This window comes from Meleagris gallopavo, chromosome 4 (assembly GCF_905368555.1).
Source record: "Meleagris gallopavo chromosome 4, MGAL_WU_HG_1.1, whole genome shotgun sequence".
NCBI lineage: Eukaryota > Metazoa > Chordata > Aves > Galliformes > Phasianidae > Meleagris > Meleagris gallopavo.
In genome coordinates this window covers 10,415,252-10,559,430 of record NC_139407.1, presented here as the reverse complement: position 1 = coordinate 10,559,430, position 144,179 = coordinate 10,415,252, and the positions used below count along the sequence as shown (strand labels likewise).

At 40.5% G+C, this 144,179-nt stretch overlaps 2 protein-coding genes and 1 long non-coding RNA gene across 11 annotated transcripts in view; all 3 read right to left on the bottom strand.

The window, feature by feature from the left end:
- Positions 1-2,888, bottom strand: part of LOC104910535 (uncharacterized) — a 4,734-nt gene extending 1,846 nt beyond the window's left edge. The window contains exons 1-4 of the long non-coding RNA XR_014882772.1: positions 1,863-2,888; positions 1,087-1,494; positions 903-989; positions 344-757 (exon numbers count right to left, since the gene is read on the bottom strand). This is a non-coding gene — a long non-coding RNA (uncharacterized LOC104910535). The remainder of the gene's footprint in view (positions 1-343; positions 758-902; positions 990-1,086; positions 1,495-1,862) is intronic.
- A 7,249-nt stretch (positions 2,889-10,137) lies between these two features.
- SMARCA5 (SNF2 related chromatin remodeling ATPase 5) lies at positions 10,138-33,413 on the bottom strand. Of its 2 annotated transcripts, none has more exons than XM_085222122.1 (24): positions 32,999-33,413; positions 30,816-30,890; positions 27,877-28,043; positions 27,070-27,170; positions 25,818-25,918; positions 23,841-24,020; positions 22,634-22,789; positions 22,402-22,533; positions 21,693-21,761; positions 21,006-21,115; positions 20,505-20,731; positions 19,286-19,407; positions 19,029-19,181; positions 17,996-18,132; positions 17,167-17,311; positions 16,816-16,935; positions 16,462-16,572; positions 15,820-15,933; positions 15,519-15,641; positions 14,016-14,148; positions 12,783-12,901; positions 11,953-12,165; positions 11,381-11,491; positions 10,138-10,439 (listed from the first exon to the last, which is right to left on the bottom strand). In XM_085222122.1, exons 1-24 carry the CDS (start codon positions 33,119-33,121, stop codon positions 10,374-10,376), a joined length of 3,108 nt encoding a protein of 1,035 aa, XP_085078248.1. In that variant the 5' UTR covers positions 33,122-33,413; the 3' UTR covers positions 10,138-10,373. The 2 variants fall into 2 exon arrangements, with proteins under 2 accessions (XP_085078248.1, XP_085078249.1); XM_085222123.1 differs by lacking the exon at positions 32,999-33,413 and adding an exon at positions 30,977-32,181.
- Positions 33,414-41,371: 7,958 nt separating this feature from the next.
- Positions 41,372-137,899, bottom strand: GAB1 (GRB2 associated binding protein 1). 8 transcript variants are annotated; one of them, XM_085222125.1, is made up of 12 exons: positions 137,111-137,899; positions 82,089-82,383; positions 72,254-72,467; positions 69,526-69,606; positions 64,319-64,923; positions 62,433-62,518; positions 61,915-62,218; positions 49,099-49,188; positions 46,894-46,987; positions 44,264-44,339; positions 43,499-43,621; positions 41,372-43,248 (listed from the first exon to the last, which is right to left on the bottom strand). In XM_085222125.1, exons 1-12 carry the CDS (start codon positions 137,180-137,182, stop codon positions 43,090-43,092), a joined length of 2,199 nt encoding a protein of 732 aa, XP_085078251.1. In that variant the 5' UTR covers positions 137,183-137,899; the 3' UTR covers positions 41,372-43,089. The 8 variants fall into 8 exon arrangements, with proteins under 8 accessions (XP_085078251.1, XP_085078255.1, XP_085078250.1 ...); XM_085222129.1 differs by lacking the exon at positions 44,264-44,339 and adding an exon at positions 46,436-46,559 and having other exon boundaries at positions 61,915-62,125; positions 137,111-137,895; XM_085222124.1 differs by lacking the exon at positions 44,264-44,339 and adding an exon at positions 46,436-46,559 and having other exon boundaries at positions 137,111-137,892.
- Between the last annotated feature and the right edge of the window lie 6,280 nt (positions 137,900-144,179).

The window sequence follows — 144,179 nt, the reverse complement described above, 5'->3', positions numbered from 1 at the left end:
CACGAGCGCCCCCCCGCCCCCCCCTCTTGGGGAGGGCGAGGGCGCCCACGAGCGCCCCCCGCCCTCCCCTCTTGGGGAGGGCGAGGGCACCCACGAGCGCCCCCCCACCCCCCCCTCCTGGGGAGGGCGAGGGTGCCCACGAGCGCCCCCCCCTCTTGGGGAGGGCAAGGGCACCCACGAGCACCCACCCCCCCCCTCCTGGGGAGGGCAAGGGCACCCCAAGCATCACAAAAAATTCCGAGATTGACCATCCCACCTCCCACCCAAAAAAAAAATATAATCTCTTCGAGATAGTGCAAACCCCAGTCTCCAACACCCAAAAATGAACAAAAACCACACCTACCTGTTGACTGCCACTTCTACAAACTCCAGCAGCACAACCTTCCACTTGATGCACCACAACTAGAAGGAAGCAACTCAGGAACAATAGACCCCACCTGAAGAGACAGCAGACAAACCCTGTAACACAAACAGCACCAAGACACCAAACTCTGACAGAAAAGGACTGCCATAGCTCCACCACTGCACATGGCACATACACAACCTCACTCCCCCAGAAGACCCACCATACTTTCAGACCTGAAACAAAAGCCCTGTCCCAACCAAAGACTCCATCCCAGGGGCAGCACATACAAGGCAAGAGGACACAGCTCACCTCATTCCAGACCTGCAGGAAGACATCATAAACAGCCTCTGAGGGGCCAAAATAGGATGCTCCCCACACACACCACCATGGGCACCTTTTGCAGCCCTCACCCTGGGGAAAAAAAAAAAAAAAAAGATTTGCAGAGCCATAGGGATCAGAAAGGTCCCACTCCCTTGCTGAAACCACTGATCACCAGGAAAGCAACCCCACACATCCCCAGAGTAGAAGACTCAGCAGCCTATCCCATTACTCACACCATTAAATCATTCTTGCTTCTGGAGTTCAGGTCATGAACACTGCTCCCATTACTGTCCACATGAACCAGTCTCCATCAGCTGAACTCCTGCAATTCAGATATGTAATAACAGTAGCAATATTCCCCCTTGTATCATCTACCACCCTTCTCTCAGAAAGAAGACAGTAATAACACATAACACTACCTTGTTGGTCTGGCATTATATCCACTCCTAAGAGGTTTCTTATCTTCCTGTCACTTGATGATAATATCTCAAAGTTGTTCCATCATATTCTTGGGGATGGAGTCAAGCCCAACTGGCCTAACTTCACACAGGCCATCCTTCTCACCCCTTCTGAAAGCTGGGGTGACACCGGCTATCTTCCAGTCCTCAAGCATCTCTCCTACAAGAACAAACGTAAGCAATGCAATAGAAAGCATTTGGCAATCACTTCTGCTACAGTACTCACAGGCATATTCCATTAGGGCAGGGATCTGCAGCCATCAATTTTACTTAAGTGAACTTTGAGCAGCTCCTCTGCACTCAAGAGGTCACCCTTCTTCAAAGACTGTTTCCTCTGGTATTACCGACAAGCAATCTCAGCAGTGATCACTGAAAAAAAGAAAAAAATAAAAACACAACACCCATTTGTTACCTCCTCTTTCTCACATCCCCTATTACCAGGGCCCACACTTACTATAGCAGAGGCCCACTTGTTCCTTAGTCTCCTGTTTGCTACTGAGGAACACACAGATTTCTGCTAGCCCTGATCCCCCTCTCAAAGCTGATACTAAGTGAGCCGTATCCTTCCTCAACCCATCTTTACCTTCTCCCCTTTGACTTTATATGCAAGCTCCTCATTCACCCCCGCAGATCTCCTGCCTTTTCTGCTCAGCTTCTTACTCTTTGAAATGCAGAGGTAGTAACACTCCAGTGTCAACTGCTCACAAGACCCCTTCCGATGCTCTTGCAGGGCATACCTCCACACAGGTCCTCTAGGAGGAGTAAGTTGTCTTCCTTTAAGTCCTACTCCGCATCTTCCACACAAAATCCTGAATTCAGTCACACTCGAGGCCACCTTTCATCTTCACTTACTCAACAGGGAGAGCAAGCTCCGGAGGCACTCTGCTCCTCATCAGTTCCTCCATCACCCGTGTCAGAAATTTTACCTTCAACACATTGCAGGAGCCTCCTGGAATGAGAGGGCCTGGCAGCCTTGCTCTCCTAATAGCTGACACTGCAGCTTGAGCTTACCGTGAGAAAAAATGCCCACAGCTGTAAGGCTACTCTCAGCTGTATGCAGAAGGTCTCATCAACATCCTCACTCTGGCCTGTAACCAACACCCCCAGTGATCTAACCCACACTTACCTGCTGCTTCAGCTTCACACGCAACTGCTCCGCTGGCTCTTCGTTCCTCTGTAGGCAGGGCTCAATACATCCCGGTTCTCTCACTGGAAAAGCTGCTCCACCACCTCACTGGTCTCTTTCCTAAGAAGAACAGAGCCATCCGCAACAGTGTGCAGTCACTCAAGCTGCCCCTCTACATCCCCACGATGGGAACAAGTTGATGCTCCTGGAGTCACACATAAAGGGGGGGAGGAATCCACTGTCCATCCTGTTAGCAGCCACTACTGGAAGAGGGAGGGGCTGAAGCACCCACAAAACCCTATTTGGGTGTTGAGGCCACCCCTGGGCCGTGCTCGGTCTCAGGCAGTTGAGCGGCAGCCCCGTGCCGCTTCTACTGAGCAGCGTGAAAGCGGCTATACACAAACCCCCAAAAGAGAGTACTTACTTAGGGACTCCCAAACTCTCACCGGTTTGGACTGACGAGAGGCTCCGCCGCAGCCCTCGCTCGGCCTGCAATAAGAGGAAAAACTCGTGTTATTTCGGCAGCCCTTAGCGTTGCTTCTTACACCCGGCAGCACCGAGGCCGGAAGAACAGGGCTCCATCCCGCTCGCTCCCACCGATGACAGCAGGAAGAACTAAAGCACTCCCCCGAAGAACCTCGGGGGGGGCCGAGAGCACCCCGGGGCTGCGCTAGGATTCGGGAAACCGAGCGGCAGCCCGTTCAGAAAACGCGACGGGAGCCGGGCAGCGACGCTAGCTCCTACGCCGGCCCCAAGAAGAGCGGGGCGAGGACCCGGCAGAATCCTGCGGCAGACCGGGAACCCGTAACGACTCCCGAGCTCACCGCCTCCACTGTCCCATTACTATTAGAAGCGCTCACCGGTTCGGGCTGATCCTTACCGCGAGAGCGCTCACGGCAGCCTGAAAGAGGACAACAAACAGAGAACGTTAAAAAGAATCCCAGCGCCCCATTTACAAAGCAGATCCCCGCTTTTCAACCCCCGTAGCGCCAGGACTGGAAAAAGAAACGAGATCCACCCCCGCAGGCGAAGGATCCTCAGGAACCACCTCGATGCTCCCGGCAACCTCCGGCGGAGCTTAAAAGGCGTCGGGGCGGGCCGTGCCCCGGGCTCCCGACGAGCCGCAGCTGTGCCCGGGCGGCCGCGGCCCCGCGGCACCTGGGAGTCGTTGCCCCGTTGGCGCAGCCGGGCCTCGTTAGGGCCCTGACAGTTAGACACGTGGACTCCAGATCTGAATTAAGGGCTTAAATTACACTTTAAACTGAAGTTTGTAACGTGCTTCTCCTTCTCACCTCACTGTGGGATTCGTTAGTTAAGTTAAGCAATTGTGCCTAATTCAAAGGGGTCGTTTCGCGTCTGACACAAATGGAGCGATAGAGAATCACCCCTGCGAAAACGGCCCCGGCCTTAACGGTTTCCAGAGGCCCCCGCTGCGCTCCGCTTTCCCTCGCCCCTCAAACGTGAAAGGTGCTTTCCTTCACCCCTCGTCAAAGCCGTGAAGGGTACTTTAGTCCAGTGAGAAAAGAATAGAGAGATCAGAGAAGAGGCAAATGAAGTGTTGACAGAGATCATTTGGATCATTTGATTTTGAATAACAGCGTAAAGAAAAGTTCTCTTGACGTTAGTTCGAGTGCTTTCTAATCAAGATGCGTGCCTTCTTAGGCGGGTGTCGGTGAGGTTTCTTTAGCGATCGCTTCATTTTAACTCTTGTCATTAAATAATAGCTTTATTACCATCGTATATTCTCTGTCCTGACTGCTCTGGAAACAAATGAGGCCTCTTCTTGGGCTTTTTTTTCCTCTTCTCGTTTCATCCTTTCTGTCCAAATTCCTTGATTGTCGAATAATAGAATTTTGTGCTGTGTTACTTTGCCGTCGTCCCTTTGTGTTCTGCTTCCTTTCTCCAGTGCATAACGGAATGTCACCCGCACGAGGGACAAGGTTTTATTGAATTGTACGAGGTGTGCTTTACTTGACAGTCGCGTGTTCTGTATGGTTTTTCATTAAATCCATAGAACTCCCTCGTCTGGGGTGCATAACGGTTTTTCGAATTACACCCTTCTATTTTTGTCTGTTTTCCTCATCTTAACACTTGAAGCCATTGTCATTTGCGTGACGGCGAGTGTGTATTCGTTACTCAGCATGTAACGTCCTCTATTGTCTATAGATGTTTCAGATGTGCAAAATATAAATGGACCACGGAGGGGATAATACGGAGCGATAAACTATTTCAGAGAAATGTCCGAGTGAGCGATCTAAATACAGATGCCATTTTTCATCACGTTCTGCAATTCAGATAGACATTAACAACAGATCCCTGGCCTAGTTCATTCATAACTTCAAGGTAGGTTAACATCGGCAATGCGTAGAGGTTCCCTAAAAGTCCAGGAATAAATCCCGTGTGAGCCCTTTGAGCCCGATTCCTTGCTCTTTGAGGTCAACGGGATATTTTTCTTAGAGTTCAGCACGAAGGAGAGCAATTAATAATCTCACGCTAAGCGGCTCCTGAGTGAAACAAATAAAGAAATGTATTTTTAAAATTTCAGCTTGGAGTGATGAAATACGTCTGGCAAAGACCTGCGCTCAGTAATTTATGCTCTGCTGTGAGGGAAAACAATACAGGAGGTTCGGTGAAGTAATTTCAAGTAGCCTAAGGGCGTGATAGTGTGCGGAGAAACGACATCGCCGCCTCCTTAGCGTGGTTTTGGCTGGAAAATTAGAGCTGCCAGCTCTGATTTTGGCTGTTTGAAAGGCTTCCGTCGCCTGTAGAATTCTCGTGAGTCTCGAATGCCCGAGCAAACTTGTAAGCAACTTTTTTTTCCCCCCGCTGTTTCTAATCATTGCAGAAATTCTTTGTTAAAGTTAGACTAGCTACAGCATCACCGAGCACGATTCCTCTGAATCGGCCGTGTCGTCCTATAGCCAGTTAATGATAAATTTTTATAGTTCAGAAAGACAAAGGCAGTTTATAAGCAAGTGGGAATTCCTTCACAGGGTTGTGTGTGTGCTTGTAAGCTTTGTTTGCTTACACCTCTGTCTTTCTAAAAAAAATAAATTGCAAGTGTTTTCTCACGAAGAAACTGATGGAAAAATGAATTGCGGTGTATCAACCCAGTCTTGGTTTTAATTTCTATAAAAGACCAAAAGAAACTTTAGACGTCCTAACTGTCATAATTTAGACCCAATAGATCCTTTTTATGCGCATATGACAATTTATTAAGTTTACACTGATCTAGCAATTTTAACTTAAAACAAATTACAAATCATCCAGAGTTCTGCAATGGAACGAGTCGTGCATTTGAGATTTCTCACTTCAAGAGCAGTTCAATACAAGACACAATTTGGCGGAACACTGACAATCCATGGAACTGCAGCATTACCTTCTTCACTCCTGGTGCACTACGTGATGTTATGATGTGGGGTACCCATAACCAAAAATCATAAAACCGTGACAAATGATGACACATTTGGGTTCTGGTTATGGGCTCTGAGAGGAAAAGTGTTCCAAAGCGTAAGTGCAGACTTCAGGTGCGTGTATCTGAAACTGCAGCACTGAAAACTCGCTCAGCTACTGTGTAATCACACATTGCCTTCACTACGGTTGTTTTGCTTCAAAGCTGCCCACTCTAGAACCAGTTGCCCGGTTTTGAGAGGGCTGAGCACTGTTCGTGTTTCAGTCAGAAGGGGAGCAATTGAATCCTTGTACGCCTGAGACCCCTCGGGACTTGATTCTACAGCTGTTTCCAATGCAGCCTGGAACGCACAATGGCTGCATCTGGCTTCGGCCGAGCTGCTCACTCTGGAATGTTTTTATTGAGTTCGGACCTAGGGTAGGTGTTCTCACTCGCTGCCCAGAGCTGTTAGCAGGTTCTGGGGAAACTCCTGGTAAAAGTAGTCTTAGATCAGACGTGATTTTGTTTTCATTTGGTCCTTTATTTGAGCCGTTTGTCTGAAACCCGTTTGTTCTGCTACGAGCTTCGCTTTGCTTGCTAGAAGGCTATCGGAGCGGGCGGCTCCTTATACGCGAATGTGGGTTGCCCTCTAGTGACCGAAAAAGCTTACTTAGCGCTGCGCTGTAAGAACTGCATCGGTACGAATCGTAACTGATAAAAAATACCGAAGCACAGGACTTCAGTACGTGAAATTCTGGCCGGTTTGGAGGGAATACGTGAACGTTGTCCTGAGGAGAGCCACGAAGACGATCAGGAGGCTGGAGCACCTCGCCTACGAATACAGGCTGAGGGAGCTGGGCTTTTTCGACCTGGAGAAAAGAAGGCTGCGGGGTGACCTCGTTGCAGCCTTTCAGTACCTAAAGGGAGCCTACGAACAGGAGGGGAGTCAACTCTTCGAAAGGGTAGAAAACTGCAGGACAAGGGGAAATGGTTACAAGTTGAGAGAGGGAAGATTCAGGTCGGATGTCAGGGGGAAGCTCTTTGTTATGAGAGCGGTGAGGTGCTGGAACAGCTGCCCAGAGAGGCTGTGGATGCCCCGTCCCTCGAGGTGTTCGAGGCCAGGTTGGATGGGGCCCTGGGCAGCCTGGTCTGGTACTAAATGGGGAGGTCGGTGGCCCTGCGTGTGGCAGGAAGGGTTGGAGATTCATGATCCTTGAGATCCCTTCCAACTCTGGCCGTTCTGTGATTCTGTGCTTCTGTCATTCTGTGGGTTGCCACGTTACAAATTAGTTGTAACGGTCCTGAAGCATGGCCGTCTTCAAGTGCAAACAAAACGAACACACTTCAACTTAGGTAATGACTTGCTTTACTAATTTCAGATTGACTGAAAATATGTAAATTGTATCAACGTGGTTTGCTAGAATCTGAATTCTACGGCTGAGCGATGGTGGATCCAGTTCAGAACCTCTATGACTTCTTCAGCTGCAACACGCAGAAAGTGGTAGGTATGTGCCCGAGTACAGACCAGAGAGTGGGGGAGTGGTTGTCTGGCTGACTCCCCCTTTTTGTACAGATTCAAGGTCCCGGTACGTACGGACACATATTAAGACCAGAGCGTTCGGTAGCTGCAGTAACCTTTCTACATTACCGCTAGAAAGAAACAAGCTCTTTTAGAACACAGTTTACCTGACCTACTTCAGAAAGCTGCGTTAAAAATTAATCTTATCACCAAGGATGTATTTCTGCCATCAGTTTTAGTACACATATTTGGCAACACAGCATCTTCCAGTTTACAGTAAGTATGCATTACAGGTATCTGGGCTTTGTTTTCCTGAAAGCGATAGCAGCCCTAGAATGGTACATTCACACTATCTGCACCGTTTGAGCAAAGGAGAACACACACACGTACAATGGCAAAAGAAGTCTCAATTATCACCACGCGTTGTCCTCTACTAACGTTAGAATTAGCACCTTTAGACTTTAAACGCAGCAGCAGAGCCAACCCAGCCACCCCGGTCCTGACGCAGGACAACGGAGTGGACAAAAGAGGGGCGCAAACATTCAACGTGTTGCACTGGACCGTTCCGACAAAGCTGTCAACACTCGGAAAGACAAGCTCTCCTAACTGGCACACTAACAAGCCAGTTCAGGAAAGCACGAAGAGGAACTCTGTACACAGTTTTTTATTTACTATTGGGGGCTTGACAGGACTGCTGTTTCTCCTGTGCGCTGTAGTCAAAACGTTTCTTTTGCTGAAACACAGGAAACCTCCCACTGCTTCAGATTGCAAGGCACCCGTCAGCTACTGCTGCAGCACTGGAACTGTGACTGCACGATACAGCAGCACTGACAATACAGAATTCCAGCCAGTTTCTAGGCTGCTTGTCTTATAGGATGTGATTTCATCCGGAAGCGGGCTCTGAAATCTGGCTCTTGGCTCACTTTGTTATACAGATAATTGGCTGTGCTCCGGTTCAGGTGTTGGTTCACGTACTGCTTCAAATCAGCAGCTATTTCTGGTAAGATTGGTATATTGGGTTCATTTATTGGTGAGTGACTTACTTACAGAATTCAAATTACAATGTTTTGAACAGAAGAAGCTGTTTTTTCTTTAAAAAAAAAAAAAAAATCACACCCTACGACATTGTTGCTTTTTTAATGCTTTGAATATGCTGCTGTAAATGTGTCTTGTATCTGTCGCGGAAGCTTGGTGCTTGGAGAGATACTTCTTTTACTTACATATAGAATATTTAGGTTTCATATACCTATTGTGCTTTAAAAAAAAATAATAATTCTAGTGAGGAAGGTCATACAAGTGTTAGCATGGAAGCCGAGGGGTAAGTTTTCTTTTCAATGAATGATAGCAATGGGTTTGTCTCATTTCATCAAGAGCTTTGGGCCTACGGACAGCAGTGGGAGACTCGTACAGGAAAAGGCTGTACAATTGCACTTGTTGGAAGGAGAATGTTAAACAAGAATTAGAACTGTCTTGTTAATGCCGCACGAGAAAAATAATGTATTAGCTTTCAGATTTACTGGCAGTAAGAGTTTCCAAACACGTTTAAACAGATTTTCTTGTTTTAGAACAGTATTACCGCTTCCCTGTATTGTACAGTAATTGCTTGCCTCCCTTTGCAGGAATCCTCGTGTTTGGCCAGCTACCCAGCGCTTGGGGAACACACATCGACAGCAAATATTTTGCTTTGTTTAACTTCTACCTGAAAGAAAGCTGATGCTACGGAGCTCCAGTTTGGGAAAATAAGGTTTGGTTTGTTTCCTTTGCTGCAGCAGCACTCGGGATGTGCTGGCACAAAGCAATTGCTGCTGAGGCTATTTGATACATCTTTTCTCCCCACTTCCACTGAAAGTTTTTTATTTTGGCTACTTGTAAACAATTACGGTTACTTGGTTTGGAGTTGTAGCTTTTGGTGCTGGGCTGGCTTGTAAGCTTTTTTTTTTCTTTTTTTGCAAAGTAATGATTTTAAAGGAAGCCTAGAGCAATAAAGCTTTTTGCTTAAGGTTATTTTAAGTGTAAGTAATTGGTAGCTAGAAGAATATTTTCTAGGGCTGTCGTAACATTGTGGCTTTTACATTTTTTTTCCGGCGGGTCTGCTTAACTCTGCTGGTGACGTTTTGAAAAGCAGAAAATGGTAATTCGGCCTGCTCTCTGCTGCTGAATTCGAGTTCCCCCTCTTCTTACAGTGATGATGCCTTTTGATAACCTCTTGAAAGAGCTGAAACTGAGAAAAGGTTACTTAGTAGAAACTGACTGTTATCTTTTTTTCCCCCTCTAATGAATTCCAAAATTATGCTAAATTAGATGACGGCACCAGGAATCGAAAAATTTAAACTCAGCCGTAACGTGTCCGAGACGGCAAGGTAGCGTAGGAACCGCTCCCAAATGGAGCTCTTTTGTTCTGCTGGCTCAGCTGAACAGTGCACGTGGCGGTGTGATAACACCACAGAACCTGCCACGCCTCGAGTCACGTCAGTTCTTTTCACAGAAATCCAGACCACCTCTCCATCTACCACAGCTGTTTTAGAGACCCCAGTTGTTATGCTGTTTGCCATTAAAATAATGCAACCATGCTTGACCATTCTAAGGAAGAACGAGCTTCAGTGTCACTCACCTTTACGCCGTTATCGGTGGTAAGCAGAGAGTCGATGCGATTTTGTTCCTGTCTCACTATTCATTCATTCTCAAGCGAAACACCTGGCATTAGCTTTAATGTCAAAGTTCAAAGTATAATTGTACATGAAAATTACGTTCAGTAATGTTAAAGTCAAAGCCACAGAATTTCCAAAAAGGGGGGTCGGTTGGTGACGGCTTGCAGCAAAAACCAAACCGAACCAAAAAACCCACCTTACCTGTTCAGGGTTCGTAGCGCCGCTTGATTTGTTAAAAACAGATCACAAATCCTGCAACTCTGAGGTGATCGAATAAATAATAGGTACCGCGGTAGGAAGATGAATAAAATAAAAACTAAGTAAAGCATTATTAATAAATGAAGCCTATTTATTATTTCAAGTGTTAATGGTAAAAAAAAGTCAGCACAGCTGTTGCATTTAAAAAAGTGAAACTACATTAAGTACTATGTTTCTAGTTCAGTAAACAGATGAACCCGATGTCCTTTAATGACATAATAGTTGAGCATTATACAGTACATCTTATGAAGACCCGTAAATTAAAGAACTACTTTTTTAAATTTAGTGATTACAAAACTTCTGCATTCACAGCTTTAGCTTCTTTTTTCTTCCACGACCATCAGGAGTACCATCCATTTTGCGCTTCTGTGCCTGGAAGGTAAGTTTTTCGAGTAAGTTAACGTGACAGAAAAAGATCCATAAGCACTGCATTTTGAGCCCAAACAGATGGAGACGGTTTAACCCGGGCAGCTTTAAAAATGTGATAAATCACAAATGTAACGTGGCAGATATACACATCCCGCTCAGGATAGCGGCCGACTTACATTCTTACAACTCTGGACGGGCGTAATTCCACAGGAGAAAAAAATGTTTACGAACAAGCAAGGATGCCATAAAGCTTCCTTTCTTATAGAATAATACTTCTAGGCACCACTTCTGTGAACCATTTGAAGCGACAGTTTTAACAACAAAATCTAGCAAGAAAACAGGTGATTATTTCCTTTACAAAAAAAAAGCCCGTGTGTTTAGCTGTACTTCAGAGCGCTTACTATCAAGCATATGCGCTCGTTTTCCCAAATCTAGCTCTTGGAGCCCATTTCACAACAAACCCTCTACGCAAGGAGCGTGAAGGCAGGCTCCCATGTCTAACTTGTAAACACATCTGTAGCATTCTCAAAGCGAACTGAACGGTTTGCACTGCCTGCCTACATATCCTGCTGTGGTAAACATCCATTTCTTTACGGATAAAAATGAATGAAAAGGCTAAATCCACCTCAAGTGTATTTTATAAAGGTAAACTCGCAGCCTACCAACTCAGTGATCAAAAAACAAGGCAAGCGTATCTGTTCCAGGTACAGTTTAGAACCTGAACTTTATTTGCCATCCACAAGGGTAATAGCTGAGTAACTGTATAAACTTTAAGCAGCTCTGAGCACCGTCCTATAAGGCTTTCTGTTGGATGCTATTTTAAAATAATTTTAGATATCACATACAATTAGAAAAGCTCGATGTCTTCAAGTGCTTTTTTTTGGATAAAAACAGCGGAAAAAAAAGCACAACCAAAACCAAACCAGCGCCTTTTTAAATCTTACCGAAGATGGTTTTGGTCCGCGTTTCTTCTTTTCTGCCTTTTCCTTTTCTTCCAGTTCCATGTTCTCTCTTTCAATCAGGGTGATTAAAGTATTGCATCTCCTCTGCAGCTCCTAAATCACGCAACACAGTCACTCACTACTTTAGACAGCCACTCAGCGTAAATAGCATCGTGTCAGAATACTAGAAATACCTGTAAGTTGTATGTTTTTTCTATTTCATGCAAAACCTTGGAAGTAGAAAAAGGAAATAAACGCTTTATGATAGCCATTATCTGCCTTCACGGGAATGGGTCTGAACGCCGATGTTGGCTCTTAAAACAAATCTGCATTTCATTCCAATTCACGTTTATTGTGAAACACGGTAGAAACTTGAAATTTAAATTTCATTTCCCACGACAATTTTAGATTACTGCCTTTACCATCTTAAAATTGTTGGAAAGTCTATCAAAATTTAATATATTGTGCATAGGCACACACCTTACTCTTGCAGAAGCCATTTAGTAAGTCTGCTGTGTAACTGCAGTGTCGGTGCGGGTGTTCGCAGGGAAGGAGCACGTGAGATTAATACGTACCATTGCAGTTCTAGACTTGAGAAACCAGTCAAATCTGAACTGGGGGGAGTTTCGGATACACTGTCTTAATTCATCGTAGACATTTTCTTTATCAAATCCTAGCTTGTGAAGCATGCAGATTAAAAAGCGATCCTCCTCTTCAGTGTAATTCTTCCCTTTGTTAGTACCATATGATATTCTCAGCTGGTGGAAAGGGGCTTTGTATCTGCCAATCTAAACGAAACAAATAAGATTATACAAACTACAAAACCGCGTAGAATAAGCAAGGAATTGTTTTCTATAAATGCAAAATAATCGTGACAGGCAGATGAACAATACCAAGTCAGAAAACTAGATTTCTCACATCACCACGCTGTAGGAACTGTAGGTTTTCTAGACGTTGACTTTATTAATATCATCTAAATAAGCAGGTTTAGAAAAGTTTGTCGGCCATCTTGATCATCTGCACACTGCAGACCAGACACTACGTGTGAAAATTGTTGAAATCTGCCAGTCTGGCTGTGATTCTTTTTGATCGGGAACGGTCAAAATCACAGGAAAAGTAAAGTGTGTGCAGCTAAACCTAAAATGATCATCACAGCTATCAGCCAAAATAGGAATTTTTAACCTACCTAAAGCGTCTAAATTCAAAAGTAGAACCTGCAAAGGAATAGCGCTTCTACAGAAAAGGAAAAGGTAGCAACCGCTGAGGAACAGACAAAAGACAGCAATATCGTGCCCAACAGTGTCGTCTTATCGTACTAGTAACATAGGCTGGGCAGGTATACAGCACAGCATCTCGCCTCCTTGGCATGGGGAAGTAAGGGCAGCGAGAAACACAGCAAAGTTACCTTCGTATCAAGTGCTTTTTTTATGCTGATGCGTCTCTGAATTCTGGCTTCTCCTCTTTCTATCTGAGCCATGATCTTCTCTATGTCTTGGAGTTCGTTGCACCTTTCCCAGAACACAGCTGCGAGAAGAAAAACTGGTCAGATCCTTTTCTTGGAATTAGGTGTTAGCCTTACCAGGCAGTAGATGTCATTTCCTTTTACCAGAGCTTACTGCTGTATAAAAAAGGGTGCGCCTTTACCTGATAAGCTAATTTCAATGCCTGAAATTGCGTTGCAGTATTGCAAATACTATTTTGAAGATGGTAGATATCGGAGTCTTCATTTTAAAAGAGGCGTGACACAGGCCAGAAATCTAATCTTGTTAGCTACTCTTCTCAAAGCAAAAAAAAAAGTCTTAAGAGTCTTAAAATTGAAAGTGACAAAACAGCAATACGGCTTTACAGAAGGAAGGGGGTGAGACAGCGTAATTAAGTAGCCAAAGGCGGGAACGAGTGTCTAAAAGACAAGTAACTGTTTAAAAAAAACAATGTCACATCCATAAATCAGCAGCTGTGCACCACTATAAACGTAGTTGCTGAACACTTGTCATGGTTTCATGATTTTTCATTATCAGTATTCCACATCATAACATCATGTAATGCACTGGGGGTTTGACTGCTCAAGTTCCGGGTGCCTGTCCAGAAGAGAAGAAGAGCTACATTTCCCCAAGGGGCTTTGCGGTCAGCGAGGAGATATAACTCCCGGCAAGGTCACCTGATGCTCTCTTCTTTGCCTGCGCTTCTCTGCCTGCGCTTCTCTGCCTGCGCTTCTCTGCCTGCACTTCTCATCTCAGTGTTGTGGTAAGGCCGATCCACCATCAATTTCACACTCTCTCTCCTTATAAAATTCTGCTGATACCATATTTAGTAAATTACTCTGTTTTACCTCAGATTGTTGCCACTGTTTTCAATTATTTCGGGGTCCCCTATTTTCTTTTTCCAGGGGCGCGGATCCGCAGATCCCTCCGCCCTTCTAGTCACGGAACCGGGCCGAACCAGCCCGTAAACCGTTGACAACACTGCAGCCGTGCTCCACAATTTTTTCTCAGTGGAGCCCAACTCCATCAGTACAATCCAATGAGAGACTTAAAAGAGCCACACAGGAAACACAAAGAAGTAAGTCGGTCAGCACTTTCGCAGGCATTTCAAACTAGGAGAGCAGCATTAGATACAGTTGACTTGAAAAATAAGTTACCTGAATACTCAATGACTTCCTCCGGGGTTTTTCCTTCTACTTCTCTTGCTATATTTTCAATATCGTCACGGCCCCACTTCTCATTAGCTTTGATGAACTGGTTAAAATCTCTCTTGTTCCAGTTAGTAAATCCCTTTGCAGAAATTAAAAGCAAACATTGCAAGTTCAGGATTTGTCCATCTCTTAGACAGCCACTCAGCGTAAATAGCATCGTGTCAGAATACTAGAAATACCTGTAAGTTGTATGTTTTTGTATTTCATGCAAATCCTTGGAAGTAGAAAAAGGAATTGAACGCTTTATGATAGCCATTATCTGGCTTCACGGGAATGGGTTTGAACGCCGACGTTGGCTCTTAAAACAAATCTCCATGTTTGTTTTAACAGAATTTTTTAAAATGCCTGAGACTAACACTTGCATCATAGCAACAATGTAAACCTGTGCTTTTCCTGCTGTTTGACGTTAGCAGAAGAACGACATTGTAGAAACTGCCAAATGATTAGCACTGGTTCTCCTATTACTACTTTCAGAAAAAAATCATTCAGGTCCTAAGTTAACCCCTTTAAGACTGAAAATCCCTCGAGAGAAGCGAGTAGTCTCTATAATGGCACTGTTCAATCCAAAGACCACTCAAATGTCAGCAGCCTCCTCCGTCACCCCTGGTCCCTTGCCCTCAGGACGCCTGTTGTGTGACGCTACTCGGTAGGGACAGAAACAGCAGTGCTGAAGTTATCGACTGCCAAAATGGGCTAATTGCACATGGTATTAACCTTAAAAATTGGTACAAAGTCAGCCGCACGATGATTTACCCACAGCTTGTTTGATTGCGACGATTTTTAATAGCAACTCTTTCACTGCACTACTACTCAAACAACAGTTTGTCTTACCCACAGAAAATACAACGTGAAAATGTAATACGCAGACAAATAGGCATTAATCTACTTTGAATGACTTAAATGCACAAGCTAATAATCACGTAGCTGCCCAGCTTATATCTTCTTAAAGAACAAAACATTTACTTCTAGACATAGTTTAAGAAACGTGACCCTTTAACCCACAGCACATAGTTACATGCGAGAGTGGCGAGTAAAGAACATGCTTCACATTATGTGGAAAGGAGTACGTGCAGCTTTGCAGCTAGTTTGCATGGTTCCACAATTGAGAAAAGACGTCACAGGCTGCAGTCTGTGCAAACCTGCGAAGCCAGACTCGCACACCGGACGGGTCTTCATCATTAGGCTTAGAAGTACACAGAAGCTTGATCGTGTCTGATACTCTGAACGCGCTGACTCGGTAGGTAAGCATCCTTCAAAAAGCTATCTTGGCACATCACCACAAACTTCACGTTAAGCTTTTTTTTCGGTAGTACAAACCAAAATGTGCAGCCACTTCTATTACTTTAAATGCGGCATTTGTAAATCAACGACAAAGACACGTTGATATAAAGCGGTAAAACACAAATCAATCTTCAGATGACGTCGGTATCATTAAAGAACCAACCGTACCTGGGTTAGAAGCTTCTCTTTTTCTTCCAGTTCTTCGTCATTAAGAGGTTCGGCCTCATCAATCTTAAGCTGCTCTTCCTTTTGCGCTTGGGCTGCATTTGGAAGATCAGGATTACGAGGTACCTGAAAGGTTTTACATTTAGTAAAATCTGGTGACTTTTCACAGACGTAACTAGCTTCTCCGTTAATAGAACCTGATCGTTTGTTCAGCTCAACGTGATTTTCTTTGAGTTAATGTGAAAGGCAGGACAAGGACGTATATTCCTACTAGTGTACTGATGCAAGGAGTGAACGTTATTACCTTGTACCCGATCGTTTTCCTGTAGTAGAGAATCTCTTTTTCCAGTAGTTCAAAGAGTCGTGGAGGAAAGAACTGAAAGTCCTGTACATTTGGCTGTTTTGGAGGCCGTGGTGCCTGAAATATATAACGTGATTCTATTTGTCTCCTGTTCACAGCCAGAACATGAGCTTAGCAAAAAAAAAAACACCCTTTATTTCTACCAAAACATACTGTCTTTACTTAAAGGAAGGTCACGTTAAAACACCATGCAAGTGTCCGCTGCAACATGAGGACATCTACAAGTAAAAAGGTGAGCAAGAGCAGGCGGGGTCTTTGGGGAAGAGACTGGTGGAAAAAGACTCAGACGCGCGCCAAGTAAGCATACAGTGCACAGGTAAAGAAAAACGACCGCTGCTTACGAAGCAAAGTCAAGTCTTTACCCTCCCGAACTCTTACATTACAGGTTTCATCCCTCTCTTACTCTTTCCTTATGTAAGCTTGTCTCGAAACCTTCGGATTTTTCTAAAATCAAACCCTCCAAGTGCCTCCCCAGTTTTTGAAAGCAAACAGAGTGATATTAATAAATTAAGGCCAATTTCTTGCTTTCGGCTTTAACTTCTCACGTCTATCTGAACAATTTGTTTTTGATATAAGTCAACTCACCTTGGGTGCTTTTGGCTCACTGACACGAAGAGCCTCTCTAAAGTAAGCGTCCACAGCATAATTGGCTTTTCTTTCTCGTTTAGGTGGTTCAATCCACTCCGTAAATGCCATCTGTAAAATAATAATAAAAACAGTAATAGAATCCTACCACCTCCAAGAATTATTAAGGCTAAGTCCTGCATAATATTCAGACCAGCTATTAATTTTATACAAAATGAAGCGTAGATCTATTTCATTAAATAACTTACATGCTAAATTGTTTTTGTAATTCTATTGTATTTTAACCAACACGTTTTAAGGTATGGTACAATCTTACCGATCGCTACTTTCCTCCTAAAGAAACATAAAGGTTACCTTCTGTTTTTCTCTGTAGTCCTCCCCTTCAAAATTATATACGCTGGATTCTGTATCCATCGTGAAATTTCTGAGTGAGCTTTCACCCATCTTGGAAAGTTTTTCATTCATTTCTGCAGTCTGGGGGTGGGGGAGAGAGAAAAGAACGTTAGTAACTTTGAAAGGTACCTCACTACAAAGCTCAATTGCAACAGCAGGAAAAAGAAATGACCAGCACAAAACTTCTCACTAAGAACAACCGCATTTTCTCCAGCTTATAACAAAACCGTCATCCAGCAATATACCCCTAACATTTCACTTAAGTCTACAGGGAAGTGTCTTTCTTTCCTTTTCATACTTCGTTTATCTCACCTTTTTTGCACCTCTTTCCAAAATGTGATCTATATCTTCATCTGTAATCTCACTCTCCTTGGAGGCAAACACATGCGTCGCTCCATGTCGAATCATTTGCAGCATTTCATCCTTCCCAAGTTTATTCAAATTTTGATCCACCAGTCTTCCTAAGAGAAAAGCATTGGAAGGTAACAACATAAGGACGAACAGTGGAAGACTTCCCCTTCCTCTTAGCCTTAACTTGAAAATGCACCTCATGCAGGGAAATTCCACGCGGGAAAAATGAATAAATAAATAAAAAGCCAGCAAAATCTAGCCAGGAATGACATACATTTTGTTTTACAGTACACCGAACAGTTTTGGCTGTGAGACCTTCTATATAAGCTTTATGTTATCGTGCATGGTTTGTTTGTTTGTTTGTTTGTTTTAACAATTTCAAGACAAAACCTTGTTGAATAATCTTTCCACAGTAAAGTTACTGATTCCAAACAAACGAATCAAGAAGGCTAAACATCCTCATCACTTCTCCCTGCATATTAAATAAAACCAAGGCAGTGCTTTTTCCATTTCAAGACTAATTTTTAAAAACCGAATAATTAAAAAAATGACATTAGTTTATAACCACTTTATTTCTGGGCAAGTAATCAAAAAGTTAATGAGGAGAAGCCTACCCCTGTTGTAAGTTTTCAAATGGATCAGGTCTTTGCACTCCATCTTCAGAGTACAGCTGAGGCAAAAGCAACATTCCCATTAACATTCACTTGATCTCACTATTTTAAACGTTGAAAACAAAATAAAGTAAAATAACTCATCCTGTGTACAAACTTAATTAATTGCCTCCATATACTTGCCTTGCTGAATGACTATGGAATCAAGGCGGAGTTTCATTTCTGCACGCTCCACTATCCTTTCTTCCACTGTATTGTCCGTGATAAATCTGAACACTCTTACAGTCTTTGTTTGACCAATTCTGTGAGCTCGATCCTAGGCAAAACGACATCACAAAAATACGATGCTTGCTTCTTAACTCAAATATACAATCGTCATCCACTTTCATTAGTTACAAATATACTAATTGGTAACACAGAATAGTGAAGGTGAGCTGCATCTTTACAGAAAACCCAGGAGCGTGAGAACCCAAGATAGCACGTTCTTTGCATTTCAAGTTGGTGCTGGGTTTTTTTGTTTCTTTTTTAAAGTAATATCAACAATAAGTATGTCTGTAAATACAATTCCTCAAAATAGCCCGGGGTTCTTTTGGTTAAATAACAAAGGGGCAGACTGGATGTTTCCGATAGTACATAACCTTCTGTAAAACCAAAGTACTTTGGCAATTGTCTCTGTACTGACCAAGAGCTGCCTTTCTGAAAATCATTAGATCATGCTATGAATATTTCAATTACAAAAATACAATGCAACCTCACCTGACTGGCAAATCATTAACCGCTACAAGAATTAGTATTCCGAACACATACCTTTAGTGGAAGTTTGAACTACATCACTTTGGCCTCCAGGCACTGTTTTCATCATTCTTTTAAGCTATTTTTGCTAGAACGCTCGAGAACGTACAACTTAACTGAAATAATTAAGAAAAGTGCAAACTTTGTCACTGAAAGACCTCGTTTGCCAGTTAACAGTAGTAGATTTTAAATACCATCTTTACTTTCTTATGTAATCGTTAGCAATTTTTTATTCGCCTCTTTTTCCAAGGTTTCAGTGGAGACAGTGAAAATACATTGAGTTTGACTCCCCAGAGAAGGAAGATTTATAGTCGTGGAATTAAGACATGCCGTTAGTTTAGTTTTTAATGAAAGCAGTTCCTTTTACTTTACTTTAAACACTACTAAGAGCACCGTGCCCTTTTCCGTCTGGGGTCTTACCATAGCCTGAAGATCTACTTGTGGATTCCAGTCTGAATCATACAGAATTACAACATCAGCAGTAGCCAAATTGATTCCGAGACCTCCTGCCCGTGTACTCAACATGAAGACAAATTTTGAGCTACCAGGTTCATTATATGCATTAATAGAAGCCTAAATAAAGAGAACATTATCATCAGTTGACCAGATTTTTTTTAAACACTATTTTTACGTAAGTGAAATATTTACACTTTTACGTAAGTTAAATACTTCTATACCTGTCTTTCGTCGTGAGGTGTTTGCCCGTCCAGTCTACAGTACTCATAATTTCGCCACATACAATAATCTTCCAAGATATCCAGGACTCTGGTCATCTGGCTGAAGATTAAGACTCGTGAACCTGGTTGGGGTAAAAAGCCTTTATGTTTTCTCCGAAACTTAAGCTTCATCGAACACCCCAAGTGGCCAAATCAGAAAGGGAAGGAGGGCAGTTGCGTGTATTACGAACAACCGAAGTTATCGATAAAAGACTGATTTAAAAAGTTTTCAGTACTACCTATACATAAAATAGTATATATTGAAAGTATGCTACTTTTATTGAGCAACTACTAGAATGTGAAAGAATTAGCAATCCGATGTGACTTCAAACCCTTCTGAGGGCAAAGCTGCAGAAGTTGCTATCAAGTACTGCAAAGAATTCCCAAAGCTTTAAACGCAATTCTGTATTCTTTAAATACAGTGTGCATTTACCGTTCAAATGATAGCTAACTGGGACGAGAGTGATACAGAAGACGCAGATCACCACAGGTATCTGAATATTCGTTGGATACCAAGTGCAAGTAACTGAGGTCTGAATTTTCTGTTTTTCTGCAGTGCCACCCAGTCGCAAGCTTTCCTGCACTTCTTTGGTGACTTAAGAGTAATACGCTCCATAGCTTTGTCCATAGTATCGAAACGATAAAATTAAAACAATAAAATAAAATAAAATAACTGACGTGTTTCCCCACGTTTGTCTTGAGGAATCCACTGAAAAAACTCACATGCTGTTCAGTCAGATCCTGAAAGAACATTTCACACGGGATACGACTCACCCACTGTGAAGATCTGGAATCTGAAATGGTACGTGATGACGAACCAAAGCGTTGGCCAAGATACCACGTCTTTAAGTTACACACAGCCAACGTTGCTGAGAAACCAAACCTAAAACCCAGACCGACTGATGCTTCTGCAGCCTCACCTTAGCTGGAAAACAAACTTTCGCACACCAAAAACCCCTTCAAAGTCACAAAAAGCAGTTAATGGACTACTGACTCAGTTCTTTATGAAGGCACCATCAACTACTTAAAATACAGTGCTCAAGAAGCTGGGATAATGCTTAGAAATCAACCATGATCCTTTATAACGCGTGCTGCTTTTTGAATGAAGACTCTAAGAAGTACTGATTTTCATTTTTATCCCTGAACTAAACAACACCTAAACAACAACAGAGATGCGTACCTTGCTCTTTCAGCTTCGGTAGTAGTTTGTCCAGTACTACCATCTTGCCACTGTTGGTGACCAAATGCATATCTGTTGTGTAAGGTGGACCAGGTTCTGCTCCATCGAAGAGATAGGGATGATTGCAACATTTTCGCAGTTGCATTAGGATATTCAACAGTCTCATTTTGTCCAACTTTCCAGCAGAATTCAAAATATCTATATCCTTCATTAAGATTCTCGTATACCTACACGAAAGAAAGAAAAAAACCCTTTTGTAACTATACAACAAAGTTGTCCTGCATTTAAATAACATGGAATAGTCGAAAGCTCATCCCCTCTAACTTCATTGGCTAACTCACTCTTATCTGCACATTTTTGTCTTCATAAAAGTGTCATAAGGAAAAAAACAGGAATCTAGTATAGCGGAAGGAATTAAATCGAGTTCCACGCAATAACCGAGTCACAAACAGCACGTTCCTTATAAGCCTTAACCACAGCACGCTCAAGTGTCTGAATTACCATTCTCGTTGCATTTTGCTGAGACCCACGTAAATTTTAACTTCCTTCTTTGGAGGTAAACTCTTCTCCACATCAGCCTTAATGCGACGTAAAAGGAACGGTCGTAAAACCTGAAAGAGAACGCATCATTAACTGTAGTTTGGAAACTAAACGTTGAACCGATCAGTAACAGCACCGCAGATATTCTCTCCTCCATGTACTCCAATGCCAGAGCTTCAACCTGATCATCTGAAAAAACAATCAATACTGTTGAATAATAGCCTGTTCAACAGGCAGGCTATTATATATGGGAACATACATCAGTCTCCTTTGGAAGACTAAGTCTTCTAGATCGTGACTTTCGGGACAAGACTTCTAAAAAATTTCCTACCTTTTAGTAGAAGACTCCTGACCATTTAGGTGATTTTTTTTTTAAAGCTTGCTTAACTGAAATCTTAGCAGTGCCCTGAAAGCTAACATTTTAAATGCAAGTATCTTCAGAAACTTGAGAGCCAGAAGAATATACTCTTCTCTCTCCTCCAGAAAAACAACTTTCTTTTCAATAAACTGACATCCTTTGAGTTTTTCTGAAAACCTGACACAGTTTCTGGAATAAGCTCTTAAGCCGAGTATTTCATCACAAGAAGTATTAGAAAAATTATAACCTAACTTAGGTAAATGTAACACACAAAAAGCACGGAGACTTACCATATGGAGACGTTCCACCAACTTTTGATCCCCTAGACAGTTGTTCGTATCAAACCACGAATCAAAGTCCTGCATCAACAAAATAACTGACATGTAAGAGCTGTTCTTCCAAGGTGAGTATCGTTATAATGGGAAATAAATACAATTCAAGCGATTCTGTTAAGCTGCAGATAAATAACCACAAAGCCCCTTTTGGTGTTTAAAAAAAAGATAGAAAAAAAAAAAAAAGTAGAATTGAAGTAAAATTCTAGTGTAACAAGTCACGAAGCTTCCACTTCTACAGCTGTCACAAAAATGTAATGAAGCAGTATTGTGATGCAGTTCTCTTGCTCGCCGTAGGTACTACTTAGCGAAGCCCACCGTGGACGACATAATATCTCCCAGTTCACGGGAAACAAACAATACGGCAACTTCCAGTTAAACGTAAGAAATAAGTTGCTTTACCAGTATTTAAGCCTACTGTGATATGCAGTAGAGATCATCTTCACAGTGTAATTTGAAACACCTCATATCTGCAGAGCTCACAGTAGCCCTTAGGAACAGCAAAGCTGTAAGAATAGTAGATAAACTAATTTTTCCAAGATAGAATAATGGAAGCGCTTACTGACTGTCGATCTGTCACTATAAATAACTGATAATCCAAACTACACACACGCATACGTTGAGGTTAATTTTCAAACTAATTTCACTAATGGCAATTAAGACTTACTTCGGACGAATTAAAGACATCTGGCAAAAGGAAGTTAAGAAGTGCCCAGAGTTCATGTAAGTTGTTCTGAAGTGGAGTTCCAGTTAGCAGCAGCCGATTTGTGGTCTTGAATTCTCTCACTATTTCTGATAACTGAAGGAGATTGGGACATCAGTGATTATAAGTAGATTACTAATACTGCTGTCACTTAGCGACACAGAAAAAAGCCTCTATCAGTAAAAGGATAAATTACCTTCGATTTTTCGTTTTTAATCCTGTGGGCTTCATCTATGACTAAGTATCTCCAGTTAAACTTCTTGAATACTGATTTTTCTTTGATAAGCATTTCATACGACGTTACACAGACATCCCATTCTCCTGGCAACAACACATCCCTGACAAAGGCAGCCTAGACAGCAAGGTGACAGTTCTTTAGTGAGCTTTGTCAAAACTAAAACAAAAAGAACAGTAACGCTGCTAAAATTAAAAACAGAACAAACAGACAAAACCATTGCTGCTAAATTTGGGAACATTACAGAATCAATTTAACACACAACCACTGTAAGGATACACAGTTGTTAAGAGGTTAAGTCACGCAAGGGAGAAATGCAGCGAAAATCAAACTTTGAGATTCTAAAAAGACACGCTGCAAAAATCAGAGTACCAGATCTGGATCGGTGACTTCCAAAGCTATTTCAAAGTTTCAGTATTTTTGTAATTTCCAACCCAACAAACAACAAAAGTAGACCTAAGTGCTCTTAGAATAATAATTTAAAAATTCTGCTGCCAAAAGTTTGAGTTTAATGCCACCAGCAATTACTCCCTCCATAAATAACTCCAGCTGACAAATCTATGACGTGCCATCACAGCCCATGCTTTTCAAAACACAAATTTACTTTGCTGAAAAACTAGCGAAGAACTGATGATATTGAAGTAATAAAAACCAAATGATTGAAACACTGAGGCCATAAGTAGCTGGACAGTATCTTCTCCTGACAAAATTCAAGCCAAATAGGGTTTGTTAGCAGTTTTTTTCCAGCATTAAACTGACTAACGTTTTCAGGAACCATTCCTTGATGAGAACCCACAATCCTCCTAAAAACCACTGTTACACTCAATATGATAAACTGTATGGAGAAAAAAACAAATGACTTCTATCCAGATGCATGTGAAACCACACAAATGAAAGCGTTTTACACGAATCGTTTCACTTTCTTATTTTACAATTGTTTCTGTTGTTCTACATGGAAAGAAGTGTAAGGTGACAAAGCCGCAGCTGCGAAACACACGTGTGAATTCTGAGCCAGTCATATTTTAAGTAGGAAGCACTTGTGAGTCTTAAACTACTCAACACCTAGAAATCCAATTTCCTCCCCTGTGAAGGAAAGGTAAGAGCAGCAGGACCACGCGCTGGATTTACTGTGTACGAATACAGGAACAGTAACAGCATCCAAACTTACTCGCTGGTCTTTGTCACCTATCAAACACACTGCTCGAAGCGTAGGTACCCATCTCTTGAATTCATTCATCCAGTTATGTAGGGTGGACTTGGGAACTAACACCATGTGAGGACCAGGAATATTTCTGTAGTGTTTCATATATCCAAGGAGAGAGATTGTCTGCAGTGTCTTCCCAAGACCCTTTAAAAGATATTAACATGTCAGGAATACAAAATCTCTTTGCAAACACCTTTAAAAAGCTCAGCAGGGTGCTCGGAGTACACCACACAGAACGCAGCAGCCTCAGCAAGTGAGTAAGATACACTAAAAGACATCAAAAGGCATCAACATTTCAGTTAGTGGAAGCTTATATATCTTCCCACAACTTTACAACAGAAAAAGTACTAGAGCAGCATTTTCAAATGTGGAATTTTGAAGTTAGAAGTTTGTCTTTTTCTCCACGTAACAGTCTTAATAGTTAAGAAAGCAATATTTGGAGCACTTTATTTTTGTAGATCAGGTGTACTCAGTTTATTTATTTAGAGGTCAGTGTTACAAACTGACCTAAGTATTCTCTTAAACTTGAAATTAAGTACATAAGCTAAGACCCTGGTGAGCCAAACATATCAAAAAAGAAAACAGACACTGAGCTGCTTCAGAATTATTTTCTTAAGCACCGCTGACTACTCAACAGAACTACCTTGCATCTTCACCACGTCGCTTTAATTAAAACAAAACTGAAAATGCTCAAAACCCAGATCGTCCACGTTATCTGAGTAATTCAAAAGATGGCAAGACAGATACACGGAATTTAAGAAACAACAAAACAAAACCAAACGTTAACGCAAGTTATTTTGCTTCCAAAATTCAAGTCTTTGCCTTCAAAATGACCACATTCCCCCTGCTGTGAGATATGCAGAAGTGTTTACGGGCAACGTGAAAGGTATTAATAAATTCAAAATAACTTATTACGAATAAATTAAAAATATCTAATAACAAACATTTGAACTCCTCAATCCAAAACGGATTTTGGAATAGCACAAATGCAAGGACTTACAAAGTTCTCCGCTCTCCTTTCTTAATGCAAACTCAGTCCACTCAGAACTACGCAAAGAAAATCCTCTGTTCAAAAGCAGGTATGCTGAACAAAACGCTTGCTCTATTTCAAAATTAAATGTCACGAAATAGTAACTCGAAGTTATTTGCCTCTAATTTACCTTGAAGAAATTTTATTACACAGAAGAGCAGCTATCAGTAAGTAATGAGGAATGCATTATACCAAAATATAATTCTGGCTTGTTTTTGTTGCTGTTTTCTCCATTATCAGCTCCTCATGAAAATCAGATACAATTAAAATCACTTCAAGGACAAAAGTTTGTCTGCCTCTCAAACCACTAGAATTTATTTTCCCTTTCTCTCTCATCCTTCAGAGAAAAAAAGAACAAAAGTGAGCACGGATCCTATGGCCAGCACCGACTGAGTTGTCCACGGCTATGGTGTAAAATACCATTTTATTCCGTGATTACATCTCTCCTGGAAAGTTTCCCACTGGGCACATCAATCCACAGAGGCCATGCGTATCGTGCTGTCCCTGCTTTGTATCCTAGGAACAAAAAGCGTGCCCGCATTTCTTGCTCTTCTCATACATGATGCTCTCTTTACAAGGGCAGCCTCATAATACCACAACAAAATTGTTGTGATGTAGAGAAAATAAAAAGAACGTATCACTCCATGGAATGCCTCACCCTAATTTCACTCTTCTGAAGTTTAACAGATTCCTTCTTTGTATGTCTGTTTCTAAAAGTGTCCGCATTTATCTGAATTACCATACCTGTGAAATTGTTTTAAGATTAGCAATCTAAAACAGAAAAACAAAATTGGGAAAAATAGATTCTATTTTAAAAGTAGAATTAAAAAAACGTCCATGGCTGTACTAAAATTCCATTGTATTACAGGTGTTAACAACCCCCCCGGTAGAAATACAGGTTCCATACATACCATTTCATCTGCGAGGATACCATTGATGCCATTTTCATATAAAGAAATGAGCCAGTTCAACCCTCGGACCTGATAATCACGCAGCTTTCCCCATTTAACATCTAAAAGACGTGAAAGAATAGACAAAGACTGAGGGTGGTGATGAAGAGGATGCCCAGAGAGGCTGTGAATGCCCCGTTCCCGGAGGTATTCAAGGCACGACTAGATGTGGCTCTGGGCAGCCTGATCTAGTGGTGGGCAACCCTGCCCACAGCAAGGAGGTTGAAACTAGATGATCTTAAAGGCCATTCTCAACCCAGGCCATTCTATGATTTGGGAAGACTTGTTCAAGAATTTCACCTTTCCTTGCATGCCAACTGACATTCATCTAAGCTACAGAACTAAATCAAGTAGTAAATATGCAGTAGATTCCAAGGACAAAGCAGACTGGAGACAGTGAAAGGTTAATTTTGTTTCTGATTTCTGAAACGACACAAATTATATAAATATTCTAATTTTATAATTCCCCCCAAAATCAGAACACTGTTGTAGTGGAAATGCTGTCATGGCTAGAAGCGGTGATGGAGCACCTGGTGGGAAGGGAGGGCCAACCCAAGGGTGCTCAGCTGCATGCAATGTACCCGAGTGTCTGGAAGGGGTGGAGTCAGGATCCATCCCTTCCCAAACCTCATTTAAGGGCTGGCAGTGGAGGTGAGGAAATCTCTCTGAAGATCCCCATGTGCTTAAGGCCTTCTGAAGGTAAGCAGTTTTTTTCCTTTATTTCTATGTCCATAGCTGTTGTGTTAGAGTAAATCCTCGTTTGCTGCAGCCTGGGAACTTGCCGTCCTGTCATTGCTGTGCTTTCCATCGCATTACAATAATATTACGTTAAAATAGCAGAAAATTAATTTCTCTGTCAAATAGATGGATGCTATTTTGTACTTCAAGCTGAATCACATGAGAGTTAGAACTGTGAAAATACTGAAAGCTAGCTCTTTCCTAGTAACTACGTCTAGCAAATGTCTTTCTAAAGGACAAGACTGACTGGAGCATCTTTCTAGCCTGAATACAAAAGCTCCCCTGCCGGCCTATTTTGTTCCATCAGAGTGGTGCTGTTTTTTTTTTTTTTCCCTGCATTTTCCTCATACCCAGTTGACTCTTTCTCTCACTGACTAGTATGAAAATCAATTCCTGTTTAAACCTGACTTTCAGGTTTGACTTCTGAAAGGGAAAACACTTTGTGGGGGGGGGGGAAATAGAAGAGGAAACGCACATGATGGAGATTCTTCAAACCGAGTGCAGACATTGGTTGTCTTGGAGCTTTCTGTTAACAGCTCCTCATCTTCTTCCTGTTCTGTTCTACGATGGCGATAGCTGAAAGTGCGAGAAAGAAGTAAGTTTTCTACTGAACTATTTCAAAATTTAATGGGGTTGCAGTGCACGTGAACACCTGAAGAAGCTTCTTGCAGGAGAACTCTAAAGCTAAGCTAATGAATTGAAATACTTGTAACTCTTCAGAACAGGAGCTTCTTCATGATAGGATGCCTGCTAGATTGTGACTCACGTTGTGAGCAAGGTCAAGTGTTAAGGCTAAGTGACTAGAAAGGGCTAAAATACCAAGTCACTGTGCACCAGTACTGGTCTTGAACTACAAGCTAGGAAATGACACCTGTGCTTCAAGGTTCTGCAACATCTGCCAGAAGCAGTGCAGACATTCAAGCTGCAATGAAGGCAATCCACTTTTGTAGATGCGATTTCGAAGGTGCCTCTAAGACACACTGTGTTACCCATGAACTCCTACAAGTTACAGACGTAACTGCTTTATTCTTCTGTCCCAGTTTTTTTTTTTCTAGGTACTGGAATATTTTCAACTGTGATAGTACTTTGCCACCTCCACCGATGTCTTGTAAATCCTAGAATTCTTAGACAATTTACAAGCAGATAATCGGGAAAAATAACCACAGTTGTATAGTGCAAAACATACCCAAATGAGACAAAAGGTGACAGGGTTAACTTATGCTTCTAAAGCTCAATAAAATCCTTAAATACAGAACAAGCTGGTCTACACGTCATCACTCACTCGCCAACTGACAGCAAGTTTTGCTTCTCATCCTTCTTTATTCGTGGACGTCCTGGTTTCATTTTCAAAGGTGAAGTTGGAGTTTTCTGAGCAGCAGGCTGAATGAAGTGAGCAAACAGCTCAGTCTGCTTCAACAGATACTCAAATCTGTTTGCTCTGTCTGTTTGCTGTTGACAAGGGAAATTAAGCAGAAGAAGTGTAAGACGTTACAATATGCATTCATTTAAAAGATAAGACAACAAATGCTTTTTGAACAATAACGATTCCCATATCTTAAAATACATACCTATAATAACAAAAAAGGGATGATTACCATCAGCAACGTAACTGTTGCTGACAGATTCTTTCACTAAGTCAAGTGTCAGGATCAAAGCTGTCAAACCTGCACTAAGACTGAAATCTGACTAAGAGCGTGCGAGTGTCACTAAACAAGGCAGCAGAGCCCCTTTAACAATCTCCTTCCGTTAAAAATTACTGTCCTATTCCCAGAGCTGTACTCCCACCCAACACGCACGGGATTCTTCACCGAACTCGTTCACCTCGCTACCCTGGCAGCAACCATTCCCTCTGCTATCACAATAGCACCCTGACTGCTTAGCGTGGTGTCAGCTAAATATGAGAGTTGGCACGAAAAGGGGCTGGGGCAGCAGAACAGCCCATCGCTGAAGCCAGTAAACCAATTTCAGCAGTAAAGAGCCATTACATATGCTCAGCCTAAGATGACGGAGTGCATCCCTTGATACGAGTCACCATTTTTGCTGCACAATAAAAGATTTTTTTTTTTTTTTAGGAGACAATACCTAGAAGGTTTAGGGCCTCTGAGACAGGTTCTGTTTGGAATCAACACATCTTCCAAGCATCCTGAGGTTACAGGATCTTGAGAATACGCAATCAGAACAGAAGACAGCTCCAATTTTAAAAGCAACCACTCAGACCTTCTGCCAGCTGCCACAACATAACCTGGTATTCAGTAACATGCACAGCTACAGGAAGCCACATTTCTTGGTAAAAAGGAACGTGTTCCAGACTTAAGCAAGAGCAATGCCTGCCCTCTGAGTACTTGCCTCTTGAAGCAGATCCTGTGCTACATGAAAGACAGAAAGATGGGATGAGAAGAGACAAGAATATCCTCTACGTAGTAGAGGAGTCAGAAACACTCTAGCCACAGTTACAGTTTGACTGACACAGCTGAAATCACAGCCAATAAACAGTTTCTTTTTGTTCCTCATAGGTTGTTTTTGTTCACTCTGTAACTGTTTCTGAAGTCTAAACTAGCTGAGATCTTACTGCTATCCAAATTGCCAACCCTTGTTTGTTCCACTGGGTGCACAAAAGATAAATACAAACTGCATTCTAGACGCTTCCTCTTTTTAACATATTAGTAAGGAAATGGCCATAATTTTTTGGCGGCCACAACCATTTTCAAGGTGCTTCAGGGTGTTCCCTTAAAAGGTGACAAATGTTGTCTGTATCTTTAAGGTGGGACACAGACAAAAATAGGCTGCACTACACAATCTTGAGCTATTCTTCTACCAAAGAGACAGAGAAACTTTTCCTGTTTTCTTTTGCAGTGCATCTTCTGACTGTTTTGACAGTAAAATACGATCTTCCTTGTCGTTGTGTCTATTTACAGCCTACAGGAGACAACTCCAAGTTTGCCTTTTTCTAGGAAGTAGCACAAAGAAATTAGCAGAAGACTGGGTTATTTTCAGTACTAAGAAGAAACACAGGAAGTAGCAGATTACAAGAATCAGTTTCGCTTTGCTATGAAGAAATTCCACACGTAGTCACAGGCACTGGGATTAGGAGCAGCAAAACAGGAAGGAACAGAGAAAGAAAACGTGAGACAACGTTAAGAAGTGGAAGGCTGTATCTCCTACATTTGGGATATCATGAAAGGAAATATAGGACGTTTTCTCCTACCTAATCCAAGACATGGAATTACCCATTTTCAAGTTTGAGGAATCTAAACCGGAGCTTCATAAAGAAGAAATTGGATTTCTGAAAAGCTAATAAAATCCCTTTCAGTCTAAACAACGTGAAAGGGCTGAAGAGCTGGAGAAGGCTTACAGTCAGCGCTCACACTAAACAGCAAACCTCTTCTCAGCCTCCTGCAAATTTTCAAAGCTAACTTCTATTTACTTTACTCATATACTGTACTGTTTGAAACTCCCTATTCTGAAGTGCCCTGCCAGAGCACATTTCAACTGAGAATGAACACAGTGACTACTCAAAGCCTTATGCTCTCCCCCCCCCCTTTTTTTTTTATACTGATTTTCCATTCCTCACATTAAAATTAATGTACTTTTCCTACAAAAGACTCCTACTCCTGCAGTTCAAAAACAAATTTGATTATTTTCCTGTGCTGAACAGTAATACGTAAAAGATCCTAGCCTTGAACTGATGCCATATACTGTAGAAACTGAAGTAGCAGCCATTTAAGAACCAACAGAGAATCCTTCTGACTGAGAAAGTGAATGATCAATTCTTTGTTATCCTCCTTGTCTACAACTGTATACCCAACATCAAAAGCAACGTAACCAATTCCTTTTACTTTTTAAATTTAAGACACTGGAATTCTTCTCATTACGTGATTCTGATGAGCCTAGGGCACTTCAAAGCTGCTCAGACAATGTTTCTAAGAAAGCAGAACGCGTTCACAGTTTTTCCCACAGACCGCCACAGGAAAACACAGAACAGAATGCTGAGAATAAAAATAAAAATGGGTTGTGGGTTTTTTTGTTGGTTTTCTTGGGGGGTCCGGGGAGGGTGGAGAGGAGGGGAAGGGCTTGTTTGTTTTAAATTACTCAGATATTTCTGAATGACCCAACAAAGTCTAACAAAGCCAGTTATGAGATTTCAAAAGAGCAGAACACTAAGTCTGTTCTAACAAGTGCCTAAGTACAGGACAGCTGTATGCATTTCCCAGCGATACGTACCATTTTCTCTTCGTATGTAGGATCTGCTTCCTGGATTTCTTTTGGTTTTCCTGGTGATGCATCATTGAAAGATTCCTAAGATGAAAAAGAATTAAAAAAAACTTATTTTCTGAATAAGAGAACGTACCGATGTCGAAGAGAATAAGCTCGCTGCAAATTACCATCTATCCACATCAGATGGCGCATCCACCTTTCGCTGTTCTGATACAGCTAGCTTCCTGTTACTGTAAAGTGATCTGGAGCTGGATCAGAGATCCCTGCCACAGGGTGTGGGACAGAGCTAGCTCTCCCTGACCCACTTCAGCTCTATGGTAACCGCATCCCACTCGGGTGGATGAGGGCCCAGCTGTGGTGCAGCAGCTCAGCAGGCCACCTCAGAGTGCTGAGCCAACGCCTCCTACGGCCGGCTCCTGGGAGTGCTGGGGAAAGAACTAGCTCTGGTCCTGAAGAAAGAGCGCTTCCCAGTTTTTCTTTTTTCCAGCATATCCCAATTTCTCATCATACTGTATCAAAGGAACAAATCTAAATAAGAACCTGGGCTGCAGCTCTGTCCTGAAAGCAGCACAGGAATTTAGAGAAACCGCACGTTTGCACTGTTTGGTTTGAAAAGTCAAACAACTGTCCGTGTCAAACAAAAGTCCTGGTAACCACAGACGCCACCGCTGCTAACAGGAGAACACGCTGGCAGGAGGGGCAGTCCTCCCGTCAGCCCATTCCTGCCAAATCCTTCACCTAGTCCTTCAACTGCTCCTTCCGACCAGTGCGTTTCTGTCCTTGTCTTGCCTGTTACCAGGTTAGTTCTTTCCCCATCATCTCCCACGTGTAATTATTTCACCTTCTGCTCTCAGACCCCAAACGACAGGGCAACCACTCTCCGCTAAACCGCACTAAAACAGCACGTTACACAGCAGTTCCTGAAAGGCTCAGAAACAGAAACAAGCACAGAGTGCCCTCAGAACCATCGTTAACCATCTGCTCGGCTGAGCCAAGCGAGAGCTGAACGCAGTCCTTCCCAGCGAGCGGAGAACAAAGGCAGAAGTACAAAACACCACTAAACAAAGGGAGACAAAACACGGGGTGTTTGTGGGCGGCTCCTCGAACAACTCGGCAGGTACTGCCCACGGAAATGGAACAACCCCAACGCAGGTTGGCCAACATACAGAGAAGGCAGAGTCACAGCTAAGGGTCTCCTAACCTTTTACCGAACCTTTCTATTCTCCTCCCGCTGCACTTAGCTGACAGCCGGCCACCACAGGGCTGTTGGAACTTCCGTGCCAAATTCCTTTTTCTGCAGATAAGCCCGCAGCAAGGAACACGGGGCACAGCAGCACGCCGCCAGACCTCCTCACGCAGCTACAAGCCTCAGCCGGAGAGCAGGAAGCCGGCATGCCTCCGAGGCGCGCGGGACTACCGAGAACCGCCCAAACAGAAGCTTCGCCAAACAGAAGGCTCTCCATTCCCCACGAAGGAGGAACCGATCAGCGGGCCCTGAACGAGCCCGCGCCTCGCAGCTCCCACGCGGCAGCCGCAGCCCGGAGGCGCCCCGTTCCCGCAGGTTGCGGCAGGACCCGCTTCCCACAGCGCCGCGGCTCCTCGCTCATCTGGAAAACACGGCGTTCACCGCGGCGTTGGGATGGCGGCGTGACTCACAGCTCCGCGCGGGGAGCAGGACCGACCGGTTTCCTCCTACCGCCACGGACACAGAGCCGCGATAAAACCCGCATCTCTAGGAGCCGCAAGAAGCACCTGCTGCCAAAACAGTAATAAAAAAGCGCCAAGAACCCTCCGCAACCCAACCCCCCCCCCAAAAAAAGTTAAAGACCGCTTCGCAGCGCCCAAGTTTCAGCGCCGCGAACTCGCTGCCGCCAGCGAGGCGCCCGGCGGGGAGCGTTACTCGGAAGCAGCGCGAGGCGAACCCACGCGGGAGCGGCCACGAACCGCGTCGGCGAAGGACCCCCCCGCCCCGCCTCAGCCCCAACCCCAGCCGGCTCCTCCGCGGCGGTGGATGGCGGCGCGCGGCTCGGCCGTCCCGGGTGCGGCGGGCCGCCCCCCCGCAGGCGCCGCGACGCACGGCTCGGCCCCGCGCCCGCCCCTCCATTGTCTCCCGGGCCGCCCCGCCGGCCCTCGTGGCGGGCACCTGCCGCCGGCGAGGTGCGCGGGTCCGCCGCCGGAACGTGCCTCACCTCCATCGCGGCGTCGGCTCCGGCGGGGCCGACGGGAGCCGTCCCCGCAGCCTCTCCGCCGCCGGCCCCCGGCGGCGCGGGCGGCTCGTCCGGTGGCGGCGGTCCCTGTTGCCCGGCGGACATGATCCCTCTCGGCAGACGGCGCTCGGCCGGGACACGGGCCGGGCCCGCGCCCGGCTGACTGCGCGCCCGCGGCGGGCGGCCCGGCGGCGGGGTCGGGCCGCTGCGATCGGAGCCCGGTGCGCGGCCGGCGGCGGAGGCCCGTCCCGCTGCCGCCCCGGCTTTCTCGGCGGGATCCCACCAACCAGGAACCGAGCCGGCAACCCGCTCTCGCGAGAGCCCGGCCTCAACGTGCGGCGAGGCGGGAGCGAGCGCGTCCGCGAGCCACCTCCTCTTCCTCCTGCTCGGGCCGCCGTTGGCGCCGCTCCTCTCGTGCCCGCCTTCGCGAGCGCGGCCACGCAACAGCCGGACGGGGGCGGGGCTGCCTCGCGCGCGCGGGCGGCTGTGCGGGCCGGTAACGGAGCGCCGCGTGCTGAGGGCCGCGCGGTGGGGGGGGGGGGGGGGGGGGGAGAGGAGGCAAAGGAGGCGGGATCAGAGCGGCGGCGTCACGGGCTCGCAGGCAAAGCCGGCTGGTAGCTTGGACGGGGCACACATGCGTGCTCGTCCGCGGCAGCTGCGCACGGAGGGAGAGCGCGCGCCCCAGCGCTCTACGCACACCGCGATTACACGTCGTTCCGCTGCGGTACGCCTGCCTTAACCTGCTGTTAATGGACGCACAGAGCTGCCTGTCCCGCGCCGAGACAGCGCTGCTGTGATTACAGCTCTGACTTGGAATTTCCAAGGCATGGAGGGAATCTGCTTTGACACAGCGATTGTGTCACTCAGTGTCTGAAAACAAGGATAACATGGCAGAAATGTTCAGCTGCCCAAGACTAGGATTTCTCAACTCATGCTTTCTACTGCTTTTTTCCCTCACCACAAAGGAAGCCCTGGCAGTGTAAGCAGTAGCCAGTTACGCCGATTTTATTTATTTAGCTACCTGTGCTCCTCTAACAGTACACTGATTGCAGTTTTTGACCTGCTCTCCTCCACTCCTTCCCCACAGTGCAGGCAGGATGGAAGGCTAGGAATCACCACACGGTGCCATTCTGGTTTCTCACTCTATCTCCCAGGAGAAGCACTCAAAGGCACAAGGTGGAAGATCCCTGGTGAGAAGTGTAACTATTAGGAAGGAATCAGGCACCCGGGAAGAGATTGGGGATGTTTCAGCATCACCATTTATCAGTTTAAAAATCATCAGGTCAGGTGGGAGATGATAATGGCTGGTGGGAGATGAGAAAAGTTTTAGAGAGGGGAGGAAAGTACCATCTCAATCCTAGCCTCACTGAACCTGGCCATCCAGCAAGGCAGCGTGCGGTGCTGAGATCCTTGTGGGCCTCAAAAGATGTTCATCTCTATGGCAAAATTATTTTCTCTTCCTGGATACTACCTGGATAGTTTATTTCTCATTTTTCCTCCTTTATGATAAATAGAGAAGAATTTTTGCTTCAAGGTTAATATGCAATAAAGTGTCAGCCTCAAATCTTTCATTCACATAAGGTAAAGCATTGTTAAAAAACATTCCAGCCAAAATCTCTCTATAGAGGCAGGAAACAAAATTGGTCTTGCATCTATACATAACTTGGAACATCATAGGAGCATTCTTTGATAACCCCAATAGGATACCTGTGAAAACACACGATAGACCCAAAGGCTTCTGAATACAATTTACTTCTCAACTTAACTTCTAACTTCATTATTCAGATTACTCTCCTGAAGTTGTCACAGACCCCGTATCACTGCAAGAGTACAATACCACTAGGAATCAACTCTTAGATGCAGTTTTTGGACAAACTATTTCCAAGTGAAGTGAATCGTACTGCGAAGCAAAAGGAAGTTCCGGTTATGGTTTAAGCCGGCAGGGAGATAAGCACAGTGCAGCCATTTATTCACCTCCTCCCCACTGCAAGACAGGGGATAGAACTGGAAAAAGTAAAAGCGCAAGAACTTGTGGGTTGAGATAGACACGGTTTAGTAAGCAAGAATCAAAGTGATGAACAACGCAACTGCTTACCAGTAGCTAACCAATGCCCAGCAATGGCAAGCCCCTTGACCAACCTCCCCCACGTTTTACTTTTAAGCATGGTACCACACGGTATGCGATATCCCTTTGCCATTTTGGGTTCTGTCTCCTCCCAGTTTCCAGTGCATGCCCAGCCTGCTCGTTGGCAGAGACAGAGGAAACACCTGTAATTAAAGATGAATTTTGGGGAGAAGTCTTGTCAGAAAGACAAGAAAAATCAAAGTAAAACCTCAAGGAACAAAGCACACAGGCAAAAATAACACCAAGTACTCAATTCATTACAAAGCAGGGAATAAGAAAAGAGCTAGCAAAAATGACAGTCTGACATAAATAGGTGACTAGAACTGATACAATTCTAGCCAATAATCAACCAAATGGGAGTAGGCTGGGCAAATTTATTTCAGCAGCTCCAAGCAGAAGGCCGCAGCCAGCAGAACTGATGCTATTTACAAGTGGTACTTTCTGAAGGAAACAGAAAAAGGTCCTACAACTGCAGCTAATCTGACACACGAAATGAAAACATACTGATGCTTTTTTTTTTTTTTTTTTTTTTTTTGAAGGTGCAAATGGCGCACTGGTGCTTGTGTTCCCCGGGTATTCCATCCCCCTCTTTTTTTTTTTTTTTTTTTGAAGAGGCGTTAATTCCATATACAGAACAGTCCTGTTTGCTTAGTTCAGTGTTTCCATCAAAGCACCTCCCTTTCAGGAGGCCTCAAAGCAGACCTTAGAAATATCAACTGGAAACTCATCCCTAGGCTTTTATGAAAGTACACTCTGCATTTATGCAAGTATACCCTGACCAAAAAAACCACCAAAACTAATCCTAATGGATCCACATGGCTAGTCACATTATTACAAAACTAGGTCTGTAACAAGCTTGCATAAAAATGTTTCAAGACTAGACCTGACCATCAATCAGCCTCCATTCTGTTTCTTGCCAAAGTCTTCTGAGGGGACCAAATCCCAGGTCAGTTTAGATGGCTGGCTAAAGAAAAGGTAGAAAGGAACATTTTCGGATCCTTAGACTCATAGTTTAAAGAAAAGATCACCCTCTTTCTAGCAGACCAAAATGTAAGAATACTCTACACAGATGCAAATCAACCACAGATAACAGCACAAAAACCTGTGGACGGACAATTTGATTCATTTTAAGATGCTGTGGATCCACTGTACTTGCATCCCAATGCTACATCTTTTTTCCTTTTCCAACAAGCGAAGCAGAACCACTACCCACCAAACATCTCCAAGACCTTCTATGCAGTTTTCAGCCTCCTTACTTCCAAAAATTGTCGGTGCCCCTCTGGCACCGGTCACAAAACTTCTCACTTCTAATCCAAGTACTGGAACTATGAGTAGCTGCTCTCTACAGCATACAAACAAAAAGAAGGTCACTGCAAGGTCAGACAGAGACTAAATCCCAATTTTGACCCATCCTTCTGCTTAATTATTATTATTATTTTTTTTTAGAAATTCTTTAAAAGTTAAGTCCTTCACATGAAACATTCAAGCAAGCAGAACTAACAGTAACAAAGAAGTGATGAATCCTGAATATATTATGCAGGAAAAAAATAGGAGTTAAAAAGTGCGTTTTAAGAATTTAATTCCTAAACTTATACTTACATACCTGGATCTAAGTATGGCTGTTTTCAGAAAGTGGTTGGAACTTGCACTTGCTTTACCGGTGAATGCTTCATTGCCTGACTGTGAAAGCCTGCTCCTCAAATGATCACAGAGTATCATTTGATTTATGTGCTTGGGAATTTGCAATCCTATTACACTCAATAACTTCTCAACACGTTGCGCCAGGCCTATCTAGAGATTATGGAGCACAACTGCACACCATTTGTTTGAATGTTCTGGCTTAACTGCAATATTTTTCCAAGCTAAGTATGACATTTATGTCTAAGTATTATTATTATAAATAATACATAGCTATATATATATATAATGTACATGTATTACTATGAAAACAACCTCAGCAAAGGGTTGAATCACCATTTGGGTGCAATTAGCTCCAGACACAAACTGAGGTACTCCAGCAGGCCAGTCTGAGGCATCTCCACAACTCCCCAGCCAGCATCTTTTACCACTCACAGGCAGGGGGAGAAAATACTAGGATCATTTCAATTAACTTGCATAGTTTGTGCAAATTCACTGTACAACTGTACAAAAACTAAACCAAGTAGAGATTACTTACTGTATATTTTCATGCTATCTTCAGGGACTGTATCTTATTTAAAATCTAGTAGAAATTGATGATAAATAAGGCACCAATTATACTTTTCCTCCTATTCTGGCCATCTGATTAAGAAAAAATAGTAAAGGCAACTTTCAGCTGCTCGGTTATATTTTTCCACATTCACTAACAATGACCCACGTAGCAACCTACTTTCTGTAAACTGGATTTTTAAGTAGAAATTGGTACTCTACCTGAAGCATTCTTAAAGCGTTATTCCTCATACACACGCTGGACTCTGCGCTGCTAGGTTATACAGCTACTCACTAGCTGGTTACAGCTAGTCCAGGAACAACTCAACTCTCCTACAATAAAAGGGCAACAGCTAAACCTGAATAAAATACTAAGTTGTCCTACTGTGAGCATTTTGGATTTTATCTCCCGAACCAAAAATGTTTTATTTCATACTCAAAAGTTCTCAGTCAATCCTAAGAGTGATGCTAAGAACGGTTCTGCTTCACACTGCACCTTTTAAATATTTCCACAAGACTGGATTTCCACACCACCTCCCAGCACACAACCAGGTCACCTGGGTACACCTGGGCAAGTCCCATCTACATATCAGTGCCCAGCAGCTGCAGCTGAAAAGAACCTCAAGCAGCATTTAATAAAATCTTATAATAACAGCAGCCAAATTCTTATGAGCTTTTCTAAAAACTGATGTGATACGCCTTTTCTTCTGGTTTCACTGCAGATCCAACTTACTGGGAAAAGGCTTAGCAACGAAGCCTGTAAGAATCTTCAAACATGTATCAAGATTATTTGTACAGACCTTTTTTTTTTTCTTTGAAATAACTGAAAAAAAGCTTTCAGTGTCTCCATTTTAATAATTTTGTATTCTAGGCTCTGAAACCATAGGATTTCTTGTATGCCATTTGGACACATCTGGCTAAAATATTTCTAAATTAGTATGTTTTTACAATATTTACTTCTTATTTTTGAAGTAGACATAAAGGCATAGGCCCATGACTTCTGGTTTAGTAATAGCAGAAAAATATTTCTCACCTCACTAAGTTTAGCATCATGGTGAGATACTTTCATAGTCCATTTCACCAAAATGTTTGGCGTCTCTGATGTTATGCACGGACATTGCGGGTTGCTCAACTATACACTTCAGGTAACTTGTGTCCTGCTTACCAAGAAGTGACATCGCTTCTGACAGGTTCTTGGCAATGCCAGCTTAAGTATTTGCAGGTAGGCCAGTAGTCATATACAGAAAGAAGGATGGAAATCACCCAACTGGTGAAGGGGCTCTCTGGCTATACAGTACTCCTTCTCAGGAAGCAGCCTAGGTCAGAACTATGCTTTCCCTTCAGTGGCTGGCCCATAGATGAGCAGAGTGGCTGCACCCTGAGTTTCCCTCTTTTGGACGCATGGGGAGCACAGGTGAAAACAATTTGCCTATACTCCTTGGACGAGCCACAGCCCTTCACCAGGTGCTCAATCATCAGTTCAAGCTGTGACCTAACAGTTCCCCTACAAATGGTTTCTTCTAAAGAAGTGAAAACAAGTATACAACCTTTTCAAATCCTCCAAAACAAAGGATTTCTTAACAAAGATGTGAAATGAGATCCACTGGCATCAGAACTTTCTAGCTGTTTAGTAATATGTCAGGCCTCTCACCTAGCCATGCATCAAGTACCTGCTCTTCTCCCACTTCTGTTACTAAACATTCACACCAAAGATGTCAAAACTTAAACATACACTGGGAAACTCTCAAGGGTAATGACACTGTTCACAAGCAACTGTTTTTTTGCCCACTCCGTACCTCATCAAACAAGAATACATCCAAATATATCTGGCCACTTGTTTAGTTAAAACAGGAGCTCAACAAAAACCTCACAACTTGGTCTGTGCTTCATCCACAGCCACTTGTCGTAATGCTTTTGAGGAAGGTTTGCTCACAACTAGTCATTACAAACAGTACTAAGCTTAAATTTGTTTGCAATGAAGATCTTGTTCGGGTCTCAGTACAATGGGAAAGCTATAGAGCTGCCCATCAGTCCCCATTCAGCTCTAAGTAGGAATGCATTTCAAATGATATTTAACACGGCAAGACTGTAATTGCCTGCAAAACCTGTGTGTGTCACTATATGACAACTGCCATACGTAAGTGAATTGTCTTCTTTTTAATACATAAATAAAAATCTCGAGTAAAAAAAGACTAATGGTCACATTTATATTTTTATCTTTTTCAACATCACTTTGCACATTTCTGGGAGAAAATGATAATGTATCTGCATCAGCACTTTAAGAGGTTATAGTGAGTAAGTCACACTGTGTAGAAGCGTAGCCAGTAGCGTTTATGAGAAAACAATGGTTGAGATGATAGAGTAAACCATCTTCAGGAGTCTATCTTACCGCACAAGTCTCTAACGTTTTCTTTTGAGATGAGCCAGATCCAGATGCATATTTGCAGTTTAAATTTGCTCATTTTAAATGGACGCACAGCAATGACAACTACACCCACAGATGATAACCCTGTTTTAGAGAAACAAGAAAGAACCTACCTGTTTGAAGAGGAACTCTTGACAACACTGACAAGGTGCTTCTTCACTGATTTCTACTGGAGTTTCAACAACCAGCATCCACTCATTAGCAGAGCGTCCTCACCAAAGTAACTGAAAGTTGCACGTGGCTAAGTCTAGCTCTCCTTTTACCACTTTCAATTTTAGAACTTGCATTTTCAATTCAATATTCATACCTTTTGAAAATCCTGGAGCTCCGTCAAACCCAGAGTCCCATTCTAGCTTTTTAAGGTGAAAACCTGACATGTCATAACGAGTTAGCATGTCTCTGTTTCTTTGGACAAAAATGTAAGTAAGACAGTTATTACTGTAAACAAGGGGAGAAAACGACTTAGAAATTTAATTAAACCCAAGATAGCTTTTAGTCCGTTACTTACATAGCATTACACTACATGTCAGAAACTATTATTTTCATTAAGAAAAAGAAGGAAAATGGTATAAAAATAGTTGACTATAATTTATAGTAATTGACTCTCTGAATGCTGTCAAATTTTAAACGACGGAAGAATAAGCAGAACCTGTAAAACAAGTACTGATATCATAAAACACAACAAAACTGCCTTGTATCAATTGTTCAGTAAAAGATGCCCGTCTAGGAAACTTTTTCTGAGGCATTTATGCTTCAGTATCAGAGACGCTCAAGACACGTGAAAAAATACTACTGATATCTAAATGTAAGTGTCAGTCAGTGTTCCATTGTAACAACCCAAAGAGTTATTAAATAATAAATAAATATACACACGCACAGAGCCAGTAGATGTCTCAAGGAAGGGTGGGTTATGAATAAGAAAAGAATTCGCACCCCTTCCAAAATTTCTTCCCCTAATTTAAGTGTCTATTGAGAGACTAAACAAACAAGGTTGAAATAGGATTCTAAGATCCTGTCAACTCCTTGGATGTACGTGCAAGTGCTGGACCACACAGTGTGACTCTTTCCCGTAACAGTAAACATCAAAACAACTATGGATGATAAACCAGAGCAGTGAATATCTCATCATTTCTGTTAACAATTAGAGGCAGCTCGGTGGAAGCGCTCTGCTATGACTGTACCAATAAAATGCTTCAAACCAGCATCCTAAACCAAAATTACCTTCACATTAAACGTTCCAAACATTTGACGTATCTGTGAACGTGACAGCCATTGCAGCAGTGAGGAACAGTTTATTACGTAGTAATAATAACTTCAAAGCAGAGTTGAGTTTTACCTCCAGAGTCCTTTAGGATTTGAAATGCTTCCAATTAAGCTTTCAAGGTCTCCTGGCTCACATCACTACTCCAGCTCCCAAGAGGTTGGGACTCAGATTAATTTAGTTGCTTGCAGCAGGGTTTTAAAACAGAGATTTGTTTTGAAAATTAATTTAACTTTTTTTGTTTGTTTCGACAGCTACGTAATGTACAATTTCAGAAAATAAGCGGTTGGAGTCTAGGCACTTTTACCAACACATTAATACCCACTTGCTGTTTAACAGGACAGAGCTTAGACATCGAAACCGAACAACTTGATTTATTTAAAATTCACCTCAAAATCCATTTTTTAGCTTTTTTTTAATGAACATTCAAAGCATCAAAATATTACTGATTTTAAAAGAACCTTCGTTAAAAATAACATAATTTACGTATGGTAGATTGTGGTTGTGAGAGGAGAGAACCAACCAATGGTAGATTAGGCACAGTACTAAGGCCAACGTGTCAGAAAATGAAACAGCTGCATACTCAAATTTTAAGTGACCTGGACAAAATAAAACAATGGGGTGGGAAAACAAAACCAATAGCTTACTCAAGGGCAGCTGTGGGGAAAAAAAAGGGTTAGTAAGTTTTCTATCTAAATCTATCCTGTTCGTGTATTTAAACAGCTCTATTTTCTTCCATATATCAAAAAAATTGTTTCTAAATCAAGGCAGATTATTATTTGGAACTGTCATAGTAAAATAAGGGATCACAGTACACAGAGCTTAAAATCCTGTACCAGGAAAGAGGAACGAGTGGTTTACAAGGGGATCGTTTAAGTACATTATCTAATTTTTAAAACAGAGATATAAAATATCAGTTGCATAGGGATTTAAATATAAGGCCAAGCAGGAGATTAAAGTAAAATAAAGATTGTAAGAAGGGCACTACGGTGTCAAAACATAGTATTTTCATTTGAATTAATGTCTAACTCAAAATCACAGTATTTTGCTAGTACTATAAACAGTGAATGTCAAACTGTCCCATTAATCTTGAACTGAAAACTGACATTAGAACTTCTAAACAGTACAAAACTAAAGCTCACTGTCTAAACCTGATCAGTGTATTAGCACAGTAGTGCTTGGTACGTACCTGATTTATATACTCTACCTTCTGTAAATAATATAAAGGTTATTTCTTGTTAATAAGTGTGAGATCACAATATTACTGCATGCCATCAGTGGTTTGCAGGCTTACTTGATATTTAATTACTCAGTCTTAAAAAGTGTGAGATCCCACCCTGCAGAATCTTCACCTATCAAACACAGAACACTGTCATTAATAAAATACAATAGAAGTTCCACCGCTAACAACTAACATATAAGCCAGTATTGTAGGTCTAAACCCAGTATAGTTCATTATTATTAAATCACAGCAATTTTTGTTAGGAAGGTAACCTGCAGACTTCCAAATAATCTTTCGCATGTATTAAATATAAACAAGTACGTAACGGTCACCTCTTGACACTTCAAGTAGATTATTCAATTGTGAAAGTATTCCTGCAAAAAATTGATTTTAAGTTGTTAAAATGAAGTTCAAATATTAATTTCCATATCTACATGTAGCTTAATTAACCTAGAATTGTAAGGGATAGTAGTGTAAGGAAAAAAATTCTGCAAATGAATTAGGCATTAAAGTACACTAACTGGGAATACCTGAACCAACATTGTAACTGAAAAAGTGCATAAACATGGTAATACTACAGATGTGTTAACTACAGAACGAAAGGTTTTCTGAAAGCAAAGTGGTACTATTTTACAAGTCATTTACAGGTTGCGAATTTTCCAGAGACCACGTAGCCAATTTATGATCTTAAACTCCTCTGATGCTTATCAAGTGTCCTTTGGCTTCCATCCTACTCGGTCAAAAACCTATTCACACACCAGTGAATACCGTACAGTCACGCAATAGGGCCATTATGGTTCTTGAAATCTTCAAAATTCATTCCTTTCTGTTCTTTGAAGAATAAGCAGTGTTTTCACTTCACACTTTTTGTGGGCGTTTCTGATTCCGTAGACTGTCGCCCATCAGTCCACGCCTCTCGTGTGCTCTTCAGTGCAAGTGTTTTCTGCTGGTCAACTACAACGTAATCAACTCTTTCATCTGCCACACTGCTGCCTGAACCACTGCTCTTCTTCTGGATAAAGGCAAGAGAGAATGAAAAAAGCAAGTTAAACTAATAATTTACTCATTAGAAAATTAAGTTCATATCCCAAACATATATAGAACAAGCAAACAGGTTTCTCTGCAGTGTGACAGAGCCCCTCTGATTGACCTTAGGACAAACTAAATGGGATGACATAGCTGGAGGCTCTTTCCCAGCAGCTACTTGTAAGGAAATCCCAAGCTGTTTGTGCCGATCATTCGAAAAATCAGGACTTGCTTACCTTACGAGGTGGGGTAGATTTTCCTGAATCTAGGTCCAGATCTAAATATTCTACTTGTTTATCTCCTTTAGGTTTTACCATGGGGCTGCTTCCTCCATCAAGACTGTTGCTACCGAACAAATTCTGAAATTGTAACATAAAGAACTTCAGCTGCAAACGTACACGTTAACAACCAAAATTATCAAATACGCTTATTATAAACTGTCAAAACATTGAAGGTTAAAGAACTGAGTTTTTACAATCAGTTAAGCCATGCAAGTTTTGTTGACGTTATGCAACAAGTAGATATAGTCAAATTAAACAGAAATGAAACAATGTTGAGCTTGGGACAAAATCAAAAGCCAAAGGGAGTGGACGGAAGGAAACCAAAAGCCGCTCCCCCAAAGTTCAGATTGTCATCAAATTGATCTGTACCTTCCACCTAATACCCCTTTCATACCATGAGGTAATAATGGAATTGCTTTGGTGTTTCACATTCCAAGTTTAAAATTTCTTAACTACAATTAAAAAAAAAAACAAACAAACAACTTCAGATTGCTATTAAGTACCTTAGAAGAATTTCAGCCTTTCAACAGTAGCAAAGCTTCAAACACAACTTTTAAATTTCACTGAAAGCTATCGTAATTAAGCTTAAAACCAAAAGGTACTATTCAAGTAAATAAAACTACAAGATTATCACTTTGGATAATTTGTGCAGGACTGCCTAAACTGAAGTTGTATTGCATATACCTACATTTCAATTAGCCCAGACTTTTACAACCTCACCTCCTCTGTCCTCTCCCAGCCTGATCCCTCCCTCTTAACAGGTGTTATAGGAACAGTACAATAGAAGGACTCTTCTCTAAAAGATAAAGAAAAAAAGGAAGACAGAGGGCAGCAGTCAGCAAAAAATGAAGAGGAAGGCAGAAGGAAAGACAGAAGGGTAAGGCTGACAGCAACTTGAAGGAGAGAGTTGAACATTGCTGATTTTATTAAATAAAACAGAAGTGCAACATGTCCAAATGATGATTCAATGCTGATGACAGAAAAGGATTTTAAAAGTATGGAGTTCTCACTAAGATATAGCTGAAGCAAAAAAAAGTATTTCTGAAAAGTCTATGCAATATTTTAAAACAAAGGCCTTGGGATACCTGGAAACATTCAGGTTCTCTAGGAAATAAAATATTTTATTGGTTAGAGCTTAACAGGCTGGGCTTTTAAAATTCATGCTGTTATACATTATGTCTGTATCATCCAACGTATTAAGTGGTAACAATGACAAACAAACAACAGGCGAAGTTTTTGTTGCCCAAATTCTCTAAATATACTTCTTCATATTTAACACAAAAAGCAGCATGTCTGTGTTAAGGTTTCCAGCACAAATTTATTAAAAAGAAAAAAAAGCTCTCAGTCATTAGACATCTTTTTATCTCAAGCAAACTAAACAGGTAGAACATAGGTATAAGAAATCAAACTTAAAATACACTTAAATGAAGATGAAAGAAAATCTGTAGAACAACCCTGGAAAATGAATGGTGCAAGCAAACAGAAGGATACTAATGATAGGCAATTCAGCTGCAATACTAAAAGCACTGTCTTAGCGCTCATGGTAAGAATCAGCAGAAATCCCCACTCTTAATTGCAATGCTGCAATTTTACTGGGGGTAGGAGACAATTCCAAACCTTTGCAAAACAGAACATTTCCCACATCTGCATAAGGGGATGTTACTGATTACTTACCAGTGCCTCTTGCACAGTACTCTACGAGGAGCTAAGTTTTTACATCACTGGCTCCCCATTGCTGAAATACGCTTCCCCTAGGAAGCGCACCTGTGCTGCTGACAAGTCAGAGAGACATTGAGCAAAGCACGAGCCAGGACTTTCTAGCTTGCAAGCTTGTACCAAGTCACAAGTGCCACAGAGAAAACAGCAGGAGGGGCTCACTCTGGGGGTCGTAAAAGGTGGTATCCATAGGCAGCTACAGAGCACGAAGGAAAGGAGACTGGAGGAGACCGGGGGGGGTATCTGGGACAGCAGGGAATAGGGTAGCAAGCAGCACTGTGAAGAGACAAGGGTTAAGTGAAATGGGATAGCACACGCCATATAAGGCAGCAGAGTAACGAAAAGAACAAAAACAGAGGTAAGCAGGTTCTGCCTCAAAGAATATTTGGAAACCACAGCTTGATACGGCTTTGAAGATGAAAAACAGATTCCCTAGTAAGAAATCCAAGCAGCAAAAACACAGTAATCACACTGAAACTACTCTGAACTAAAAACTGAGGTAAAAGTGCAGATTTTCCCCCAGTGTTTCAAGGGTACTATGGATTGTGTTTCATTTTAGGCCTAGGTTTACTGCTATCCTTTCACTTCAAAATTTTTCTATTTTCTTGTACTTGAACCTGAACTAAAACAAAAAACCACAGCATATCAGGAACTTCTCTTACCTAGCTCTTCAATGGATGCTAAATATTTGAGACATCACCATCCAGAAAAGTTCTCCCCAAAAAGGCAAAAATAAGCAACGTATCAAACTTCCCTCCCCCTACCCTGGACCCTCCGCATTTCAAATGTCCTTTTAATAAAGGTTCTAAGCCTGGCTTAGAGGACCTATGATAGCTCATTTTCCTTGATAAACTGATATTGAACTGCTGCATGGTCTAGAACTATCTACTGAAGACAAGACAGTTTCTACGGAAAAGAAAAATAAGTAATCTCCTGATCTATTTTGCAGAGTCTAAACATATGCTAACCACAGTCTCTACATATGATTATGCTCGTATCTTCCCTAGTGAAATCCTATCAAAATTACAATTGCAGTAGAGGGGTAATATTATTTTTTTCCAATTTTGATCAAGAAGTACAAATGAAGGTGATGCTGAGCGGAAGGATTTGTGTTTGCATGATTTAAAAGTAAGGACTGCACAGGAAGAGAGTAGTTAAGATGTAGATTTTACATACTGGGTCTTCAGTGGACTGATTTGGATTCATGGATACATAATTCTCTTCACTGTCGTGCGAGTCACTGCTGGAAGTTGTGCTATGAACTGAATCCGGTCTGGGAGACATGGGAAACCTGGAGGAGCTAATTACCAGGAATTATTTTACAAACAATACATCTTGAATATCTTAAACCTCCTGGTAAACAACAAAAATAAACACGTTAGAGCTGGAATCTTCATTCAGGATTACTAGAGTGTCTCACTATTTGGTTACACAGTCCTTTACATACATTATTACAAAATAAGAATTAATATTGACATACTTTTGTCTTAATGCATGCATATGCATACACATAGTTCCAAAGGAAACTTCAATCTGTATTACACAGGCTGAAAATACAACACAGATGTATACACATATTATTAATGCTATAGTCAACAAAAACAATCCAAATGAAGAAAAGCTAGGAAACTTACTCTCGTGCAAAGCTTCTGGTGATCGGAGATCTAACTGGGGCTTGTAATTCTTCCCATTCAGGCAGAGGTTTTATTTCTAGTGGAGCTGGTTTTGCTATGTAAGAACACAAGCACAGAACGTTCTTAAGCAAACTTAATTTAATAGCATTTAAAGTTTTTAATGCCAAAAAGAAATACTGTTTATTAAACAGGAAATACTAGTTAAGAAGAGACACTTCCATTCTCATAAAGCTGTGACATATTAACTTATGTTTTACACTTTCCAGTTACGGAATAGCAAGAGTTCTTTAAAAAAACACAATTTAAGAATTTTGCAACGTGGACAAGTACATAGTAATTCTATTTTGAAAAGAGACTGAAAATGGCATCAAGTTCCGTGGCACAACAACTTGCTCAACTGATAAGCACAGATAGGCCTCACTGACAGTTTCAGCCTTAAAATGCAAGCATAGCCAACTCTGTATGCTTTTATTGGCTTGTGGACTATTATTATTATGCAAACTCTGCCCTCACTGCACGTCTCCTTACGGATTAGGTTTCACAGCTCAAAGTATGAGCAGAATATTCAACTATGATTAAGTTTGCAAAATGGAGAGATGAGCCAATAGCTAGCTGCAATGCCAAAAGGTGCTTGGCTTGCTTCAGAGCTCATCAACTAGAGAGCAGAGCAGCAGCATACTGATTCCACCAGAGACAGCTAACGTGCCATTTTTAAGTTCCATTTTCAGAACAGAACTACAAGTTGAGTATTAGTGAGAAACATCATCCCTCCCTCCCTCCAATATCTATGATTCACCCCTTCCTAAACAATAATATATATATACACACACACATTTTAAAGGAAGATCATGAGACTACAGAGAAAAAAATTACACAACTATTGTCATAGTTGTAATCTGAACTTCAACCTTCTTCACAACTGTTTTAAGAAAATGAAATGCAATGTCATTTCAGTAACAACCAGCCTCCCCCCACCCCTCAAATCATCTGCTCGGGGCATGTTAACAAATTCACCAAGATCAAATGTCAGGCATGCAGAGTAAAAGCTCTCTTAAGAGACCACATGAGGAACTGACAGAAATCAGTTGCTTAATCAGTGTGGTCATCTTGCAAGGAACAAACAGAACTGCACTCATGACACTTTGGTTATGCTCTCTCTTCAGATAGAGTTCATCGCAGAGTCAGCTATCTTACATATCAAACATAAGGACGCATGATTCACATTTTCTGGTTAAGCATCAGTCTTTAGCATCCCTAACAGTTTTCCCCTTTAATTAGAAAATCATAATTACTCAAAGCACATCAAGCCTGATCCAGTAATTCTGCCACTTCAACTTGCTTTTCTAAGACCTGTCACCACAGCCTCTGAAGAGGACCAACAACACACCTATGTCAAGGTGCCAGGTATCACAGGAGACAGGGTGGCAGAGCTGAACTTTACATAGGTGAGATGATACCGAAGACTGAGCGACAATAATTATCAGTTTGGCCACAGCCTTCTGTGGAGGCCAGAAGCTAAATGGCAGGTATTTTCAGCGGCCAAGGTACCACTCCAGCAGAAAGAGTAAGGACCTTGTCCAAAGCCCTCTGAGAATATAAAGAACGTTTGATCAGTTGCAATGGGCTTTAATAACCGAAGGTACCGTTCAGCAAAACTTCTGTGAGATTTTTAACATAATCTACAATTTGTTCTACTACACGTGACCATACGAAGAGCCACGCCAACAGCCTAAATAACGCCCAGACTAATGGCGATATTCATATAGTTTCATACATAAATCTCTGCATCTTCCCGTCAGTCATGGGAAGAGTTTTTTTGCCTTATTTCAATCCTCATCCAACAGCAAGAGACCCAAGTAAACTGTGAATTCACAATCGTTTCCTAATGAAAGATATTTCAAGCAACTTACAGGTGAGTAATATATTTCTAAGGAAATAAAAAAGTAAATGCAGAATATGAATAATTGAAATTTTAGAGACTTAGTATCGATGTTAATGCCAAAATAATGCATTCATGCGCTCTTTAGAAGAGAAAGTTTTTACTTTCCTATACAGAACGTCTTTTGCTCAGTAAGGTATACACATCCATGATCTTAGATTATAATAGAAGTAAAAAGACTATAAGAGAGAGATAAAATAACAGTTCCTCTAGTTTTTGTTTTATTTTTATAAAGCTCCATAAACATACAGTGCTGAAGTACATACCCTTTCTTCTTGTAGTAAAGTCACCTATGGTTTGTGAATCAGTTCGCTCTAAACCATGTGGTTTAGGTCTTAAAATTTTAGGACTTTGACCTAATTGGCAAAAAGAAGACTCTCTTAATAAAATATTCTTTTTAAAATTGGAAAATGGAATTTTGTAAATAAACAGCACAATCCCCTGCAGAAAGGTTACCACCACAAGCATAAGCAAGCTGCTGAAGGAAGAGTTTTACAGTCCATAGCTAGGTTCCACGCTGAAGCCGTAAGCACCAAACTTGAAACAAATAAAATACTGCATGCAAGTAATTTGCTAGAGGCAAGCATAAAAGCTGTACAAAAAAGCCCAGAGGTGCATCAACAAATCTTGCAACTGATCATCAGTTGCTTTCAAGCTGTATTACATAAAAAACACCAGCAACATATTTAAGGAATTCTCCAGCACGACAGGAGAATATTTACCTTTCAGATGTGAGTTAAGTTACTTCCAAACAAATTAAATCCTTTTCAGTGAAATTATTGCAGTATTGGGAAGCATCCTATTCACCACACAGTCCCTTCACCTGAGAAGTCCTCAGAGTTCTGTATCAACCTGCACCAAAATCAGCCCCCTGACTGCAGAAACTGAGCGACCTTCTCTCCGAGCTCCCAGTCTGCACTCGAGAGCACACCAGAGCATACATGGCCTTCACCACAAATGGCCTTATCAGAAACTGAAGTCACTTAAATGTATATATTTTTAATTGTTGGTGGCCATCTGCAAGTGCAGTAGATGAACTAATCATTCTCTAATATGCTGTACTATCACAGAACGCCATATTTTAGACCAATCTAGTAACAAAACAGAGTGCAAAATAAGAAAACATTTTAGATTGAATAGCTTTCTCATGGGAAGAAAGATACTTTCCTTTCAGTAAGGAAGTTGTTTGCCAATTTAAAACCCTGCAAGCAGTTCCGGTCATGCTGTGTATTTTAAATATGATCAGTAATAGATGATAACTCCAATCTTTTCACTAAGTCTACAAGACAAAATGTTTAATACTAGGAAAGGCGAGCGTTTCCAGGTGGAACACTAAGAAGCCATATGAGAAAGGTAAATCTTTACAATAAATCAAGTAAGTTTAAGACTGTTTATTTTCAAAAGTTGCCCTACAGCAAAAAAATATGGGAAAGGACTGGCACAGAGTCAAACGCGGGCTTGCACTACCAGCAGCGAGCAAGAATGCTTTTTAAAGCAGTAAATTTGGCAAGAACACTGGGACTTTGCAAATCTCAACCTGAAGGGTTTTGCATGTGAAGAGCCCTATTACTGTTATCATTAAGCATTGGGAATAATCAAATAATAAGAAAAGTAAACAGAAAGGTTTTGTACTATATCTAAACATTTACACACTGCTTCTCAAAGACCATGCAGGTAAAACAATGGATTTATTTACTAATATTGTTGCATAGCAACTTTCTTAAAAATAAGAAAAGAAAAAGAACAGACTTTTCACACAATTATTTTCTCATTTCAAGAACAGATGCTGCTATAAGTGGCTAGAAGTGCTGACAAACAGACAGAGCACCCAGGCAAATGCTGACCAAAGACCTGGATTACACGTGCTACTCACAGTAACTCTGTCAGGTATGCTGTTGGCTAGAGCTAAGCATGACCCAGCATGCTGGCCAAGTTTATTCTGCGCTGATTCGATATTTTTTCAGTACCTGACCTACAACTATGATGAATGCTTGCCTATAGAAAAAGACCAAGGTCCCCAAATCAACTGAACAAAGTTAAAATTCCATTATCTTCTACTAACAACAATTTGATGCTGAGTATCATCACCTACTCATATCAATTCCCCATTCCAGTTTCATAATCTGATTTAGAAGAAATTCAGGCTGATACAACTCTATTTAAAGTGTCAATAATGTACTAACACATGAGCATAGATCAGGAGTACAGTGAAAAATCAAGCAGAGGTAGCAGGGTAATGGAGTAATTTCACTAGTGTGTACTTTATAACCTCTCTACTCTTGCAGCCAAATCACGTAGGCTGAAGTGACTGAAACCAATTGTATTGAGAGGTAAGCACAGCCTTAGGAATCTGGGTCTGCGAGTCATTTTTGTTTTTAGTAATGGTTCAATGTGGTCTTATGCATTCAACGTCCCTCAACTATATTATCACCCCCATTTTTATCTATTTTTTATCTATTTATTATCTAATTGTCTGCTTCATACTTAATTTTGCATTCAGAAACTGTTCTGAGACTTTCTGGAGTGCTATATAAGTAAGTACAGGTCCCTGTAATATTCCTCTTATGCAACAGACAAGAATATACAAGATGTTCCCGCATAAAATAGACGTACGGAGTTTTTACCTCTTCCTGCTGAAAAACTGTTCAGTCTAAAATAAATTTGGAAGCAAATCAGCTTGTTGTTACTGGGATAATGGAATGACCTTAGTTTGCCACAGGGAATTAAAATATTTGCGTATTTCCCCCCCTGCACACACACAAAACCAAAAAGCCTAATTCTCTTCTGAGTAGCTCATACTGCAACAGAAAGACCTGACACCAAGCAAAGGAAAAGGAACCGTGGAGAAACCACAATCATGAAACTGATGTTTTTTGTTTCAGTCTGTAACGCAGAATTCTTCCACCCTGTTTTTGTTCATGAAAAAAATAAAAAACAAAAAAAAAAAAAACAGAAATCCTTTGATAATACTCTTCACTCCATCAAAAAACACATCTTAAATAAATGTGTCAGAAGTTTTAAAAACTGTCATTCCTTGTCCAAAAATAGGCAGTTTCTCCACTATCTTAGTTGCATCTTTGAACAAAAACACAAGTTTTTAGAATTTAAAAAATTCGAGTCCCACAATGGAAGGTCGTGGTGCTGAGCCAGAGTAACCTCGCTGCTTTGCTCCTCAGAGTTTCTAGAAAAGCCCTCAGAGTAAAGAGCTGAATACAGTACACAGAAAATGCAGTGTACCTGTACAACAGACTGTTCTTCACCATTTATTCTCAGAAATAATCTCCTAACAAGTGTCACAGGGCCCCTCTTCTAGTCAGTTTTCAGCAGGAGAAAATACACGAGGTCTCTGTGGAGAGCACGTGGCTCCACTTGGCATTCCAGCTCCAGGGACACTTACAGAATGCGCTTCCAATGGTTTAGCCCACAGACCCAAGCTGACCCCAGCTAATATTCAGGCACTCAACATATGACAACATCTAATTTACAAAACTATTCTGGGAAAGGTAAGCCTGGGTCTACATACAGTTTGTTTATTTATTTATTTTTAAAACTAAAAAGGAAACGAGACAACTAAAAAGCCCACTGGGGAAAAAAAAAAGCGACAAAATAAATACGTTATGGCTAGTGAAACAATCAAACAAGAAGTGAAAATTAAGATGTTTCTGTTGTTCAGTGAAATCAGCACTTGTGAAACGCAAAATGCTACAGTTAGAAAAAACCTTCAGTTTCGATATGGTGATACGACTGTGCAAGGGCACTCTGAGATAAAACAGATCCAAAGAAGCCTAGTTCTCTGAGGAACGGCTGCTTGCAAAAACTGCCCAGTAGAACAGGCAATTATGAATCCAGCATTAGTAGTGCACTCAGACTGCATGAGTTCTGCTCCTGGCATTTCAGCATGTGTCAATGCTGCCTTTGTTTAAGAATTCATCAGGAGAAGAATCACTTGTTTGACTTTGTTTCCAATAACGGTTTAAGTTAAAAAAAAAAAAAATTCTTTATTAATTGGCTGATGCATTCTTTTCTTGTTTTCCATAAAACTCGTGACATACGATGCCGAGGACAGGCAGTGGGAAGGTGTACCACTACAGCCAAGTCCTGTATCAGAGTAGTTAGGCCCTAACATTTCTTGTTTTAAGGATACAAAAGGTAATCATTGAAGAGCTTCATGTTGCTTTCAGGCTATAACCTTGAAGCACTATTGCTAACAAGACTTCTGTTAAAAACACTTACTTTTTGACTAGTCGCTTGCTGGCAATGGATTTTACATCAGGAAATTGCAAATATCCTCGTAAAAGAGGCCAAAAGATTCCTTAAGCACCAGCTATTTAGGGCTTAAATTTTTAAAGTAAACTTACTAACGTGACATAAAATTTGAGAAATGTGTGATCTGTTAATGCTGTTTCCTGGCCAACAGGACTCTAATCCTCACAAGACAAGGAGATCAGATGTAGGAATGCTACAGCAGTGCTTTACTTGGACTAGAAGGGGGAGAGCAAGAGGGAAAAACAGCCATTTTAGTGTCCTGCATCAACAAAAGTCCTTTTAGAAAGGCATAACTAATAACAGTTTTCAGTTCCCATTAAAAAAATATGCATCTTTCTCTACGTATTCAGAAGAAGCTGAAATTTGAAGAGGTCCAAGAATACCAGCACTCTAAATCATTGCGGTTTTTTCCTTAAAAAGAAAAAAAAAAAAAAAGTCAAGACTGAAGCTCAGTCCCACAGGGCTTATTATTTGACTTTCAGTTCTGCAGAATAACCTCCCCCTTTCCTTCGCTTCCCCTTCCTCACCCGAGTGAACTCAGATTCCCAAGTACATGGGCTTCAACAAAGAGCTCTACAAATATCCTGAATTTGCTTTTCTTTTTTTATAAATTGTTTTTATAAAGACTGTTTCCTGCCAAGGTACTTTTAATTAGAAATATGTATTCAATTACATAATATTCATATCCATTCCCATACTAGCACCCAATAATAAATAGGAATAACAATATGGTACTCAGATCTGGTCAGTGGTAACACATGGATGATGACAATTAGTCTTCTCATAACAGTAAAAATAAAGTGAAATCAGCTCATGCTTTCAATATTATGAATTTCCAAGGCAGTCATCTAAAGAGATACTCTCCAGTTTTCTTAGACACCTCTGTTTTCTCCAAATAGTTCATCTCAGAGCACTGGTACTTTGAATACTCCCAAAATTAAGAAAGAATAATGAATGGTAAAAAAGAAAAAAAAAGAAAAAAAGGGGACTATAAAGTCAAGCTGCATCTGAACAGCCAAGGTTCACTGGTATTCATAAAATGTTTGGCAAAAGTCAGAAAAACTAATTTGAGAACACCAAAGCTATTAATCATCCAAATACTATTTGACTGCTCTAATTTGCAAGTAATTCTCCATGTTTATATTTAAAAAATCCCCTACTGCATGACCAACTCAAAGCCTTCATGTAGTGCTTTAAGACCAAAGTACAGTGTTCTGATGTTTTTATTGACTAGTAGCTTAAAGCAGCACTATCATTCATGAAGTCCAAGAGATACTACTTGAGATTGATTTCATTTTTTCTTTTTAACGAAAACTGAGAAACTGGAATAGCATGACAAGATGTACATACGTATGTATGTTTGTGTAGAGGAACATGGTTTAGTGATCACTATTGGTGATAGGTGGATGGTTGGACTGGATGATCCTGAAGGTCTTTTCCAACCTTGGGGATTTGGTGATGCTGTATGATATCAAATAAACTATGCTTGCATATACAGGCATTAAAACACAGGGAAAAAGACCAAAAAAATGTACAAAGGGAAGAAAAAAATAGGTTATCACCAATGTTCTCTTCCTGCTCTCCCCAGGGTCTCTGAAATTCTAACATCAGCATCTCTGCAACTAATATCAGAGTAATTTCTGTAGTTTGTCTTTAGAGAGCTACTGTTTAAATCTTTAAAACCATCGGATTTAGTAAATCAGCTTCATCTACAACTAAGAAATACTCATTTAACTTTTTTTTTACTTGGAATTATTTGTTGTTTCAAGGTTTTGCAAGACTGATCACAGTTTCGAGTTGAGGACTGGTGGATCATACCGAGGCACTACATAAATTTTATTTTAGGCTTGTAACTGATAGCTAGCCTTATAGAAGTAATTTAGTACTGGCACTGTAAAGGCATAAGATCTAGCTAACCTGAAGGCTTTGGAGCCTGAGGGTGGGGAAAAAAAAAGAAAAAAAAAATCAGTACACTGCTATTTATCCTGCTTTAGGAACTCTGCAGAAGCACCAAAACATCCTCAAAATTTTTGCCTTTTAAACTGTTAAATAAAATGAACGGCAAGTTCATTTCAAGAGAAATTGAACGCTTAGATTTCTTGAAATGAAGCATACTTCTGCTCTGAAAACCAATCATGAAAATTAGTTTCTTACCAGATGTTCAGTTCAGTTCTTGCCACTGATTAGAACTGTCATTCACAATTCTTCCATGACTATTTCCCCTTAAGTCTAAGTGAGTGGTCTTTTAAGACTATACAACAATCACGATAGCATAGGACACTGCAGCGTTGCCAAGTTCTGACTGTGTCTCCTTTTGCCCCTAATCTCTCCCTTAATTTTTAAATAAATCTTAGCCCGTTGTTGCAAATGCTGTAACTGTTTCTGTAATTTTATTTTGGGTTGTTGGTGTGGTGCTTCTGCTATACTAGGAAAAGCAATATGTTCACACTGTCCAATTCAGACACCCGTACACAAATATTTAACGAGGCAACTCTTCACTTGGCTATTTATAACTAAACTTCATGATTAATTGAAATCAATTTCCTTAAGAAGGATTTAGCTTAGGATTTTGAAAGAACTATACTGAACTACAACAATGGGTAATTACAGTTGTCATCCAGAAGCATCACAGCGGGTCTTATGGTGGCCACAACGTAGCAAACATAGCAGATGCTTCCTGACACACGTGGGAGTTCTGTGCACAATTCCATCTTCAAAGTGGACTTGCATTTGTAAACATAAGGGTTTTTTCTTTTTTTTTTTTTTTTTGTTTGTTTTATTCTGTTTTGGAAAAAATAATTTTTCTATGAGGTTAATCTGGTTGTGAGATGCTCAGAAGTAACCAAGGAAAAGATAGTCACGTCCTGATGAAAAACACATTTGTGTGATCTGACCATAAATTCCATCATGTAACATCATAAATGATAAAGGTTTGTATGAAAAATAACCAGAGAAATATCACAGAAGTGTAGGGATTGGACAGGACCTCTGAAGATCACCTAGTCCAACCCTCTGCTAAAGGAGATTCCCTACGAGTTGTTATAAAGGAAAGCATCCAGGCAGGTTTTGAGCATCTCCAGAGAAAGAGCCTCCACAATCACTATGGGCAGAAGCAACATTTTTAAAAGAATCGCAAGTACAAGGTGCAACCAGATACTTCAAGTGCACAAAGAGAAATGCATGCATCACTCAGTATCTCTACATCCTAGTTTACTGCTTTCTCAGCTTAAAATTACCAATACCAAGCAGCAGTTTCTTTTCAGGATAGTTGTATGGACTGAAGTTGCAGAAAGCATCTCTACACAAAATTCTGATGACCTATTTCTGCTAAGAAATAAACTTTTTTCTGGGGGGGGTAGGGGGAGGAAGGTGAAGAGTCACTATACTACCTATTTGTTTTTCTTGCCATCAGCAAAACACATTGTGAAATTCAACCCAAGACTCGGACTGAAAATCTTGTTAAAAATAATCTTGAAAGTAATTAAACTCCAGCAACATTGAGACAAGTATAACTGCCATCAAAAATCCAAGGAACCAGGAATTTTAAATTCTCAACTGTCTGTCAGCAATCTGCTTAGCGATGCTGAATACATTATTCCATCACAACTCCCTGTGACCCTGGAATGACATCTGCATTAATCTGAACTCTCCTGTAAAGTGTTTTTATAAGAAGGTTGGATCAACAGCATTACAAAAATAACAGCATCGCACTCAATTTAAATTGAAGTTAACTTCTGATTCTCATTCCTTACTGATCATAGCTTGTTAAATTCAGCCACATGCTCACAGTTAATATTTTCCTTTCTAGAACCTCAAAAAAAAAAAAAAATTCACTTTGGCACAAAGATGTGCTTTAGAAAATGGAAACTGCCAGCTTACAGTAAGTAAAGCACCAGATCAAGACTTGAAGGAACTACGTTCCACCACCATTAATTCCATCAACTTGTTTAATATAGGTACTGAAAAAATACATTTTGCCAGCCAAGACTGAAAACACACGCAGTCTTAACAACTCTGAACTTTATAGATGAAGTGATGCACCGCATATACTAGATACTATACATCCTGACGGATTCCTCCATAGCTTTATCAAAGAAATATTTTTCAAAACATAAAGATCCTAAAATTTTGCCTTAAGAGGACAAACGTGATCCTTTAGTCCTGAAAAAAAAAAAAATTGAGGCTGTGATTATCATGAACAGAGATCCATGGACACCCAATCTCTCTCACACGCTGCTCAGCCTTGTCCTGACCTATGAACTACTACTGAACCACCCTCTGCCCCTTTTATTTTCAAGCATGTGTTTTCCTTGATCTAGGACTTAACATCAGATTTGTATCAAAGATTAAGATTGTCTTAACTCTCAGATCTCTGTCAGACTTGAAAACTTTCTCACGGACTGCCAACACAGCCACTTGAGACCTGCTTGTTCAGTATCTTTCACTACATAGACTTGTTCCCTGTGGAGCAGCAATGGCAGGAGGCACTGCCTCATATCAGACATTTTGAAGAGCCCTATGAAAGTATGTGGTGGAACAGAAGGGAACCTGTCTGTTCTTTGCAGCCTTAGCTTTCTACAGAGACTTCACCTCACTGCATTTATGTACTTTTTATTCTACTGGCCCTTCTTTGATAAATGGCACTTTGAAGGAGGAGCAAGAATGCGTGACTGCCTCTAAAAAAAAAAAAAATTGCCACAGAACCACTCTGTCACAGAACCCGTCACAGACTTTTAACAATTCAGGGAAAGTGATGTAACTTCAGGGATGGCTGTAACATGTCTGGATAAAGCCTTTTGCTAGCAGCAGTGCTTTGAACTTAGCATCAGGATTGCATGCAACCACGGCAAGCCAAAGAGCCAAAAAGCAGAAATACAACGCAGACTTTACATGAAATAAATTATAATTTAAAAAAAAAACAGCACTCCAAGAAAACCCACTTTTTTTAAATATAATTTTTGTCATTCAGTTAAAGGTGACTGCAGAAAAAACATCTGGCCAAATACTCTCCATTTTGTCCCAAGTAATACATCACTTACCTTTTGGTGTATTTCTCTAAAGAAAGAGTAAAGTGTTTGATTCAAGCTACAGGGGCAGGAAGCCAACATAATGTTTTGAAATTACTTTTAAGACTTTCAAGCAGATAAGTACTGGAAACTCCCCCTACTTACATAAAGAACCAGTGGTAATCCAGAGAAGTGAAACTACATGAAAATGCAATCTCAAGTTCCTGTGTTTTGTTTTTGTTGTTGTAGTTTTTTACCCCATGCTCAAAAAAAAAAAAAGCTCTTCTAAAAACCAGATCAAAATTACATAGGGCATCTCAGACCTCATCATGGCTTCTTGCCCAGTCTACTCCTACTGAAGAACATCTGGCAAAGCAGAGGTGAGCAAGTGTCCATGCACAGAACAAGCACATAATTTAGTGACTTTTACACATACATATTAACCACATTTACTTATTGGTATTACTGATTTTCATAACTCACTCTTCAATCACAACTGAGACAGAGGAGAGTGTTAACAATTTGATGAGTTACCCAGAACTTCAAGTGCTTGCATCAGAGCAGTGAAGTCATGCACCTTACAGTCAGTGCTGCTGACACAATTATGTCATCTGCTGACAGATGGATAGGTCTTTGTTGCCCAGTTATGTTATTATCCAAAGACCACAGAACCTGAATTAATCAAGTATTTATTCTGTCTCAGGTTCACAAAACAGAAACACTGGAGGGGAACGCAGGCTCTGTATGACAGAACGGACTCGGACATTGTTGTATTCATTTGCTACTATTGCCAAACTCCACTGCCTGTAAAATTCCAAGGTCTTAAAATGAACAAAAAATATAGAAGATACATAAGCAAATACATCTGACAACTAAAAACAGTGCATTCCTTCTTCATGTGCTAATTTCTCTGTGCTATTTCTGTTCTACATTCAGAATCACAATTTCGAACCAAATTTGACAAACTTTCCTGATCCACACAGAAACATTACTGAGCCAATGTTTAAGATAAAGGTGATAATTGTAGTTCTCAAACAAACACATCTACAAAAACAACTGTTTGTTGGCAATACAAATAGTATTTTTGCAGCACTATCTGCAATTGTTAAAAAAATACAACTGATTCTTCTGACAGAACACAATATGCCCTCATATGCTCAGAAGCCTTAAAACCAAAACACCTGATCTCAGTAATGGCAATAATGCCATTTTTAGTGATGGTCTACAACAGAAAAAGTTGAATTAACCACAGAAAAATATTAAAAGGAACAGTATTCGGAACTCAACTATTTTAAATACCATTTGCCCATTTCTACGCCTACCTAGATATTATGGAACATACTGACCCACTTACTATCTTCTGTGTACTAATTTGTAGCAGAACACCACTGCAGAACATTTATATAATGCAGAAACAAACTGATAATAAAATTTGCTAAAAGAACTTGAAAGCTGAAAAAACAACACAATAGAATGTAAAGCACATACCTGCTTTGATTAATTAAGGGTCCACTAAATCAGAAGTTTTATTCTATTTTACTTTAAAAAGAACGGAAGTTTTATCTTCTCAAAAATATTTCAGGAAGTTATTCGTGTACTGAAATGGGAACAACATTACCACCCTGGGGCGTCATCATATCTGCTCTTCACAAGACTGGAAAACTTATAGTAATACAATTGAGAGAATTTGAGTATGCCTGCGTGTGCATTTTATTAAGACAAAATCCTCACTAATAAATCAGAATTATTACCATTCTTGGTAACTCAAGATCTTTCTATGGCATTTGTTTGTTCCCCCAGTCAGTACAGCCAGCCAGTAGGAGCTACACTGGGCACCTCTACACTCAATAGAAGTTGTGTTAGCCTCCTAATCTAAAAAACTGTTCCCTGTTGTTAGTTAGGTTTTCTCATCCGTAAAGCATTTGAGGGCAGGAGCGAAGCGTAATCCTCACACAGCACTTTCAGAAGGTGAACGCTCAGTTTCAAGAACAGAGTCTCAAAATTAGCAGTGCTGCCTCAGCAGAGATCTATGTGACTGCCTTGCATCACCAACAGCAAAACAAGAAGCTTTTCAACATTAAAACTTAATTGTCAAGCATTTCATGAGTAGAACACACAAACCTGCAAGTCAGAAAAAAAAATACTTCAAAACAGCTCAGTATTTATTTTGAGAATACTTTCCAGCATTGAGTTTCATTCTGTTACTGTCCAGTATTTCTTAAAAACTGAACAGAGCTACTCTCTGCTAACACAGTAACAGACACAAACAGAGAGCCATGGTTCTGAAAAAGGCCTTGTTTCACTTTCTGAACACAGTCAAAATGAGAAGAGGCACTTTGTTTTACACTGAGATCATCTGTATCATAATGATATTATCCCCTTTGCTTAATTATACATAAGGCTGTCTTCACTTGTAAGGAAAAAAACGGTAATTTAAAGTTTTAATTCGGTTAATATTTTGGATCATCTGATAAAAACATGGATTTTTTTCCTCCAAAATGAAGTCAGCCACTGTCCACTTAAACACTCTTCTCAAATGCGTAATTCCGAAAATAGGAGCTACAAAGTTCTGCAGACACTGACAATTTGTTTAGTTCCCAGTTCTTGAAGAAAGATATTTTTGATAACTTACTTCACATTGACTGGGAAGTCCAAGCTACTTATTAGTGATTCTCAGTAAGTACTCTCATATGGAGACATCACAATGATATCTATTCCTTAAGTCTATCACTTACGTCACCTAAATAATCATTTACTTTAAGGCCAAGTAAACATAGTGCACCAGATTTAAGAGGTGCACTCTTGTTTTTTTCAGAATACTTTTGGAGAAGCCCTCTAAAATTTGTGCACTCCTCCCTCAATTTTGTCGTCATTACTGCAGCTTCAAAACCCTTAAGTCTTCTCTCACACATTCAGTCATTTGAAATATTTCCACATAGAACCAGTTCTCATTTTGCTGCATGACTGTTCATCTACTGCAGCCTACTTACTGCAGCTTACACAAACAACATGGTACCCAGTGCGTGTGATAGAGCAAACATACCTTAAAAGCAGGTTTGAATTAACACTTTCCTCCTCACATTTGGATCTCAAGGAAAGAATATCTATGGTAACCTCATAGCCCACATCCAACATCTTTTCTGCCCCATACGGCTGCTACATCTTAAACATTGGCCAACCTCAACATCAAGTGATTTTCCTTGTTTTTACGGGTTGAAGTTAAGACAACATTATGTACTCATCAGCAAACATTTCCCTGAAGCTAATATTATTCTTACACAAACACATTTGTAAGAATTATTCTGTGACTACTGCATACCTTGAATAAAAAAAACCTGCATACTTAGAGTAAAAAGTAGTAAAATATACCACTCATTACTTATTACTAATTGCTAACAACGTTTAGATCAAAAGCAAATACATAAAATATCTAAGTTATCTACATCATACAATGGAGCCATTGACCCTGTACCAAGAGCTGCTACGTCTATAAATTCTATGTTGTTCCTCATGTGCTACCTCCATTATAAGTTAGCCAGCTGTCCTCTGTGTAAAGACTAGAACTCATACTTGAGTGTTAGCAATTCTACCTAATTTTTGAATTGAAATCTAAACCCAAGTTTGTATTTAGCAGTTACTGTGATGTATTATCATCATTAAGAAACATCCTAGAAATTTTATACATAAATTGGGCCAAAATTCCTTTGTTAAAATTTCTCAAAAAACATTATTTCCCACCAATCAGAAGTTTTAAGAGCTACAATATTTTATTAGATGATAAAATCAACTTCTATCGGATATTTTCCTCACCTTTTCTGTCTGGTTTGAGGTTCCGATCCACTGGCGGTGGTTCACATTTTTCAGTAGGCACTGACCGTCTGGGAGGGGTCTTTGGACTGGACCTGAAACCCATGTGAGAGGGAGGAGGGACTTGCTTTCCAAATAACGGAAAATCAAACGTGCCTGGTGTCATTGGAACATAATTTGTTTCCTGGATGGGTTCAGTGAAGCTGCTGGAATGCTGTCGTGGAGGAGAGTTGGGATTCATTGGGACATAATTTTCATCTAGTTCTTCACTTGAAACACTTCCCACTGTCAACATGCTTCTGTTTTTCTAGAATTAACATATATTTCCTTTAACAAAATAAGTTACGCAATCAGCTGTGAATCATATGAATCTTTTAACCTAAGCTACTCAGATTAGTAAGATTAATACATTACTTTGAAACTGAAAATCACAAACACCGTTCACCTTGCTTTTTTACACAGAAACAAAAAGCATTCAAGCTCTGTTACTGTTGTCTCTCATAAGATCACATCATACTTACAAAGTGGTTATGGAAGCCCTCCAATGAATTAGATCTGTCATTCGGAAACGTTCGTGGAATATCATAACAGTCTTGAGAACTAATTTCTAAAGAAATAAGAAGAGAAAGTGGCTATTCATCATTCCTGTTCCCCATTCCTTGGCACGAGTCATCCAGAGTTCGTTGTTATTTACTGTCTGCTTCTAAGACACCATGCAAACGCACCTCCTAAAGCTGCAGCCAATAGATTTTACCCATAGAACTTGAGATGATGAGATGACTCAGCACTTGCCAATCAACTTGAAAAATCTTATAGTGATGTTTTCCATATCAGAAAAAAGAAAAACCCAGTAATTTTTCCTTTTTAAGAACCAGCTAAATCTTCCTTTCAAATAGGCAGGCATAAAACCTTCCTGTAAGAGCCGTATATTTTGAGATAGAAGGCCCTCATGAGAAACCTACCATAAAATAAACAACAGGCGTAATTTAAGGTCTAGAGTGAGGTCTTCTGACTGAATACACTTGATTAGAAAGTGCTGATTCAACAGAAATTAATTCGCTGCAATAACAGGTAAATTCTTCTTACATCCCACCACTCTTCTCTCAACTCCCCTGTAGGTTTCCAGGGGTTTTCAGATTGACAGAACCAAAATATCTTGTGCTTCTCAGGGCCCTGGCTCTCAGCACTCCATATTAAGAAGGTCCTCACCTTCGTGAATGCCTCTCTGGAGCGCTAGCATGTTTGTGAAATACTTTGCCCCCAGGTCCTGGGTCCCACTCACTCGTTGCAGGCAACAGCTTGCACTACTTCTCAACAAGCCTGCTTCTACTGACATTAAGACAGAAACTCGGGGGGAAATTCTATTTCATTCTCCGCTTGTCCTAGAAAAAGAGCTCCAAAGGCTTCCCCCCCCACCACCATCATTTTCCTCATTTTTGCCTGCCATCCCACAGGCACTGTAACGTTGCCCACAAACATCAGCACCAGCTCCAACCAGTACAAAATTAGACTCTAGAAGTCACATCTTTATACCCACTGCCTCAGGAACCTAAAATAAATGAAACTCTTAGACCAGAAATTTTTAGTAAGACAACAACTGCTCTCTGTAACAGTAAATATCACTTTCCAAACTCAGCCTTTCACTGCATTTCTTTACTTTAAATCTGAGAGAATAAGAACAGGAACAAAACAAACAAGCAGAAAAACAAGAAACACTGAAGTCTTTCTAAAGTAAAAGTAGCTCCACCGGATTTGCTAGTACCCAGAAATATACCCAGCTGCTAAAGGAAAAACAACACTAATGCATTAGCAAGTCTGCAATGCTGACATTTAAATGGCTAGAAGGAACAACTTCAGTTTTACTTTAAAAGCTTTGTATGCATGTCTAAGGAGAGAAAGTTTTTGACGTCAATAACCAGTTCAGCGTTGATTTCAAAGCTCTTGGTGCATACCAAATTCCACTGAACCTCCAGCTTCTGCAGATCTTGGTCATGATGTGTGAACCTTACCTTGGTTGTTCTGACAGACTGATAGCAACAGTTTTGAACTCAGCTATATGACCTTATTAGCAAAAAACAGTGCTTAGTTTTCCAAGACTAATAGAGTCACTGAAATGTATAGCACTTCAAATACTTCCAGCTAAAGCTGAATACACAGTGGAGTAGCCTTTATCAATGTTCTGCGCTTTGCTACTTCAATGCTTTTCCCTTAATAAATATGTCTTTCTCTGGTTTCTTACATATTTTAGACTTCAGTGAGTGCTTTGTGAAGAGCCACACACTCGCTTCTCAAGGACAAAAGCAAGACTCATTATTCAACCCACATGTACCTCATCTTTCTTCATAAGACTAATATCATTCAGCATGAAAAGAATCTGGAAGAGCCAAGTAAAATATGGAGCACTGACCTTTACGAAAGATATTCAAATCTACAGTTGAAATGGTATTACTGCGTGAGGGTGGTATTCCTGCTGTAGGGATACAATAGCTACTATCAGTATCTGAAGCTGTGCGAGTAATGCTACATGTTTCCACAGGAGATCGATCTGCGGCGTGGTGAGGTTTTGGTGGCCGAGGTGGAGGAATATCTGGAATAGTATCCAACTTTGAAGTCTGAGACAATGTTCCTTCTGGAAAAGTTCGTGGAATCTGATAAGTACCTCCAGGCGTAGGGGGAATGTCGTAACTAATGGAGATGTGCCTCATCTGTGCATCTAATGACGATGTCGCTGATGGCGTATTGAAAACATGCTGCTCGCCTTCTCCATCAGTCCCCGTTGGAGATGCTGCCTTCGGTAAAACATCTTGGGAGTAACTCCTAGGCAGGTTATAAAGGCTGGAGTCTGCCAATGGTAGTCCAGTACGAGAAGGCGGAGAGTCATAGACACCTTGCTGCTGAAAAAAGCCATTCACAGCTTGCTTGCTCATGGATGGAGCAGGGTTTTTGTGGGAGGGCACATTATCATTGCAGTCTGTTTCAGAAGAGCTGGATTTTGCAGAGTCAGCGTGAGATCTATACACAAGATCAAGAGATTCAAACATTGATGAACACAAAGAAAAGAAACATCAAAATAATTTTAAAAATGTTTAAAATGTGGACAGCTGAAAGGCGCATCAGTCTCTTCCAACTTTTAAAAAATGAAATGCAGGAACCCAATTATGAAACAAACTACTTCAGAAGGATTCCAAGTTATTGCACGTACACAGACCCATGCATGTGAAATAGGCAACAGCACAAGCACGTAACTTTAGCAGTAGCTCAGCAAGTTGGTATTTCATAATGCAAGTGATCTCCAGGAAGATGTCAAGACAACCTAAAGCAAAGTTTATTTAGGTAGTTGAAAGTTGGGTTTAATTTTTTATTCTTTTCATCAGCTCTGCAGTACTTCAACAACAATTAAAAGTGAAAATGCATTCAATCCTTGAGTTTTTACAATACTTGCTAGTTCTAACCAGTACGAAAAAATGTGACAAAATATGGTTGCTTGCAACACTCTTAAGTGTATGCCTGAAGTTACCTACTAACCAAATATTCAAGTATATATATATATACACACATATATATATATATATGTATTTTTTTAAATACATTATAAAGAAGAGAAAAAGAGAAATCCATATGATATATGTAACAATAGGGTGTTTTTTTGCTGAACACCAGTTAAGGCCACATCATTAGGCAAAATGGCACAGTTGTTTGCCTTTATTTCTTTGGAAGACCACCTTTTCTGACAACAGCTCTCATTATTACTGGTACCAATAAACAGGGAAATAAACAACTACCTTTTGGTTCAGGGTTTTCTTGTTTTTTTTTTTTTTTTTTTTTTTGGGGGGGGGGGAGGGTGATGCCTCTCCAGTTGCCTTGCTCCAGGAAGAGAGATTCTAAGTCTGAATCCTTGCTTAAATGCAAGTCAAGACAACTGCAGAAATACTAATGTAGGTGGAGGTGATACAGTTTTTCCACCATATCCTGGTATTTCCTTTTATCGTTACCACAGAATCATATCATTGTTTGTATTTCTACATATGCACATGCATACTTCAGCGTGTGTGTGCAACAATGAATAGCTGGAATACTACTCTTACTAAGCAATTGGTCAATTCAGTTTACAAAGCGGCTGAGGAATATAATATTCAAATCAACACTACTTTTTCTTGAAAAGACTCCTGTTCTACAGGTGATCAATTTGTCAGTAAAATCAAACATTTCCTTACTTAAACAACAGCCAGATTTTTACCTCCCAAGGTTCTAGTAACCTGGGGAGAAAGGATTTCAGCTTAGCAATTCATTTAGGTTTCCTCTTCATTCATTATGGAGACATTGATAAAGTGTGAAACAAGCCATTCTTCTCAGATATCCACCTAAAAAATGACAAATGACTCCTTAAGAGCCTCTCTGAGCCAACTCTCAAGGAAATGGATGTTATTAGTTTAGACTGGACAGTCTAGTCAAGAAAAATGTTCTTCACCTAACACATTTTTGTTTGTTTAACAGAGTTGATACTATCTTCCATCAGCCTGACTGGTGTACAAGCGGTCTTCTATGGCTTTAACTTATGACATACTTTTCTATTTTGTTGTTGTTGTTATTTTATATATTTTTTTTCATATTAAAATATATACTAATTTTGCTCTGATTACTATTTTTCATGTAGATTTAAGTTCTCCTTCAATGGTCAGAACTGGTTTCCATGTGACTTAGAATACTAAGCACTTAGCTTACTTAGAATACCGCACTTAGCTTAACGGACTCCCAAATATTCTCATTAAGTATTTATCCTTGGCAAAAGCAAGGAAGTGAATCTTCCAATCAACTTCCATCAACTATCCAAAACGTGTTTCTTTGTTAAGTTTACTTACCTAGTCTCAGAGCTTAACAAGTTCTCTAATGAACTACTGCAAGTTTAACACAACTGCAGAAAAAATAGCACACAGGATTGAAGGAACTACACAAGGTTACAGAGAGCTTTATGAATTGTCAAAGTATTATGTAATCTGATTGTAGTCTATGATGCAGCCCTTGCACTTGAAGTATTCATTCAAAAGTTCTCCTCTTTCAACACATGCTATTCTAGTTCTGTGGCATTCATTTGTACCAAACCCACAGCAAAAGTCACGTGTTTTACTTGAGTGAGCACAGCATGGACCATGATGTATATTTTAAATGCTAGAAAAATAAAGTGGGCAGACGTTGACAATTGACTGTAGAACTGAAATTAGTTCCAGTTCAGCAGGATATACTTTAACATGGAAGTATTTCCAAAACTATGGAATAACGTAAGGACTACTATACACTTTACCAAAAGCAAACAAATGCACATAATCAAAAAACTGGAGAGTTGACCTTATTTTTCAATTCTTGGCTTGTACACATACTGGGATCACTTTCATCCATTTAGCCATGTGCCAGAACTCAACCTTTAAAACGTTTTCACACACAAAAGCAAAGCCAATGTCCTTAATCTTAGCAGTTCTAGGCACAACAGTGGTTTTACAGACATTAAGACACATTATAATGATGCCAAGTTATATTTGACTCTAGAGAAGCAACACATGCAAGCATATATAACCCAAACTCAAGATGCAACAACAAAGCACGTACAATATAATTACCCATCACATGTAAGCAACATCTAGGAGCTTTCTGGGCCTAAGTAAATGCTGCTGCTTCTCTCTTGAACACGAGCACTTGTGAAAACATAAGACTTGCAATAACTTACACAAAGCAGCCAGTCATTTTCTTAGCTGGTGGCAATGGTATACATATCTCATTGTAAGAGGGCTTTTCTGATTTATTCCACTTTTTTTTTTTTTTAAAGTAGTCTTTTGGAATTGGCTTCCTAGGCAATTGAATTAAGTTTTCAAAATATGAACATGTTGTAACCAATCTGACTTTGCAAGACCAAAAACTAGAAGACTGTCTGAAATACAGGGCACAAAAGCAGTTTATGCCTAAATGAAAACATAACTGACCCTCTGAAGTTTAAATAGATTCCAGAAGTCAACATTCACCACTGAACTTGGCAGAAAGAATACATGCTATCTTGAAGATTTACATTGTATTCTTGATTCACGTTACCTCAAGAAAAAAACTAGATTAGGACCACAGATGAGGGACAGATTTTACTCCTTTTTTAAGAAAAAACTTCAGATATAGAATGTTTGATGATTTCTGCATGTTTTCTAACCTAAATCATGCAATCATAGAATCTTCTGATTTAGAAGGGACCCTTATGGATCATCTTGTCCAACTCCCCTGCAATGGACAGACTTCTGCAGCTAGGTCATGTGGCTCACAGCCCAATCCAGCTTGACCTTGAATGTCTCCGAGGACAGGGTGTCCACCACACCTCCGGGCAATCTGTTCCAGTGCCTTACCACCCCTACTGTGAAAAACTGCTTCCTTATAACCTATCTAAACATCCCTTCTATTAGTATGAAACCACTTCCCGTTGTCCCATTACAAGACTCTTTAGCAGAGTCCCCTTCTTTTTTATATTCCCGCTTTACAAACTGGGAGGCTGCTATCCAGCCTCCCCAGGGCCTTCTCTTCTCCATACTGAACAGCCCCAGTCCTCAGTGGAGGGCTCCTCACACAGAAGTTGTTCAACCCCTTGGATCATTTCTGTGGCTCTCCTCTAAGGAGTTCCACAGCTATCAGGTCCACACCTCTCCTGTGCTGAGGACTCCACATCTGGATGCAGTACTCCAGGTGAGGCCTCAGCAGTGCAGAGGGGCAGGATCACCTCTCTTGACCTGCTGGCCATGATTTTTTCAATGCAGCCCATGATAGGGTTGGCTTTCTGGGCTGTCAGGGCACAGCGTCAGCTCACGTCCAGCTTATGATCCACCAGGAGCCTCAAGTCCTTTTTGGCTGGGCTGAGTCCCCCACTAATATACTAAGTATTAATGTTTCTTTGTACTTCAGTTTAAAATAAATGCAAAGTAATATCTAACAACAACAACAACTAACCCTATTTATAATCAGAAGATGACTGTGATACGAACTCAGTATTAGCAGGTGTGCATCACATATCTGCAAGAAGTGCTTAAGTGAGCAAACTGTTCTTAACCCAGTACTGAGAAGTGTACAGCCTACCAGCCCACAAGAACTGAGTGTTAAGATTCACAGAGCAGAGATAAAGTACCAGGGGCAAAATAAGAAAGCCTAACATCACCTACTGAAATCTGACTGCTGACAGAAACCCAGGAGAAAAGATTTCAAGCCAGACAGTATGTAACATATTAAAAAAATGGGATGATTGCCCGTCAGACCATTCATCCTTTCAAGCTGATTCTTTTTGCAACTGCAGGAACAAATACGTCAGACTAAACAGAATAACGATAAACAAAGTGGCAGATAAACTGCTCTTGTATGCCAACAATCTGGGACAGAAACAGCAAGCATAGAAGAAATGTGGATAAATAAGTAAATAAAACAGCTCTATCTTAATTACAGCTATTTTCAGAAAATGGAAGCCAAGTTTCCATAGTTTTTTTTTCTGTTAAAACTGAACACCATGCAAGACGTATTCCAAACAGTATTTTCAGGCAAGTTAATGGCACTGCAATTCATTTCTCACACACGTTCCAAGAACAGCTACTGTTCACTCACTGCAGTGGAACCTTTTTACTTTCAAAGTCTTCTAAGAGAAGGTACTCCTGCCCTTCTTCAGAGATAAAGGGTGACCCTTGGCTGTTTCATAGACACAAGAAAAACGAGGAAGACAGTGTTATTTCCATATACATCTTGAATGAGCCAGAACAATAAGACTTTCGGAAACAGTCCTTGGCTTCATTTTCTTATTTATGATCCAAATACGAACGTCACATTCTCACTAAATGCTACAGTTAAACAATACCCTTTTTCAAGCCAACAGTGATCAGAGCCTAAAACTATTTTAGACAAAATACAGCATGATGATTATAACCACAAGTACTGTGTTCAAACTATTCTAATAAGACTACATGATGCATTGCATGACACTGCAAGGAAACATTTTGAAATTATTGTTAGCTTTGGAACATAAAAACTAAAAATTCTGAAAAGGGAAGCTGATCATGGCCTCTAGATTTCTCAGTTACCCACCTCACCTGAAAAAAAATAATTCCAAATATTTTTTATAGAAAAATCAGTGCTTCCCAGATTATCTAGTAAGTACTATGCAAAGTTAGAGCAGAAAACATTCCTTCTGCATATTGGTAACGTTAAAATCTAAAGAGAAAACAATGCAGAAAAAAAACATTCAAGCAACAAAATGCATATATAAATTAAACAACGTTCACCTACTATTGCTTTACTTTTAATTAACATTTACACAGCTTTCCTCCAGTTAAAATAAAGGTTGTATGAAATAGATGCCTGTTCCACATCTGGAAATGAACAGTAAAGTGATGCAGACACTTAGTGGATTATGGTCACGTACATCGTGCCTTCCAACACCATGCTATGCAGATACACTAAGCTCTAATTCCATAGGAGAACTGAATATAACCTGCATATCAGACCAAATCCAGCAAAAACGCCTGCAATCTTTTTACATGACAGGAGCAATCTTTTTACATGGAAAAAACTCCAGCGTGACTATTGCTTTAAATTTTCATAATTAAATCCTTCTTAATAAAGAGACATAGCTATTTAGTGAACTCGCTTAAATATAAAACAGTAAGAGTCCATACCATTCCCCACTGACAACCTTGCCAACGTTTCATGGCTTTGAAATGTTCTCGCAAAGAAACTTATTATTTTAAGAACCTCTACACTCCCCATGACTTTATTCAGTTCTTCTTTCAGTTCCCTCTGCATTTTTATCTCCACTGGACATTCTGTCTTCCTCAGACATTCAAACATCTTCTCCAGTAACCATCTAAGGCCTTCCTCAAGTAATTTTGGAGGTTATTCAGACCCCACTCCTTGTCCCCTTTTATGCCCCCTTTATGGTCTCCTCAGACTTCATCGTCTCTACTTAAGTCATACAACTACACAAGTACAAGAAAATCATCTACATATCCCAGCCTTGATCATTCTTAAAAACACTATTCATTTGTGCTGGAAATCCACTCTGTGCCCATCCCTCATGAAAACAAAGGGGTACTCAGACATTTCTGATGACTCAGGGCTCTGAAACGAGCCAAGATTTATCTGCCAAGCCATTATGGAAACAAAACCAAAAGTTTTGATAATTTTTGGCAGAAACTATGACATACCTATCAGGCACCATCAGCTTCTAAACATGAGTAAACATTTAAAATTTCAATATTCATAGCACACATTGGATTTCCCCTTCTCTACAGGATGCTTTGGGGGCATGCCATGCTGCCTCTAACCTGCACATTCCATGTACCAGGGGAACTGTAGGCTCATTCCTCCATTTTATAATGAGGATTGTAAAGGGTGATACTTTTCTACCATGCAGTCATCAGCAAACGGATAAAGAAGCTACTCAGGCACAAGAGCAATATAGAAATGCCAAGGGAGCAGAGAGCATACGGCTCAGGTAAAACTGTCAGAGCATCCAGCTGTTGATGAAGAAGGCATTGCTACTAAGAGGTATGGCACTAAGGGACCCTAAGAAACACTTAAAAAGCTGCTTTCCAATGATCGCTCTCCTTAGCCTTCAATGTGCTTTCCTGCAATCATAAAAAGAATATGCAGTTTTGCATATTTATGTGTAGATATCCCAACACATTTTTATCTTAAATTACTGCAGAAGAGCAGCTTGCAAGAGATCTATAACTTTATCCCAAAGAATACTGAAGGTTGAAAAGGAGCTCCAGAGATCATCTAATCTAATCCAGCTCCTCCAACACCTCTAAGAAAAGAGGATTACCAAGAGGGGTGAGGCTCCCCAGGGCCTCATTCAATCAAGTTTTGTTTGCTTACTTTTAAATCTCGAAGGACAGATTCAACTAAGTTCCTGGGCAGCCCATTCCAAGGGTTGCCACCATTATCCCCTCTGAAAAATAGGTGACAAGATTTCTTAGACGGTTACCATAGATTATATAGCCTTCTATGTAGAAAGTGCAGGAAATTTATTTAAGCTAAAAGTAGCAGTGCATAATAAATATACATTTCTTCCAGCCTAGAACCACTACACTATGATGCTTCAGATTAGGAATTACTCTCCATACTTCTCAAGACTGCAGTATGAGTCTAGTGTTCCAACACCTCTGTATTGCGATAAGTTCAAGAACAAAAAGAGAAGCAAAAGTTGCAGCCAACTTCTCCCACTGTTTATGGGCATCCGAACTTTCAGTGACTTAATAAGGAAAAAAAAAAAGCGCTTTTAGCATGAACATTCTTGGCCTGTACGAAAGCGTTATTAAGGAAAACCATAACTTACCTCATAGGTTCAGGCTTTTTACTCTGGCAGTTAATTAGCAGTAGGTAGTCCTGAGGATCTTCTTGACTAGAAGAAGACTCCAGTGGGGGGATGTTAATAAGCTGATAAGGAGGAGGTAGGGAAGATTCTGCTTGCATGGAAGGCGGTGAAGTGTTGATGGGCAAGGGTAACTCAGCAGATGCTTGTAAAGAACTGACTGGGGGCTTCACAGCATCTGCAAACACAGAAGCATACTATTTTATGCAGTTAAGAAATGGTTTTCACAATACTACCAAAAAATTTGTTAACAGAACATCAGTTTCTTTGGATTTGTTTTTAAATTCAAAACAGTACAGTGAATAGGCATAAGAAAGCCTTAGTATTGAATACTAAGGCTTGTTACAGAGCAGACACGGACCCATAGGTCGTCACTTGAATCTGGTAACCTGAGTCAGCATTTGCTAATGTTCATCCAAGATCACTTCAACATTTGCTATTAGTCATCAGCTGAGAACTGGCCTCTCGATAGCTGAAAAGCAACAGGAAAGAAGCCTCTTTGGCAAAGGAAGTTTCCTTGTACATAAAGTAATACAGAAATACAACAGGTATCATGTTCCAATAGACCCCTTTTTACGTGCTCCAACTTCTCATTTTAGCGCAGTAAATGCAGTTATATGTGCTTTTTTAAGCATTCTCGATATAATTCTTTTCCACTCCTATTCATATATATTGCAGATTAATACATATTTTTTCATATTAAATTATCTAGGAGATAGAAAAATACTGACACTATCAAACATGAAGCAATCCTTGCATTTTTCTTTCTTTCAACGATTCACAGATTACAAACAACATAGTTCAAAATACAATTTCTCAGCTATTTAGGCTCCCCTGTTCTTGCAATTCATTGTACATTCTGATTTGTGCATGCCAAGAATGGACACTCACTATTAGCATTTTTAAAACAAACATATTATTCAGGAAAAACTACTCTTTTTAGACTTAGAGGCTAGTTCAGGACTAAAAAGAAAAAGCCCATGTCATCCAACTTCAGCTTCCCAGCACTATCCTGGGAAGAACCAGATGAACACATGAGAACATAGCTCTCCTGCTTCCAGTTCTGTCTATACAAGGTACGAGTGATTTAGACATGGAAATAAGAATAGAAGTACTTGCTTTGAATTCCCAGAACACTTGCACAGGCTCAGAAATTAAATCCCACCACACCCACGTGGGTGGAAGACGTATGAAAATTTCTCAACTTGGCCTACCTGAAAAGGTAGGAAAGCCTAAAAAAAGTTTTTACAAAAAAGGTTGGACCTGAGCTATCCATTAAATTAGTTAGCATAACAAAGGGAACACCAGACTGCACCCAGTGATCTCACACACACACACACACACACACACACACACACACACACACACACACACACGAGTAAAACTGTTTCTTTGCTATTTTTTAAAATATTAAAATGTGAAAAATATACCATTTAAAAACTTCAAGAGCTCTATGAAGCGCTCATGAGACACCTACATTAAATACAACTGATCTTTCTTTATTCCCCTTATGCTGGAACAGAGAGGCATCAGTATGGCTGCAATAGGCACATATTGCTTGCTCCTGGAAAAGACTTAGTGGGAGAAGGGAAAAGTAGATCTTTGTCACCTCCAGAACCGGGGACCACAAGCCAAGCTTATGTATGAGTAGGAGAGAGAGGGAAAAAGGTTTCCTGTCAGATACACTACCATTCTCCGGACATATTTACCAAGAAGCAAGATTCACAAGGGCTTAAGAGTACCGAAGTCACCACCCCGTTACTTGCCCCTGACTAAACACAACCTTCACACCATTAGGTTTGCTTGGTGCCGATATCACATAAGGAAAAAGAGAAATCAAACAGGATGCCCTTGAAGCTTTCAGGGAAGAGAGGTGTGTCAATGAGACTGTAGGTAGTCAGGAGAGCCCACCAGGTACATGGTAAGATGCATGTCTACATGAGCCTGATGTATTTAAACAAACTACACAGTGCCATTCCCAAGAAAAGATTTAATGGGAACTTTCCAGGGGAAAGAAAAACACCACCACCACAATCAAAAAGCTTGAAAAAGGACTGATGCATCAGCCATGTTCAGAGTACAAAAGAATTACTTAGTGTTGCAAGAAAAAAAAAAAAAAACAAGTCTGTGAAAAATAAATGAAGTTAAAGGCTGGCTATACAGTAAATGGTGAAAGGAGGTAATGTGAAGATGACCAGTAGGCTAAACGTACTGGCTCAGATCTGGAGTCTCTAAGCCTGCAATGCCATTACAATAGCGGCATGTCACAGACAAACTGAGCACAAGCAGCAAGGCAGGCCTGGCATCATGCCCTTAGTTTCTGGCTCCCTACAGCTTCAGAACATCCCATTGCAGAAGCTGCATCCACATTCTCTGTTTATCAGGCTCTGGTAGACTTCTTTCTGAATTTCTTATTGTTTATATTTTTTGACCTCCACAACACCCTGTAGCAATGGTTCCACAAGATACTGCAATAATACACACCATGAAAAACTACCTCCTTCAGTTTTAAACCTGCAGCCTGGTAGCTTCATTTCAGCTCCTCTCCTCAGAGAAGCACTGAATAGTCATTCCCTATTCATAATATCCATTCTCAACTTTGCCACTGCTTTACTGACTTGGTGCTGCTTAATTTTTCTTGGTACAGAAACGACCTCATGGCAGCACTTGTTCCTCTTCACTCTTGCCTCTCACAGCCCTACTGATTCCCTAATTCCCTTCTGAGAAAGGAAGCCAACTGTTGTGTAAAATGTAGAAAATCTGGGACATACTTATTAATTTACAAACACCCAACAGTGTTTCATTCTATTTCGATCCAAACCACTTACATTTGTTTGTTGCTGAGCATTAAAGTTAATGCTGTCAGATTGCCCAGAAGGCTCCGAACAAGGGTTTGGAGCCCAATAGCATTAATGGATCATTAAGGTCATTTTCTTCATGACAAGATGCCGCATTCACTTTGACAGTTATAATTTGACAAAATCCCTGAGTCCTTGCACAGACCTGTTTTATTTACTTTTTTGTTTTTCCAGGCATTTTGTGTATTAAGAGGAGTAGGCTATTGCCTGATTTAAAGGCCATTTGAACGCAGTTTCACGTAGTTCACCTGCTGGGCCACTTATTCACTTTATGCATTCAACCTATTTCAAATTTTACTACCAAGAAAACAGTCACGTTAATGACTTATCACTGATCAAATAAATCTTGTTTGCCTATCCGTACCCTCCCAAACACTCTCCTTAGCCACTTACTTCAGAAGCTGATATGAAGAATAGGGTTTCGCCCAGCAGCCTATTATGATTTCAAAGAGTACAATAACCAGCTTGCTTCATTTTGAACCAGCAGATTTTTAGGGAAGGGGTCATCTGCACACCAAAGAACACTGTAAGTTATTTGGTTTGTTCCCAGAGCTCAGACACTACGACTGCTTTGAGAAACTGCGAGCTGGAAAAACATCCAGAATATTTAACATGCAAATCAGTGTAAAAAGAATCCTATTTTGTTTTTATAATTCTTGCATTCAGCGCAGCTACAACAAGCAGCTTTCTCAGAAGACAGTAGGAGTTTGAATTTTTCTCACTTGGTTTGTTATGAGCAGCTATAAGCATCACACTTTCTTCTCATGGCCATTTTCATATTTAACTCATTACTCAAACAATCAAAAAATTCATGAGGTAAAAAGGAAAGCTTCTAAATAAAAATAATATGAACAGTTTAGAAGATTTGAGTGTGGCAATTTGCATTTAGGGATGGTTTTTGTTCTTAGCATTCATGGTTTTTTCAAGTCAACTTTTTTTCCTATGTTGTGATATGCAATGCTAAAGTCTCAAGATTCTGACAATGTAAATACTAGAAATATTCCCAAAGCGTAATGCAGTCTGTTTTCTACAAGAAGCATCATTTCACTAAATGCCAAAATCATAATTGAAGAGTAAGGAAATGGATTATGGGTGCAAGATATGTAGAGAGAACAAGATAGAAATGGATTTTTCCCATTCTAAAAACAGATAGACTGCACGATTCTACGATTGAGATGTCTCATTCAATCCTTTTACCATGACGCAGATGTTCTCACTGAAACAACAAAATATTTAAGTAATACCCTGAACAAAATCAGTTTTCAAATACAAGTAGGAGTCATAAAAGAGATGTAGAAGTACAAGTTTTGTACTATTACGTTACTCTTTTTTTCCTCCATCTATTCACTACGCAAGGTGCACATATGTAAAATAACTTTAAAGAATCTGTACGATTATATACTTCACTTTATCCCTTAAGAGAACAACTCCTTTTATTTCTAAGTTAGTCACTGAAGTCATTATCTCTGCTCCTTCATGTAATAAGATACATTCTGAAATACACTGCCGGAGTTTCCTCTACTGTCAGCTTCTCCACACCGAATTTTGCTAAGAGAGATTTTCAGCATAAATGATCAGTTTACAATCTATGTGAAATCTACACAGTGAGCCTCAATTCTGAAGCTTTCTGCTTATAAGCAAAAGCTGGTGTGAGCACCTCATGACTTGATAGGTAGCCATCTGCACAACCTTGCAACCCACTCTCTTGGAATTCCTTTGTCCAAGAACTCATCAAATGATTTTAATGCCACAAAAGATGTTCAGCAGGTACCACAGAGAAAAACTAAGCTAACTGCCTATGTTAATTATATTGAGGCTGTATTTCCTCAAGAAAAAGAAAAATTATGTTTCATATGATTTTCTGCTGAAGGCAATTGACAGTTTAAGATAAAAATACCAAACATTCAAGATTAAGGTTTTGACTGCACTGTATTTTTTAAAGCATTTTTTTGTTCCTCATACTCTTACAAAGTAAGAGGTCCCGCTGCTGATTTTATGCTTTATTTGTCTTCTCTTAGCCATATTATCTGGAATTGAAGACATCTCAGTGTCGTCTGATGTATTCCTTTTCTCCTTTCACAGAATCACAGAATTGTAGGGGTTGGAAGGGACCTCTAGAGATCATCGAGACCAACCCCCCTGCCAAAGAAGGTTCCCTACACCAGGTCGCACAGGTAGGCGTCCAGGCGAGACTTGAATATCTCCAGAGAAGGAGACTCCACAACCTCCCTGGGCAGCCTGTTCCAGTGCTCCGTCACCCTCACCGTGAAGAAGTTCTTACGCACATTCGTGCGAAACTTCCTGTGCTGCAGCTTATGTCCGTTTCCCCTCGTCCTGTCTCCACGTACCACTGAAAAGAGACTGGCCTCACCGCTATGGCCGCCACACCTCAGATATTTATAAACCTGGATCAGGTCCCCTCTCAGTCGTCTTTTCTCAAGGCTGAACAGACCCAGTTCACTTAGCCTTTCTTCATAGGGGAGATGCTCCAGGCCCTTCACCATCTTTGTGGCCCTCCGCTGGACTCTTTCCAAGAGATCCCTGTCTTTTTTGTACTGGGGAGCCCAGAACTGGACACAGTACTCCAGATGAGGCCTTACCAGGGCAGAGTAGAGGGGGAGGATAATTCCATAATGGAGAATGACTATTACAGCTTTGTGAACCTCTACTCAGTTCTTTAGCCAGCAGCCACCTCTACCACATCTGCAATGCCAAATTTCGGGCCCTTCTCTGAAACCACTTCTTCTAATTTTACTACAACTCTAATTTCTCCAGATGAATTCTGTCAATTTTGACAATTCCCTTCGAAGTCTATTCTGATCTTCCTCTCAGCAATTCCACACCCACCAAGAAATATCAGGTCTACATCTCACTGATACTTCCTCAAAGTAAATATCCAAAAAACCCTACACATGATATGCTCTTGGGCCACTACTCCCTCCGAACCTACTGCTTCATTTGTAAGATAAGTAGCTCACAAACCCTATCAGAGGATTCTTCTCCATTACGCTTAACTTGGTCTTTTCATGTATTTTTTACTCCGTTAAGGGTCCCCAGTCACTCATGCTCCTGACATGTCATCTCTGAGCAGGTTTGGCTATCTCTCAAGTTAGTCATATCCAAGAAGTGTCAAAAATCACAGGTTATCATTATGTACATCATCTCTACTGTGCAGTACGTCCTATTATCACAGCTATTAAAACAAACCAATCCTCATTCAGACTGCTCCTACTGCATGTCTAACAAAGAGAAACCTCCACTCCACTATTCCGTTTTTGCCTCACCCACATCCATCAAAAAGGCTTGTTTCGAGTTTATTATCCTTACACTAATTATATTCCTCCAGAATCTTCATCTATGTCTCACTTTTGAGAATTTTCATGACCAGAGTCCTCAATTATCACCATGTTACTGATTTGGCAATTTTGATTTGCCAGCCTCTATCATCCACTTTTCTTTTGATAAGAAACAAAAAAAACCCTGTCTTATAGGCTAACCCTTCACGCAGGAAAGTACCCTGAACACTTTTGATATCCAACTTGATTTATCAAACACCCATGAGAATTTCTTCTCAATAATCCCTGAGTTCAACAACAGCCCAACAAATGAAGGACTAAGGCAACTTACCTGTCACTATCATAAAAACTGCTTTGTTTGCTTTTACTTCTTCCTACTCCCCTTACTTAGCATGTATGGTAGGAGACTTTAATGACTCCTATCATACATGCTAAGTTCTTAATGGCAAGACTTGTTTTCTGCTTCATACTTGTGCTACAGGAAGCACAGAGCTATCCTGAACTGATACAGATACCTTCAGCACAGCATGATAGCAATGATGCTTGGCGAAAACAGGAGCTGAATTAGGTTGAAACCTGGAGTTTAATTCATCCTGCCAGTCATTGCTCTTACATCCATGCTATCATCAAACAATCAATTACTGTGCATGTATTATCAAAACATGATTTTAAAAAAAAATTGGTTGCTTGACAATTTTACTGTTCAAAACACAGAAAGCATGAGAAGCATGTATCAGATGGCAATTCGCTGAACAGGAATCTTACAAACTTAGAAAGCATTGTATGTGAAGAAACTACGGTTCTTTCAAAGCATAAGCCACACTACATTCCTTATGACAACTGAAATTTTCTGTACTGCATTCAAGTTTATTGTAAATGTAATTGTTAATCTCACTGTCTTTTTCTTTTTTTTCCTTTCCTTTTCTTCAACGCTCCCCTCCTGTTTCACTTGGTCATTGTTATGTTCATTCAAATGACCACATGCAACTAAGATGTTTGCATCTAGTAAGATCATTTTCCCTTCTCCCACTTTGCTAAGGATGCAATTCATTAAATTACAAAAACATGGAGCTGGATTATATATAAAACATTCACCGCAGACAGATGCTGGATCGAAGGCAAGGGCTTTCAGTACCTTGTTTCAGAACCTATGCTTACACACCCCTTAGAAAGTTTTCCTTACCATTACACTTCTCACTGAAAATAGACCAAGTTACCTTAGATAACAACTGACCCATACCCTTCTATACTCCCCCGAGTATTTTCTTCCTGTAAAGAACAAATTCTTCAACTATTCTACTCCTTGATCACTTAAGAATCCATCTCCATTATTTCCACTGCTCTTGAACCATTTATCCTCATCCTCCTAGAAGATCAGACCACAGTCCTTCAGTTGAGGTCTCCACAGTGCCGAACAGAGAAGAAAGGCCATTTCTCATTTCCATTTATTCTTTTAATCCCAGAATGTATGCTTGGAAGCCCAGTGACACAAGCAACTGGCAACACACTCTCACTTATAGTTACATTTTAACCTCTAAATGACTAAGCCAATACCTATTATTTTCTCTGTAAGGTCGTAATATACAAATGCTAAGAATACAATATGAAGCTTGATGATAAAGCAATTCAGATTCATGCTCACACGTAGCTCCCCTTTTAAAAAAGACAATACAGAAAACAAAACAACACTGAAAACAAAACAAAAAAACATTTGCTGAAGAAAGAGTAAAAAGCACCCATAATTTTATTTTATTTTATTTTACAAAATAGAAGTAGAATTGTCTAAGTTATTTAAAGATATATTCCCTTGATGTTTCAGGCTCACTGTAAGCTTAAAAGACTACCTACTCACCGTAAGCCCTACCTCAAAACAACTGTTACATAACACAATTTGATACAATCAGAAAGCTGAAGACTCTACAACTTGTTGAAGTGCCTAAAGAACACAAACTTATTTACTTACTCTCCAAAAAGTATAACCTTGCAGATCTTCAGTACACTTAGGACTAGTTTTCTTCCGTTAGCAGGTAGACATAACTTACAAAATAGGAACTTTGAAATAAAGACATTCAGCAACTGATTTTTCTGTTTTTTCTTTTTTTGTTTGTTTTGTTTTTGTTTTGTTTTGTTTTGTTTTTTAGTTCTTTCTCTATGAATTTTAAGACATAACTAAACCCATGAAACAGATAGTACCATCAACTTTCAACTACATAAAGTGATAGGGTTGGGATAATTCAGCAAGTGCTTAAATGCTGAAGATTAAACATGCAATTGAAGAGTAATAAGAAAGAGTTACTGATAAAATTGACTGAATTAAAAACTATTTTGATCCAAACAGGGCATAGTTAGCTCTCCTCGCATTTATAGTGGATTTAATCTTCAGTTCAGATGTATCAAAAGAAAGTAACGGGCTAACAAAAACTCTCTCTCAGAAAGTAAAGGCCTCATTGTTTTGAGGTGCCTACTTTTCCATTTCATGCAACGGACATGCGCTCTTTTCTGCAGTCAAGTAAGCGTTTGCTCTCTTTACATCCAGACTCTTAGCTTGTCCCCAGAAACACTAATTTCTAGGTGCCTATTCATGGCTTCACTGGGGCACTAATTTGTTATCCATGAAAAAACAACCACCTGTCAACCTTTCTCTCATTTGTACTGTTAGATTGAATATTGCATCATGTGGCAATCACTTAGAGATATGTGCTGTGGGTGGTCTCAGTTATACTTTGTCATCAAAACATACTGCAACTATCAAAGAAACACCTTTCATTGAATTTGCGATTTGAGCAGTAATCCATAGACAAAATGCTTATAACAAATTTTTAGTTCAAAACTGCACTAAAGAGAAAGAGAAGGGCCCCTCGCAGATGGGGCAAGAACGTTTTCTAGACATTTTCAGAGATTTGAGGCAGAAGCTCTTTCCCCTCCCTCAACGCATAACCCAGAAGAAGAAAGAGGGATTTAACTGCAGTCTTTTCTTCATGGTATGCTTAATTTATAATACTTAACTGCTCCTATTAAATCTTTCCTGGGACTATGCACATAACTACAGAAAGTCATGCCATCCACTACCCTTCAGAAGGAATAATAAATAAGGATAGTTTCAGGACAAGTAATGGCAACTATATATTTGTCGGCATTTAACGCCACCTTCTTTCCGCAATACTGGTTCCACACAATGACTGCTTTGGTAGGACTTGAGCTGGATAGTGGAGAACTACAAGTTATTGTTTGTTTCAGCCAGTAAAGGGAGCATATTTTTTTCCAATTTGCAAAGCAGATGGAGGCACAGCAACATCTGAATCCTGACATTTTGCACTCATTCCTGATCGCAGAGCCACGTGCTCTACACCACACAGATTTCCTTTGGTGACAATCTTTGTCTTGCATGATTTTACTTAAAGACTTCTCAAGACCTAACATCATGCAAAACAGAGAAGAAACATCCTTTTTTCTATGGCATGTTTAATTTGTAATGAGTTCTGAATACTTCGCTCTGTCCTGCTCACATCCTTTCAGAGCAAGAAAGAACTTTCACAGTCAGTGCACGTGAGTTTTAAAACATGTGAATATTAACACTGGTCATCTGGTCTTCGAAATGTTCTATGCATGTAGGCATGACACTTTCTGAGGAAAAAAAATACTTACCCTCATCTGTAGGGTTGAACCCACAGATATCACAGATGCATCGAACCCACTTATTCATCTCCTCCTCGCTGTCTGCCACCAAATAGAAAACTCTGTCTATAGTGTTGATGTCAAAAATATAGCTGTTTTCAAACTCTTTTTTGTTGAATGTTAATCCAGCATCCACTTGCTGACATAAGTTTAAGTCAATAATACGGATAGGCTTCTTGGCATGGTCATTTTTGTAGTATTCCAGTACATCTGGATCTCCTGTTAAACGGCCACTCCGAAGCACAAACCATCTCCTCTTCCATGCCTGAAAATTTATAAAAAATTAGAGAAAAATTAGAAGTAGGAAATAATACTTTAAAACCTTCTGTACGTTGCTTCAGGTTGAGCTGAACTCAGTAATAGTTAGTTCAATCACCATTTAAAGAGATGACACTTAAGTTAGCTGAATTTAATGCAGTTCATTTACTTACTGTTAGAACAGCAGACTAGAGAAACATTGAATCCATATTTTCATCTTTACTTCTTCTCTATTTAGGTCTGCTTTTAAAAGCAGAACATATAATTAAGCTACTGTTCAAAAATAATGAAGGATGAATTCAGTAAAGAAAAAAAAAGGAGGCGAGAAGAGGAAAAAAAGCCCCAAAATTTTCTGAAAGTAGCTGCCGTAGGCATAAGAAAATGAAACACATTGAAGTTTAGATATTTAGAAATAAGACTATCTCCCATTTCAGACTGGTTTATTACAGCTCTGATTTTTTTTTTTAGTTGATACTCTACAGTAACAACCTGCAGTTAACACACTGTTCACGCTGCATACTTCTCTTGACGTTAGGCAATCTTTGCACGCGGAAGCTTGTTATGTTTTTACAGCAGAAGTTTTTAAAGAGAAAGACACTATTATTTCAGAAAACATCAAAGAGGTGGGGAGGTAGAAGAATGACCAAATGGTCTAGCCTTATACCACATAAAAAGTCCCTGCATGACGTACATCCACAAAAGAAAAAACTTCACAATCACTGTACTTGTTATATCAACCTTCAAGATGCTGCAAACCTGAAGAACTGGGACAGAGAGAAAAAACACAACTAAAAAGCCTCATCTTCCAGTCAACCCTCAGCTGCCTTTCATTGCTGCGGGCCTCTCTTTCTTGTCAATTAAATATGCTCCATCACTGCAAAGACACTAATGCAAACCAAAAGAGAGAAGTTCACGTTTATCTGTCTTCATGTCACCACAAGCATTTTTATTGCTCAGCGCTGCATTCTGGTTTCTCTATCAACAGCATCTCATCCTCTGCTATAAGCTCCAAATGCCAGGATAATCATAGAATGTCTCTCAGAAAATGGCTTGGGTCAGAAGGGAGCTTAAAAGACCATCCAGTTCTACCCCCACAGCCATGGGCAGGGCTGCCCCCCAACAGCTCAGGCTACCCAGGGCCCCACTCAACCTGGCCTTGAGTGCTTCCAGGAATGGAGCACTCACAGCTTTCTCCAGGCAGCCTGTGCCACTGCCTCACTGCCCTCCGAATGAAATTTCCCCCAAATATCTAACCGCAATCTCTTCCCCTTTAGTTTAGAACCACACTTCCTTGTCCTATCACTGTCTGCCTGTGTAAAAATTCTGTCCTTTTATATCCTTCCTTCAAGTACTGGAAAGCCACCATGAGGTCTCCCTGCAGCCTTCTCTTCCCCAGGCTGAACAAGCCCAGCTCCTCCAACCTTCCATCGTAGGAGATGTGCTCCAGCCCTCTGATCATCTTTGAGATCCTCCTTTGACCCACGCCTACAGCTCCACATCTTTTTTTGTGCGAGGGGCTGCAGGCTTGAGTGCAATATTCCAGATGGGGCTTCACAAGGACAGAACAGAAGGGGACAATCCCCTCCCTCTCCCTGCCAGCCATCTCTCTCTAGATACAGATGGGAACAGTGTCAGCAGAGAACGTTAAGACATGATATCCTTTACACACTGACGTAGCTTAAAAAACAGAAGTTTCTGACAATATGTTAAGAAAAGATTCAAATAGGTTTTCTTAGAGAGCAAGGTTTCAATTTTCTGAAGGCGTAAGCTTTGAACAAGCTCATGGAGGAAGGCATGAGGGACAGTGAGAGCTGTGCCATCAAATTCCAGCTGCAAACCAGTGCCACCAGCTTTGTGCTGGAGCCACACAAACCAGTTACTGTGAGCGTACATGCTATTCTGGGTAGCAAGTTCAGGAACATGTTATGAAAAGGTAATATAAAAAATGGGAGAAAGAGAAGAACACCAGACAGCTTAATTAGGGCTTGAGATTCACTCCCCACCTATTAAGCTGCTTGAAGTTTATTTGATCTTAGACAACTTTTATACTTGATAAAATAAGTAGCATAGTTGTGAAGTTGCCTCGAAATGAGGAACTGTGTGGATCAAGCCAACGCCTCAAGCAGTGATTTCTGCAGTCCCAACAAGATCACTGGGCGAAAGGAAAAATGCAGAAGTGGCAAATGGAACAGATGAAGCATGTGAACTTAGGCTGCAAGCAGAAGCATCTTCAGGTAGCACAGCTGCTAAGCACAATGTAATAGAGACCCAAAAATACCAGCAAAATGTGCATTTGTTTCCTATTTCCAAACCAAACGACAACTTCGACTCTGTGAAAACAGGAAACTTCAGTAACAGAGGATTCTCTTCAGACGAGGCTGACCACAGACAATTAAGAAAGGACAGCAAAGCTCTTACTTCAGAAACAAGATTTCTCTTAAACCTCAGCCTCCAGTCATCCAGATGACATTTTCAGTGCCTAAATGAGAAGATGAGAGGGGGAAAAAGCTACTGAGAAGTAAGGTTGATTTGTCTTGTGATTTGTGACCAGAAATGAACCGTGTACCAACCAAGCATACTTCACAGAAGTTCAATTCTAATACTGTGTTAACGAGTGAAAAATTTGTCTCATCAATCCCACCAATCACTGTGGAACATTAATGAGTAAAAAGCACTCAAATTCACAAAATCAACCAGCTAAACAGAATTTGTTTTTAGTCCTTCTGGCTACAAAACACAACTAATAAATAGTTAAAACATAGAATTTAGCCTAGCAGCACCTGCTACTATTTTTGAAGAGTTTTCACATGGTACATATGTGAATGTTTATCTCAGTCATATAATGAGTCACACTCACTGGAACTGGCACAGATTATATTCAAAAACAAAAGCAATTCCATAAACTACACACTAATAAGGCAGATACAAAGGTTCTCTGGATTACAGTACAAAGCACAATTTAGCAGCAGAATAAAGCTAAAAGCTAGACAAGAGAACTGACATCAGCACCCTTGCTAATCATAGTACAAAAGCGCCTCTATATTTTGTCAAAGTGCAAAATGAGCTCACATAAATTACTCTTTGTTATTTGAAAATATCTGGGATTCTTAAAGCTTGATCTATTTTTAACATTTCAGTATTTGCTGTTGTAATGAAGGCTGTATACTGCCTCACTGAAGTACCAAATCCCATGCTACATACGCAATGAAGAGAGCTTCTTTAATAGTTGCTTTCCAAAAAGAAATCTTTAAAAAACAGCATGCACATGTGCAAATACGTAATCATGCAAATCATCTTTTCCCTTCTCTCTTTTTAACCCCTTCAGGCATCACTGTATAAAGAAAACTTCTGCATCTCATTTTACCATGCATGTTCCAATCCACACAGCTATTTCTCTTAATCATGCGCACACACAAGCAGCTCCACTGGTTTAAGTCAAACGAATATTGTGATTACTAATGATCTGTCATGTCACTTAGGATTATCAATCGTATGTTATCAGCTCACGTATTTATTCAAGAATAAACAATATTGGTACTAGGACAAAAAATAATCCCATAACCTATTGAGTTTTGTGTTTGTTTTTTTGTATTTTACTTTTCTAACCTAATCCTGTTGACTTTAGCACAGAAAAACAGCATCTGACAGAGGAAAGAAGGTTGTATTTATTTTTTTTAATGGAAGACACACACACATGAAAGTCACATTAAAACATTGCTATTAACAAATACACTAAGTAGTTACACGACGCTATGCACAGATTTAATACTAACACAGAAGTAAATCTGTTGCTTTTCAAAGTGTGATACAACAAAAGTCACACGAATAAAGCTCACCAAAAGCCTATGCAGGCTTCTAAAGCAATCTATTCCCAAGCAAGACTTGCTGCTTTTGTTTCTGACTATGAAATGACTTGTGTGTCTCTCAGCTTGTTTCCTCCCAGCATATCAGCTGGTCTACCACAGGACGTGACCATTCCTGCCAAACATTGTCCTGTTTATATCATGAGACCATCGTATCATGAGACTATCGCAACTACAGAAACAAGTTTGATTGTTTGTTTTTCAAGAAGACTAAAACATGACAAACTGCTCACTCACAGAGCCTCAAATGATGAAAGTAAGTGGAATTCATTATTTTTCACATAGCGTTACGAGCAGGTAAAAATAAAACAGATAATAATTGAAAGCTTGTAGCTAAGACTGTATGCAATACAGAGAATTTAGAGTACAGTCTCCTTACAGTAGCTCTATCTGCTGAAGACGTTGACAGCACCATAGCCTGTAGCTCTATCCCCTTAAACCTAAATACTTCAGGATTTATTTCTTTTCTTGCGATGTCTATTTGAAAGGTACCTCATTTTGTTTCAGGTTCTAGTGGAAACATGTAGGCATGTCTAAGTGGATAAGGAAAGGAAGGAGGAAGGGGCAAGAGGAAATCGATAATTTACCTTTTTATGTTAAAAAAGGTTTTATGTTCCATTTGGATACCCTCAAGTTGTTGCTCAAACCGTTACACGAAATTTTTTAAAGGATTAAAACTTGTGAAATATGTCAATGGATATTTGTTCTGGACAACTCTTTTTGCAGCATTTGTTCTCATGCGATTAAGTAACTTCACTTACTAACAAACTGGCCAATTGTCCTTGCAGAGTTTACCAAGTACTATTACCCATAAGCCTCACATCATACAAGTTGTTTTTCCACTACTAGTACAATGACCACCTGCTTTTCCATTCTAAAAATCCTACAAAAGTAGCAAGCCCTAGCAAGCTAGCCCAATGAAGATATCACTGGCATCCCTCTCCAGTAACATCACCAGTAACAGCAGACACGTGAATAATATTACAAATCTCTGACCTTCCTTCTTATCTTTCAAGCATAGATGTTTGTGTTCAGGCATTCCAAAAAGTATGTTACAAGGGCAGTATTTGTCATCTTTCTTTTCCAGAGCACTAATCTATGGTTTGGAAGAAAGAGGAGACTCACCCAGCGGCACAGGGAGGATCCAAAAGAACACTTGATGTTTTACAAACATAGGTTAAACATTTCCTTGATCCAAAAGAACTTCTAAAGTAAACAGAAAACAAGCAGGGTGTGAAGCAGAGAGAAGTAAGGAAGACAGCCCAAGGTCACTTTGTAATTCTCTCTTGGACATTTGTTTTAGTGCTGAGCTTACTTTTGAGGTTTTATGAGTCATCTGCCAGCACCAACATTTTATTTTCTTTATGCTTTTCCATGTATTTCATCCATCTCTCTTTACTTTTTTTCCCAGAGCAAAAGGAACAGAGAAATTGCAGCACATCTTTGACAAACAGGAAGAAAGACAGCAAACAGGAGAAGCTGAGTATTTCTGCCCTCTTTACCTTCCCATTTCTAGTTCTCGTGTGTTGAGCCAAGCACACCTCTAATGGCACTCCACTGATTCACACAGTAGAGTTATACTCTGCATCGTTTCAGAAGCCCAAGCAAAATACCCAAGTACTCAAATGATATTTCTTTTTGTGTTGGGCACAGGGCAGTGGCATATGTCCGCAGGGAGCTTCATTACCACAAGGCACATACCTGGGAAGACTGCTGGGAAGCAGCTCCAAGAGGTCATGGTCAACAACGTTACCTCAAGCACACAACTTTTTCCACAAGCCACTCTTGCAGAACTCCTTAATGGTGAAATTGCAAAATTTTGGCTGAAGTTTTCCCTGAGAAATCAATACTTCTCTATTTCCACGTGGAAATGTAGAAAATACGTGGGTGTTTTTCAGAAAGCACTTTTCTGGAAAACTTTTATAGAAGGCCATACCAAAAATTCAGAATTAACAGTTGCCTCTGAAAATCACTGTTGTAAGACCGACTGGCAGCTGACGTGCTTCCTGAAAAACTGGTGCCTTTAAAAAAATAAGACAGAATTAATAAACTCTTAACAAAATAAGGCATGTTTGGTATCTCAGTTCTAAGAACAGAAACTTCACTTCCTAAATTTCGTAACAGTCCAATTGTTGTACTTCTAGTACCATTAAATACTGAAATGTGTAAACAGATAGCTGCAAAACAAACAAACGTGATATGAGGAAAACACTGGATACATTATGACTTTCTTTAAATACTTAAGACTTGTTTTCCAGGAAACACCATCTTTTCTCACTGAGCAAAATAAGGAAAAAACAGTCTCAGTGGAAGTTTCCACTCTCCTGGCCATCATCCTGATCATCTGTTCCGAATACACACAAGGCCAAAATTTCCTGTTTTCCAACTATTGTCACCATTTTCGAGTCTTGTGCTGTCGATTCTAACTTTAGCTTGTTAAATAAACAGAAGAAAACACTGCAAATGCAGCAGAACAATACTTGCACACAGATTTGCTGCGAAGACTGTTTCATAACTGATGTTTCAGCATGTGAACTAACTAGTCTCCCAACATTACATAGCTAATTAAAGCATCAAAAACAGGGCAAAATACAAGTCAGACCATTTTAGCACTCTGCTGTTTGGTACGTCTTAATCTAATTGAATATTTTCATAATCCTTCCACATTTTGCATGGAGGTTTTCAAAGGTTTTTTTTTTTTTTTTTTTTTTTTTAAAGATTCTTGCCTATCCCCAGTTTAACTGTACAGCTTGTATCATCATCATCCATTGTTATGCTTACCTTCTCATGATCAGCAGCAGCAGTCATTTCAATACTTAGCTACTTCTCCACAGTATGTCAGAACTGTTGTGATGGCAAGCATTAGTTTATCTGCAATACTCCTGCACATCAGAGAACTATCATAGCATCTTCACCAAAGCAGAACTGACTCACTAAGCTAATGCACTAATGCAGACCTGTGGAACCAGGATCTGAGTTCCCACATCTTCATGCTAGGACCAGTGACCAGATGGACCCTCTAGGTTCCTACATCATCTTACCCACCCCCTGTAACCCAGAGCTACCCAGTTATTTTGAACCCTCACAAACTTACCCTTTCAATTCTATTCTGCTTCACCCTGCATGGCTAGCATGCAGCTCCCTAGTAGCATGCTGCCTGTGACACAAGTAAGCTCAGCCTTCTCTCACTGTTTTGTCAACAATGAAAGCATAACACTATTGCATAAGCATATTTGTTGCAGGTCCCTCACCCACACATGGCACCTTTGGCTTGTTGCCCTGGCTCTCAGAACGTCTCCCAGATTTCATCTTTTCCTCCCTATCTCAAGTACATTCTGACCAACTTTCTCTCCATTCTTCCCCATACCCCTTTACATAGATTGAATGTAATACTACCAGGACCATCTTTTCTGACCACATCTCTGTGTGAAGTTCTCTATTACCAACTTGCTTCATTGCAGTTTTGAGTCACTCAACATCTTTCTAAGCTTTTTCTTATTAAGAGAGTGAATGCCTCCCTAAATTTGCAAATCATCTCCTATTGCTTTACTCTACCACTGATACCACATTGAACACATTCTTCATCCTCTCCCAACTCTCTTCTGAAGACTCCATGAATCAACAGGGGAACATCTCCTACCTTCAGATTCCTCCTGAAGATCACCTTCTGCGATACTGCTCACAATCACTCAACCAATTACAATTTGCCTCTGCATCAGATGGATTAATTTAAAAAAGTGGTTTTGTGTATTCATCAGTCAAAGGCAGTGCGTGCTTTTTATTTCTGCTTCATTTCCTTCATCGGCTCTTCATTAAAAGCTACATTCCCTTCCCCACAAATCTTAATTTAAGAAACTAAAATGTTCAGGGTAGGTACTCTTATTTTTGAACGTGACTGTGCATTTCTTATTGCAAGGATTACTGCAGTGCTGACCAGATGTCCTGCACAAGACAACCTGGACAAGATGACAGCTGCACCTTGAGTTCTACTGTCCTTAACACAGGAGTGCAGATCTTGACAAATACAGCACAGCAGCAATGCACAGAAATATAAAACTTAAAAATAAGACTATTAAAGATACAATTAATCTGAAGCTGAAAGATCAAGCCTACACTGCACTGATATTAACAATTGTTTTTCCACTAGTGGCAGAGGATGAAATACACCACTATCTGTGTCTGCTCACTTCTTACTTCCTAGGAGAATAGTCATTTCAAAATGCTTCTTGTACCTAGGCATAAAAAAACCACCATTCCTCCAGTTCATAAGTCCAGGGTTTTTTTTGTTTTTTTTTGTTTGTTTGTTTAATTATTTTGTACACATGTTGTACAGATTTAGCTTTGTTTGTTGTTTTTTCTTTCTTGCTGCTGTAGATATCTGCCTTCATCATTCATGACAGCCTTATAAGCAAGAAAAAATAAGATATTAGAATTGTGTGAAAACACACAATGCCAGGTTCCATTTTGGATCCTTTACAGGACACTGAAGTCGCAGCAAACCTACAACACGTCTCATGTTTGGTTCACTCAGCTGGTGTGCTCATGCTGCATAGAGGCTTCCACACACGACAAGGCCAGGCATCTTGCACGTTCCCTCTGACAAAATGATTATAGGTCTAAATGCTGTATTTTGCATTCCCCTCATAAAAAGTATTTGAGCTACTGAAGAAGCAATTCCTTCACATTCAACAAGGGATGAATTAAAATGGATTTTAGGGCAGTGCAGAGTTACCCCATAATTCCAAACTACATTTTAAGTCATCTTCACAAATTACATTTACAACACGTTGACAGTCTATCTTTACCCAACCCTTGTGAGAACAAGGCTAGCTGACATTTCTGCAAGTCAAGCATCTGCAGACTAAAACAGCAACCTCTTCTGCAAAGGTGTTAACCACAATTACAGCAATGACACTTAATTGAGCCACTTCATGCAAAGAAAAGGGAAAGCTGTTGTTCTGCCAAAGCGTTATAAGGAGAATCAATACTTTGTCTTAAATACTGCAAGGCACTGCAAGGATTTCCTTATTCCAATGAAGGATGAGAAATAAAAAAGCATGCCCAGTGTTGTTCGTGTTATTTTAAGAGCAAAATTATCGGCTTTTTCACTACCAATCAACAAATCTGTGATGTACACAAATTAAGTATGTAGACACAGAATAACAGCTGCTAAAAAAAAAAAAAAAAGTGAAATATAAGTTAGCATTGTGTCTGATATATACATCCCCCCATCGCTGAGAACATTTGGCAACTATGCTCAGTGGAGTGTTTTCACAACTGACCTAAAGAACTCCAGAAAAAAATTCACTTTTAAGTAAATGAGCACAGTCCGAATTTGCACAACATAGCTGTATGTAAACTGCTTTAACTATGCTAACCAAATTCATTTTCTTTCATAACAAAAACACATTTTCCAAGACTGCAATTGATAATACTTCATTTTAGGTTCAGATAGATCCGTAGCAGTTACAAAGGGGTTAAGACATTTTTTAAAAGCTACACTGCTTACTAATAGCAAAGCTAACAATACACCAGCATACTTGAGGATTAGAATGATTTGGCATAACAACTGAGTAGCTTACAAAATGCTACCCAATCTCATCAACACATGTAAAAAAATATTTTTTGTTACCTACATTTTAACAGCACCATCACATATTATTTACATCAGCAGTTTTAATGAACTTCACCACCACGACCAATTATTATTTTTTTTTTTCTTCCCACTCCAGAGCAACCTGATGAATCCAGGTTTGTTCTGAAACCAAATCCTTCAAGTCTCTTTGCCACAATTGCTTACCACAAGAGCCCTGCCAGAGGAACCTGACCACTAGCACGATGAGCCCCCAACAGCATCTGCTCGGAGCAGCTTGCTGTAAGCCGCCCTATTGACAAAGCTGAAGTAATGCTTTAGCAGGCAAGAAATAATGTGGTTCTTGCATAATGATACAAATATCAAGATAAGCTAGGAGTTTTAGAGCACTCTAGGCATGCCTACACATTGTAACGTACTGCAGCAATACATCACATAACTTCTATTCACACTCCATGGCGTTAAACTCTTTTAGCGATACCAGTGAGCTAATGGGTAAAGCTGTAGGCTGCTGCTTCAGAAAGTTTCCCAAGTCCACTTCTCGAGAAAAATGAAAGCTAAACTTCTTTATTAGGGAGAAAAAAAAAAAAAAAAATCCCACAGAGGAAAGGGGGGAAAAAAGCCTATTTCAAGCAAAAAGCACTCTTTAAGGCAGCCCCCATTTAACCCAAATAATTTTCTATACACAGAAATTAAAAAGAAGAATAAACAAGTACAGTTTTCTCTAGTTTACCTCTTTAAGTCCTCAGAAAACTTAAGCAATGTCCTGGCCATTTCTGTAGTGGTGTCTACCCCAAAACAAGCAAAGCTTTCTTTTTCCTGTCAGCTTTCCATCTCACTATACACCACCCTATCCTCGTAACCTTTGACCAACAGGAAGTAGACACAATGGCCTGAAAATAACAGCAATTGTAACATTTGGAGTGATTTAATACATGAGGGGTGGGTTTAAGATTTGAAAGCCTTCCCTTGCCTGGTTTTCCAACCGTTGCTTAAAAAGCATGCTATCTGCACAGATCTAGGGCACTAGGCTAAAACTAGGGAAAAACACTGGTGAGATTCCGCGTTGAAGTCCGCCATCAGGCCACTGCAGAGAATTGACTTAATTTTACAATAGTAAAATTATTGTAATATTTTACAGCATTCTGCCTTTTCTACCGATTTCTTACCGAAGTGCTCAGATAAATATCAAGTTTAGCCTCTCACAGAAAATTACCTTCTAGCATGAAACGTAACCAGCAGTCCACTTAAACATTGCATTCAAAAGTGTGAAGATGTCTCATGATCGAAAGTCACAAAACAGTTTGTTAATGAGAAGGACCTTCCTAACGTCAAGCAGCCAAAGAGTACTTCATGCTGTAGAAGGAAAGATTTTTATCTTCTCCTCATGTAAAAGCACATGCAATGACTCCATAGATATTTTCATTACCGATATAAAAGTCACATGCTTTAAATTTTACTAACATCTTGGCAAGAAAACTCAAGGGTTATAAATTCCAAAGTCCACACAGACAATTAAAGTGCTTCTTTTCATTAGTTTAATTCCAAGTACTGTTTGATTGCTATTGTGCTTTACTATTAAACTCATGATTCTGTCCCACCTCTGTCACCCTACCCAAAGGCTCCAGGCTCCTCCTACACCATTGCACCACAATACACAGAGGTCACCAAGATAAGAGCAGAATAAACCAATACTAAGGGATTCACTTCTCTTCACAGACAGTTTTAATGTCTCTTGGAGAGGGAAATGAGGGAGGAAAAAAATTGAGTGTTACCCCATGGATACGCTGGATCACGCATTCACTGCACCTCTACCCTGCATTGAGCTCTGCGTGGTTTTAGAGGCAATTCCATTGGAATTACACTATAAATGCTCTTTCATTGGCAGGGGAAGCTCAGACACTGCCCTTCTGCAGTCTAAGACTGGATCTAGCCTGTCAATGCAGTATTTCATTAAGGTCTGCAAGCTCAAAATAACTACAGAGAAGCTCCACATGGTGTATTTCAGCACAGTATCCACAACAACTTCCAAATACAAGATGTCTGTACTGCACATGAGAAAGCTTTTCAGCGCAGAAACCACACATTGTAATCACAGCTCACAGCATGAAGGGTTCAACACTGACAGTAAATGTGAGGCTCTCTGCAAGTTCGCAGTTTAAGAGTCCCTTGAAACCACTTGGCCTGTAAAGAGGATCCTCCTTTTCCCTTCCCCCATTTTAAGACAGAACCTGATGCCATCACACCAAGGAATAATAGAGAAAGGATATCCTGTCTAGATTTTCCATTATACAGATCAAGTCATCAATCCAAAGAGGTCTTTGCTTACACATAGGATAAAAAGAAGATGCTTCCAACTGATAAACCCTGAGAGGAAGCAAGGTTAGCTCCACAACTATTTTTAAGTAGTTACCATTCATACAATGGCCTAAAATGAATGTCAACCCACAGGATCCACAAAGAAGTCATTTCAAAAAATACGGAGGAGGTACGCATATTTGACAGAGAAGAACAAATGAATTAGAAGGAGGAAAATGAAAGTTATACTTTTTCCCAGACTCACTTTGAATTAAATCTGCACGCTTACTCTAAGAAAGCAGAAAGATAGAAAGCTTTACGTTGTTTTCTCTAAAAACGAAGCATTTCCCTTGACAACTGCTATGAATTCTCGCTCTGCCTGGCTCTGGATATTTTGACTAATGGTTTTTCATCATATGACAAACATTGAGTAAACAAGAAAATAAGAAAGTATTTATGTAGCTTTATCATAGAAGAAGGAACTTGTTTCCCAGCCCTAAATTCAAAGGTGAGCCACCACAGCTGGACTGCACAGTGCTCTGCAAGAGGGGCTGAGCTCCCAGCTGAGCAGCTCAGGGCACCTCGCCACCTAAGAAAGGGCAATGAGTTTACCCAATGGCCAGTATTTCACATCTCCCTCAGGTAAAGGCATCTGACACGTAAGTACGATACGAAAAAAAAAAAAAAAGTACTTTGTGCATCTGGGCAGAAGATGAATACAATCATCTCTGTTATCATCTAATGATATACAATTCAAACGCACTGGAAACCTAATTCATGTGGCAGGCATTTCTTAAGATAAACAAGAGAAAGCAAAACACTCCTCATTTAAAAAAAAAATAAAAATTACCCTAATAATCCAGAAAATACCCAGAAACTAAGAACATTTTTCATATCATCATCGATCTTCCCCTTTTAAGATCTAAGAAGGATTTGGGTTGCTTTCTTTTTAAAATGTAAGCATTTATGCTTCAGGAGATATTTTTGGTGGAGTTCTTTTCAAACAGCAGCATCCTTCCAATGAATAACTGCTAAGGGAATAAAAATTGCACAGAATTTCTGATCTCATCGAACTTCATCCCCTCCTCTGTCTGCGCACTAGATAAAGCAAACAATAAGCCTGCTGTTCTCTTGGTACAGTGAAACTGTTCATTTCTCTGTTTGTATCTGATCACATCACAGAACACAGATCAACATTAAAAACAGATAAAATAAAAATCATTCAACCACCAACACTACCATGAGAAATTAGATTTCAGATTCTTGTTTTTATTTCTTATTAGATTTTGAGCAGATGCAAGTGTTAGTCCCTTTACTTCATCTGGCTTGTAAAGTACTTCACATTTTTAAGTTTTGTTATTTGATACTGAAAGCAAGGACTCCATTATCCAACTGGTTGGGTTTTTTTTTTTTTTTTTTTTTTAAACACCTTTTTGAGAGTTTCACTTACTATAAAAATTGTTTAATTTTTAACTTACAGGCAGCAAAGGAACTCAAACTGAGTGCCCTGGAACTTAGTTAATTAGCTCTCTATACATCTAAATGACATCTACTTTGTTTACTGACTGGAAGCACTTACTACTGCCAGCACTTTAAGAACAATGTCACTGTGGAAAGGGGAAGAAAACATGTTTTCCTACATTTTATTTGTCATCTAACAGAATTATAAGGTACACATGCACCAGTCCAAAAATATTTTTAATTGCTGGTAACCTCAAATGGACAAAATAACCTCCCCCAGCAGGTACTTGGTCTGAACTCCTACCTTAACCCTTTTCATTCTGGAACTATTTATAAATAACAGCAATTGCCTGATTGCTATGAAATCAATTATTTTTCCAGTATCTGTATCATGATGGCTCTTAAAGACATATACTTTTATAAAAATGACCATAATTTAATCCTTAAGATGGGAATTGATCTGAGCCAACAGCAGCAGATGTGAGATAAAAAACAAGACAAAGAACCTTATATAAAATCTCTTAAAAAAAAAAATCACATCATTTACATAAGCTTATATAACTGATTACAGTTGCCTTTGAGTAAATCCAAGATATACTACCATAAAGACATATCAAACTTCAAGCAAAGGAACTATCTCATTTGCCCATGCTCAAAGGAGCCCCCAAAGCCTTCTTCTTTCAAGAACTACTGGTGGCAAGTGTGCTATGTTGTACGACAAGGATCCAGGAGTCTGTTGGGTGCAGCAGAGCAGGACAGATACCACTGCTTATTCACTACTTGAATCGTGACAGAAGAACTGTAAGACCAACAACATCAAGCCATAATTTTAGAAGCTGCTGATGCAGAATGATTATGTCTTCACTGTCACTGACTGAGAAGATAAGACACCTACAAAGTCCCGTAATTGTACTGCTGCAGTCAGTTCTCCATTAGACAGGTGCCACTTCACTAAAGCTAGACATAATTACAGAGCACTCATTTTTCCTGATAAGTAAGGAGGCCAGAGACTGAATAATATGCAAACAAATACTATCTCACTTTTGAAAATATGCTGACATAGTCGAGTGGAAGCCACTCTTATTCTCAATTATAAAATTTTTCACACAAAATATGACAGACTTCAGCAGATGAGGCAAGTCAGCTCAGACGCTGCAAACCTTACATTATATTAATACGCTATGAAGATCATAAGATTGAGGACAGGATAAAGCAAGTCTGTTTAAGTATCGCCTGCTTTGAATCAAAAAACATGCACTACTTTTTTTTTTCACCCCTCACCATAAACTTTAAACCATGAGGCCCCATGGCACATTAAAAGTCTGAACACTGCCAGGACTCCTTACATCAGCTGCTGATGGACACTGTCCAAACAGTTTAAAATCAGAACAATTATTTCATCCACTAAAGTCACCGAAGGAAAGTAACAGAAACTCTTGGCACCTTCAGCAAAATATTCTGACCAGCTTGCCTTTACTGTTTAATGTCTTTAATGATGACCCAGACAAGGGGATTGAGTGCATCCACACTAAGTCTGCAAGTGATATCAATTTGGGAGGAAATGTTCATCTGCCTGGGGTTAGGAAGGTCCTTAAGTGCAATCTGGACAGGCTGGATCAGTGAGCTGAAGCCAACGGGATGAAGTTCAATGGGACCAAGGGCCGAGTCCTGCACTTGTGCTACAGCAACCCCAGGCAACACTAGAGACTTGGGGCAGAATGCTGGAAGACTGTGGAAGAGAAGGACCGGGGGGTGTTGGTCAATATTTAGCTAAACATGAGCCAGCAGAGCGCTTGGGTGGCCAAGAAGGCCAATGACATCCTGGCTTGTTTAAGAAATAGATTACCAGCAGCAGCAGGGAAGTGACCATCCCCCTGTACTCAGCTCTGATGAGGCTGCACCTCAAGTTCTGTATTCAGTTTTGGGCCCTGCACCAGAAGAAAGACATGAAGCATGCTGAGACAACGGCAACAAAGCTGGTGAGGGGTGTGGAACACAAGTCGTATGGGGAGCGGCTGCAGGAACTGGGATTGCTTAGTCTGTAGAAGATGAGACTCAACAGAGATCTTGCCACTGTCTACAACTACTTGGAAGGAGGATGCGGCGAGGTAAGAACCAGCCTCTTCTCCCATTTAACTAGTGACAGGACTAGAGGGAACGGCCTCATGTTGCAGCATGAGAGGTTCAGGATAGGAAGAATTTCTTCTCAGAAAGAGTGGTGAGGTACTGGAACACACTGCCCAGGGAGGTGATGGAGTCATCATGCCTGGAGGTGTACAAGAAACATTCAGATGTGGTACTGAGGGACACATTTTAGAGGGAAATATTGGTGGTAGGTGGACGGCTGGATTAGATCATCTTAGAGGTCATTTCCAACCTTAGTGATTCTATAAGTAATAAATAAGGATAACCAGTATTAATCGCATGCTTTCCACCTCTTCACAACTCTACTCAAATACTTCAAGAACAGATTAATAGTTTACTATGGTTTATTATACAGTAGGTGATTTTCTCCAGTACTATGTGCTTGAGCCAGACATACAAATTAAAATCCTTCTGAATGAGCTGATGACAGCATGTGATGCCACTCCAAGGAGAAGCTATAGCTGAGCTTCTCTAAGCTTTTAGGAAATCTGTCACATCACACAGTGCTGATACATTTCCCAGAGAACTGTAAAAAGTTTCAGTGATTTTATCAAATAATACAAATGAGCTGACACAGTAGAAAAGCACAGACAAATGACTGCTCTCTCTTTGATTCACAACATCTAGATTGTTATTTCCAGCCCAGGTTATACAAACTGGTGTTATGATATACTATTGTTAGGCTAGATGTATAAACATGCTCTTGCACTTTTGGAAGCAGACCAGCTAGCTCAACAAACATGTTACAAAAGAAACAGCTAAGAGGTAGAACATTAGCTTCTTCTTGGGTTCACATACTATGTTGTTATGGAGAGGGAAGAGGGGGCGGGAAGGAAAAAAACAGCACGAAAGTGGAACAAAATATTTTGTGATCACTATTTTCAGAAGCATAGAAGGTTTCTTAAAAAAATAATAATGGCTCATGCAGCAAAATAACTCTTGAGTAATTAATATAGAGATACATCAGGCAATTCCATACAGCATGCTTACCTCAAGGCAGAACTTTGCAGAACAGTCTGCAACCTACTCTGGCTCCTGCTTCTAATTTCCCTTTCTGCCCCACATTTCTCAGAAACATTAAAATAGATATTTAAAAAGATATTTTTCCCCACTTCAAACAAAGGATAAGCATTTTAAGACAGGCTGTTTACTGTCATTCACCAGGGCACTCAGTTTACATATAAAGTAGAAAGCAAGTGTATGTAGGAACCAAAGTAAGCTACAGATTTACCAAGTGTTACAAACCAGCCTATCTAATCAGGACAAAAAAGTGCCAATATTTAAATGAGAACAGCAGAGTAACTAATACAATCAGGGATTGCTCTCCCTAGCTTACACACTGCCTCAGTGAACCTGGAGTTATATCACAGCAACCAACAGGCCTAGGTATCATTCCTGCAAATTTCCTTCCTAAGGCACCTCCTGTGGATGTGATATGCAGACAAGAGAAAGAAAGACACTGAGTCTTTCCCATTAAAAAGGATCTTGAGAAAAGAATCTACACATTTATGACTTGCTCTCCCCTGTTCAAGGCCAAATTTCTGGAGAGAGTAAGCTGATTTGCAGTCAAACCAACAAAAGAGGTTTCTATTTTCATAATGAAAACAGTTGCCTCATTTCACTGGAAATACTCCATAATTTTAAAAGCTATTTAGAGGAACAGATCCTTTGCAGAAAAATGCAGCTGCAGATGATGCTTGCTTTGCCCATTAAGTAAAAAAAGAAGCTACCAATGTTCTGTTAACTGAGTAACCTCCAGAACCCCAGGCAGTGTCAAAAGAGTTGACCAAGGTCTCTAAAAAAGAGCTCTTGAGATACTTCAACTCAGGTGAACAACTTAAAAAGGAAAGAAAATGTTTCTATGCCTACTGAAACAGTCAAGTAATTCATTTAAGTTTACCATACAGAAAAACAGATTTAGAGAAAAACACATCTTAAAGGTTAGGCAGCTGCTTAAAGAAAGAGCAAGAAAATTTGCAAAGCTAGCCAGAACCTTTGTTTCCTTCTGCATTTAGTATTTGATGTGCAAAACCAAGCTGAGTTTCATAAATTATTGTCCTGCCTTTTATTTGGTATCACTGAAATCCAGCCTGACCTTGCACTTAAAAGTCAATACAAGATGATCTCAAATTATGCCATTTTTACTAAATCAGGGAAATTAAACCTGAAAAACCTCAATCCATATACTTACTGTACTCATCATATTTCACAGCATATCACTGCCAACAACCCCTTAGTAGCTTATGCGAATGTATCCTTTTATGCTTTGTCAAATGCATGTCAAAGAATATTCCTGTCACAGTGTGCAAATTTCCCATTTTTTAGCATGCTGGAACAGGCTGCTCTAGGGTTTTGCTGTGGGTTTTTTTTGACACCGTACCTTCAATAGCTCTTAGACAAAGATCACTTCCTTGCAGAACTGCAGAATCAACAGACCACATCTGAGAAGGGTTCACAAAGGACTACATCACAGGGGTTCCCTTGCCAAAATAGAGTATCTGTGCTTGATTTTGCCTCACTAGTTGCACATACATGTTTATTAGTGCCACAGTATTTGCTCTCACTAACAGAACAGACCAACTGACCAGAACATGCAATGCAAATCAGAAATGTTTCTTTCTCTCTCCCCAAACAGACTGCCAGTACCATCTTTAATATCAAAGAATTCAGCTATACAGCCAAAGCAGTTATTGCCAGTCTCGGATGAGCAGTCTGTCCTTCCTAAGCATTGTCCTAATAATCTGTATTATACATACCATAACACTGGAATTTCAGAATTAGAAGCATCTGTTTTTCATTTCAGCTTGCTAGCAAACCAGGGCTTAAGTATATGACTAATCAAATATTCTACTTCTCACTTCAAATTTCATGTCATTGAATGAGCTGCCTAAAACGTAACATATGACCAAGTCAAACAGGATTTCTGTATGCCACCTGTTCTAGCACATGCACGCTCTACCTGCCATGATAACTTTAAACAGGACAAACAGGAGGACAAGGAGTGCCATTTACACGTGATCTCCTCCTGGGCCAAAGCACGGCTGACAACTTTCAGAGGAAAAAAGAAAACAACAACAACAACGGCAGTTACTTTATGTAACACCAGTTTTGTTTTCAGCAATGTAACACTTAGAATTCACTCTTACCAGAAGGGAATAGAAAGCCACATAAAGCCAAAACTTTTTTTTTTTTTTTTTTAACACAAATAGTACATAATTTCACAAAAACCAGCAAAATAATAATTAATGAATTAATTTCTCTAGGAGAAAATAATTACTTCATTTAGTATCTTACTTCAAGCTACAGTCAGATGGAACATCCCACATCAGCTTTTTATCCAGGCTGCGGAGACTTTGATCCAGGAGGAAAGAGCCAGCAAGATCTCCATCTCAGCACCACTCCGAGCAGAACGCTACACTTGCTTCGCATCGGTTCCCAACTGCAATACAACTGAGAGCTCTGCCATCTTGAAGACTCGATGAAGGTTTTAATCATCTAATGGGATTACCTCATCTGTGTGTGGTTTCACAATGCAGTCTCAACCGTAGCCCATTAAGCCAGTCCCATGACATACAATATCAATCACGCTAATCAGCTTACTCTGATAGCACTCCTAGAACGAGATGACTGCTGTGCACAGAAACCACAACTGTGAGGAGTTTCTATTGCACTGCAGCAAAAGGCACACGAAAAAACTGAGCTAGGTTTTGCTGCTCAAGTACAGAACACACTGATGCTCAAATTGCAACCTGAAAGCCATTTATATTCAACAGGTTTGAGCTATGGCCCATTTTTTCATTTTACATGTATTCTATGTTCAATCATAGCAAAGCACAATACTTCCTGTACAAAGAACATGAAGGTTAGGTATAAGCTGGGAGCACCTAAGTTGTTATCACCTTCTGATACTAAATTTATTGAGCCAGATAGAGCAGTACCAGTAGCTATGTTTTCTGAAATGCAGGATTCCACAATCATCATCAAATGAAGTGTACAGTACAGTGGCTTTTTTTTTTTCTCCCCTGTTACCAGTAAGAAAACCCTACAGTAATTCACACCATTCACTTACGAGGCTGGCTGCTTCTAGCTTCACAAGTAACATAACACCTGAACAAATAAAGCTTGCTCTTTTTTCCACAGATGAAGGTAATGAAGAAATTTAAACATTAAGGCTAAACTGGCTAAACTTGGTCTATTTTTTGTTCTTCAGTTGCATGGGAAAAACAGCCCTGAGTTCTAATGCCTTTCTAGGTAACATGGTGATCCAATTGCTGCTCATGCTTAAAACAAACAAACAAAAAAAAGCAGCTAGCTACACTACACAGCTTGCAAGACAGTGAAAACAAGCCCCTCTGGTATTTACATTTCATACCAGGCAAATGAAGTGCCTTGTCCAAAAAAGCTCAAGATTGATGGGCAATAATCTAAGTCATCTTTTAAATTAGACAGTGCTACCTCATCACAATGACATCACCTCTTTACTCTCCAAAAGTGTTAAGGCATTAGCACTAGAAAGTTCATTTAGTAGACAACACATTAGCAAAAACAGAAATATTAACTTAGTTAGCAATGCCATTTCCTTTTCTGAAGACTACACATATATCCAGACTTGACTGGGGATTGTAACAAGCATCTCCCTAATACACAAAGCGTCTTCTCTAAGGTGAGCACCATTAGCTGCTTCTAAGAACAGCAAGGGAACAGAAGTGAAATCTAGGAGACCAGACAGGTTGCAATCTTATAGCATTTATGTTGTAAATGCACAGAACCTCCTAGAACTTGACACAAATAAAATCAAGAATCTCAAAAGCAACACAAAAACCAGTATGGAGCAACTTCGGGCTTTTACAACTCGATCCTCGACTATCAACCCATTTTGCTGGACCAAGCAAAACCCCCAAATTCTTCTGAAACTATCTCAATCCACTGCAAGGATACTCATTTCAAATGTGAGCAAAAGAAGGGAAAGCTAGCACAGCAAGTGCTAGGTCACAGAATCAAAATATTTCTTACCTACATTATCCAAACCTACACACTTTGCTGGACCAACTGAAGACAGGATTTGTCTCAGGACTCTTCCCACCCTTAGAAATTTTTTATTTTATTTTTCTTAAGGCAGCATACTAAGATTAAAAGGTAACCTAACAGCATTTGACAATCCTCGTAAAACACATGACGTTAAAATCATCTAAACGTTTTCCTCTAGCTTTACATAAACATGTTCAAGTCCAAGCAGTCAATAGTTTCAAGATTTTAGAGGATATCACTTTCTCAAGCAAAGGTATATATGTCTCCATTTCAAATTTAAAAAACAAGTCTCACAAGTAACGCTGTTACACAAACGCATAAGCCTTTAGACTGGAATGTAAAGCTGGGCCACGCTGATTCTCTCACCTTAACTCCATTACTTCCACACTGAGCCAACACCTTTCACGTCCTAAGAATTACAAACACGTTGAAGATTTTTCATTTAATTTTAACACACCTTGTTTATAAACACAGCATCAAGTCAGTTTCCAGATTTTGAAGACAAGAGGGAAGCTTGGGTAAGGTAGGAACAGAAAGGAAACTGGGTTAGAGTGCAAAACAAGAGTCAAAAACACCAAGAAACCACCCATGTCCTTTGTTCAGCTGCTGAGAGATATTCAGGGATGCAGAGTGCCACTCAATTCCTGATGCACCAGGAAGTGCAGGAATCCGTGACCACTCCTAATACCTGAGATTCACTCAAGCTCACACTGAAGCTAGCAAATGAAAATATCAACAAGAAAAAAACCCACCAAACACAACAGCTTTTTAACACAAACGTAACATCTATCCAAAATAGGATAGCTCCTGCAGCCACAAGAGACAGGCTGCTGAAGGCGGCAGGAGGGCTGGTGACAAAGGGCACAGTACACAACACCTCATTACCTCAGTCTCTGCCACAAAGACTGGCATTCAGAAATGCCAGACTCCTGAGATTACAGGGAAGGCCAGAGCAATGGAAACTTGTCCTCAGTGGAAGAGGAAGAAGTTCAGGAACATTTACACAAATCAAAGAAGCCCATGAGTCCTGAGAGGACGCATCCATGAGCACTGAGGAACTAGGTGATATGGCTGCAAGTCCACTCCCAGTCTGACAGTCACGGAGGCATTCTGGACAGGTTCCCGTGGACTGGAAGAAAACAGGAGATACCAAACTGCCAGGAGCAACTAAAGCACTAGTCAGTTGTGCTGCCATTCAGAGGAGCTCAACACACTGGAGAAGTGGGCCAACTAGAATCTTTTCCAACTCAAAGGGCTATACCAAGTCCTACACATGGGAGGAATAAGCCAGGCATCCATGCAGGCTGGGGTACAACCAGCTTTCCAAGGATGGCTCCCAAGAACCTGTTTAGCCTAGGAATAAGAAAGACCAACCTTATCCACGTGTAATAAACACCTGATTGGTGAAAGCAAAGATAGTGGAGCCCAACTCTCCTAAGTTGGCCCAGTAAAAGGACAAGAAGTAACGTGCACAAATTGAAGTACAAGGGATTTCTTTTAGACTTAAAGAACTTCTTATCCTGAGGCTGACAACTGAAACAGGTTGCAAAAAGGGCTCTGTCCTCAGAGATGCTCGACCAGTGGCCCTCAACACCTTGCTCTGACCATGGTCTGCACAGGGGGTCAGACTACACCTCCGGAAGGCCTTCAAATCTCAGTCACATGAATATATCATCAACCAGCTATCAAGCACTGTGTTTTCTTGACTGTTGTGAAGTTTTGCTTTTTTCCACAAATGCACAAGCCAAAGGACAGTTTGCATAAGCAAAGGCTATGGAATCCTCTGCGATTTGAAACACCAGCTATTGAGCAAGAGCTTTCTGGAAGCAAAAAAATAATCCACTCTTTCCAAAGCAACGTCCAATACTTTGCAAGATTCTCCTAACAAAGAATACAATATTAAATAGCAGGATAGATAGTCAGGCTTGATCTCTCTCTCCGTTGAGGTTAACATGTTAAAACATTTTAACAACAAAGCAAAAAAAAAAAAAAAAACAAAAAAAAACCACACAAAACAAACAAACAAAAAACCCTATAGCTACAAATCAGTACTGCTTACTCCAATATTCCATCAAAATAACTGCAAAAATAACAAGGAAATACTAGAGTGGAAAAGGGGGAAATGCATTTGACGTCCATTCATTTATTTATTGCTTTTTTGTAGTTCTGTCTTTGTTTCTGTTTCTTAAATAGAGCTCTGAAATGGACCAAAAAAGAGCAATGTAGTCTGTCAGAAACAAACCATTAAAAATCTGAGGCAACTTTGTATACTTCAACATAAAAAAAGTTTCTAACATGAACCACAACACTAGTAAGTGGAAAACTGGCAATGCACAAGCGTCTCTAAACTTCTGGACCTTAAGTAGGTCTAAACACATAACTGTCCCATCCAGCAACTTAATATTGCTTCCAAATTCAAACAGTATCAATTAAGTCTGCTAGTAACCTTCTGAAATCTTGATGTTCCTTCCCACAACCCACATAAACTTCAACTTGAAAAATACTGTCATGCTTCCCTGATTTTCTCAACATTGCTACTAAAAGAATTTAACTGTCTTACACACATTCCAATATCTGTTTTACTTTCACTTCTTTTCTGACACACACTCAACTCACTACAGATGTCCAGGACAAAAAGAATAATAAACACAACCAGCCTTAACACGATTAAATGAAGACAATAGTGCACTAACTCTCTAACAACCTAAAACTTGGAAATTCATTGGCTGGTCTATCTATAATAACATACCTGGTGTCGCAACATTAGTTTCCATAGAGATCCGAAATACTAACTGAAATGGAAAGTCAGAAAATTATGATTGCACTCTCAATGTAAAAGAGAAAACAGATCAAACAGATCAACCTCAATTTAGTCACACATCCCGATTTCACTTAGTGCCATGATATTCTGCAGACTGCCGATTAAGTTAACAGAATTCAAAGCTCAGGGAGGAGAGACACATGAAGCTTAGGAAAGAATAAGTAATGCAAGGGTAATGATAAGGAAAAGGAAAACACCTTGCTCTGAGAAAAAAACAAAGATTTACTGAATGTAAATTCAAGGATGGGATTTTTTCCCCATTACTTATTTTTCAAGCCTTTTAGTAATTCACCCCATTCATTTACATTTCCTAAGATGTTTTTCAAAATCCAAAAATATTGTATAACTCAAAACAAGTGCCATCACTCACATTTCCTGTCAATTTTCCTGAGTGTTTGGAATGAGAGGAGGAAAGCAGTAGGAATTCACTCGCGCATGTAAATCTATCATTCAGAAATGGACAAAAATAAAACAAAGCAACAGTCGTTTTTTGGTAGAAGAAACTGACTAAGGAATTCAAACAACTTCTGAGTTTATTTGTACTGGACTCCTTGTTACAAAAATACTTTTCCTAATGCAAAGCACTCTAAAACATATTAAAATTGCACAACATGCAAATAGCCAATGAATGCACACGAGCGAAAGACAGGAAGAAACTGATTTTCAGCACATGATCACAGGAAACAAATTTTCAGGCTGAACTGCAGTTTTAGGAAGAATTTTGCAATTACTGTCATATACCAAAATATTACCACCTCAAGCTTGGTATATATCACCATAATAATGCTTAGTTTCTGACAAGTTATTTCAGTTCATAAAAACCATATAATTTCTGACACATTTCTTGCTGGTCAAAACCAACAGATTGCTCCATACTTGTAACCAATGCATTGCAATAGACACAAATGTTGAAAGATGGTTTTAAGAAATATCTTCCCACCTGGCAGTAATTTCTTTCTGACTCCATTATGATGAAGCAGAGAGTGTGAAGCTGCACTGGAATTTACACCCACAGAAAACTTTAAAGATGAGAAAACGCTTTTGGAGGTGGACATTTGGCCACATTATGTATGGGATTCGGTTTGTTTGTGTGTTTTTCTAATTTTGCATATTTAAAAGAGTCTGTCCTGGGAAAGTGCAGGTGCTCCTTAGGCCAGCATACTTTCAAACCTCACCTACAGTATTTACAATGGATATAGTTCAGAACCACAAACCTCAACATATGCGCTGTATGGCACCGCCAAGACCACGTCTGTAAAAAGGCATATCTCAGCCTGCCCTTGCAGTTCCTGTCTAGTATACTGAAAAACCCAAGTGAATGGCACAAGACAAGATACGTATTCATACATAAATACGGTGATAAATGTTGTATTTAAACAGCTCAGAACAAGGAAACCTGATCATTTCCACTGATACTACCCCCAACTGCTTTTCAGGCAGGAGAGTGGTGAACAATAGTTATTACCAGGGAACAGACCATCTGAAGGGTAACCAGCTCCTGAGCGTTGCCTTATCGACAGTCAAAATAAAGAGCTGGCCTAGACAAGTCTTTGGCCACAGCAGAGTGAATGCTTGGCCTGAGATGTGGCTAATAAGCAACCTGCACTATCTTCCAATCTCTGTAACATGGATTAAGGTCTGAAATTAAACAACAGTATCAATTTTTTTTTGGACTCTGTCTCCTGCTCCTAATTCCTGCTATACATAATCACACATTGCTACGCTATGCACACTTAAGTGAAGGACACCGTTAGAACATAAGTTCACACACTGTTTCAAGACTACCAAGTGGTTACTCTTTGACATGTGAATCTGACCATTCTTGCTATAGATGCTACAGAAGATTTTACAGTATAAATTCATAGTCCAAAGGCAAAACAGAGCAGTTTCAATTTTACGAGATTAAAATATTTCTCCACATACAGCTAACATTGTAGAAGAGAGCAAAATACTGAAGTGCATGCATGAAACAAAGGACAAAATGGAAGTACTGATTTACTTTCCCCAGTTCCAAAGAATTTCGAAAAAAAAAAAAATAATAACCTGCAAGAAGAGGGAAAAATAACTGGCACCAAGAAAGACCTGATGCATCAGCAAGCAGCAGTGCATCAAGCACAGCAGCACAGAGCCCTGCCTCCATAGTTCCATCTCTGCGCCCTATCCTGCTCAAGAGGGAGACAGGATGCGGCACACACATGACAGCACACTGAACATACATCTGGGGCCACTGTTTCCAGAGGCTATCTTTAGGAAAACTCTTGGTATAGTTTCTGTGTGTCCACCTACTTTATATTCATAAGTGTCATAAAAAAATAAAGCCAGTAGTTTCGTTTCTTTTCATTTATACTTCATCAGAGAGACCTCTTAAGATCGTAAGGAAAACAATCCCTGTCCATCGTTCAACGGTCTCCCACAAGTTACACACAGGTGCACACCGGCTCATACACAGTTTTGAAAGGAGAACAACAACCGATTTCCTGAAAGTGTCATGTCCTGTTTTGTTGTTGTTTGGGTTTTTTTTGTTCCCTCCCACAAGGTGATGCAGAAAATCATCACCATCCCAGATGTTAGCCGTAACAGTTTTGCACAGGATGGGACTGTATGAACACGTTATTCTACACAGCCATTCCAGAATTCACTTTTTTTTTTTTTCTCCTATAGGGGCTCTTCCAAATCCTGGAATTTCAAGTTGTAGGACATAAATAAGCATACATTTGAGATTCCAGCCATTGCAAGTGTGCATGAGGCAAGGAAATTATACCAAGTATTTTTAGACTTCCGGCAATCGACTGCCCTCCTGGCATTGCTCAATATGACACACAGTTGCCTGAATTATTCAATTGTGCTAACACATGCTCTAATTTAAAAGTTGCATTTCTGCAAAAATAACTACTGTCAAATTTGCTCCTGCAAGAAGTTGAATCACAAATGATCAAGGGTCATCTAAGCTAAACAGCATTGTGTAAATGCTTATTAAATTAGAGAAAGTAATTTGTTTTACCTACGCAAGATAATGATGTAAACTGAACAAAACACTAGTAATGCTTGGGCAGCTAAATTCTGTGCAGTGAGTTTTGCCATTACAGAGGCACATACCTACGTCTTACTTGCAGATAAGAAGTGCATTCTATAAAGGAAAATAAACCAGAAAACACTGCCTCAACTTTGCAGGTCCCGGAAGACAGAACCACTGCACTCTAAGAATTGTGCTGTTTGCTGGAATGGCTCAGTAAACATCCAGTGTTTTAAATGTTTCTCAGAGGATGAGCCAGGAGACAGGTTCTAGCATCTAGGCATCTCACCTGCTGAAAAAGGGAACAAATTATAGATATTTCACCAAGAGAATGGAAAGGCAGGCTAATGTAGCCCAGTCCAGGGCCGACTTGTAAGGAACAGCCATGTATGGAGCGATTACTGGAACAACTTAATTATTCAGCAGAATTGAGTAACAAATTACTATTTGATGCAGCTCCAGACTATACACTATTATAATAAATAGTGTCGTTAACCATGATTATGCATTATCTCTAATGAAGAAGCTTCAAATGAAGGAGCTTGCTAATTAGCTGTGGCCTACATCTTGGAGCCAACAAAGGAATCTGAGAAGTCTTCTGCTACCAATTTAAAAACAAGCAAATAAGTTCAATAAGATGCTGATGATATTTCTCCTACAAATTAAGTAAAAGATGTCATCAAGACATGATGTTGTGATTTTAATCTGCTACTGACAAGCCCCTTTTGGCTTATGACTGCTCTTGGTGTATTTTAGCATTGTGACTGTCTTTCACAGAAGAAAATTATTTACTTTATGACTGCCTCAGTTCGGGATCCCCTCATTAAGGCTGTTATTTTCTGCATGCTAAGCCACAGAAACTGATCCCAATGTCCCAACTCTATAGAAAAAGAAAAAAAAAAGAATAAATTTCGTGGACTAAAGCTGATGATATTGAACACAACGGCCTTTGACTCTAAGCTCAGCTGAGACTCCAATGCAAAAAAGGTACTTAAAGAGACAAGTAGCAACAGGAATTTTAGAGGGTAAAAAATTCTCAGCAGCATCTTGTTAAGAAGAAATAATCCTTTCCGAATAAAGAAATCAAAATAATCTCTCTTTCATGTTAAGTTCATTTTTTTTTTTCCTTAGACTATATGATAACAGTCAAAGAATTCAGGTAAAGGAAATAGTCTCTGGGAGTTGCTCTCTGAAATTAGTGAAGAACTAATTAAAGGAGTTACACTGACTGATTCAATGCTGCCAAGGCTACTACTAGCATAGCTGGTGGGAGCAGAGCATTATATTGTACTGCTTCCAGTTACAGTCTTAGTCTTGACAAAATGAAGAGTAGTTCAAAAGAGTTGGGGGGGAGGAGGGGGGTAGCGGAAATCAAGCTAGGTACGGAGTTAAGGATCCTCTTCCTAGTAAGAAATGAAAATATTTCTTGTTACAATGCACAGTTAACCAATGCCTTTCAAAATGAACAAAACGCGCACCTTTCTGCCATTTGTTAAAATTACTCTCCCCTTCTGTGCAGGACAACAAGCATTTCTGTCTGTGGATTATCCAAAAAGAAGCTTTACAGGTTTGATCAAGTTTCTTACATGTGGAGAAATACAGAAAGTTCTTTGTGGATTATGCATATGCAAAAACTTGCTAATAATTGTGTTACACGCTGTCTTTCCTGTTTATCACATGCAAGGAATTTTCCTGAAATACCCCCTGAATGTAAGACTATTCTCGCTATCTCTAGAAGGTCCAAAAGTAGCATGGGAACTTCTAAGAGGTCTTGCCCACACCTGCAAATTATATTATTTTGATCATAACTAGACGAAATCGGTCCATTTTCAGACACCTGGCAGCCCAGCATTACCTCTTGTCACTCTAATACAGTTTGCATGAAGAAAACCCAGTTTGAAAATCAAACATTTTAAAGGAGAAAGCATCAATTCCTGAAGAGAAAGCACCGATTCCCGTCACACGACATTTTTAGTTTGTCTTCAGATCAAAAGATAATGAGAAGCAATTCTTCAGTAGGAGTTATGTTAATGTTTTCTTAATAGGAAATTGTAATCTGAGAGCTAAAAATAATTCACTCAAGAACTATGGATAAGAGCAGAACATAAACTACTTTTTATTCATGACAAATCCATACTGGGGAGGAGCAACGAGGCTGACATTTACATCAAGTACATGCACACGACTTGTAATAAAGCTTAAGGGATGCTTGCGATACTCCTTTAACTACTGAACTAAGAAAAATGTATACACAAGGAGAAGCACGCACAAATAAAATGTTTAAAGCCACAGGAGAGCTCACTCAGTTTGACATTATCTGATTTACAAATTGAGAAGGTGAAGTGCCTTGTTATCTCTCCAGTTCCCTTTCCACTTTGCCATTTAATACTCCGCATTTCCTTTTTACTAAGCATTAAATCTGATTAAGTCACATCATAAGAAGCAACTGGAAACCCTTCCACTTTTGTACTGATGTTCTCATTTAATACTACTATCAGATCCTCACATTTAAGTGATAAAACCTGACTACACTTCATAATCACCTTCATGGAATTCTGCTGCTCAGAAGACACTTTACAAATAAGTCTCCTATTCTTTTAGCTGGAAAGTTAAATGCAATCAAAGTAGAGTACATTTTTTCAAGCTATATGGGAAGATGACAGTAATAGATAAAAACTGCACATCTACCATACAGGAACTTACATAGATCATGTAATATCTCAGTAAAATGAGCACCTTCTCAAAGGTTCAGGTTTAAAAAAAAAAAAAAAAAATCACCTTCTGCAAGGTTATTGCTATTTAATTTGTTTTCATTTGATGGCATAGCAAGGGAGCAGTTCCTCTTTTAAAGCAAAATCCATACAATCATCCCTAAAAGAAGAAACAGTGCAGCCATTTCATCTACATTCAGCATGGGAAAATCAACAGCTGCAACTTAATTCACTTCGAAGAATTCTTTCCAAACACTAAGTACCTTTCAGCAATCCATTATCGCCCACTGGCTTCTTTACAACAGGTACAGCACAATGCGGAAAAAAATAAAGTCCATTCTTCACAGGAAGGGAAAATAAGCATCTCCAAACACTTGGCTTTTCTCTTCGCCTATTCCAGATTTCTTCGTAAAAGTAAATCGTCAGATACATATAATATCCTAGTAGTAAACAAACAAGTTTTGCAAGGGCCTTAATGAACTAGCAGTCACAAATTTAAAGACAAGTCATCTTAGTAGAAAGGACTGCAATTTATTATGTTTTTTCAGACAGTTACAAGAACCTAGATTACTTGCAAGCCCCTGACAGGATTCTTTCCCCACTTCACAAAGTTGTGAATGTTTTAAGGAGATCTTTATTTCTGAACTTCCTGTGGAATGATTTCAGACTTTCTCCCTTTTGTTATTATACACTTGCACAGAGCTCATACAAGATTTGAAAATCTTCTCCCAAAGTTGACTGACATCCTTTGAAGGTGTGCAAGGATTGCACACCTGCACTTCTGTTACACAGAGATAGTCTACTGATCCTAAACGCCAAGGACTTTCAACAATCAAACACAGTTACTTAATGACTTAATGGAGATAGAACACTGCTTACAAAACAGTGCCCATTTGTCTAACTAGAAAAAAAAGTAAAATTACCCCGAGAGATAGAACACAAAGCTAGTGAGAAAAAAGGAAACAGGCTGTGTGCAAGCAGGACTACACTGTGCTCAAGAAGGAAAGGCAAAAGGACCAAACGTACCTTTGCTGGGAGCTGCTCCTCTGCCTGGACTGTCACGGCTCTGCTCACCACAGTGGTCCCCACACAAGCTACAGGCAGCTCGGCCTGGCCTGCAGCCAGCTGGGTGACTTCAGCCGCTCCATATTATCACAGCAGCAGAAGCAGGGGACAGCAGGAGAAAATGGAGCATGCTGCAGGGTTTGGCTCAGGTCTGCCGCTACCCGAGAGCAACAGAGACTCACACATCATCGCCCCGGAGAGTTACAGTGCCCACAGCCTGACCGGCCCCAGCCTCCCTGCACTACCCATGTCAAGCTTCAGTGGCCGCATTCAGGAGCGGCCTGAGCAAGTGATCAATTAGCAGGACATACGCTTTCATGGTACAGGGTAAGATGAAAGACATGGATTTTAAAATGGCCTTGACAACTTCCAAAAGTGATAAAACGTACTAAATTCCTGCAATAAATTATCTTGCACATTCTGAACTATTTCCTGAAGCACGAGCTGTTCAGACAAAAACTTAAAGGTCAAATTTGCATTGATAGCTTAGCCAACAAGCTTTCTGAAAAAAGACAGGAGGAAGAAACAAATAAAGATGTCACAATAAGAAATCACTACCTATATTTAAGCACAGGAGAAGCCATCAGCAGTACAAAAGCATCCTGAAGAAGTGATTTGTCTTGTTTTCACCAATCTTCTCTTACCTTAAGGCCTAATGATTATTTATTCCTTCTTCACTGCTACTTGGAAAGCCTTCCTTCTTCAAAATGAGGGGAAGGGCTATTACTGATTGTCCCATTTTTAAGCCTTCCTCATATTCCCATGCAGATAACTGTTTTTTTGTTGTTTTTTTCTTTTTTTTTTTCTCTTTAAGAACACAAGTACTTCATTACTTCAGGATTATTTTCTGTTAAACAGTATATCCAAAATAGCAATTCACTATTCTTAATTAATGCAAGCTGTAGCCAGATGTCTTTCATCAGGAGTTCAGAACTAAGCACAAAGTTGTTATAAGAATGATCTGTGAATAGCAGTATGCTTAAGTAAGCTAATGTATGAAGAAGCCAAACAAACTCTTACCTTTGTCACTTTTCTAACTTCTAATGAGCCCACCTGGATTTTTTTATGTTTCCTTTCAATGAAGGAGAAAGGAGGCACCTGCGTCTTCTAGAACCATCCCACTCCAATAAGAAAACTGAAGATCATAATTAGTCAGCCCTGTTCAGTTTGCACTAATCAGGAATGCATAGCATTAAGAGGTCCCACATTCAACCAGCTGATTCTTTAGTGAGATCATATTCACATTAGCACTGATATGCCGCCACACTCAGGGAAGAAAAGAGCACAGCTATGCCTATGTCTTATTTTCACAACTTGTACTGCCAATAAAGCCGTTCAAGAACAAAATGCATGAAAAAACAAACCCTGTCTCTTAACACAGCCTCTCACTACAATTTGAAAAAAGAGCAGGAAAGCATTTAAAGCTGTTATAGTCTTAGTACTAGCTTTGCAGTGACCAAACCAAAGCGAGCCATGGCCACCTAGTAACCAAGGAAGACCACCCAGTAACACAGCTTACAAGCTAGCACACCATCCCCCCCCCTCAGCTTCTCCTCCCGAGGAAAAACTGCACCAAGGACAAGCCCAGCCCAAGCTATGCCCGTCACATGGCAGTACAGCCTGGCTGTCTGATATGTAACTAGCAGAGCACCTTGCTTGTACAGCCCCTCCTCACTGCAGAGGGGAAAGAGAGACCCCAGCACCTTTTCACAATTTGCTTCAGCTTTCTGCTCTAACTTCACATCACTATTTATTCCGAGGGACACAGTTTAGCCTCAGAAGAAAAAAAAAAAAAAAAAAAAAAACACAACAACAATGAAAAGTAAATCCTGCTACCATTAGGTGCTGTGATCTGCCAGAAAGCATTACTGAAAATCCCCAAGAGAATGTCTTTGGCCCAGCTGACAGTAACTGTAGGTCTGAATGACATATTTAAAAGCAATCAAGCTGATTACATTATGCATCAAAACATGGTTAAGTGGTACAATTTTACAGCAACATTTAAAGAACATCTGGCCTTCCTGGGAAGAAATCAGGTTGAATTGCTAAAATGCAAGTGAAAAAAAGAACCAAATAGAAAAAGTGAGATTTTTTCAGTACTTTGTGGTTTCAAGAGCTGCTCATTCCAAGCAAAAGCTTTACGTAAACAAATGCTCAATTTAGTGACCTTGCCTTTGGCAAGTGGAAAAGATTGTAACATTACCTAGTTCTCCTATTCTTTTTTGGTGTTTTTTGTTTGTTTGTTTTCTTAGGTGCTAGTTATTCCCGCCACTCCCTTCTCACCAGGTGTAGGTTCACTTCTAAAGCTCCCAGCAAACCACCCCTCCACTCAGGTGCAGCCTATTCTGCTGTTACAGACCAGCCACTCTCCAAGTTTCTGTACCCCCAGAGCTCAAAAGAAAAAAAAACAAAAAGCTGCTGCCTATATGAGACACACTCATCAGGACAGGAGAGAAAGAAGGTATTTGGTACACACTTCCACATATCTGTGCATTAGTAATTTTAACATGGTGTGGCTTTTACTTTGAAGGCCTAGAGAAGCTTACACAGTAATTCTGTGAACATACACATCAGCTTTGTTAAACCACCAGTAAGTCCAGAGTGGAATCTCTCAGAGCTCCGGAACTGTATTTCTGCGGCTCCACTACTACAACCAAGGAGACAAGTGAAGAGTCTCAGGGTGGTTTGCAGAGGTATGTCACACAGTAACAGCACTGACATGGCATTTTCAGCAAGGAGCGCTCACCAATCCAGTCTACTTTTAGTACTACTTTTGTTTGCTTGTTTTTAACTCAGAAGAGCAGTGTTGATTCCTCTTCTAAGCAGTGGGGCCACAGGTGACTCCTTCCTAAATACTGCAGCTCCAAGAGACAGAATTTCACATGCAACCAGCAAGATGTGACAAAAGAGACACAGACGGAAAAACTAATTCAAGACTTTTTTCCCAGGGGTTATCTAATCTTTGGTCCTATATACAGTTCTGCATCACATCTGTGAAATTAAAAAAAAAGAAGTCATTTCCTAAGGAAAAAAAATCATGGCCCACAAATCTCATCACATACAGAGAAGTGGATGTCTCTTCTTGCTACACAGAGAGGAAGAGACTACCAAAGAAGAGATTAAGTTAGCCAAAGTGCCAACAGGAAAGGTTTCACATTTCAGCACTGCAAAGGAAAACCAAACACACAAAACAAAGAAATAAATTCTGCTTCCATGCATCAGGTCTGAGCAGGAACATTCACTAATGAAGGCTTCTGAGTCAATAATAACTTCAACAGAAGTAAATTTCTTCCAAGTTACTTATTGAGTATTCACTCTAAAGTCTTTGCATTTTATATCACAAGCCCACTAACAAAATTCCTTCCCAAACCCCACCCTTACCTCCATGCCAAAAAGTTCAAATTTGAAATTCTAGCCCCATCCTGGATTAACAATTCATGCTCTGTCACCAAGTCCTGTTTCGCAACCAGCCTTTAATGTAGTTGTAGCAAGAATGTCTATAAAACCTCATGCTGCCAAGACCTGCTCTGATGCTACCATTCCACTGGCTCAGTCTCATTCACGGCTCCCTACAGCCTGGAGGCAGAGATATAAGGAAGGACAACTCTGCCAGAAGTTCAGCTATTTCTCTGCTACTGTCTCAGAGCTATATATTGATTTAAATTGAATGGTCACATCAGTAATCTGAAATGGAATCAATACATTATTTGTCTCATTTCATTCTTCCCTCATGAATTAAGGCAAGAACCAACTGCTTTCAACTGTTCATCAGAGAACAGACTGACAGCACACTACTACTAAACGCTGCTGATCACAACTTTTGGTTTATGTGCTATTGATATGTAAGTGAAGAAATCTTCCAGAGGACAGTACACAGTCCTACAAAAAGAAAGAAAAACACGCCTTATTTTCTCCATTCTGTGAGTAAACGCATCCGTATGTTCTTAAAATACTCCAAATTGCATTTCCTGTACGATGGAGTGCCTGTCAATAGCAAAATCAATTTCCCTGATTTCCTAATGTGAGAAGTGAAAGCTGTAGACAATATGAAATTTGAAGACTAATAAACAGCATTTGCTTTTAGGATTTCTAATTACTTTTTTTTTTTTTTTTTTAAATCACAATAGTACGAAATTCAAAGAAGAAACATTCCAAATAGCAATGCTATCTGGAAGCAAAGTTCTTAGGAAACAACATGACAAAGTGACAAAGGAAGTGTATTTATAGGTCTGCAAAAGGGAAAAAAAAAAAAACACTGAAGCAGCTGCATGATTCTTGCACAGCAGCAGATAAAAAAGTAAAAAAAGGAGGAAAAGGCAGACACATAAGGAAGCAGACAGTTTAAAACAAATGTTTCAGAACTTATTACTGTCTCACGTTACCTTAAAAGTATTTTATCCTTTAAAAGTGTGCTTTTTTCCATCCAATACAGCTTTCCTAAGTGCCTTTTCCAGTTTTCATAATTAAACCCATTAAATAAATAATTATACCACTATGACGCATGTTGCTATGGCAAGGATTGCGATAGCAAAGATTCAGGCTTTTATGACTTCACTACAAGGTCACATAAAAGACTGTGAACAAGCAAAATGTGTGGTGAAAGAGGTTACTTCCATTAACATCCACAGAAAAGAAAGGCAGTATGACAAAGAATACGTCCATACTCTTGAGAGAGGTCTGAAGCACAAATGTTTCATTTCTTACTCCAGTCTGTGCAACAACACATAGAAGAGAGGGAATATGACTAGCTCATCCTTCTGGTTATATCTGAAAGGTATGTTAGCACAACTCCTGAAGAGGACAAAAAGCCCCAGGGCCACATACATTTATTTGCCCGCTAACCCCGCCAAACACTCTTTTGCCTTTCAAAGTATCCATAAAATACTATGAGACTGTGATCTTTAAAGAGGGTGCATTCCTCATCGTCTACCTTTCAAGTGGTGTTCAAGGCAGATAAACACCAAAGCCTCCCATCCCATAGGAACACAGCCTCCTTTCACACCGACTATTCCCAAGCAGCAGAGCAGAAGTCCACCCAGGGAGGCACACCCGAGTGGCTCCAGCCAGGGCCGCATGCTGCTGCATGCATTATCTGCCTGGCTGTTTGCTTGAGTGAGGATATCCAGAGTAAGACTGGGCTCCACAGATGCCTTCGCTAGGGAGGGAAGGGCAGAGAGCAGCCATCAGCCCTACACTGGATGGAGTTAGGGAGAGGAAGACAATCTGTTTCCAGATGGCCTACTTTTTCCTCAAGCAAGGCTCCCAAAATGGTTAGAAGCGCCTGTACAACGCAGTCACTGAAGACCACAACCTGTGTGAGAAAGAGCAGCACTGACCTACCTGAAAAGCTGCCTGTTAACCAGCAACTATTCACAGCACAGCACTGTGCTGCCAAACCAACAGGAGCTGCTGGGGTGTTGGGGTGACAAACACCACTGCCTCTCTGAGATGCACAACCATGAGCTCGGAATCCAAAGCAGAACTAAGAGCAAGATGCTTCAAACCTGTTACTATTTTTACCAGTAAATCTTGTCCTAAAAATATTTGCGTGGGGAAGGAGGAAGAAAGGAAGATTTAGGGGGTGTCAGCTGAAAACTTCTAATCAAATACATACATGTATTCGAAGGCAAATAAACTGCTTTGATGCTGCTCCATGGTGAAGTCTACAATTTACTGGAGAGGACAAGGCAAACAGACTTTCACATTAAGAGAAGAGGTGGGAGATTGAAAATTAGGGATGAAGAAAGCACACTCGTACTGAACTTTCAAAACAAGTTATTCCAGTTTAGCATTTTTCCTCCTGAACTGACGTAGCATAAATAAGAACCAATGAACTAATGAAATGCAAAGCTTATCCTGAAGCATGAAAGTATTATAATTATGCTGCTCTCTGCTAATTTTAGAAGATGGAGAAGAATGACTATACTATAATAAGTCAAATGTAAATACACAGGGCCATTCTATCACCCATGGTGCACTTAGCCCACTACTGGATTCTTCTCTGCTTCTTCTCAATTTAAGACAATAAGAGCAGCAAGGAATTTCTTCCACTACCTCCAGTTCGTTTGCTGGGTTAAACATATCTGCCCAACTCCAGAGAAAGGATGGCCAGTCACAACCTCCCTCACATTAAGATGGGATTACTGCCGATAGCTTTCCCTACCTGAACCATGCAGAGATTTCACAGTACAATAAAGAAGGGCCATGTCTGGCATCTTCACAGTGCTTCAAACATATCATTGGCTTCACTTTCACATCCAGATCCTAGGCAAAAAGCCAGACTCATCACTATGGATGTCACTGCACTAATGCCAGTGAAATCTGGAGACGGCCATCTCTTACACAACACCCAAAATATTTGGACTGAAAAAAGTAATAACGAAAAATGACTGGTTAGTTTCACACAAGGGAACTTCCCTTGTAGCCACCACTTCTCAATTAAAATCACGTCAGGTCATGACCTGAGGAGCCAGTGTTCTGCACACGCCTCCTTCCAGTAACACAGATTACAGTCACAGAACTACACTGAAGAACTGTGATAAAAAACACAACGTAGCTTTACATGAGTATATATACTCACTATCTCTGCTTTAAGTTACCATAAAAACCTTCAGATAGTAAAGTCTAAGCAAACAAGCACACGCATATTAGGAACATCGCCAAACAAAAGTCAGGAAACACTAAAATTATGAAGTTGCATTTCCTTCCAATGTTTTGGAATAGTGAGGAGCACAGAAAGGAAACAAAAATGTAGTGCAGCTGTATTTTCAGTCTTATGAAGAATTTATACCATTTATAATTGCTTTCCTATGAAGATTAAAAGCTGTTTTTTTTGTTGTTTGCTTGTTTTACTGCAATATATATTGTCAGTTTCTTACAGAAATACAAGTATTACATTCTAACATTAATAAAGGACCGCAAAAAAAATCCTAAGCATAAAGCAGAAAATATTTTCATAACAGACAGATTCTATAGCAGAAGCGGTCCTCATGAGTAAAACTGGCAAACAACATATTAACTACAGAGGTTACTTGGTTTAAAACCGGACTTATTTCAAATTAGCAATCAAGTATTTAGCAAAACTCCGATCAAGTTACAGCAGCTCTGAATCAGCAGCTTACTTAAAACATTTTTTACTAAATTTAGCTTGGCATTAACTCATTAGGTTTAGTCCTAGAGGAAAAAAAAAGTTCGCTGGAACAGTTTTCCTTAGTATCAAAAAGGTTATCTGAGTGACTACCACTCACCATTCATTTTACACTACAGGTTTTCAGCAAAAAACTTTGGTCACAAGTGACAGCACATGAAATACCAAAAGCATTCCTGTGATCAAAGTCCAAAAGCTTACCAGAAGCCCATGAAGGCAGCATACTTGGGAAGTTATGAAGGAGGGGGAAGAAGAAAAAACTACCTCACATGATACAAACCATCCATAAAGGCAAACATTTTCAATTTATTTCACAACAAGCCTGAAGCGCAGTGGTAGAGAATCTCCAGCTTCCATTTACTTTCCCCTTAGGAACTCTGATCCCAGCACTCATCCTCCACCTTTGCGGTGTTTTTGAGCAGGTAAAGATAATCGTGGTACGCTTTGAATACATTTGATTTTCCACCATCTGCAAAAAAAATGCTGTCACCATTATGATGAGTGTCTCAAAAGCATATAGACTTCATATGCCATTAGTGTGCGATACCACAGGGGCATATTTTGTTAATGCTACGTAAGATATTACACTACTTCACTTAGCTTTGCAGACTTTTAACCACACTCACCTAACAAGACAGGCGAGTTTGGCTTATACAATACGTAAACAAGCCTTAGAGCAAACATGCAGTAGAACAAGTTGAAACATTGGTTACATTAGTTAAACCTCATTACACCTGAGTAGCCTCTTCATTTCCAGTTATTCCCATTAAGAACACTGGAGGTTAGCAAGATCAGAAAATAACAAGTCATCATCTCCATCCCCCCGGATGCAGGAATCTCTTGCACAGAGATGCAGAGGTATAACTGCAGGAGTAAGCAACAGCCCTGGATGGCTTCCAGGTGACTTGCACATCCACCTGCAAACAGCTCTGTCTTTTTTCTCCACGCATCCACTTCTAGTCTTGGGAAAGCTGAAACACAGGCTGATCAGTTCTAATTCTACCAGCAGCAGCCTTCCACGCCTCCAAAGATCTCAGTGCACGCAGAACTCAAACCAGGTAGCTCACCCAACTGCTTACTCGTTCAGAGCAAGAGACTTGGATAACGTAACACCATTTGAGATAAGGAGATTCCCTTCACTGCAGAGCAAGTGGTGCAATATTCTAATAATTCATTTTCAGAGCACTGTTGAGAGCTTTGGAATCAGGACGCTGTAGCCCCAGCAGCCACACCACCACTGCAAATGCATCTTCCATTCCCAAACTACCTCAGCTCAGCCTGATGAAACAAAGAAGTATATCCAACAGAGCTTAGTCCAGGAGAGACAATTTTCATGCTGAGAGAAGCACTCAAATACTGTTGAGTTTTTTAGTCCCTTCAGATGCAGGAATGCATGGTTTTTTTTGTTGTTGTTGTTTTTTTTTTGTTTTTTGTTTTTTTAATTAGAATAATGAGATCATCAAATGAAAGACAGTATGGCTTTATAATTAAAAAAATATTTCATTCTTTCAGGAGCCAGCCTTCATATTTGTGTTTGCTTTTATATCTCAAAGGAATTCAAATCATGTGCACTATTTGGGGCTTTACCGAAGGATGACCACAAAGAAACTTTGCAGCTGATACAGAAGACAGCAGCTTATCTTGGCAGCTCTCCTAACGGAGCGCAGATAATTCCCATGCTCTCCAGTTCTGTCAATTGTTCCTATGCACAGATCCAAGCCATTTCAGCCTTATGGATCTCTACAGAGCCAAAGCTCCAGCTACAGAGAAATCTCTCACTCCACCCGGATTATACTGAAAAAGAAAAGAGAAATTTCTTTTAAAGCCTGCCATGTGCTTTCCAAGCCCAGAGAGAGACGGGACTGTTTTTCAGTGTAAACTCCTGTGTTAGCACAGTTCCTTCTCTCAGTTTTGAACAATCTCAGAAAGATGGAATTAAAACAGGGGAAGTGGTCAATTCAATTGCTCTGCTTTATAAAGAGTGTGTGCCTACACACTGGGTTTGTGAAAAACAAGTTATAAACACACATTTATTAGCGTTTTTAAACGTGACAAATAATAACATGTTGAATGACATACCCAGAGTAACAAGTATCCTCCTTGTCCGACGCTGAACCTAACCATTCTAGATGTAGGAGCATTTCATATAAATGTGAGAGGAATAACCCACAGTTCATTTGTACACATAACAGAATAGCCTGAATTAAGAATTGGATGAGAAAATAGTCAAGTTGTAATAGTTCAGAAAGGAGTTCAACCAGTTTACCCTAAATTTAAAAATGTAATATAAAAAAATTGCTGGAGCAGACAAATAAAATGACTGGACAAGTGTCTCTATAGCAATATAATGCAATCATAAAAGGCTCTGAATATAACCTTGAATGAGCCTGAATTTTATGCATTTGAGGAGCAATTAGCCATGGCATTTAAATACACACACATAGGTAGCAAGACTGACCAAAAATGACAGCAAATCCAGTTTGTGTCATCTGGAAAAAGCCTCCATCTAATTGTTCACAGAACAGACAATTCCAATAGTCAAGAAACTTAATTATGAAGATGTATCCGTCCATGTTCTCCTAAAATAATTGAGAATGTGAACTGCAGAGATGGCTTACAAGAAAAGAGAAAATGCACTTCATTTGGCATTGAAGCAACTCTAGCAATATACAGAAGACAAATCAGAGAAGAGGTTGCATTTAGGATCAAAGAGAATAAAGAAAACATTGTTCATCTAAAACTTAAGTAAAACAAGTGTGAGAAGTCATCTACGGACATGTCGGTGCCAAAAAACAGCTCAGATAAAGAGATAGAAACTAATGGAGAAGATGCAGCCCGCCAAGGGAAAGAGAAATCAAAAGGAAAAGAAAAAAAACAAATAAACAACACTACAATCTTTTAGGAGAGACACTAACCAGACTACCAGAGTAGCAGGGTATAGCATCACAAGACTAAATATATGAGCTCAAGCAAGGAGGTACTGACTGTTTCTAACATGAATAAAGATCAAAGGAAAATACATGCGTATATAAAGAACGATAAGACCACTGACACAAGTGATCAGCTTGGAAAAGGTCATCTGCAGACATCTGTAACAGTCATGAGGAAAGACTGACCCAGGAAGAAGCCAAAACTTCCCAAACACAGATGTCCCAGCAGAGAGTTTTCCGGGAATGCTCTTGGCTCCAAATTTTGCTCTCGCCTCCCCCTTATAACCTTCAGGGCACACTGCAAGGCCTATTTATTTACCTAGGCTTCTGCCTGAAGGATATAGGGATGGGTGTGAAGATTTTCCTGCTGGGAAAGCAGAGACATCTTCTCTTAGTACCATCACTAATTTCTAAGTTACTTAATTGTGTTAATTAGAAAATACCTATAGCAAGAGGTTATGGTAAGCAATGAAAATACATACTGCACTTCATTATGTTTCAAATGCATACTGATTTGGACGCCCAGATAAATTTGTACCACACTTGATCGAAGTTCAGTGTGTTCTTGCTAGTAAGTTCATTAACTTATCTCATTTTTAATCCAGAACTGCAGCAAACATGACGGACACATTCATTTGCTCTTTTTACATCAATATATGCCTACCAGAGGTAGGGTTCAAGCAATATATCTTGGTTCTCACACACAACAATTAACAAAGTTTCTGAATTGTACTATTCATACCTTAAAGGTTGTTGCTTCCACCTAATCTTCAAAACATACCCTTGGGCAAAGCTCTCTATTTATCCTTTGAGATAGAAAGGTACAATCCTGCAATCACATCTGTACCTCTTTCCTACAGGGAGTAAAAAGTTTTCTGAAGACAAACAGACAGTAACAACATCTAATGGTCTCAAGAAACTTTCTTCCAGTCAGCCTTTTACACACCTACATTGCTGAAAGTTTAGGGATCTGTTTAAAAAAAAAAAAAAAAGTAATAATCAACTTGGGACGCTGTGCTTCTTCATGAAAAGCCACACATTAAGTCAACAACTTCTATTTTGAAATAGTTTAATACTCTAAAAGAGATGACTGCTCTCCCCAAATGATGCAGACATGCGTCTGCTGTTGTCTGGGCCAATTCAGAGAATTGTTATTCACCGCTTGGTTGATTTCAAAATCAGACTACCCCTTCAGTAGGTTGCAGAGACTATGACATCACATTTATGATAATTCATTGCACAATTACGGTGGCAACATCCTTGGATTTTATTTCGTGGGAAAGTGTGTTTCTACTACAGTCTCAACCATTTTCTTGGCTAACGCCTGCCGTCAGAGTTACAAGTTTTGGTATAGAGCTTCGCATGATGTTTTTCCTCACACCATAAAGGTGTTTTATAGCAACTTAAGTCTGTGTAGTTCAATTGCCTAGAGAAATAGCTGCATTTTAAATTGAGACTTACTGGGAAAAAAAAAAAAAAGAAGTAAAATCATACAATCCTCTGATTTTACTTCATTAATACTTGTGTCTCCTTCAAGAAAAACAGCAAAGATACTTTGAGAAGGCAAGACCGTCATCTCCTCAGACAAGTGGCAAGAGCAATTACTGAAACCCATGGTAAGATTATAATTTAAGAGCTGCAGATTCAGATGAAAAGATTTACACACCAACGTGATATTTAATGACTAGAACTGACAAAATATTACCATGGAACATTAAAAGACAAAGTAATGCTAAAGACTGAAAAATTGGGCTTCATTATTCTTTGCTCGGTGTTATCTTCATTCCAACCAGAAATACTTCATATTGCAAAGTTAAATTAAAAGGCAATCATAAACAGGTCGCGTAATACTATAATTACAGGACCCAACCCTTACATTTTTGCTCCTGATTCAGCAAAAAATTTCACCATGCAGCATGTCGGACACAAGTATTTTCTACAGTGTTCAGCATGGCATTTATTTGAATCTGTACAACTCAGTTGCAAGGATGCCAAAATTCATGTAACAGAGGACAAAATCAGAACACAAGCTTGTTTCCATCTTCGGTTACTACATGGTATAGCATTTTGTAAGAAATAGAGAATGATGCAATTATTTTTAGACTAGCATTATAAACAGAATACTGTCTTCTGTCTCACTTCCTTTTCTTCCCAGCTCCCAATCATTAATCGCTACCGAAATGGCACCCCCAAGATTACTTTTGTAGCCCAAATACCATCATGGAATGAAATCTAAATTCTTTCATTACACGTAAGGAAACAGACTAAGTAGAAGATGAGGACAGAAAGGGTATTCAACTCTTTCACAACCTCTAAAATGAGCTACCAGTTCCAAAATCTCTCTATCTCCTCCTTGTGAAGAACTCTGTCCTTGTCTTTACTGACTAGAAGATAACAAATGGCACGTGGAAAACCGCGTGCTCATAGGCACACATAATCTGTCAGAGCAAAGGGGAAATAGGAGGGCATTTCCATAGCATCTAAGAGCAGAGGGCTTTTTTTTCCTGCCTCAGTTGTCCTTTCTGAAATTGGTATTAAACTAAGTTGGAATACTATTCTGTTGCCTTGACTGGCAAAGCCCGTTTGTGTTTTTATTTTTATTTTTAAATCACGTGCTTCCCATGCTACATGGAAAGGCAGCTACAAAATCAAGGTGGGTTGTAACTGTCAAAAAGAAGGTACCCTATTACAAGAAAACAGCTATTAAAAAGTCAAAGTAACATTCTGTGTTCTTACCTTACCTAGTCTATCCTTAATGCAACTGACTTATTCTCAGCTTCTTCCCATTTACGGCAGGGGAATCAGACAGGAAAGTGATAATGTAGAGATGGATAGGAAGGTACCAACATAAAACTGCCAGAAAAGCTAGTGGATTTTTCCTCTGCTATCTCAGGTGGACTTAAAACAGTAAACTAACCATTCCACGTGCAGTTGCAGTGTAGGGAGCTGTAACACTCAGCACACTATACTGTGAGGTGATCTATGAAGACTCAAGAGATACCTTCCTCTTAAAGTACAGCCCAGCAGAGCAAAAGGGAACATATGAGAGAGAAGGGGGGTGAGAGGCCCTCAAAGACATCAGCTTTATCCTCCACACATCACTTTGGACTCACATTTGATTTAAAAATGAAAATAAAATTAAGGTTTTTACAGATTAAAATTAAAAGGAGTAACAGGAAAAGCAAAGTTAGCATGCTTAACAGCTTTTACAGACATGGGCTAAGAGGTCTAGCAGATGGATAGAGGCAGGCCACGTGTCTCACAGTGCTCTGTGCCACCTTCTTGCCCTACCATCAGAGCATTCAGAAGGGAGGAAGGTCCCTCATTAGACAAGGCAGTGACTATCCAAAGTGACTGGTTATATGGCAGGCACCGAGCACCTCAGCAGTGTACATACATGCAAGCTTCAAGAATAGAGAGAAGAGGTAACAGCAGAGAGATATGAGGCAGCTTATGAGTAGCCACATTTAATAAATTCAGAAGCATGTTACTGCTTATACCCTGTTTTTACTGTCTGCTACCATTCTCATCCCGACCAACAGAAGGGGGACATCGGTATACAAGATTGGATACGCTGTATCCACACACTTCCATTTCCATCACCAGCTGATGTCTTTGTTTTTCCTATCTGCACACAAGACAATTAGCTTCCCAAGCAGCTGACAGAGGGATATTCCCCCACCCTCCTCCCCACAAATATAATTTCAACTTCAGGAAAGGTGCCAGTAGCAAAATGTTTGTTTACTGCAGGCAGGAAGAGCTACCTATGATTCAGACATTAGGAAGTGACAGGATGGACTGAATTATGCAATTTAAAAGTAGGAAAATAAACACCAAGTAATTGCAACAAGAGGAAGGAGGAGGAAAGAACACGAGAGACAAGTTTTGGATCTTTTCTCTCACTTGTGCAGGGCTGATGCAGCAGGAGGCCCCCATAGGGCTTTTTCACCTTTCAACCCTTGTCCTAGAGATGCTGGCCAGGGACTTTCCTCCTTAGCACTGAGTAAGAAACATCTGTCCAGCTCGGACACTCAGCTGGAAAGGACAGATCATGGTCTTCTTTGTTCCCTATTCCATCTAAGCAGTTGTAGCATTTACCTCTGAAATCTCAATCCCTTCCCCTCTTATCAGCAGCTACCAGCAGCAAAGGATTCAAACCACCAGGAGGCTGACGTTTTCTCCCCTCTAACACAACCTCATTGTGAGTTCAGTAGCAGCTGGGACACTTGGCTTCATTTCATTACCACAGGGCACTCTGAAGTACCAGAAGCCACCACTGAAGCAGTTCACCAGAAAAGGTCTCTGCCATCTCCTCAACGCATACTGCACTGCCCACAATGGGGAAGCAACAAGTGCAACGTAGGGAAGAGAAGGCAGCTGCCTGAAATGGGAATCAAGCAATGGAAAGTGGGGGAAAAGGTTCTTTTTCAGCCACCTAGGGGAAGTAGGAATGTGTTTCAGCTCTGTCCAACGCCAGTTAAAGACCAACAGGAAAACCTCTTCCCATAAACAGAGCAGAAGCTCCCTGATGGGAACGCTTCTGCCTTGCCAGCAGTTGTTGGAAGAGAGTGGGCACCTCATCTGTGTTGCTAATGACTTGGCACCTCCCCTTCACAGTGCTTTCGATTGACTCCCAACAGAACATGCTTCAGCAAAAATTCTAATTATGCAGTTAGTGCAATTTAGAAGTGGGTCCATTCCAATGCTAGAACAGCCAAGTAGAACATCTGAATCTGTCAGGTGTGGCTGTACTGCAAGAGAATGCCATCAAGTACACCAGAAAATTTAGGTCAAGTCCTGTCTCATTTATAGAATTATATAAAGACATTCCTGCTACTATTCACAAATCACACAATAAACTTCCTTTTTTCCCCCTCATCCTGGAGCAGTAGAGATTCACAGATAAACTGAGCTGTCAGGTCAGGGAAACACGCAAAGGACCACGGAGAAGCAATTACCTTAGCATTAGAAGTACACGCCATAGCAGAAAACTCTGTAGTTACTTGTCCTGGCACAAAATTACCCTGGGATGAAACCAAGGTTAAGTTTCCCAATTTACACTAATGAGTCACTTGAATGCTACTCTTTACTTCATATCTCTTTCCCTCCCAGCCCCCAAATCTCCCTTCTCCTTCCAAAAACTCCAGAAAGGAAAAACAAACAAACCAACCAAGTGTCATCTCAGTAACAACCAGCTCTTGAATCTGTGCAAGTGTTCTATCTGCTGGCAGACCTTTAACAGTAAAACAACAGTTTAAGTTACTTGTCACAGAGCTGACAAGCTTACGCATTTCACTTCAATTATGCACCAAGACAACTACTAGATAGGTGACATTACCTCAGCCTCGAGCTTTTAAGGATGTTACTTTACATTGGACAACAAACAAATCATTAGACTACAACACTTATCTATGCAGCATAACACAAACTTTCAGTAACAACCATGTAGACCCTGTATGTAACAAGACATCAATATATGCAAGAACCAGGAGGACCCTGTTATACTTGATGCTTCATCTTGCACTTCTTCCTCTAAAGTCATCATCCGTAGCAACAGAAAATGGCTTAGTAAATACAAAGTTTACCTAATGTCATCACAAGAACTTTTCTACTTATAGTATATAATTAAAAGAAAGAAACATTTCTTTAATGAAAAGCACCACACACACACACACAAAAAACCAACAATTGTGGCATTCTACAACAAGTGAAGTATTCAAAAGGGGTACCATTGTACTAGTTTGTGGCTTAAATCTCAGATAAAGTTCATACAGATCCCTGCTTCCTAGGAGGGCAGAACTGCCAGTCTGGATCGTGCCCATTAACTATCTTTGATGCTTGCAGCACATCAGCAGAGCTAGGAATAGACTGGATCATAGGTGAATCAATGGAACCGGTTAGAACACAACATTTGGGAAGTCTCTTTTTGTCACGCCCAAAATCTCCACGTGTTCATTCTTACAGCTGTGAGACGCTTTCGATCCAAGTCCTCTGGAATCTCCTGCATTCCTCACTCAGGCCTCTCATGGCAGAACTCCACTGCCTAATCTGTTCTGAGAAAAGCGAGCCTCTTCAGACTCAGGCTGCACTGAGCACCCTCCCCTCTACCTCTCATCTCCCCTTCTTTTCTTTTTTCTTAAATACATAAGGGCAAATCACCAATGCACTTCCTAAGTCCACATAGTATTTCAACATCCTCTGCTGTTCCTCGACAAGAAGTACACACTATCAATGCCTACAATATCCACTACAAGCAGCAGACAAGTTATCTCTGCTGGCTTTCCTGGTAGGGTTATTATTATTATTTTTTCCCCGATCGTGCTTCTTGGGAAAGGGCAGACTTACTGCCAGTATTTCAGCACACTTCCAAGGATCTCAAAAATGTATATACTTCTTTTTTGTTGTTTGTTTTGATCGTAACTGTTAGTCAGATAATGTATAAGGACTTTGGACTTGACCAATATTAACTACTGCTCACATACTAAACTGAGCTGCTTCAAAAAGTAACCCTCGATAACTATCAACCCTCCTGCACCATCCCCCCCAAAACCAAGCCCAATGTTTCTACTACACCTAATCCATCTTAAGAATCTGCAAAGGAACTTAAGCATCAGAAAACTGTAAACAAAGCATGCATGAAGAACGAATAGGAACATTTGTCCAGCACGTTACGTGCCTCAGAGCAGTTCTTCATACAAAGAAAGATGACAAAGCGACACTATTTTCACACTTGATTCATTTATATGTATAGAAATATAGAGAGAGGTATCGTTCTACTTAAAATCTTAGGATTAAAAATCTGTTTTTATTTGGTAACATGTGCATATCTACCTTGTTAATAAGTCCTCCTAATGCACTGTAATTTTTGTGTGTTGATCATATCACAGGTCTGTTTGAAGACAGAGGAATTAACTGCATTTGAATAGCTTCCTGTATTCTTATTCTATACTCCAAATCTAATCCCATGAACTCCTCCTGTCAGCAATAAACACCTACACAAGGTTTATTTTGCTTTTGAATCCCAAGCCCAAGACAACACAGAAAAATAAACTGAAGTCTGTCTATTTTTGTGTTGTTTTTCTTTTCCCTTTTCTTTTGAGGCCAAAATACTGAAAGGCCCAAAAGCAGCTGTAACCCCAACGGAGAGAAACGTGCCTGCCCGCACCACTGAAACGCATCGCATTCCTTTTGGGGTGGAGACAGACTTACCCTGAAGGAAGGCAGGCAGCAGATCTGCCATCACCCTGCCCCAAGGCTGGCTGTGCTGGAAAGTGGGTGGGGAAGCAGATTTAGTCTGTGACAGCCACTATCTCCATTGCCACAAAGGTTTTATCTGTTGTTGTTTTCACTTATAAAAGAGCAGAACAACCATCACGTGATCACCTAGCCTGCTGGAAAAACTCAAGTGTCGAGAAAGATAGCTTGTGTCCTGCTACACAAGGTCATCCCTATAACCTACCACCATTCCCACCCACCTCTACCTGCAGAAAGCCACACGGCCTCCTCTGCAAACACCCTGACACCAAGATTTCTATTTCAAGCTTGCCAGTGGTTGGGAGATGACAAAAATGAGCTCCTTTAGAAAAAGCAGAGAAGACAAAGTTCACTCTTCAAGAATTTCCGTGAAGCGTAAAGCACAGCTCTCCAAAAAAGAATCTTTTTTAAAATGATTCTGCCAATAAAATGCTCCACTAGCAAAGCCCTTTTAAGTTCTTGACGTAGGACCTGAACGCAGCTGCACATGAGTGGCAGACTGCTAAACTAACTTGGCATGGTATCCCAGCAGAAGCATCTCCTCTTCAAGGCACGTTGCACAGCGTGGTGGCTTCACGCTGACAGCCTTCATCACATTGCTCTCTCACTCCCCCTCCTCGACTGAAGATGGCAGGAAGAAAATGTGATGGCGAAAATAAAGGCTGAAGGGGTGAGATCAGTTTAACTGAAGGGAAAAGAGAAAGCAACAAGCAAAGGCTGCACAGAAGCAAGTGACCTTCAGACATGTATTGGAAAGCAGGACTTCAATGAGCACAGCGGCTGATCGTGGGTTCAGAGCTCTCAGTACAAGAGCCCCCTCCTCCCTCCCAAAATGTGTCATTGCACGGTGTGCAATATCCCTCTGGTGGGTATAGGTCACTTGTCCTGGCTATGCCCCCGCCACAACTCTTCCCTACCCCCAGCCTCCTGGCTTCAGAGAGAACCCTACTGAGACGCCAGCACAGCTCAGCAACAGTGAGAACATCAGTGTGCTATCAGCTTCGTTGTAGCTACAGGTGCAGAGCACAATATCATACGGGCAGCTCCGGGGAGGTGAACTTCACCCCAGCCAAAGCCAGAACACAGAGAATTATTTGGTTACAAAGTGGGAGTTAAGCAGTCAGTTCAGTCCCTTTCATCTCAGTGAAAGTCACCATATGTGTATTTCCCTCGTGGATATTGCTAAGACAGTCAAACACTAAAATGTAGGATTATTTTTACAACTGAAAGCGAAGTGGCATGTTCCAAAATAAAACTTTTGTTAACAGCTGGAAGCAAGACCAAACACAAATACAAAACCAAGATTTTCTTAGAAGCCAGCAGAAAATACAACTACCATAAGCCTAATGCTATTTCTATGACTACAAATACTTTCTAAAGTACATAATGCAGAGAAATTAAAAAAACAAAACCCCTGCAATAGCCTCTTAAAGAACTGACAAAGAAGGAATTGCAAATAAACAGTACTTTCCTTTTGCTCTGGAAACAGCATAACTTTTTTCCTGCTCCCCAGCCCCCCAAAAAGAGAAATGTAGTACTGCCTTAGAAACACACAGGTTTTACATATGTGAATCTTACTTCACACTAGCGTCCCTAGAATAAGAGCAAATAACACTGAACCAACAATGTTCACCTGCATACAACATACCTGCCTTGACAAGACGATCCCTTTTTGTCTGATCTTTGTCTGCCTTGCTCAAGTAATTTGCATGACATAAGGTCTTCCCCTCCTAGTGAAATACTGCAATTAAATTGCAACAGATTAAATTGCTTCTATTGGCAATAAAATGATTAGTCACTGAAGCATGGAAAATTTTAAGGTCAGTTTAAAAAAAGGCTCAAAATGTTTGTCACTGCAATACTACAGAAGAAGTTAGGATGAAAGGTAAGGTGGTGTATCTTTGTTTCATCGGCTCCGTGGAAAAACAAATCCTGCATCCCACCAGCTGTACTTCTCTTCTTGATTTAAGAAAATACTTCACCCAATATAATTTGGTGAAGACTATTTTTTGGACTAGAAAAACCTAATAGCAAAACTAAATAAACATTAAATATCCAAACCAGAGCCCCCTACAGTAGATGAAATTACTCTCTTCCTTAAAACTACAACATCTTGAATCATTGATGCTCCTTCCACTTTTAAACCAAGACTCCATTCAAAGCCAGAAGCCCAAATCGAACAAGAAATGAATTGTCCTGGAGATCTACAAGATGACATTTGATTCTAAGCTATTGATCCAAAAGTCGTGTAAAAAAAAAAAAAAAAAAAAGGCAATTGAAACAACAAACAACAAAAACGAACATCACATCCCAGAAGCACGTGAGCAATCATTCCAAGATTTTAAGATTTTTTTTTTTTAAAGGACGCTGGAAATGATTTCCTAACATTCTCTTCCTTCTAAACGGGGGACAGTTCGGTACCAACAAAGAATGAAAACCAAAGGGTTACTACCCACCTGGATGGTGTCCTCATCGACCAAAAATAACACGGCTGTACAACCATTTGAGAGTAGTAAAGCACTTCCAGAGGGCTCCAAAATTGATGTTCACTTTGACAGTCAGGGCCTAGACCTTTTAGAGCTAAACTGGCCAATAAAAACATTCCTTTTTTCAAGGCACTCAATTCACATTTATTTTACATAGATGCCTTCCCTCACATTTGGACAATTGACTAAAACACCAAAAAATAAGGTCACCTCTGCTTAACTGCAAGTTAAATTTGGAGTATTTTATTATTTCCTTTGATTTGAAAGCAGGTATGGCTCAAACTCAGCATTCAACAGCGTTCAGGAAGATTTTATGCATATGTAGAATATCAGCTGTTACGCAGCATCACAAAAAGCTGGAAACAAGATGCACGGTGTATATCAATACAATACATTCTGTGAAAATGAGATTAACTTATCTTTCTTAGGACACGTATAAATGATGAATACTTGCACATGGAGTTCCACGCTGCAAAAGCGAGGTTTTCACCCAAAGAGTAAGCTTACAAACATCAGCATATCCCTAAAGTTATACCCAAGATTGTTTTAGCATCTTCCATCAGCGCACGCACACAACCTGCTTCTATTAGCAAAGCAAACGTTCAGTTTACTTCTGCTTTCCCATTTGTGGTTTAGGGTTTACTAACTGATGTTTAAAAATATCAAATGTCACGATACTGTTCCTGCACAGCGCATAGAAGAAGGGAAGGAATAGGTTTCCTTTCAGAACATAACGCTTCTACACTTCACTCCTGCAAAATCGTCAGCAACTCCAGGAGGAGCGAAGCACAACCAAGTTCAGAATACTAAGTTGGCACATCACATTACCTGGTTACAGCCATCTGCCTTGAGTTCTTCCCACTCACTTTTACAGGGACAGCACCCTGATGTCAAACCAGCTCATCTTGTTGTGGTGGTGTTGGTTTTTGGTTTTTTTTTTTATGATTGTGTGTAAATTGACTGGCTCCTTAGATTTGCTCACTAAACTGACACAAGATCACAAGAGGTTTGAACCCAAACAGGTGCCTTCCAGAAAAAGGGCTTTTGTCATGCACTGCAGCTTCTACGAGATTACAAATGTTCTGCTGAATAAAACATTTCTTAACGCCATTACATCTCTTAGCACATTTAAGTATTACTCAAGAGAGAGGAGCTACCCACACGATTAGTGCCAAAGACTAACTGCCAAACAAGACCAGAGCGAAAGATTCAGTTTTTAATACTGCCATACCTATACTGGCTTAAGACAAGGCTTTATAACGTCAATGGCTACATGAGTAGTCTGTCCCTTTTTTGGTTGCTGTCTGCAATTACGACCATTTGAATGAAAAGTAGAATGCCATGCGGCTGGGTCTGAAATACATCCGTACCCCCTGATCGCCTTGGGGAAATCAAGTTTACTTCTCATTTTTTCTCTCTTCATTTTTAAATAATTAAAAATGAGATTCATAATGGGAGTCAAATAGCCGAAAGGATTTTTAGTTACCAGCTAACCCAAAGAAGTGCTTTTTCTTCCTCCAATATAGTCCGTGAGATAGTTCTTATGAAATGTTACCTTCCATTTCAGTCTAAGTAGAATGTGTTAGAATATCAAGAATTATTATATTTTCACTTAGAAACACAAACCAGTGCAAAAAAAAGCTTCAGCTTCAGCTCTAACACACTTCATTTAAAAAAATAACAAGAAAATCACAGAACCACTTGCTCTTTACATCACTAGACCCTACAAATCAATTGTACAAATGAAGCACCAACACTAAAACCTTGATTTGAAGCATATCCAGTTGCCCTGCTGAGTCCCAGACACCACCCAAACGAAAGCAAAGTAGCCCTACATGAGAATTTAGAAGACTTACTACCATTCTCTCCAGTTTTTCTCCATAGCTGTACCAAGAGCAGCTGTGTTGAAGTATCTGGTGGCTTCCTAACACAATGGCAGTAAAATATTCTATATGCTGTTGCCACAAAGAATGAGTTACTTGAACAGGCACACACACTGCAATGAAACAGACCTGTGAAACCATGGTTTGCTATCACCAATTGGGGAAAAAAGGGATTTCCAATTAATCTTTAAAAGTAAGAGAACCAGAGCAGTAAAAGTACAAATTGGTGACAGCTGGTCAAGAAGTTCTCAGAACTGAAGGCAGCAGATGAAGTTAGGAAAGGAAACAATGCAGGATGTAACAGAAGTCACCACATTTAGTGTGCAGAAACAAGTTCTTCAGTGCGACTCGCACAGACACTGCCCAGGCTGCAGAGACTGGTGCAGGATTTAGCCCCACTTCCCTTTCCCTTTCTTTCTCCTAAAACTGCATCTTGATTTCAGAGCCGCAGCTGACACCAGAAGTTACTTTTATTTTCCCCCAAAATCTGTAGCTGAAAACCACCAGCCTGTCCCAGCAAATGAACTGTTGTGCACACCAGCTCCAGGAAGCCAACAACAGGTGCCAATGGTTATTGGAAAGTTACTGCTGTACCCAGAACTCACGAACGTGACATTAAAATAGAACTCCTTTTAAGAGGGGAAAAGATACGCATGGCATTAAGTCACACATCCGAGTAAATCTGATTTTTCCACCTGCAGGATCCTTTCCTTTCTTTTTTTAGCCTTCAAATGATTGTAAGCTTTAATACTGCATCCAACTATTTCAAACTAAAAACTGCAGTCCCTGCGAAACATATGTCTGTGCACTAGCTTCAAAGTGCTCCTTTTCACCCTTCCAAAGAACCGAAGCCATATTTAACTGAAATTTCAGACTTTTTATCTTCCTTCCCAGATGGTAACCTGGATTTGCCCCAACACTTGCATGCTAAAACTAATAGGGCATGAAGTTACAATTTTCCATATATACATGTGAAAAGTATGTGTTGCAGAGGAACAGTTTCCTATTGAAATCACTTTCCCATCTTTTCTTCTGGTACAGACTCTTGAAACATCACCAGGATAAAATATGGCTTCGAAAAAACACAGCTTTTCTGTGTCCCAGCGCAAGCATAGAATTACAGAGAGCAGGAGCCAAAGCTTCAATCAGCACGCTCACTTAAAATTTGCTCCCATTTGTCAACCTCTGCTTTGCTTAAAGATGGCTATTGCTTTTACGCCTTTAAAATGAACCTTTAGCCCACAACTGATCAGGCACCACAGGCAAGCAAGAGGAATTTTACTTCAAATCCTGCTTTCTCTTATACATGAGTGTACAAGCAGGATTCAGTTGGCAACGATGTGCAACTTATGACCTTATAGCCTCCAGTGCATCCAGGTGCTAAATCAAGTCCTGCTGATGTGAGCCTGCCATATGCTCACTCAACTCATACGCTGCATCCTCAAAAAGCAGATCCCTGTTTCACGTGAAAATAAATTAGTTTGTGAGGACAGAGTGCCACTTGACGAAAAGTATAGTCAGTTTTTCCCTCCAAGGTTCTGATGTTATTCTAATATGGAAGCAGAAGTACAATGAAATGACAGTTATGTGGGAAAAAAGCCAATGTCTTTAGGAACTCATTTCTGGTATCATTTTTGGACAGCAAACTCTTGCTTACACTTTCTTCATAATTAGTGAGACTGTACATTATTTGGAGCTTCAGAGGGAAATTAACTCGAGCTTGAGCAAAATGGAGTTTTCCCAACCGCTACAGAGTGGTACTGAGCGCACACTGAGTGGTATTGAGCGCACGCACGCACACACACACACAGAGGACCAGGCAAAAATGCAGCCCATGTCCAATCCACTAGGGAACCACAACCCTCCTGTATCCCATCAGGTCACAGTCTGCAGATCTGATCCTGCATCCTCTGCATTAATGGGATTTTTGCCATTGGGAACCGGTGAATGGACTATTCCTCTGTGTTGAAGTTTGAAGGGTCCCTTTTCACCAACTCCCTGAATGTAAAAAATTGTCCACAAAAGCAACAGTTCTTTTTCAAGAAGCGATCGTTAATCACTAACAGATGAAAAACAGAGTGGTTACACTCGGTTCCACGCTCATGAATCCTTAGATCAAGGTTTAGCTTGTTTCAAAAATACTGATAATTGCAAAGACCGTTTCTATTTCAATCCCACCTAACAGGCTTTAGGAAAATAAAAATTATTAAAAAAAATCTTTTCTTCGAGAGAGAGGAAAAAAAAAAACAAAACCAAAAAACACAACATTTAGTACCAATTACACGTAACCGTGGAGCTGTGCCGGTGCCAATGGGAAAGGGCCCGGCTCAGAGGCTCCTGGCATCACCCGCACCTCCTACGTGACCCGACAGCGGCCCGGCAGCACCCCGTGCCCCAGCCTGGCCGCTGCCCTGTCACCGAATCTGCCCTCTCAGCACACACGCTCCATTTTCCTGCGAACTTAAATGTCAGCTCCTCTAAAACATTCACTTCTGAGCAACGGCGGGCAGACAGGAAAAGAAAAAAAAGGCACGCTTCGTGCAACCTCCTTCCCCCCCCTTCTACTCCCCCCTCCCGATCTACAGAGCTCCGCTCCCAAGGGCAAAGGCTCCCGGCGGCGGGGAGGGCTCCGCGCAGGGCATCCCGGCGGCGGCACCCCATGGCCGAGAGCGACATTCCGCCGCTCCTCGAGCAGCCCCGGTCCCCGAGCAGCACCGGCGGCGGCGGCCGGCGAGTGTTTACGTTTAAAATACATCTACACGGAGCTCGGATCCAAAGGGAAGAAGGGAAAAAAACTCCGCCCCCCTCTCGCTCCCGATTCTCTCGGAAAAGCCATCGAAGCGAAGCAGAAACACCCGAGAGAAAAATAATAATAATAAAGAAAGAAAGAAGAAAAGGAAAGCGGGGTCGGGAAGGCGGCGGCGGGACGCTGCCGGCCGAAGGGCGCACCGTCCTGGCCCGGCGGGAGGAACCGCGCGGCGGAGGCCGGGCCGGACGGGGGGAGCGGGAGAGCCGCGAGGGGAAGGGGACACTCACGTAGCGCTTCAACTTCTTCTCCGGTGGGGACTTTCGGAGCCAGCCCGAGCAGACCACCTCCCCGCCGCTCATAGCTGGGCCGCCCGCCTCGTCCTCCTCCTCCTTCTCCTCCAGCGGCAGCGGCCGGGCCGGGCCGAGGGAGCCCCGAGACGCGGTGGCAGCACCGCGCCCGCTCCGGCCTCCTGGGGCTGCGGGGCGAGGGAAGGGGAGGGAGGGAGAAGGGATGGGCGCGGGCTGTGTGTGTCTGTGTCTCACGCACAACGAGCGGCCGGAGCGGAGGGTGAGCGGGACCGGGGCGGGAGGCTCCCCTTCCTCCTCCTCCTCCTCCCGCAGCCGCTGTCTCACATACGCATCGGGAGAGCCGACAGGGGCGGCCGCCGCCCCTCCGCCGCAACTCGAGCTCCGGCGTCCCGGGGCAGGCTGCGGCCGTCGCTCCGCCTGGCTGGCACCGCCCCGCACCCGGGGACCCTCCCGCCCCTCGGCCCCACTGCCTGGCGGGACGCTGCCTTCCTCCTCCTCCTCCTCCTTCTCCTCCCCCTCCTGCGCCGGGAGGAGGGGGAAACGGCCCCGCTGCCACCTCCTTCGGCGGGGCGGGAGCCACCGCCTCTCCCTCCTGTCCCGCCGCGGGGCCGGCTCTTCTCTGTCCCGGAGGGATCCGTCCCGCTCCTCGCGTACCCCACCCCTCAGCGGTGCCGGCACCTCCCCGCTCCACCCGCCCCCGGGTGTCCCGAGCGGCGGCAGCCCGAAACTCGGCCGGAGCCTCTCGCACAACGAGGGCCGGGCGGGGCGGGCACGCGTTTCCAGAGGCTGCTGGGAGCTGTAGTCGACAGGGAGGGAGCGGCCAAAGGGGAATGCGGCGGCGCGGTGGGACGGGCGCTGGCGGCGGCGGTGCGTTGAGGTGGGGGGGACGGGGGGAAAAAGACGGGAAAGAAGCGCAGCTCGTCTTTCCTAGCCCACCTCGAGTCGCTTTTAGGTCTGCTTTGGGGCGTGGGGGAGCGCTCAGGAGCGCGAGGAAGGCTCTGTGAGAGAGCGGCGATCTGAATAACAAAGCTGCGGCCGGAGCGGTGGTTAGCGCTGTGAAACGCACCGCAACACAGCTCATTAGAGATAAAAAGAGAAAGCTATAAAAACTGCATTAAAAACACCTCGGCGAAAGTCAGCTCCTCTCAGCAAGTCTGAAGTTGCCTCGACGAAAAAAAAAAAAAAAAAAAAAAAAAAAAGAAAGAAAGAAAAGGCGCAGTAGAAGTTGAGCTGTGAGCGCGGAGAAGCCGGCACCCGAAGCCTTGCCGAGCCAGTCGCTGCTGCCGCCGTCGGCTCCGCGCTCCGGGTGTGCGGGCTGAGCGCCTGCTGGGCTCCCCTTCGGCAGCCGCGACTCGTCACCGGCGGGGGAAGCGAGGAGGCTGATGTGTAAGGGGATCCCAAATGCCGTTCAGTTAAAAGACCAAACTCATTCAATAAGTCGTTTCTGATAATGCTCTCCGCCAAGAAAAAAAAAAAAAAAAGTTTCTACAACAAAAATGTAGGCTTGGTGGTTTGTTTTGTTTTCCCCTATGATTTAAAGGCAGGCTTTGGGATGGCCCCAGTGCCTGCTAGCAGCAGTGCTCTTCCACTGCAGACAACTAGTCCCCCTAGTGTGCCTTCGCTGCAGGAAGCGCGCTGCTGCTTGCTGGGATCCGTCAAGGTGCATTGTATTAGATTGCCAGACAGCGTCTGTATCATTTTACCGGGGTCATTTGCAAAAATAACAGGAAAATGAAAGGTGAAAGCCTGGAGCTTTTAAAAACCTGTGCAGATGTTCACCATAATTATTTTCTTTTATTCTTGAAGTGTTACAACTGGCGAAGCGCTATTAAGTACGAAAAGAATGGTGGTAAAAAAGCATAAGAACTCTGCCAAAAAAATAAATAAAAATTAAAGTAGTTGAACGTTGTCCTTTGTCAACATTAAAAGTGTGCGCATCCAAGCATCCAGGTGGTCGTCACTGACATCTCTGCACACCAACCCTCCAACTGCATCAGTGGGCTCCAGGAAGCACAAAAGAAGTGCTGTGATGTGTGGAGCTGGAGAAGATGAACTGAAACGGCAGTACTAGATTTAAGTTTTAAGCTGACTTTTGCTGTAACTCTTTTGTTTAAGCTGCTAGTGCATTTTTTTTAAGAATTTCCACATTATCTCCGAATGTCAGCTAAGACCACAATGTTTTCCACTCTTCTTTAGAAACCTGGAGACAATTTAGTGTTATCAGAGCACAAATATGTAGAATCAGTGTGAATAAAAATTCCATCATCGTCAGGATGTTATAGCACGATCCAATCGTCTGTTTAAATCCCACTAATTAGCCCTAATCTCAAGGGCAAATCAAATAAAGACAGTCTTTTGGCTTAAACAGATTTTACAGAAGCACCAACATAATGAGTTATCTAACCCGAAGACACACAATTGTCCAATTTCGAAACATTTATATATTTGTATATTAAAATACACTGAGACCAGTGTTGCCCTGGAGTCCAGCATTCATGTGTCACACAGCTTCAATTACAGTCCATTTTCTTGAAAATAGTTTTGCAGAGCCACATTCTGCATGTGAGTTTCGTCTCTGCTGTGGAATGATCAATCACAGGAGAAATAATGACAAAAATATAGCAATAAATAAGTAATAAAAACTTCCTTTTAGGCCATATCTTCTTGTTGAGTTGAGAATTGCCGAATTTAGTAATATGTCCAATACCAAAGAAAGATTTCCAAGTGACTAAGGTCATGTCTAATGGGATGATGCTTTTCTAATGACAGTAGATTTCCCTTCCTGCTCTAAGGCATTTGAATTACCCATTCCTGAAATTAGGATAAAAGTCGCAGAGACCTCCATCAAGAGTGGAAGTCTCGGCTAGTTTTCTTGCTGTGATTTGGCTTTGAGACTTAAAACAAGGCCAAGCACGGCCTGTTTTGACACTGTCCCAATCTCATGCAGGGAGGCATGGGCCCAGCTGATAACAGCATACTAGGGAAGCTAACATGGAGTCACTGTGTCACACTGCCCTTGGGCTGACTGGCTGCTGTGGCAGTGTGTCAGGATGCGGCTGCCCTCTCCTCTTGGTGCCTGCAGCTTATAACCATACAAGGGTGCTGTTATCCAGGAAGCTAGCAGAATAAAGATCCTTTGAGCTCAATTAATTGCACTGTGAGATCTTTTGTGTTTTTTTTCAAGGACTATCCTGAAGGGAAAAGGATTTACTTTGCCTTGCTAGCTTGTCAGTGATGGCCCAAAAAAATTTTTATGTGCACGCTATAATCAGTCGTGCTCTTCAGTTTTCTAAAGTCTTTGTTCTGAGACCTGATGCCTTTTTTTTTTCTCCACGAGTTTCCCTTGATTTACGCTGACTTTTTACTAGCAATAAGGAAACAATGCACTGCCACCAGTTATGTTGCAGAGGCTTTCCGCATTTCTAAAAAGGAAGCTTACAATTGGCATTTACGTGTAGCCAAGGAGCAGACGTGCCCAGCTGAGCTGTGAAAGAAGGGAGCTCGGCTGGAATTCCCACTGGCTATAATGCCAACATAACTCCAGGCCCAGCTTCTACACAGTTGCGTGTGTTACTATTTATGAATCCCTGTTGTCGTCCAACTCAGCATCCATTTTATGGTCAGACACTGCCATGAGCTGCGTTGTGTGGAACTCTGAACAAAACACTGCACTGACAAAGTGATACTGTGCCCTACTGTGCCCTGCTGTGCGACTGCTCTTGGCCCAGCACAGCTAATTGCCTTGGACATCAGGCGCCTCTGACTTGAGTTCTCTCAGTTGCTGCCTTCCTTCTATGAAAGATGCTTTCGTTCCTCTGCTGACTTGGTGTTCATTTATGAGTGCCTTCTAAAGTGTTTTAAATGGCTTCTCCAAAATTTCAGAATAGACTGTTTATATAGCTCACCACATAAAGTAGGTCATGTGTAAATCAATTTGCTCCTGGTTTGCCTGCCAAGTCCTCTTGACAAAGGAAACAGGAGCTGATAGATGAGGAGATTAAATTCATATGGATTTGTTTCTAAAAATATAAATGAAACTAATTTCTCATGCAAATGGCTTAGGAATTCTGGACTTGCATAATAAGACACCGCGTGCTACACGACTTTGTGTTGTATAATATGAAAAACTACACATTCCTCCAGTAGTTTCACACTGCTGCCTCGTTCAGCTGTGGCTCCTCCTAATGATGCCTGAGCTCTTCTATGCCCTCTCCATAAATAAAGCTTGAACTTTGTCACGCCACAAGAAACTTAAAACTCTAATGAAGAAAAAATGTATTTTATATCTCAGAATGCACTGCAAAACATGTTTGAATATTTATGCAACAGTGAATCGATGCAAAAATTTTTCAAGCTTGAAAAAAATCTCCAGACATTTGTTTTCTTCTCAGATCTCTCTCCCTTTAGTTCAGAAATACTCAATATTCAATTAAATATTCAATAAATTCAATCTGTGGAGTTCTTTTGTCACTGGATGACATCCAGTATTTATTAATTTCAGATTGTAGTTTTTTAGATCATTTGGTAAAGAGATTTAGGAAAGACTAATACAAACCAGATATAATTAAATGAGATGACTTAATACCCATACACTTCAGAATAGTTTACAAGTCACTAAACTACCTCTTGTCTGATTCTATTATTCCTTTCAATATTGATGCAGGTAAATAAAGTATACACTGCAAAACTCATTAAAAAAAAAAAAAGAGCAATTTTCAGTTCTTCATTGGTGTAATACACTGAAAATTCCCTTGTTATTTTTTTTAGAAAACTCTCCTTCCAGCTCCTGGAATGGAAATCCACTGATAAATGGTAGTCCTTTGTTTTTCGGAAGGGGATCAATTGCCTACCATGCTTCATGCAAGGGAGTAAGAAAGAAGGAGCAGACAGGCTGGGTGGCCAGCCATGCAGAAACGTCCTCAGATCTGTACTGTTTGAAAAAATGAATCAGCAATATTTTCCCTCCATAAGGACGATACCTTTGCACCTGTCCTAGGATGCTAAAAACAAGTCAGCTTCTTCTGGACACAGGAAGGATTTTACAAAGTTCTGCAGGATGGAAACTTAACAAGACAAGTTTGATTTCATCCTGTCATAGGAATACAAAATACCATAGATATGACTTCGCAGGAGAAACTATAATGCACGGTCATACGAGAGACCAGACTATGGTATGCGTAGCCAAGAATTCATCACCCAAACCCAAAGACACAAGGTGAAAGATGTATTAATTCTTCCCCTCCGAAAAATTATTGCAGTGTAGAGAGTAGGGGGAAACTAGTTAAAGGTGGAGAGACAGCAAATGAGACGATATTTTAGGATGGACGTTTCTGTGACAACATAAAGAAAAAATCCCAAAAAAGCACCTATCATCACAAAGCAGAGATGACAGCTAGAAAGTACCTTTATAACAAGTTCTCAGACCACAGAATCACGCATTGGAACCCAAACTCAGATTATTTGGGAGCTGCTGCTTTGCAGAGAAATTAGCACCACTATGAATTACCTTAAGGATACCTCCTTCAGAAATGATTAGCCTTCATTCTAATCAGTAGCTCTTCAGACAGCCACGTTTAATCTCTTCTGTCTCACTGGAAGAAAAAGAAATGCCTGCAACCCACCCTAATACTTTCTATCCAAGTAAAGGCAGTTCCAGGGTTGGTTCTGGCAATCACCTACAGCATCAGCCAAAGAGGAGTCCTATTGTATTTCGCCAACTAGCAGTGCAAGTCATCTAGGCTGGATTTCATCTTACTGTAGTCATCTACAGTGAGGTCGTTTGCATACGAGTTACTCATCTACACATCCTTTATAGTCAGTGGTGAGATATAACCAGATAGGATGCATTTTCTCTCTTCCAAAGGAAGATGTTTAAGGTGATTGGTTGAATTGCATTCTTGAAGTGCTTCTTTATCTCCACTGACAATAAGAAGAGTCAGAACAAGTAGCTTGGCAGGAGACAGACAGCTTTGCTAGTAAAATGTAAAGCTAGGTAAAATGAAACCTCAGCACCTAAGTCAGGAAACCAAATATATTCTCGGAGATGAATGCCATTCCAAAATCATTATTATGGTTATTATCGTTGTTGTTATTCTATTACCATAATTCAGTGACTAAAATATTAAGAGTCTAGTGTTTTTGAGAATTTTCAAGATCCTCAGATTTTATCAACGGCAGGAATAGGAGATCTACTAAACTTACAAATTAGATAAAAAGATTTGAAAAACAGGATCAAGCACTTAGCACCGGAGCCAGGACAATCCTTTCTAAGCAGAGCAATCAGGAGAGAAGCATCTTTTTGCAGTTGCTTATAAAAGCTTCAGTGCTTAGGCTTAAATCTCTCACAGCCCACTTCGTAGAAGATATAAATGTTTCTATCACTGTTTTTATTTAATCAACCCCTACAACAGTAACTGAGGTCTCTATAACAGTGACAGGCTGAGAGAGCTGGGAGTTTTCAGCCTGGAGAAGAGATGGCTCCAGGGGCACTTTATATAGGCCCTCCAGCACCTGAAGGAGGCCTACAGGAAAGCTAGGCAGGGACTTCTTAAGGTCATGTAGAGGCAAGACAAGGGAAAATGGCTTTAAACTGGAAGAGGGTAGATATAGACTAGATATTAGGAAGAAACTCTTTACAGTGAGGGCAATGAGACACTGGAACAAGTTGCCCAGTAAGGCTGTGAATGCCCTATCCCTGGAAGTACTCAAGGCCAGACTGGGTGGGGCTGTGAGGGGGAGACATCCCTGTCTATAGTAGGGGGGTTGCAACTAGATGATCTTAAGGGTCCCTCTCAACCCAAACCCTTACGTGATTTAAAAACACTCATAAGTGGAGTAGGAAGGTGTACTTCTTTTCTGCCTTTCCAAACAGAGAAACACATATCTGTGCAAGATTTTTATTATTTTATTTTAAATTTAAGTATTTCTACACTGGACTCAGTTTTCATGAGACGATATTTTTCCGTATATTTGAACTCTTTCAGGTTCAGTCTGTTGTTTTTTTTTCTGACTATTACATTGTCAGGAGCACATAGTGGAGTAAAGTGGA

Bases quoted from the DNA above. Each gene is read 5' to 3' on its own strand.
- GAB1 (XM_085222124.1), bottom strand. From the start codon at position 137,182: ATGAGCGGCGGGGAGGTGGTCTGCTCGGGCTGGCTCCGAAAGTCCCCA. The intron at 82,384-137,110 runs GTGAGTGTCCCC...ATAAATTTTCAG, and splicing joins AGAAGAAGTTGAAGCGCTAC to GCATGGAAGAGGAGATGGTT. The intron at 64,924-69,525 runs GTGAGTGAACAG...TCTTGTGTATAG, and splicing joins AGTAAAAAGGTTCCACTGCA to ATCTCACGCTGACTCTGCAA.
- SMARCA5 (XM_085222122.1), bottom strand. From the start codon at position 33,121: ATGTCCGCCGGGCAACAGGGACCGCCGCCACCGGACGAGCCGCCCGCG. The intron at 30,891-32,998 runs GTGAGGCACGTT...TTTTCATCTTAG, and splicing joins GAGCCGACGCCGCGATGGAG to GAATCTTTCAATGATGCATC. The intron at 12,902-14,015 runs GTAACTTATTTT...TTCTTCTCGCAG, and splicing joins GGAAGTCATTGAGTATTCAG to CTGTGTTCTGGGAAAGGTGC.